Source organism: Eumetopias jubatus, unplaced genomic scaffold, assembly GCF_037043125.1.
Source record: "Eumetopias jubatus isolate StellerSeaLion01/CBP00866 unplaced genomic scaffold, mEumJub1_p1.0 scaffold_10, whole genome shotgun sequence".
In the NCBI taxonomy this organism is placed as follows: Eukaryota; Metazoa; Chordata; class Mammalia; order Carnivora; family Otariidae; genus Eumetopias; species Eumetopias jubatus.
Window position 1 is genome coordinate 100,588,110 of NW_028274816.1, and position 121,947 is coordinate 100,710,056.

The 121,947-nt window shown below is 55.7% G+C and overlaps 6 protein-coding genes across 21 annotated transcripts; 3 read left to right on the forward strand and 3 right to left on the reverse strand.

Moving 5' to 3' along the window:
* The first annotated feature begins 2,370 nt into the window (after positions 1-2,370).
* On the forward strand, positions 2,371-15,736 carry UBTF (upstream binding transcription factor). 4 transcript variants are annotated; one of them, XM_028092742.2, is made up of 21 exons: positions 2,371-2,522; positions 5,017-5,154; positions 6,596-6,771; positions 7,303-7,386; positions 7,484-7,639; positions 10,091-10,155; positions 10,442-10,562; positions 10,928-11,038; positions 11,378-11,511; positions 11,654-11,795; positions 12,097-12,138; positions 12,264-12,377; positions 12,471-12,626; positions 13,000-13,155; positions 13,258-13,368; positions 13,774-13,862; positions 13,965-14,154; positions 14,914-14,961; positions 15,083-15,154; positions 15,250-15,393; positions 15,523-15,736. In XM_028092742.2, exons 2-21 carry the CDS (start codon positions 5,097-5,099, stop codon positions 15,646-15,648), a joined length of 2,295 nt encoding a protein of 764 aa, XP_027948543.1. In that variant the 5' UTR covers positions 2,371-2,522; positions 5,017-5,096; the 3' UTR covers positions 15,649-15,736. The 4 variants fall into 4 exon arrangements, with proteins under 4 accessions (XP_027948543.1, XP_027948544.1, XP_027948542.1 ...); XM_028092743.2 differs by lacking the exon at positions 2,371-2,522 and adding an exon at positions 3,780-3,884; XM_028092741.2 differs by lacking the exon at positions 2,371-2,522 and having other exon boundaries at positions 4,842-5,154.
* A 7,554-nt stretch (positions 15,737-23,290) lies between these two features.
* On the forward strand, positions 23,291-30,945 carry ATXN7L3 (ataxin 7 like 3). 4 transcript variants are annotated; one of them, XM_028092736.2, is made up of 13 exons: positions 23,291-23,503; positions 24,866-24,976; positions 25,272-25,404; positions 25,603-25,774; positions 25,953-26,050; positions 26,248-26,270; positions 26,579-26,645; positions 26,853-26,881; positions 27,215-27,283; positions 27,552-27,595; positions 27,870-27,941; positions 28,034-28,191; positions 28,305-30,945. In XM_028092736.2, exons 2-13 carry the CDS (start codon positions 24,926-24,928, stop codon positions 28,451-28,453), a joined length of 1,065 nt encoding a protein of 354 aa, XP_027948537.1. In that variant the 5' UTR covers positions 23,291-23,503; positions 24,866-24,925; the 3' UTR covers positions 28,454-30,945. The 4 variants fall into 4 exon arrangements, with proteins under 4 accessions (XP_027948537.1, XP_027948539.1, XP_027948538.1 ...); XM_028092738.2 differs by having other exon boundaries at positions 23,292-23,503; positions 26,600-26,645; XM_028092737.2 differs by lacking the exon at positions 23,291-23,503 and adding an exon at positions 23,719-24,206.
* Positions 30,946-31,032: 87 nt separating this feature from the next.
* Positions 31,033-35,159, reverse strand: TMUB2 (transmembrane and ubiquitin like domain containing 2). Of its 5 annotated transcripts, none has more exons than XM_028092732.1 (4): positions 35,083-35,159; positions 34,410-34,477; positions 32,555-33,121; positions 31,033-32,304 (listed from the first exon to the last, which is right to left on the reverse strand). In XM_028092732.1, the coding sequence occupies exons 2-4, from the start codon at positions 34,442-34,444 to the stop codon at positions 31,938-31,940; spliced, it is 969 nt and encodes a 322-aa protein (XP_027948533.1). In that variant the 5' UTR covers positions 34,445-34,477; positions 35,083-35,159; the 3' UTR covers positions 31,033-31,937. The 5 variants fall into 5 exon arrangements, with proteins under 5 accessions (XP_027948533.1, XP_027948536.1, XP_027948532.1 ...); XM_028092735.1 differs by having other exon boundaries at positions 35,029-35,159; XM_028092731.2 differs by lacking the exon at positions 35,083-35,159 and adding an exon at positions 34,832-34,920.
* A 6,813-nt stretch (positions 35,160-41,972) lies between these two features.
* Positions 41,973-49,332, reverse strand: ASB16 (ankyrin repeat and SOCS box containing 16). Its single transcript, XM_028092802.1, has 5 exons — positions 49,032-49,332; positions 46,677-46,944; positions 43,593-44,085; positions 43,088-43,201; positions 41,973-42,622 (listed from the first exon to the last, which is right to left on the reverse strand). The coding sequence occupies exons 1-5, from the start codon at positions 49,330-49,332 to the stop codon at positions 42,437-42,439; spliced, it is 1,362 nt and encodes a 453-aa protein (XP_027948603.1). The 3' UTR covers positions 41,973-42,436.
* Positions 49,333-53,439: 4,107 nt separating this feature from the next.
* On the reverse strand, positions 53,440-68,289 carry HROB (homologous recombination factor with OB-fold). The gene is made up of 10 exons (XM_028092781.2): positions 68,074-68,289; positions 67,062-67,112; positions 62,176-63,351; positions 60,848-60,931; positions 59,502-59,642; positions 58,804-58,912; positions 58,531-58,616; positions 58,113-58,238; positions 56,196-56,313; positions 53,440-54,029 (listed from the first exon to the last, which is right to left on the reverse strand). The coding sequence occupies exons 1-10, from the start codon at positions 68,074-68,076 to the stop codon at positions 53,938-53,940; spliced, it is 1,986 nt and encodes a 661-aa protein (XP_027948582.1). The 5' UTR covers positions 68,077-68,289; the 3' UTR covers positions 53,440-53,937.
* Positions 68,290-83,904: 15,615 nt separating this feature from the next.
* On the forward strand, positions 83,905-120,608 carry HDAC5 (histone deacetylase 5). 6 transcript variants are annotated; one of them, XM_028092756.2, is made up of 28 exons: positions 83,905-84,047; positions 89,674-89,884; positions 95,560-95,719; positions 96,911-96,982; positions 108,134-108,393; positions 108,496-108,634; positions 108,721-108,835; positions 109,116-109,246; positions 109,383-109,529; positions 109,623-109,735; positions 110,051-110,182; positions 110,413-110,635; positions 112,523-112,734; positions 113,003-113,302; positions 113,995-114,160; positions 114,813-114,946; positions 115,308-115,428; positions 115,878-115,927; positions 116,091-116,198; positions 116,624-116,679; positions 116,844-116,931; positions 118,113-118,232; positions 118,488-118,585; positions 118,760-118,878; positions 119,388-119,521; positions 120,013-120,097; positions 120,229-120,394; positions 120,484-120,608. In XM_028092756.2, exons 4-28 carry the CDS (start codon positions 96,916-96,918, stop codon positions 120,521-120,523), a joined length of 3,324 nt encoding a protein of 1,107 aa, XP_027948557.1. In that variant the 5' UTR covers positions 83,905-84,047; positions 89,674-89,884; positions 95,560-95,719; positions 96,911-96,915; the 3' UTR covers positions 120,524-120,608. The 6 variants fall into 6 exon arrangements, with proteins under 6 accessions (XP_027948557.1, XP_027948560.1, XP_027948554.1 ...); XM_028092759.2 differs by having other exon boundaries at positions 95,560-95,643; XM_028092753.2 differs by lacking the exon at positions 95,560-95,719 and having other exon boundaries at positions 96,908-96,982.
* Positions 120,609-121,947: the final 1,339 nt, after the last annotated feature.

The following is a 121,947-nucleotide window of genomic DNA, read 5'->3' on the forward strand; positions in this document are numbered from 1 at the left end:
AAATAAATAAATAAAATCTTAAAAAAAAAAAAAAGGTGGGGAAGCTAAGAAGCTGGGAGCTGTGACTTCTGACTCCAAACACTTTGCTCTTTCCCAGTCAAAATAAGAAAGTCAGTCCCTGCCTTCTCTAAGTACAGTCTGAGATGGATTGATCCCTACGCAAAATGCCCTGGGTATGTTCCAAGGGCAGAGCTGGATTTGTGGAGACTTAACTTGTACAATGAAGGGGGGTCTTTAACAAAAATAATACCAAACGATGAAATAAAATTACGAACAGGGCATTGCACGGGGCCCGCAAATGAGGGGCCATTAGCTCAAGCATCATTAGCAACAAGGTAAATCGGCCTCTCCCACGTGCCCAGCCCTCTCAAAAATCCGGTCACACCAGATCTTGACCGGGGTTTCCTCCCTGTTTGTAAAACGTGGCAGATGTGGGCTGTGGAAGTCCTGGGAAAGGAATCCCATTTCTCCCAGGAGACGAGAGGAATTACAGCAGCAGCGGGGCCGTTGAGTGAGGATGGAAAAGGCCGTGTGCCCGGGGAGAGTCCAAAGGGGCTGGTGACCCAGCTGGCCGCGCTGTGGGCAGTACGCAGTGTGGGGCGGGAGGCCGGCAGCCTGCGAGCCCCCGGCGCCCGGAGCAATGGCGCTGCCCGGGGAGCGACGGCCCAGACCGCAGGCGAGCCTGTGGGAAGCAGGCGCTCTTCAGTCTTCTGGCTGCCTGCGTTCCTGACAACCCTTCCTCCGAGGAGGGGAGGCAGAGACGGACGACCGCAGCCCTCGGCAGTGGGAGGGTGGATGGTGGTCCCCGCCCGGGCCTTTCGACCCCCGGTCCGCAGGACGGTGGGGTGCGGGAGGCCTACGCGAAGGCTGCCCCGCGGCGGCTCGGACGGCCAGGCCCGGGTGCCGGGCTCCCCTCGCGGCTCCCCGCCGCCGCCGCCGGGGGGAGAAACGGGGGGGGGAGCAGCGCCCGCGGCCTGCTTTCCCAGGGCTGGCCGAGCCTTTTTGACAAGCTGATTGCATGGCGGGGATTGGCTGGTCCGGGCGTGACGCCGGTAACAACAAAGGTGGAGTTGGAAGAAATTAGATTAAAGGAGAGGGGAGAAAAAAAAAATTAAAGGGGGAGCTGGCTGGGGACAGGAGGCAGCGACCGAGGGGGCCATGCACGAAGCGCGGTCTCCCGGCTCCCACTTCGCCTCGGAAGCCCCTTCGCGCAGACCCACCCGGATTAGGCTCTCTATCCCAACCCCGGCCCAACTACCGAAACCGGGGAGGGGGGGATGGCTGCTGCTTCTTGAGAAATCCCCCTAACTCCCACCCTGACACCCCATGCTACGGCCCAGGGGGAGAACTTTTTGCTCGGACACCTCGGATCCTAAACCCGGCGGAGGTGAGGGGCTTTGAGAACAACGAGAGGCTCGCTCTAAAACCCGGAAGGCCCTCGCGGGGAGCCGAGATCCGGCGAGGCGGGGTGCTCCCCCGGTTTTTCAATGTGTTGCAAATCTAAGAGCTTCTTTCTTGCCTTTTTTTTTTTTGTAACACCCCCCTCCTTTATCCCCCACCCCCTCGCTTTGGCTTCAGGGTTGCAAAAGCAAAGAGCAATAAAAAAAAAAAAAAAACCGCGCACACACTCAGACACACACCAGTGGCGACAGGGGAGAGTTGGAAAGACGCAGGAGAGAAGCAGGAGGCAGAAGGCAGCGGGGAGGGAGCAATGGGAGCGGGAAGCAGGCAGGTTCCCTCGCAAATCCCCCTCCGGCCCCACGTCGCTTCGCCGGCCCCGGCAGGGGAGCAAGGAGCCGGGCTAGCAGATGGAGGAGTGGAGCTCGCTCTAGGCAGCGGGCTTGGCCGGAGAATGGAGGAGCCGCCAAGCGACCGGCTGATTGGAAGAGAAACGCAGAGCGATGGAGGCGGGGGTAGGAGGACGATTTCTCTGCGGGGACTGGCGGCGGCGGCGTCTACGCCCGGGTCGGGCGCTGCAGAGCTTGGCTAGCTTTCAACCCGCGCTCGCCGGCTCCAGCCCCGCGCGCCCCCACCCCCAGCCCTCCCGGCGGCTCCGCAGGTGAGTGCGAGCTGGGGGCAAAAACCCCAAAAGTCTCAACACACCCGCCCTGCCCCCCCACTAGAAAAAAAAGAAAGAAAAGCATTTTTTCTTTTTCTTTTTTTTATTTTCGTGCAGCCCCCATCGCGGTGGGAGGGAAGGGGGTGAGGCTGAGTGGCCCGGAGGAGGCGGAGGGGCCAGGCGAGGCCGGGGTGGCCCCGGAGGCGGCGGCGCCGAGGCGGCTCTGACGGGCGAGCGCTCGGAGCGGCGCTGCGCTGCGCCGAGGCGGGCGGGCGGGCGGGCGGAGCGGGGCGGGCGGAGCGCCGCGCGTGGGGCTCGCCATTAGCCGTCGCTCCGCTTCGCCATCTCGGGCTTTGTCTGGCGACTCGCTGCCCCGGCGTCGGCTGCGGCGGAGCTGCGGCTCCGCTCTTCGGCCCGCCGCACCCCTCGGTGCCCCTGGCCCGCGCTCCCATTCACACGCTCGGTAAGTGAGCCCGGGCTCCGCGGATTTCGGGGGAGAGGGGTTGCTGCGAGTGGCGGCGGCGCCGATCTCCATGCGCCCGGACAGGCCTGGGGAGCCATGCCGGGCTGGATTGAACCGGCTCCCAGCGCGGCTCCTCCGCCGAAGCCCGTCGCTCCCTCGCCGTTTCCGGGGTGTAAGGAGCAAAAGGGATTTTTTTTTTTTTTTTTAATTTGCAGGGAGGGCATTTTGTACGTTTTTTTTTTTTTTTTTTTTTTTAAGTTTCGTGTGTTTTCTGTTCGGCAGCAAGGGGACCGCGAGGTGGGCGCCGAAGGCTGGCGCCGCGATGGGCGTGCGTGCGTCCCAAGCCGGTGGCCACGCTCCGGGGAAGAGGGTGGGCGCGGAGCGCCCGCTCCAGGAGGCGGGAGAGGGGAGCGAAGTGAGGACTGCCGTGAAGCCCGAATCTCAGCTGGGAGGACTTGGGGGAGAGCTCCGAAGCAGAGCTGCGGGCACCCCTCAGCCTCCCCGACCGCCGGGGGGCCCTCCGGGCACCCTCTCTGCGGCCGCGCCTCGCGCCCTCCCTCCCGCGCCGGCCAACCTTGCTAGTTCACCCGCGGGTCTGGCGAGGTCGCTCTCGGCGCCCGCCCGCCCGCCTCGGCTCCGAGCCCCGCCGCCATCCGGGCGGCTGCGTGTCTCCCTGCCCCGGCCCCCCCCTCCCCGGCGGCGGCGGCGGCAGCAGCAGCAGCAGCAGCAGCAGCAACAGCCGCCGCCGCCGCCACCACCACCACCACCACCACTACCACCACCACCCCCCTCCCCTCCTTCCTTCCCTCCGCCTCGGCCGCCCGGGTCCCCCCAGCTCCCGCCCCTCCTCCCAGCTGCCCCCCGCGGAGCCCGCCCGGGCAGGCTGTGGGAGGGAGCGGAGCCGGCGAGGCGGGCGGGCTGGCGCTCGCTCCCCGGGGGTCGGTGTGCGCTCTACGGGGAAGGACGCGCTCGCTGCCCCGCTTCTCCCGCCCCCCCTCCCGCTCCTCCTCCTCCCTTCTCCCTCCTCCTCCCCGCTCCGGCGGCGGAGGCTGCGGCGGCGGCGGGGGGTGTGCGAGCTGAGGCCGGGGCCGGCGGGCGGGCGGCGGGCGGGCTGCCTGCAGGCGGAGGGCGCTGTGCTTTGTGCTTTTCGCCGCGAGGAGCAGCAGGCAGCAGCAGCCACAGCCGCCGCCGCCGCCACAGCAGCAGCCGCCGCCCCAGCGCCGCCGCCGCGCCCGGAGGAGGAGCCGCTGCCGCCGCGGGAGGGAGCTGCGGCTGTGCCCGGCCGAGCGGGGGAGGGCGCCGCCGCTCAGAGCCGGGGAGGGAGCCGCCGGAGCGGGAAGCCCGGAGGCCGCGCTGCGCCGGGTAACCGAGGCGGCTGAGAGGACGCGCGCCGGGGTCGGGGCCAGGCGGCGGGGAGCGAACCGCGGGTGCCGTAGACACCGGGGGGGAACCCGGGACGCCCTCCAGGCAGGGGACTGGACGGAGGAGGATCAGGGCACTGGAGAGGACGCTGAGAGCCGGGGGAGGGGAGGGCAGGAAGCGAGGCCCGAGCCGAGCCCCGGCCGCGGGCACAGGAGCCCGCGCTTCTCCGAGCCGGCAGGCGCAGTTCTCGCCGGCCGCCGGAGGGGGCGGCGGGGCCGGTGAGCGCTGCGCCCCCGCCTCGCGGCCGCCGTCCTCCCGCCCTCTCCTTGGCTCGGCTCCCCGGAGGCCGGGGCGGGGGCGCCGGCGGGGCTGGGCCGCAAGCTCGGGGGAGGAGGCGGTGGTTCCCGCCGCGGTCGCGCCTCTGCGCCGGGCTCCTCCGTGCGCGTCGGGGTGGCTGGGCGGTGGCGGCGCCTCTGACCGGGGTGGGTGGCTCGGGGGCGGGGGGGCAGGCTAGGCCGCTTCTCTCCGGCTGCTCGCCCGCCGAGGCGGGCGGGGACGGCGTCGGGAGCCCGAGAGGGGGGGCGGCGGGAATCCGGATCCGGTCCCCGGGGGCGGTGCGGCCGCTGCGCTCCGGGGCTGGCGGCGGCTGCGCTGCGTCCGGGTCCCCGCCGGGTTGCGGAGGCGGGGGGAACCGGCCGGGGGGAGGCGGGAGGAGGAGACTGCAGCGCGTGCCCGCTTCCGCGGTCGCGCGCGCCCTTTACCCGCCCTTCCTCCTCCCCCGCCCTCCAGCCTGGGGCCTCCCCGGGGCGGGCGCACAGAGGAGGAGGAGATTTTTTTTTTTTTTTTTTTTTTGGCCGGGGTGGGGGAAGGAGGGCGGAGGGCGGGCGCTAGCTGCACGCGGGAGCTGGGAGCAGTCTCTCGCGTGGGCAGGGGAGGGCGCACGCGGTGGAGCCGGGCTGCGGGGGGGGGGGTGGCGCACTCCCACACCCACCGACCCATTAGGTCTGCTAGGGTCTTGGCAGGGCCTCCGCGAGAGTGTGGACTTGTGCCCCCCTCCCCTTTGGGGGAGGGAGGAATAGAAAGTCCCTCACCTCGCATCCCGCCTGAGTGGGGACTGGTGTTTCTCCTTAAGGGTGAGGTGGTTTTACCGCGGGTTGCCCGGCCAGCACGACCCGAGGAGGTGGCTGGAGGAGGTGGCTGGACGGCTAAAGAATGAACGGAGAAGCTGACTGCCCCACAGACCTGGAAATGGCCGCCCCCAAAGGCCAAGGTAGGAGCTCTTTAACTTATGTCCTCTTTTCCCACATGGCTGTCTGCAGGGCCCACTCCCCTTGGAAAAGCGTCGCCTGCATTCTCTGAATTGAGATGAGGGGGGATATCTTCAGTTTTATGAGTCAAGTTTGGCTAAACCCAAATTATTTGGCCTTGAGGCTATAAGCTGTATTTTTCACACTCCATTCTTTGGTTAGAGAGGGAGAAGGAGGCCTGTGCAAGCCTGCTTTCTGGGGTTCCCAGTCAGGCCAGAGTGTGTCCTCTCCTCACCCAGTGTCCTGGAATGGGAGGAAGGATGAGGAATGTGGGGGAAGGGGGGAGAAGAAAGGGATTGGGAAGGCTTTTCAGGTGTCTTATTGTTATTCAGAGGACAAGGTTTTTGGTCAGGCAGGTGGAGGGAGAGGATATTTTGGGGGTTTGAGACTCCAAGCTATAGGAGGTCCATAACTAGACCCTACCCCATCCAGTAGGGATCCTGTGTGTATGCGGGCATGGGGTAGGATGAAGCTGAGCATCTGGCCATGACTGGGGGACACTGAGAGGAGAGAGGATTATTGGCCCATGTGACCCACCCTGTGGAAACTCTGACCCAGGTTACCAGATGCAAATGCAAATGAAGAGCCCTTTTGACTCCCAGCCCTGGATATCTGTTCTCCCAGCTTACTTTCCAGGGTTGCTACCCTCCAGAGAGGCCTACTGGAGCTGTATTTCAGTGGCTGGAAATAGCTGGTTCAGACCCCTTTTTTGGCCTCCATGGGGAGTTGGACCCAGAAGACAACTCAGAATTCTGGGGGTTCTCCCTGGAGCCAGGGCCCTGAGAGCCTTTGCCCACCTGTCTGTCTTGCCTCCCAGCTGTCCTGTATGGTTCTTCCATTTCCATTCCATTTTCCTTACTTGCCCCAAATTACTCACATCTTTGATATTAGTTTACAGTTGTGCAGGAGAGAGACGTCTGCACAGGTCTGCTTCCCACACTCCATCCTCAGTCCTTGCACATCTATGGGATCCACCTAGAGCTTAAACTTGGCAACACATTTAGATGTGTTCTGTCTCCTTGCTTCTCTCCCCTCTCCCATTAAGTTCCCTGCTGGCCCACCAGGCCCCAAATCACTGTAGCTTCATTTCTTTCTCTTCCCCACAATAAATAGTAGTCTGCGGCAGTCTGGCATGTTAGAAATGATCATAGTTTTGAAGTAAGCCAGACCTGACTTCAAGTCTGGCTTTCTAGGTATGATGCCGTCTGGACTGGAATTCCTGTTCTAATCCATATGGTCACAGTTTTCCCTTATGACTAGGTCATGTCGTGTCTTTGCCTTCAGATCGGAGGTAACCAGGGATTTGGGATGCTCTGGGAAAGAAGGATTGAGCACTTAAGGACGGGGGAACAGATGAGGGGAAAGCATGAGCTGGGTATGATTGCCTTTCTTACCCCTCCCCAGACCGCTGGTCTCAGGAAGACATGTTGACTTTGCTGGAATGTATGAAGAACAACCTTCCATCCAATGACAGCTCCAAGTTCAAAACCACCGAGTCACATATGGACTGGGAAAAAGTAGCATTTAAAGACTTTTCTGGAGACATGTGCAAGCTCAAATGGGTGGAGATTTCTAATGAGGTAACTGAACCCCCCCCTTTCCTGACACATCTACACGAACCCCTGCCTCAACCTTCCTGGTGGGGGAGAGGAAACAGAAGTCTATAAACAGGAAGGAAAGAGACCAGGCGAGGTGCTCATGTGGTTGCCTTTGTGCATTTGGGAGGCGGCACGGTTGACAGCGCCAGCCTAGAGTTCTCAGTTCTGCCACTTTCTAGCTGTGTGGCCTTGAATACTTACCGTCTTGGAGCTTCTGTCGCCTGAGCTGTTCTGGGGATTGAATGAGGTGCTGGCATGGACAACACATCGAGGTCAGGTGGTCACCTTGTTGCTGTCCTTTGGTGTGTATGGACTGCCTGGTCCTCTGCCAGAGGCATGGGCCAGCGCCTCGGTGTCAGGGGCTGAGTGGTGGCTGTTGGCCTCTGCCCTTCCCCCTTTGATAAATTCAGTCTAGTGGAAAACAGAGGAGACCGTTGGAAAAGGGGGGTATGCTCTGGGGTGGTGTTTCCCTTTCTGAACTTCCCTTTGCACTCACCTCCTGTCTTCCTCCAGGTGAGGAAGTTCCGAACATTGACAGAATTGATCCTTGATGCTCAGGAACATGTTAAAAATCCTTACAAAGGCAAAAAACTCAAGGTGAGTTTCCAGGAAGAGGAGCATGACATGTAGGAGAGGAATGGGCCAAAGAACGGATACTGTCTGACTTTTACCGTGTCCTTGACCCTCCTTCCAGAAACACCCGGACTTCCCAAAGAAGCCCCTGACCCCTTATTTCCGCTTTTTCATGGAGAAGCGGGCCAAGTACGCGAAGCTCCACCCTGAGATGAGCAACCTGGACCTGACCAAGATTCTGTCCAAGAAATACAAGGAGCTGCCGGAGAAGAAGAAGGTGGGGGGAGGGGGGTGAAACGGGGAGGAGGGAAAAGGCAGGGAGCAGCTGGTGCAGTGTAGGTCAACTGTGGGGGGAGGCTTAGAGGGACTTGGCATCAGGGGTGGGGGTGGGTCAGCAGAGCAGAGTGTAGGGCCTCGGGCAGCCACATTCGATCTCCTCCTCCCAGTCCCACACACGGTCAGGTACAGGCACTGTGGAAGGCGTAACGCGGACTGCAGCAGGTGCTCAGTCCGGCCTTTTACCCCGCAGACAGTCCACGGTGTTCTCTCATACAGCTCGGCTTCTGTGCTCACATGCTCTGTCAGGCTGGCCCAGCGGTTCATCGTCTGACGTTTCCCACTGTGGTCTCATCTGATGCACGCAGTGTCCCCATACAGGGAACCCCTGGAGAAGGGGTTATTCTGATTGTGTGGGCACAGAACTGAGGCTCAGGAGGGACTCGTGTCCTGGGTCCCCCACTAGTGGCAGTGGAGTAGGACTCGGGAGCGCTTCTCGCTGCCACGTCCACACATGAAGTGGGCTTCCTTCCTCCACGCACACGTTTGCCCGAGGATGCCCCGTGTCCCTTGTGGCCTCCTGCTGTCCCGGGCCGTCAGAGATCATTGACCTTGGGCAGAGGTTACCCCAGTCTCCCAGGCAGGGTTGGAGCCAGTCGCACACGGTGAGGTCAAATGGACCCTCCCTGAGGTTTGCAGCCGGGCCCTGAGCGAGATTGGGGGGGGGGGCGGAGAAGGACAGCAAGGGTGCCGGGCTGCGAGGCGGAGCCACGGAGAGGGGGCAGCGAGGGGCAGCAGGAGAGAGAAGCGGGCACACTTGCGGGAAGAAGAGACCAAGCCGCACACAGCCAGCTCTCAGGAGGCGGCACTGGCCGCCGCCTCGTGTGTAGCCCTCCGTCTTCCCGGTTCGTGCACTCTGGCTGCAGGCTCACATGCCCCCTTGGTTCTGTACCCGAAAAGGAGCCAGCTTGGCGGGGTGAAACCCCTGTCTACCACTGCCGCCCAGGCCCAGCCGGGGTAGGAAGTGGTGGAGTTCTCCTTGGCCCCTCTGATGGGGAGGTCGCAGAGCAGACTGTACACACGACACCCAGACACTCAGGGTGTGGGAGGCAGAGGCCGAGGGTCCCAGGACCAGGGAGGGCTAAGACACTACGCGGTAGAGTGGACAGGGTGCTGGCCTGGGGGACCCAAGACTTGGGCCCGTTCTCGTGACTACCCCTCAATTGCTCTGTGTGTGACCTGCGGTAAGTTCCTTCGTTTCTCTGGACCTCGTCTTTATCTGAGGTGCGGAGGGTAAGCCCGACCCTGTGCGTGAACCCTGTGCGTGACTTCCTGTTCTGTGTGAGGAGGACTGAGACGGGCGCAGTGGACTGGGCTCTGTTCCCCGTTTTCTGCAGGAATCACAGGGGAAAGTAAGGCTGTCTCTTCCTGTGCTTGGTGCCTCTTCTGGGAGAGGCAGGGGTTGAGCTCAGTTGCTGTGAGCCCCTGGACCCTTCCAAGGCTGACTCTTGTGACTCAGGGGGGAAAGGGAGAAAGGAGAGCTGGATGTTGAGTGGTAGTCAGTCGAGGAGGAGAGGAAAGGGACCAGTGGGAAAGGAAGGGTGAAGAATGGAGAGGCAGGAACAAAACAGGGAAGTAATCGGGTGATGGCGGGAGCGGAGGCCAGCCCTACAGAAGGAGGTGGAGGAGAACGAAGAGAAGCCAAGGCAGAGGAGCGCCAGTGGGGGGCGGGGGGGAGGGCTGGAGGAGCCCGCCGGCTAGGAGCCAGGACGAAGGTGACAGGAGGGGGTTCAGAATGGGGAAGGCACGTGAAGGATAGCCAGGGGACCGGAGGTACCACTCACTGGATTGGGAAGAAAATCCAAATTCAGGAGACCAGTCTATTATATGTCATTTACGTTGCAAGAATTCACCCTGGGTGCTTTCAACACCGTCTCCCCTCAGGCCTTGAAAGCAGGACTCAGCCTGCCCCCCGGCCCTGTGGGCCACCTTGGAGGCAGAGACCAGTACCAGCTGGCACAGACATGGGAGGAGGGAATGATAGGGGCAAGGCCTGTACCACCTCCTGACTCATCGTGGGGAGTTTTGCGGTGTCGGGGAAACTGGGGGAGGTAGGGTTGGTAGGGTCCGGGGGAGTCCCAGCCCTGTCACTGCTCACTGGGACTGGGTGAGGCCGGGTCCCGCTTCTGGGACTCTCCCTCTCAACAGGAGGGAGTAGGATGTAGAGTGTGTTCTGGGAGACCCCAGTAGCTCCCACTGTTTGGTTCTAAGCCAACAGTCTGGGCTACGGTTGAGTCTCCCCAGCCCACTGGAAGGCAGGCCACCATCCCCTGCCAGCTCACGCCACCCTCGGTTTGTCCACGTCACCGCCGGGAGGCAAAATAGCAAAGACTCAGTGGCTTTTATAGCTCAGGCTTTGGGTCGTGGATGACCCCATCCCCTCCTCCCCCAGATGAAATATATTCAGGACTTCCAGAGAGAGAAACAGGAGTTCGAGCGAAACCTGGCCCGGTTCAGGTAAGGCAATGGAGCCCAGAGGAGGGCCATAGGGCACTGGGTGTGGCAGGATAGGGTAACCCTGACCAGAGCCTCGGGCTTGCCATCTGTGAGGCATGGAAGACGGATGGGTCACGTGTAGACCCTAGTGGCTCATGCTCTACGGCAGGGACAGGCAGGTAGCCACCATCCCACTCGGCCCCAGTTGATAGGCCGGCAAGCCTCGGTGGGTGGGGCAGCTAGCCGGGGTCTCCCTGGCAGGACCCCCCCAGCCCCCGCTGACTGTCGCTCCCCACGCCCTGGCTAGGGAGGATCACCCTGACCTAATCCAGAATGCCAAGAAGTCGGACATCCCCGAGAAGCCCAAAACCCCCCAGCAGCTGTGGTACACCCACGAGAAGAAGGTGTACCTCAAAGTGCGGCCCGACGTGAGTGTCCGGCCGGGGGGGGGGGACGGGGAGGGCGCGTGGTGGTGGCCAGGGGGGAGCCGCGCCAGGTCGGCCGCGCACGGTGCAGGGGAGCAGGAGAGGAGGCCCCTCCCCAGGGCTGGGCTGCATGGACAGGGCCTGGGCCAGCTGGCGTGCGAGTGCGTGCGTGCGTGCGTGCGTGCGTGAGCCTGTCCCCTTGCACCTAGGCGGGACCCCCGCCTCTCCACTTTTCCCCTCCTGGCCTGTGGGGGACACTCATGTGACCTCCTGTGGCCTGAGGGGGCGGGGGCCTCTGTGCCCCCCTCCCCCCGCCCCTCTCCCTGCCCCTGGCTGCCTGTGTGTGTCTGACGGCTTTTGGTTTGCAGGCCACTACGAAGGAGGTGAAGGACTCCCTGGGGAAGCAGTGGTCTCAGCTCTCGGACAAAAAGAGGCTGAAATGGATTCATAAGGCCCTGGAGCAGCGGAAGGAGTACGAGGTTAGGCTTCCGCTGCGCTCCTCCCCATCCGGCTCTTCAAGAGCCTCTGCCCTCTGACTCTGGCCTCCGCACTCTGCGGGAGGCGGTCACTCCCTGTCCCTCCATTGAGGGAGGGGCCTTCTGGGCCCCTCACCTCTGCCCCTACCTTCCCTGCCCCCCCCCCATGAGATCTCAGGCTAGGGCAGGGCAGGGCGCCATATCTCGTGTGACATAGCAGACACACGGCCACCCCCCAGCTTTTGCTCCCTGCCTCCCCTCCCCAGCGGCTCTCCCCGCCCCACCCTGGCCCCGGCTAACCCCACACCCCGTTGCCCTCCATCCCCCCACCTCACTCTGCAGGAGATTATGCGTGACTATATCCAGAAGCACCCTGAGCTGAACATCAGTGAGGAGGGCATCACCAAGTCCACCCTCACGAAGGCCGAACGCCAGCTCAAGGACAAGTTTGATGGGCGACCCACCAAGCCACCTCCGTGAGCGCTGCCCTGGGGTGGGGGTGGGGGGGTGAGTGGGCCAGTGGGCATCTAGGGAGCTCGGCCAGGCTCTGAAGTTGAGGAAGCCAGCTGCCCTGGTCACTCGGGGAGGCCACATCTCCTTTCCTGCCGGTTCTGACAGGAACAGCTACTCGCTGTACTGCGCCGAGCTGATGGCCAACATGAAGGACGTGCCCAGCACCGAACGTATGGTCCTGTGCAGCCAGCAGTGGAAGCTGCTTTCCCAGAAGGAGAAGGATGCCTACCACAAGAAGTGTGACCAGGTAAGTTGTGCTAAGGAGGCCTTCCGGAGACGCGTACGCTTGGCCTTGGGAGTTGAAGCAGGAGATCTGACCCCAGCTAGGGTCTGTTGGTTATTGGGCAAACGGATCTCGGGCCCCTGCTCCAAACTTGGTGGTGTGCTGGGTCTAGCACCTGGGCTGCTCAAGGCGGATGGCCTCAGGCCTCGTGTCTACGGCCTGTAGAGGGAGTGGAGGCTCTGTTCAGGCTCTGGACATCTTGATTGTGCTGTGAGAACCAGCGGGTCCACCCCCAGACTGACCCTGACTCCCCCTCTTTTTCCAGAAAAAGAAAGACTATGAGGTGGAACTGCTCCGTTTCCTAGAGGTGAGTGTTCCTGTAGGTCGGGCATCGGGCAGTCACGGGCCTTGGGATTAAGGCCCTTTGGACCCCCTGGGAGCAAGCTGGCAACCAGGAGCGCAGCCCCATGCCACCTCTTGTCTCCGGACCAGAGCCTGCCTGAGGAGGAACAGCAGCGGGTCCTCGGGGAGGAGAAGATGTTAAGCATCAACAAGAAGCAAGCCACCAGCCCAGCCTCCAAGAAGCCCTCGCAGGAAGGGGGCAAGGTGCGCAGGGGGCACAACTGACTGGGGGTGGGGGGGAAGGTGGGGCTCCCCGCCAGCACCCCCAGGACCCAGACCTTCTTTGTCCACCTACAGGGCGGCTCTGAGAAGCCCAAACGGCCGGTGTCAGCCATGTTCATCTTCTCTGAGGAGAAGCGGCGGCAGCTGCAAGAGGAGCGGCCCGAGCTCTCGGAGAGCGAGCTGACCCGGCTTCTGGCCCGCATGTGGAATGACTTGTCGGAGAAGAAGAAGGTCAGGCTCCCTCGGCCCACAGGGGCTGCCAGGGCCCGGTCCCGGCTGCTCCTCCCCCAGGGGCTAGCTGCCACTTCCTCAGCCTTGGCCTGCATGAGCCGCCCGTCTGCCTGGGCTCAGATGCTGAGGCTGGGAGCTCCGCGAGCCGGAAGGCGGGAAGCTGTCAGCGGAGGGCCCGGGCTCCCCAGGGAGCAGAGCTGGTCGGCGCGCTGAGCCCCAGGCTGGAGACATCTGCACCAGCCCACGCCTCGGAGCCGCCCCGCCCTGGCCAAGGGGTTGGGGGGGGCAGGGAGGGAGCCTTGCGGTGCTGGACAGGGAGCGTGCGCCCTCTGGGGGCGGCCGGAAGCCTGACGCCCCTGCCATCCCTCCGCAGGCCAAGTACAAGGCCCGGGAGGCGGCGCTGAAGGCCCAGTCGGAGAGGAAGCCGGGCGGGGACCGTGAGGAACGGGGCAAGCTGCCCGAGTCACCCAAGAGAGCTGAGGAGATCTGGCAGCAGAGCGTCATCGGGGACTACCTGGCCCGCTTCAAGGTGGCAGGGAGCCTGAGAGGGGCTGTTCCACAGCCTGCCTGCGCAGGCCGCCTCCAGCCCCAGGTGACCCCTCCCATAGCTGACACCCCTGTTTGTCTCCAGAATGACCGGGTGAAGGCCTTGAAAGCCATGGAGATGACCTGGAACAACATGGAGAAGAAAGAGAAGCTGATGTGGATTAAGAAGGCAGCCGAAGACCAAAAGCGATATGAGGTGGGAAGAAGGGGCTCGGTGGGGCCGGCCGGTGGGGCCGGTGGGCCTGCTCGGTGGGCTCGGGGCGCTCAGTGGGCTCGGCGGCCCTGCTCGGTGGGCTCGGTGGGGCCGGGCCGCCTCCCGGCGCTTCAGGGGTCAGAGCACCCTTTCCTCGGTGGGTGGGCCGTGGAGCCAGGAGCCCCAGCCTTGGTTGTGTGACCCTGAGCAAATGTCCCGCCTGCCTCCTCAGAACCGCAGTTACACGTCCGTAGGTGGGGGCGGTGGCACTTCGGAGCGGCGGCGCCTGACCCAGGTGTGAGCTCCCCGGCTCTGCCTCGGTTTCTAAGGCACTGAGGGCATGGGGCAGGAGGTAGAAGTACTTCCGGGTGGAGGAGTGGAGCGAGCGTGACCCGGGTGTCCCCACAGAGAGAGCTGAGTGAGATGCGGGCGCCCCCCGCTGCTGCAAACTCGTCCAAGAAGATGAAGTTCCAAGGAGAACCGAAGAAGCCTCCCATGTGAGTCAGAGGGCCGGAACCCACCCGGGCCGTGGGGAGGGTCACGGCCGGAGGGTTGCTGGGTTGGCGTCTTAACCCTCCCTGCGCCGCCCCACCTCGTAGGAACGGTTACCAGAAGTTCTCCCAGGAGCTGCTGTCCAATGGGGAGCTGAACCACCTGCCGCTGAAAGAGCGCATGGTGGAGATAGGCAGCCGCTGGCAGCGCATCTCCCAGAGCCAGAAGGAGCACTACAAAAAACTGGCAGAGGAACAGCAGAAGCAGTACAAAGTACACCTGGACCTCTGGGTCAAGGTGAGAGGGCTGGGGATCCTTGGAAGGAGGAGGCATCGTCTGGCTGGTCTGCATTCATGATTTCATTCAGCGTCCGAGCAGGCCTATAGGGTAACGACTGCTATCAAAGAAACCAAGGTTCAGAGAGATTAAGTAATCTACCTAAGGTCATGCAGCTAGTAAGTAGAATAATCCAGATCAGACTGCCTTTTCCTACCTCCAGCTGGGACGGGAGGTCTGGCCCTAAGCCTCTTGAGCTCCCCTTCTGCGCCCTGGTTGAGCAGTCAGATCTGTAACATGGGGAGAGTCACCTCTGTGTTCCCCAGCTATCCAGGCAGGTTAACTGGGGGCCCTGGGAGATAGCAGGGTGTAAGGGTCCAGAGATTTGGGGAACCACAGACCCCCTCATTTGTGGCTCCAGGTTTGCGGGGTGGGAGTGTTGATAACCCAGCTGTGGTGATGGTTGTGGGGGCTTCTCTGAGCTGAGGAAGGACTAACTCTGGAGCCTCCACTTGGGTAGAACAACAGGAGGCACACGGAAACCAATAGTCCTAGGGCGGGGGTAGTAGCCTAGAAAAGGGTGCAGGGCGTCTCCAGCAGTAGTATTGGAGCTGCGTTCTCGGATCCTGGGGGGGCTATCTGCAGAGACCCAAGGTGCGGGGAGAGCAGCAGGGGTAAGATGGGGTCGTGGTATGTAAGCGCGTGGCCCGCTGCCTGGCGCTCGGTCGGCTGCGGCTGGGGTGGCGTCGCAACGTTTACCTCCCCTTCTGTCTCCCGCAGAGTCTGTCTCCGCAGGACCGGGCAGCATATAAAGAGTACATCTCCAACGTGAGTCTGGGAGCAGGGCGGCGCCAGGGAAAGGGAGGGTCTGGGGGGGCCGGGCGGGGGGCCCGATGTGTGGAACTCACGGCTGCTCCCTTCGTCTGTGTCCCCCTCCTTCCCCCCCCAGAAACGTAAGAGCATGACCAAGCTGCGAGGCCCAAACCCCAAGTCCAGCCGGACTGCCCTGCAGTCCAAGTCGGTGAGGAGCCCCTCCCACACGGGGTCGGGGTGGGGGCGTCCTCCGTGCGTGGGGGGGTGCGGCCGAGACCACTGACGTGCCCCCGCCGCTCCCAGGAGTCTGAGGAGGAGGACGAGGAGGACGAGGAGGACGAGGACGAGGAGGACGAGGAGGAGGACGAGGAGAACGGGGACTCCTCTGAGGACGGCGGGGACTCCTCCGAGTCGAGCAGCGAGGACGAGAGTGAGGACGGAGATGAGGTCAGGTGGCGGTGCGGGGCGGGGGGGGGGGGAGAGGAGACGGGGGGGTGGGGCGGGGCGGGGGGGTAGACCCGGGGGGGGGGCCTTGCCCGGACGGCCACCTGGTGACCGCGTTCCTTGCCCCCCCAGAACGAGGAGGACGACGAGGACGAAGACGACGACGAGGAGGACGACGACGACGAGGACAATGAGTCTGAAGGCAGCAGCTCCAGCTCCTCTTCCTCCGGGGACTCCTCGGACTCTGATTCCAACTGAGGCTCGGTCCCACCCAGGGCTCCCCTCCCCAGCTGACCACCTTTGTTTCTCCCCCATGTTCTGTCCCCTGCTCCACCCCCCCACCCCACCCCCACCCCGGCCCCGGCCTCCCCCACTTTCTTTTCTTTTTCTTTTTGTTTTTTTGTTTGTTTTTTTTTTGAATCTGGCGGGGGAGGGGCTGGAGGAGTCCAGGCCAGGACTCTGCAGCCTCAGAGACACCAGCCCTGGGGGGCCCTCCAGGGAGCGCACCCATCAGACTGAGCCACCACTGGACCGGCCCGGCCCAGCCCTCTTCTGCACTTGCGGTTCCGTCATGGACAATGGACCTGGGAGTGGGGTGGGGGGGGGGTGTCCCAGAGAGTTCGGTGAGGCCCTCCGTGCCTGCCGCCTGACCCACGGGAGGGTGGAAGCTTGGGGAAGAGCCCTCCCTTCCCAGAGGGGCTTGCCGACTGGACCCCTACATTGGAACTGGAGGCAGGGAACGTGGGGGGGAGGAGGGCAGGAGCCTCAGAGAAAAACGGGCGCTGCCCCGTAGCCCTCTCCCCTACCCTCTGCAGGAAGGAGCTGCCTGGACCCACTCACGGGGGGAGGGGGCAGAAGTGTTTTTTATATATGTGTATATATTTTTTTTTTTAAGCTCTGAGCTGTCAACGAGACGTTTCCTACCGATCTCGGCTGCCGTCTCTGTTGTCATTTCTGGGAGAGGGAGGGTTTAGGGGGTAGGTTTGGAACTTTTTTAAAATGGTCTCGATGCGAATGGAAAAGTGTGCGCGTGTGTGTCGCCTGTACATAGCGTGGATGCACCTGTGGATGTGTGCATAGGCGTGTGTGTGTGTGTGTGTGCGCGCGCGCGTGTGTGTAAGAGAAGGGGGAGCCCACCTCAGTCTGTGAATCTGGTGAATGGGTTGGTGAGGGCCAGGGAGATGTTAATCCTGGTGGGAACAGGCTGGGGCAGCCCCTTTCTCCACATTCTCTGCTTTGCCTAATCTCTGATTCAGTTGGGGGGGGGCGGGTAACTGATTCAGTTGGGGGGGGTACTGAAACCACTCTAATGCTTCCTGTAGCTGCTTCCCTCGGCCAGGGCCACGCGACTCTGAGCCCGCTGGTCTCCAGCAGGGCATTGTTGGGAGGGGGCCAGACTGGGTGAACCTAAGAGCCTTTTATTTAGTGGGAAAGGCCTTCCCAGTTCACCTGAGAGGTTGCCTGGCCACCTTAGGCTCAGAAACTGGGCTTCAAGAAATGTATTGGAAGCTCTTAACATACACCCCCTCCTGCCTTTCCCTATATCCTCCAGAACCCCCCACCCCCATTCCCTTTGATTTCTCAGGTCTGCTCCCTTCCCCACCCCTCCAAACCCCCAGCTGGGGAAGGGGTCTGCAAAGGCTGCTTTTGCAGCTGTCCCTCTAACCCTTCCTGGCCATCTCAAAATTTCTGGTACCCTAATTCCTTGGACCCTTAATAAGCCAAGCCACCTTATCTCTGTGGATTGAAATTTTTACTTTTTGATTAAATTTTGGCGCTTCCCCCCCCCCCCTTACAATCATGTCAATGATCTATTTAGTTGGGGCTTTGTGCTTTTCCACCTTCCCCCTCTGAATGAAAGCCAAGGGGTGGAGGAAGAGTGGGAATCCACCCAGGGAGTGGGATGGGAAAGGTGGGTCCCACTCCCAAAGGAAAGCAGACAATCTGCTTTGCCTTGGACGTGGTGCTGGGGGTGGGGGAATTAGGGGAGGATACTCCCCACTCCCACTCCCCTTCCTTTGTCCTGACCCTGATATAGGGGTTCATAGGTTCTATTTCTTCCCAAGAGCCCCTGCAAAGAACCCCATTTTCCTGTTTGCCCCTGTGCTGTTGTGTTTTAGTGGAATGTGTTTTCATTTAAAAACTACTTCGAATGGGGCACTTCTTTTTTTCCCCGTTTTAAAAATCGAAAATTCTTACAGTACGAACAGGGCTGTGGGGATGGGGGTGTTGGTGCTGTAAGAGGTCACTCTGAGTGCATTTTGGCACTGGGATGGGATGGTCGGAGTGGGAGGACCCCCCCCACTCTCTCCCCTTTTTTTCTAATATTTAAGGAGTGTTTTTGTAGGTTTCAACAACAACCACAACTTGAATTTGTATCATGGGAGGTGGGAGGGAGTGTCTTAGAGGTGTCTGCCTAAGCTTAAGGCCAACTGTAGAAGTTTTGTTTTCCCTCTTTTTGTACAATAAAGTGAAAAACAAAGGTTTGACTTGCTGTCTGCTCACTGGAAATCAATGAAGGGCGGGGTGCAGGGGGGATGCACGAAGTTCAGTGGGGAAAGACTCTCGAAGCCAGCTTGTTTGCCCCTTCTCTCTAGAACCATCTTTCTCTTCCTAAAAGATTCCATCTTTCTCTTCATAAAGATTCCTTCACGTTGTTCTGTGCTATTATTGCACTTCCGTTTCAGTTTGTTCACCTTGGGTTGTCAGACCACTAAAGACAGAAATTTGGGGAACAGATACATTATTTTCTCCCAGAGTGCACTGCCTTGGGAAATTGGGGGCAACGAACTATTAGGGTCAGGGGTTCACCCTGGTCATGTAAGGATTTATCATTGGGAGTTGGGGTGACCCTCCCATCTTGAGCCTTCAGCCTCACCCAGGGTTAGAGATGACTTTCCTAACTCCACCCAGGGCTCTTATGGGAAGTGGGCTGGGCCAAGATGACTCGCCCTCGGAGGTTAAGGAAGGTAGATAGGCTTCCCTGCACAGGCCTTGGCCAGGTTCCTGGAACCACCAAGGGCTGGAGACCTAGTCCCCATCCAGCTCTCCCTTGGCCCCACACCCTGGTGTTCTTGGCCAAATTGCTGGAAAGCTCACTGCCCTTCATGGTCTCCCATTTCCTCACCTCCCACTCACCACTCTCCTGGGGTGACTCTAAATTCACCAGCATGTTCATCATTCCATCCAGTGGGCACTTGTCCGTCTCTTGACTTCTTGGTCTATTCTGCTAGCATTGGGCTCTTCATTCTATCCTAGGTGTTCATGTCACCTTATGAACCTCCAACTATCACCCATAGGTAACTAATCCAAAAGGTGGTATCTACAGAGTCCGCTCTTCCAAACTGCAAACCTGTGTAGATTTCTGTGTATCCTCTGGGATATGTTGCAGGCACCTCATCCCTCAAGGCCCAAAATGATCACCAAACTCTAGTTATTCAAACTAGAAACTAGGGTATCAGCCTTGACTTCTCTCTCCCTCTTCAAACCTCCATATGTATTTGCTCACCCAGACCTGTCCATTCCACTTCCTGTGTCTCTTCCAAATCTGTGCACTCTTCCCCATTGCTGTCATCCCCATCCTATTCAAGGCCATCATCATTGCTCAACTTTCGCAAAGACTTCCTAAAACTAGTCTTCCTGCTTACACTCTTGCCCCCTACAGTCCATTCTGCACACAGCAACCAAAGTTATTTTTTTAAAAAGAAATCTGGGGGCATCCCACTGGCTCCGTTCGAAGAGTGTGCGACTCGGGATCTCTGGGTCATGAGTTTGAGCCCCACATTGGGTGTAGAGCTTACTTAAATGAATAAAAAATTTTAAAGAAATAAAATGAAAAATCTGAGGGGCGCCTGGGTGGCTCAGTCGTTAAGCATCTGCCTTTGACTCAGGTCATGATCCTGGGGTCCTGGGATCGAGCCCCGCATCGGGCTCCCTGCTCGGCGGGAAGCCTGCTTCTCTCTCTCCCGCTCCCCCTGCGTGTGTTCCCTCTCTCGCTGTGTCTCTCTGTGTCAAATAAATAAATAAAAATCTTAAAAAAAAAAAAAAGAAATCTGGTTACTTCCGTACTAACAACTTACATGACTCCACAAGGCCTGGCCCCGGCTTCCCATCTCCCGCCTTCTCTCACCCTGCTCTTCCTAATCACAACGATCCAGCCAAGTGATCTCTTTTGTTCTTCAAACATGCCTACCACAGGGCCTTTGTACTTTCTGCCCCAAATGCTAATCTCTCAATTCTACACACAGCTGGTTTTCTCATCCTGCAGGCTTCAGCTCAAATGTCACCTCATAGACAGGCCTTCCCTAACAACGCTTTCTAGTGAGGCCTCCTCCTACATCTTTGTTTCTATATTTGTTTACCTGTTTATTGGCTATCTCCCCAGGTAGAAGACACCTTATCTGCTTGTCTACTACAGTAACCCCAGCACCTAAAATTGCCTGGTATACATTTGACACTCAAGAAACAATTGTTGAATGAGTGACTAAGTACGGCTGACAAGGTCCTGGGGGATCCGTTGCCCCTGCTGGCCTCTGTACCAACTCAGCTCTACCAGCCATCCATGTCTCAAAACATACCACACTCTCTTCCAGGGCCACATTCTGCCTATACACATCACCATTCCCTCTGCCTCGAATGTTCCTCTTCACCTCACTGTCTAGTTAATTCAGGGCTCCCCTTAAAAGATCACTTCTTCCGGGTGGGGGGGATCTTCTCTGACCCCTTGACAAAAAAATCATGCCATTTGTTTCTTAAGCAGCCCGGATGCCTTCACACTCAGTCTTGCTTCCTCCATACCAGGCTTTGCTGGGGTGTAAATTCCACTAGGACAAAGTCTGTGTGTCTCTCTGGCTCGCCACTTACACCCTGGGGCTCGCCCAAAGCCCAGACCAGCGCAGTCCTTAGTGTTTATTGACTGATGCTAACTGTGGAGACCGAGCACGTTCCCAAAGAGGTCACCACCACTGAGCAGCCCAGGCCAAGGGCCGGATGAATAGAAATGATCCACTTGTAAAGGAGTTTGGTGTGAGGATGGCCACGGGTGGGAAAGTGAGGAAGGATTTAGGTAAACAGAGAGGAGACAGGAAGGCTTCCTGGGCATGTGTAAATTCCTCAGGGCAGATATACTGGGCTTATTTGGAGACTGAGAAACAGATCAGCATTGTCGGAGTTGAGAGTTCCTGATTCACATTTTGGAGGTTCCTGAAGGCCTGGCCTCACTTCAGTGATCTTCAGAGAGCCTCCACCAGCTGGTCTCACAGTCCCTACAACACACACCAAACCGAACTTGTCCTCCTTCCATCCTCGTATCTCCTCCTCAGAGTTCCCCATCTTGGTTAAAGGTGTTTTCAGGGCTGTCCTTTACCTCACACACCTCAATCGATAACAAAAATCTACAGACTCGGGGCACCTGGGTGCCTCAGTTGATTAAGCGTCTGCCTTCAGCTCAGGTCATGATCCCAGAGTCCTGGGATCAAGCCCTGCATCGGGCTCCCTGCTCAGCCAGGAGCCTGCTTCTCCCTCTCCCTCTGTTGCAACCCCTGCTCGTGTTCCCTCTCTCCCCCCAAATAAATGAATGAATGAATAAAGAAAGAAAGAAATACAATCGAGACTCAGCATGCCAGAATGATCTACTTAAAATTCAAGTCTGATCAAATGGTTCCCCTTGAGGACTCCTCATGGCCTATAGGGCTAAAGCCCATATTACTCAGCACACCTTTCATCCTGTATGGTCTGACCTGCTCACCTCCTGCTGCTTCCCCACCTATTCCTATGCTCCAGCCAGGCCCCAAACTGAACCATACTCCTGAAGCTTGCTGTTTGGGATGTCTAGTGCCCTCCTGGCCTGCCCTGACCTAGTTCATCTCCCACTATAAAAAGCCGTTACTGACCAACTCTCTTGCATAATTTTAACTGCCCTCCTGGCCACCCCATCCCCTGTGCATCTCTCTTGTTTTTGTTTTTTAAAGATTTTATTTATTTGAAAGAGAGAGAGAGCGGGAGAGGGGGAGGGGCAGAGGGAGAAGGAGACGCAGACTCTCCACGGAGCAGGGAGCCCTACAGGGCTCAATCCCAGGACCCCAGGATCATGACCTGAGCCAAAGTCAGACACTTAACTGACTGAGCCACCCGGGTACCCTCTTGCTTGTTTTTAATCACAGTGTTTGGCAATTATTTTCCTACAGTTCTGTCTACCGGACAAATTGTCAACTTCTTGAGGAAGCACAATTGTCTTATTTCATCTTTGTATCCCAGCACAGGGCACTGTAAGATTCTTAGAGCACGTGAGAATAGCAGCTAAAATTTATAAACCACTTACAGTGAGCTAAGAGTTTCACATGCACTGACTTGTCAGTGCTCACAACAACCTAATGAGATACGTACTATCATTATACCCGGTGACAACAGAGTAAACTGAGGCAACAGAGAGCTCACTTGCCCAAGTTTATTTGCCAGGTCCATAGATTTAAATTCAAATCTGGTCTTAACCACTTAGGACTATTGCCTCAATACATGTTTGCTGAAGACCAAACAGCCAGTGATGGTCCCCAAGTGTATGATTTAGGACTTTCCTCGTTTAATCCCCTCTTCTAAGGGGGAGGGGGCTGTCAGACCCCCATTCCAACACTCCAGACCCAGAGAATAACCGAGATAGAAGCGCCAGTCTGGGCATTGGTTGCGGCTAGGAAAGGCCCTTTCCTTCAGAAGGTAAAGCGGGACTGTGAGAGCGCGCGGATCCGGGCACACCCAGGGGAGTAGCGCGGGGTCGGGGGAAGGGTCTGGCTAGTGCCGGGCAGGCTGTCCGAGAGGTGGGGGGTCCAGCGTGGGTTCCGGAAGCCCGAAAGCCGAGCAGGTGTGGGATCTATATTAGGCTGAGGGCGGGGAGGGCGCTCCGCTCAGAAGGGCACAGCTTGGCCTCCGCCCTCAGCGGAGGACCCTCATCTCGGGCGTTCGTTGGCTCGCAGGCCTGGAGTGGGCTGAGACCCGCCCAGAAACAGGGGAACGGAGGCTCGGACGAGCCCCTTTGGCTCCATAGGTTTTCTGCTCTGAGGTGCTCCCAGAGCCCCACTTCAACTCCGGCCTCTTCAGAGAAGTGGCTGCACGCTACGGGGTAAATGCCGGCGTGGGGGCGCCCGGAGGCGGGGTGGGGGGGGGGAAGAGCTGGGAGCCCCGAGGGAAGGGCGGGGGATCCTGGGCCGGAAGGCGTCCCAGGCTCGGCTGGGAGCCGGCGCTCTCTTTCGACGCCACCCGCTGCCCCCGCCCCGGAGCCGGCCGGGACGGCACAACGTCTCCGCCCCCAGCGCACCGCGCACCTCACCTTGAACGTCGCTCCACCCACCGCCATCCTATTGGGCCGGCCGGACCGAGGCGAGACGGCGATTGGCCGAGGTTGCTCCCGAAGGCCCCGCCCATCTCCCCGCCCCCGTCCCCGTCCGCCGGTACTTTGGACGGCGGCGTGGCGCCCCTCCTCCCCGCCCGGTCCCCGCCCCCTGGAGCAAATGCTGCCGAGCTGCGGCCGCGGGGCAGATGCACGCGCTCGGGCCCTTCTAGCAGGCGCGAGCAGTCGCTGGGCGCGCGAAAGCGAAAGAAGGAAGAGGAAGGGAGGGCGGGGGCGGGGTGTTGAAGAGGGGCGGGAGGAGGAAGAGGAGGAGGTTGGAGCGCGCTCGCGCTTGGCCTCGCGCCCGCGCGGAGGGAGGGGGAGAGGGGCGCGCGCGCGCACGCTCGCGTTCTCGCTCGCTCCATCCATCCATCCTCCGGTCGCGGCACGCGCGCGCGCTCCGGGCTCGCGCCGCACCCCCCGCCCGGGAGAGGCGGGCTGGAGTGGGGGGCGGGGGGAGGGGCGCGCGGACGGCGCGCGGACTGCGCGCGGGCGGGGTGAGGTGAGGAGGAGGAGGCGGCGACGGGACGAGAAGGGAGGGGAAGGGGCCATGGCCGCCCGGTGAGGCGGCGAGGCGGGGGGGCGGCCCGACCCCCCGGCCCCGGGCCCTGGGCCCCGGGGAGAGGCGAGGACGGACCGACGGACATGGGGCTCCGGAGCAGCCGCCGCCGCCGCCGCCGCCGGAGGACGCGGCCCTGAGAGGCCGCCGGGCCCCGGCGCGGCCCCCCGGGCGGGGTGAGTACGGGACGGAGACGGGGACGGGGGAGGGGCCTGCGGGGGGCGGGGGGCGGGGCCCGAGGCGGGGCTTGGGCCCCCTCCCCCCAGGTCTGGGTCAGCGCCCCTTCCCCTCCCCCCGGGCCGACGCGGAAACGCCCGGCTTCCCCCGGCTTCCCGGCCCGGCCCGGGCCCCCAGCTCTCCCCCTGTCTGGGTCCCCCCCTGGGCGGGGCAGGGCCGGCCGGGGAGGGGGCGAGGGGCCTTTGTTAGGGAGCCAGGCCCCAGCCCCCGGGACAATAGAGACACCCTCCCGGACTCCTCTCCCCGGCCGGCTGGGGCTGTCGGCGGGCGGGGAAGGAGAGGGGCCGGGACGCGTCCCACTCTGCCCACTCTCTAGGGGTCGGTCTGTCCCGGACCGGCGCCGGCCTCGGGCGGCTCGGCTCTCCTCCCCCCAGTCGGTATGATGCAGCAGCAGTGCCGCAGGGACGGGGGAAGAGCCGAGGCCCGGCCTCCTACCCTCCCCAGTGCCCCTGGCTCATTTGTCAGTCCCCACCCCACTCTAGGCCGGCAGCTCCTTAAACTCGTACCCACCGTTCAGAGGGGCCCCGGACTGTGGGCGCTGTTTCTGAATCCTTTGGTGGGGATTCCTGGACTTTGGGGCTCTTGGAGAGACTTCCGGGCTGGTCCTGAGGGAGGGAGGGTGGTTATCTAAAAGGAGAACAGGTAAGGGGAGTGCCCACTCCCGGCATGCCATCCCAACCGGGCTCTATCCCCTCTTCTTGCTCATGGTGGCTAGAAATGCTCCTTCAGCTCTAGGTTTCTGTGGGTTCTGCTCCCCTTCTGTAGTCACAGGCTTATTTCCAGGGAAGACAGAGTGGGGTGAAGGTTGTAGGGTTCTTAGGGCCATTCCTACTTCTGGTAGCAGTACCCCCCCAAGTGGACATCCTGGCTGAAAGCAGAGGTGACTCTGAGGAGAGCCTAGAGAAGGGGGGGGTGTATTTAGGAGTCTGTGCAGTTCTTTGCCACACCCTGTGGGTTTGCTTTGAGGCCTTAGAGTTCCTTCTCCTCCCCCTGCTGCATTGCACCATGGGTATCAAAGAGGGGTTTGAGTTTGGGGGACCTGGGGTGAGCTGCTGCCTCCTATAGACCCAGACTTTGACTGGTAGCAGAGTCCAGGGCCCGAGTTCAGTCCTGGGAAGGACTAGGCCGCCTCTGGGTTTCAGGCCCTGAAGGACCATCCAGACTTAGTGAGCCTAGGCCTTGGGGAGGTGTATATCCTGATGCCAGGATTAAGCTCTGGGCAGTGAGGTGCAGAGGGAAGGTGGCAGTCTTCAGAGGTGCCTTGGACTCACACCAACACCCCCCCACCCCCATGTGTGCAGCCGTGTTGCCGCCCGCTGTGCTATGAGCAGTCAGAGCGCCGTCTCCACAAGAGTTTACAAATGAAAATGGAGGAAATGTCTTTGTCTGGCCTGGATAACAGCAAACTAGAGGTGAGGGCTCCCCCACGTGTGCCTCTAGTTCTTTCTCTTGATGTCTCTACGTCGCTATATCTGGCATTCACACCAAAGAGGAATTTGGGTAGTCAGCCTGGTTCCTTAAAGGGAATAGCCAGCTGAAAAGGCCCAAGGATCCGGAAGAAGAAAGGACGCGAAGTCAAGATGGGGAAAATGGCAAAGAAAGCATTGTCTTTGGCCAGGGCGAATTGACAGGTTTGGTTGGTGAGAGTTGCTCTCAGTCCAGGGGGCCATGACTCTCCTGACCACGGATGTTCTCCCCTGGGCCCAGGCCATAGCTCAGGAGATATACGCGGACCTGGTCGAGGATTCTTGTTTGGGATTCTGCTTCGAGGTACACCGGGCTGTCAAGTGTGGCTACTTCTTCCTGGACGACACGGACCCTGATAGCATGAAGGATTTTGGTGAGCTTCAGGGTTGAAGGAGAGCCGTCCGGCCCCTGCCCCGGGGATCCTTGGAAGTTCCTCCTCTGGAAACTGCACCAGATATAGTGCCTGGAGCTCCCGTGAGCCTAGGCAGGGGGTTTCAAGAGGCCACGGGCGGGGAAACAAGAGGTGAGGGTCCCCTGCCCGCCCTGATCGCCACGCCTCTCCTGTCCCCAGAGATCGTGGACCAGCCGGGGTTGGACATCTTTGGACAGGTTTTCAACCAGTGGAAGAGCAAGGAGTGTGTCTGCCCCAATTGCAGCCGCAGTATTGCTGCCTCCCGCTTCGCTCCCCATCTGGAGAAGTGCCTGGGAATGGGCCGGAACAGCAGCCGCATCGCCAACCGCCGGTGAGGGCTTCGGGCTTCTGCCGCTGCTAGACCCAGAGCTGCTGGGCTCGTCTCTCGTACCCTGTGCCGCGGCGTTGGGGCCTTGGTAGGGCACAGAGGGTGGCACGTGCTTGGCCTCTGTGGCCGGGAGCAGAGAGAGGTGGCCGCCTTGACCCTTTGTCTTCACTCCCGTTGGCAGGATTGCCAATAGCAACAATATGAACAAGTCCGAGAGTGACCAAGAGGATAATGATGACATCAATGACAACGACTGGTCCTATGGCTCAGAGAAGAAAGGTGTTTGGGGATCTGGGGAAGCTGGGGTGGGTGGGCATCGGGGTGAGGTGAGCAAGTGGGAATTGGGTACATAAGGGTCACAAGCTGTTATGTTGAATGAGAAGGGGAGAATGTAGCTTTGTGCGTTTCCATTGGGGGGGGGGTCCTTAGATCGAGAACTGAAAGTGACCCTGCCCTCTTGTTTTTGTCCTCTTCAGCCAAGAAGAGAAAATCAGACAAGGTGAGAGCCGGGGCGAGCATGAGGGAAATTTGGGCGAAGGACAGATACCCTCCCCTTTGGGCAGGGAGTCCTCTGGTATCTTGACTCAAGTCTGAGGTCCATGGGGTGCCTCTCTGGGTTTTGGGATGAGGGTGTCTGTGGTGGGCAGGAGGGCAGCGGAGGCCTTGGGGGAGTAGGGGAGGAGGGAATATGGGTAGGTGGGCCTCTTACTGGGGAGGAAGAGTAGGAATTTGAGGATGTTTCTTTGTCAAATCTTTTTTCCTTCCCTGGGTTCTCGGCTCCCCTTTATCGTTACCCTTTCCCCAAAGCTGTGGTATCTCCCATTCCAGAACCCCAATTCCCCTCGAAGATCCAAGTCTTTAAAACACAAAAATGGTAAGTGGGGCTTGAATGATGGGGGTGGTTCTAGCTGCGCCTGCTGGGACTCGTTGCTGGCGGGTGGAGGTGGGGGGCTAAGGGGGACGGGTATTGAGGGAGGGCCTGTGATCCTTCTGTCACCCCCACTTCCTCTCTGGTTATTTTCAGGGTTCTCTGTCTGTACCTCTGCATCAAACACCCTTCCCCTTCTTTTTTCTTCTTCAGGGGAACTTAGCAATTCGGATCCTTTTAAGGTGAGTAGGTGCTGCCCCTCTCAGGTTTTCTTTTGTTTTCCTTGCTGTGAGCTGGGTGGGATTTGGACAGGTAGGGATCAGAATGCCGATGCCGATGCCGGAAGCACTAGATGGGGTATTCCGGTCTTGCATACTTATGTTCTTGCTGGGTCCCAGCCCCTCCCCGACGTGCCGGTGGGATGGGCAGAATCGCTGGAAAACCGCTGGGCCGGTCGTAGGCCCTCCCACGTAGAGACAGATGAGAGAGACTGGTTCCCCCCACCCATCCGGCCCTTCCCCCCCCCCCCTCTGGGGCTGCCTCTTGTCTGACCTGTACCTTTGGTTCTCCCCCAGTATAACAACTCAACTGGGATCAGCTACGAGACCCTGGGGCCGGACGAGCTGCGGAACCTGCTCACCACGGTGAGAGACCAGGGAAGGGGAGGCCCTTGGGAGTGGGCTGGAGCCACAGGCAGTGGTCACATCCCCGGAGGGGGCTGGTGACAGCAGTCAGGGCCACGTAGCTCGCTCTCTTTGGAATCAGGCTTCCTGGCCAGTGGTGGTCTGGGACTGTCCTGGACACCGTGGGGCCACTTCTGTTTGTGCGATGCAGCATTTGTACAGAAGAGAATATCTAGTGTTTAGAGTAGGCTCCCTCCGTCCCTCCTTTCAGCTTCTATTCCTCTTCCAGCAATGTGGGGTGATTTCTGAACACACCAAGAAGATGTGCACAAGGTGAGCTCACAACCTAGAAAGGGGGCCGGGGGCCCTGCTGCACACTCACCCTGGGCATGGGTCGGGAGTACCCTTGGACTTGGGCAGTGGGGCTCCCACCCTTCCCCTCCCTCCTCTCAGGGTCAGGCCTTGGGCCACAATCTCGGGGCACTCTGTTTATCCCTTCCCTGTCTGAGTCCATTCCTCCCGCCTCTGCTGAGGAAAAGAGGCTTCACCTGAGGTCCTCAGACCCTTTCTTGCCTTGTCAGGCTCTGATTAATTCTCTCCCCACCAGGTCCCTGCGCTGCCCCCAGCACACAGATGAGCAGCGGCGAGCCGTGCGGATTTACTTCCTCGGACCCTCGGTGTAAGGGACCCTCCAAGGAGGGCGGTGGGTTGTGGAAGATTAGGATGATGTTGGTATCCCTAAAGCCCTTCTTTGACCCCTCCCCTTTCCAGCGTCCTTCCAGAGGTCGAGAGTTCCCTGGATAATGACAGCTTTGACATGACTGACAGCCAGGCCCTGATCAGCCGGCTTCAGTGGGACGGCTCCTCTGATCTCTCACCCTCTGATTCAGGCTCCTCCAAGACGAGTGAGAATCAGGGATGGGGTCTAGGTAGGTGATACATCTGGGCCCCACGGGCTCTCTGCCCGAAGCCAGGGTTGTGGGGATACCTGTGTTCTCCTGACACAGCCCAACTCTCATCCCTGGTGCCTCTTTCTGTTCAGGTACCAACAGCTCTGAGTCACGGAAAACCAAGAAAAAGAAATCCCATCTGAGCCTGGTAGGGACTGCCTCCAGCCTAGGCTCCAACAAGAAGAAGAAGCCAAAGCCACCGGCACCCCCGACGCCCAGCATCTACGATGACATCAACTGACTTGGGTGCAAGGGATAGCCTTTGGCTGAGCAGAGCCCTCTCTCCCAACCCCCACCCAGGTGGCAAAGCCTGGCAAATGGACGGCTGCTGGGGGTTTGGGCTTGGGAGGCTTGGTGGGCCAGGCAGGCAGAGGATCCAATTATGCACCCCTGGGGGGTGTCAGGGTCCTCTGCAATGGAGCACGACCCCTTGGCATGCAGGACTCAGACCTGGACATATTATGCCTTGGACATAAGTTTGGTGGGGAGGCGGTTTTCCTATTTATTCTGTGAGTTACTGGATGTCCAGCTAGGCCAGGGGCCTGACCTGGGCACTGTGCCAGGGCACTGCCTGCCCCCCACCCCAGGAACTGGACTAAGCCCTGCCGAGAAGCATCGTGGCTACCCGGGAGGCTGTGGGTTGGAAGCTGAGCCTGGAGGGGGCCTCCCCCAGCTGCCCTCAGCAATGTGAATGGGTCCGGTGCTTGGAGCTGAGGGGCAGGGCTGGGCGTGTCCTGTCTGTGTGCAGAATCCTATCAAATGCCCCCAATCCCAGGGGTAGGCAGGCACAGCAAACTGTCTGCTGAGGTGGGAGTCCAGAGCTGCCACCGCCTTCCCTGCCCCCCGATAGGGGCAGCCCTTTCCCCTCAGTCCCCATGGGCCTCCTTGGCAGCAGGAGCTGTCCTTTTGTTGTTGGGTGCCAGGAAAGGGCCTCCAGCCTCTGCAGCTTCAAGGAAGGGGCAAGGGGAGGGTAGGAAGAGGGAGCTGTGTATCAAAATGACTCCCCCCCTACCTTTCCTCCCTGACCCAGGGCTGGTGAGGAGTGGGGCCCCAAGGTGAGAGGGAACGGTGCTGCTTTATTTGAAATGTTTTCTTACCTCATTCCCTGCCCCAGGAAGGGGCCCAGCCTCACCCTCCTGGGGTGGCCCCATGTTCCTCCCGCCTACCCTGCCCCGCTGCCCTAGCAGGGCAGTCCAAGTTCCCAACTGCTGCTTGCTACCCCCCTCCTTCACCTTGACCAGCTTCAGTTCCTCTCTCGATGCTCCTGCCTCTGAAGCCTGCCCTGTTTCCCCTTCCTTAGCCGCTTTTAAGTTATTTATTCTGTACTTGTGGTTTGGGGCTCTGAGGAAAATCCTGATCTTTTACCTCTCCCCCTTTGCTAGGAGTTGGGGTGGGTAGAGGCTAGTCTCTGTGCTCTGGGTTGTCAGTAGAGGGGTGTCGTGCCTAGGCATTGCCCCTCTGTGGGACTCTCATGCCAGTGTGCCCACCTGCCTGGTCTACATCCCGAAGAGATGTACCGTCCCACCTCCACGTGGGCACCATCGCTCCCAGGAGCCGAGCTGGAGGACTACAGTCTGGGCTAGGAGCAGAGCTGACTGACACAGGGATGGAGTTGACCCTGAGCCATGTTCTCTGGCATTTGCTGGATGTGAACCCTGCCCTCTTCCCAGGAGGAGCCATCCCACATTTGGGTAGCTAGTACCCAGGACTGGTTGGACTGATTTGGGTTAGGGACCCTAGAGGGTTAAGGGAACAACGAGAGATAGGGCTGCAGTACCCTGTCTGTAACCCCAATCTCCCCCTGGGGTGGTTGTTGATTGTGGCTGATGCCTGGTTACAAATTGGTTTTTAACCCAAGAATTGTGATTATTTTTTAAAAAGCCAAACAGATTTTGGCAGGAGTTAGAATAAATCCTGGGGCCTGGGCTCCTCTGTTCTTGACCCTCCAATGTCTTCTCCCTCTAAGGGGAAGCCAGAGGGAAAGGAGGATTTCAGCCAGCCTCCAGCCTGCTTCCAAATGAAGTCTTGGGAGTGGGTTGAAGGTGAAGGGAGGAAGGCCATGGGCCATTCTCCCTTCTGAGAGGCAGCTGCAGCTCAGGCCCTACCATACCCTTTCCCCTCTGGCCTCTCCCTTTCCCCCCCTCTGGTTAGAGGAGGGAGAAGTGGGAAGTAGTTTGGGAACTGGTTTGTCCACATCCACTTCCCCATTGTTCCTTGGCCCGCCCTCAGGGCAGAGCCCCCTGCCCAAGCTGGGTAAGAGATGGGCTTGGTCCAGCAGGGACCCTGAGGGAGCAAACCCCTTTCCTTCTGGGGAGAGTGTGCCCCCCCTACCATGTAGTTGAACAGGGGCTAGGAGCTCCCCACTCCCCTCCCTCGAACAGCAGGCTGTGTGGGTTTCAATCCCATCCTTCCCACCCCGGCTAGGTGTCGTCCACCCTGTATCCTATCATGTGTCTGAGTGTGTGTGGGGGGGGTTCTGTACTAATTTCCATGGCCGGTGGCTTTTCCTTCCATGCATCACTCCCCCCCGCATGCCCAGGGGCCACCCGCCTGGCATTACCGCATGCTGGGGTCATTGGGGGAGGGGGGAGGGGCTCACGCTGTCCTGTGGTCTTGAGATTTTTATTTTTGCATATGTAATCCATCCTGTACAGGTAGCTAACTTTGTAAACGCTGTGTATTTCCCCTGCCCCCATGGCTGCTGGTGTAAATAAACTGCATCTCCCGTTGGTAGCCCGGCCTACCCACCCTCATTACCATGTTGATGGGGGGGGGGGGCGGGCAGAGCAAAGCCATTCTCTTAATGTCACAGAAGGAGGCTCCACAGCCACAAAATGGAACTTTATTTAGTCACAGACACTGACCCTCCATCCAAGAACCCCAGAGGCAAGGGCCTGGGGCCCAGGGCTCCATACCCAGAGCTCGTCCTTGGAGCTGGGCAGGGCAGGACACTGGCTGAGGGCCAGAGCTGTCTCTCGCTTACAGCCTTAGGCCTAGGGTAGCAGCAGCTGTGGCTTGGCCTCTCCCAATGCTGGGGGCTTGGCTTTGTGCCCCAATCCCCTTTCTGACTGAGCTCTATAAAGGACTATTAAAAAAAGAAAAAAAAAGCAAAGTGCTTTCAAAAAAGGGGAGAACACTGGAAACTATCCAGAACACAGAGAACATCCTATTCCTGCTACAGGGGTGGAGGGAGAAGGTAGAGGTGGCTAGGTGCCTATATAGAAAGCAGACACGACCTTCATTCCTGCTGCGTGACTTCTAGTCTCAAAAGATGGATATTCCCTTAAGAAACAGAAAAATACTCCAGGCTCCCTCCAGAAGTATGCTGGGGCCATGCTGAGCTGCCCTGGCAGGCGGCCCTGGGTACTGAGGAGCAGACATGCAGGACAATGGAAAGAGCTAGGGCCACAGCTGGGAGGGAATCCTCGGAGCCCAGGCTCCCCCAGCGAGCTGGGCTACCAGCTCAGCTCTGAACTTTAGGACCCTAAAAGGGAAAGAAGATGACATCCTCGTTTCTACCTGAGTTGTGCTTGCACAGAGATGGGATGTCTGTACCCTTGTGGACGTGAAGTGGAGGCCCTGTACCTGCCTCCTGTGTCCTATGGAGGAGGACCTGCCACATCCTTTCCACCCCTCCCTCCCAAGCCCTTGGGCCCAGCTCTGGCCAGGAAAGGAGGGAGGCCATAAAGGAGGAAGACCATGCCTTTCATTTTCCCCCTATGTCCTTATCGTCCATACATCCCAAATACTAGGAAGCTGAAGAAGACAGTGACCCCCACCAGGGAGACCGTGGCAGGTGCTGTAAAGAACTGGCGGTAATTGATACGGAAGTACCAGACCACACCCAACAGCACCACAAACACAGGCACCATGAGGCTGCCCACACTGACGCCGAGGCTGGGGGGTTCGGTGGCTGAAGAGGGGGCCAGGGAGGCTGACGGGCCTGGAACAGCTGACCCTGGGGGTGAGCGGTGGCAGTGAATCACACAGTTGTCAGTAATGTTCAGGGAACGCAGTGTGCGGGCCGGATCCTGCAGCAGACGGCCCTGGTAGATCAGTTTCATCTGGCTTTCTTGTCCAGGGAAGTATTTACTGGAAGGATGAAAGGAAAGAAGGAAAGACAGAAGGCAAGGAATGAGAAGGCAAACAGGCCTGGACCAACAAAACAGGGCAATGAGGGAAGAACTGAAGGGTGAGTTTCTAAGAAGTATCCCACCCACCCCTAGTGGGGGCTGGACCTGATACATCCCTACTGCTCCCAGGTGGATACCAGCCTCCTCTCAGGTGACCAGGGGCTGAGGGCAAGGGGTATGAGCAGCCTCCCACTCTCCAGTCCACTCACCTCTTCAGGGCACCCACAGTATCCTCCGGCCGGGCCACAGCCAGCTCCTCGGTGTCATTGAGGAATTTGAGCCGCACACTGATGAGGCCAGGGCTGGGAGGGAGGCAGCTGCTATCCTCAGATCTCAGAGGGGCCTCTGGACTGCTGCTTTCTGGGCCCGCTTGTCTTTTGGGAAGGCCTTGGATGTCAAGCAGATGCTCAAGGCTCGGCTCAATACCACCCCCAGCTCCAGGCTCCCCTGTGGAGTCTCCCCCACCTTCGCCAGCCTCTTCAGCCTTCTCATCATTACCCTCGGATGGATGGGGGAGTTCGCTTGGCTCTGGGGTGCCTTGGCCTGCTACTAGATGGTCCACATGCCCCAGGTGGAGGACGGATGTGTCTCCAGCTGACACAATGGTGCCCAGGAGCTGGTTGCTACCGCTGTCTGCTACGTAGGTAGAGAGCCAAGCTAGGACCAAGGCTAGAATCAGCACCACCACACCTGCCACCACAGTCACCTCATTACCCACACCCTCAATGAGGGTGACATCAGAGAGCTCCATGGCCTGGCTGCTGACTGGGTCGACACTGCAGGAACAAAGGGGGATAGCATCAGCAGGGTACGTGGGGTTGCAACCGGGTTCCTAGTTTGTTTCAGTCCTAACTGACTCAGCCCTGAAAGAAAATGGAGTTCAGTGTCCTATGGAAGGGGGAACAAACTTTCCTACCTCTGGACCCCGAACCTAAAGCTAAGGACTTACCCTTTGCCTCTATTGTGAAACACTAGCTTTCAGGTTCCACATCTTTCCTCTCTCACATTTCGAGCTCCCAAAGAGCATGGATCATCAGGAAAATCTCATGGCCTTGTTGGGGTGACTGCTGCTGCCACTGGCTGTTGCTTTTTTGGTAGGTGGGAAAACATTTGCTTCTTTGAGCCCTGGGTTTCTCTAGGATTTCTATCACTTGCTTTAGCAACTGTGCCCCCTGAGAAGGCTCCAAGGTGGCTTCAGAGAGACCAAAAAGCCTGAAATATTTTATTTTAGGGTCTTCTGGATGCATAGTGCAGCCACTCTTGCCAGACTGTCCCGTTTGAACCCTACCTTATTCATGGTCACGTTTTCAGGTTCAGATGTCAAGAACCAAAAAATTAATTTCTCATCAGAAGCACAGTCAGACCACCCCAAAGGAACACATCTGTAGGGGCCATCAGCAGACATTATGCAGCAGGCCCCGTGTCTGCCACCTCTGAAACTCTTCTGACAAGTCCCAGGGAGCGAAGGAGGACAGACACCAGAAACACCGCCCTCCTGGGTCACCAGAGGCTCGCAACTGCAAAACCACTAAGTGGAAAGATTTGGAAAAGATTCCAAAATAGCTCTCATAATCCATATCCCTATCTCTCTTCGTGTACTGTGTAGTTTCTCCCTTGGCAGTTTCTTAGAAAGGCAGGAAGGACCTTAGAGTACCCACTCTTTCCCTCAGAGAATGTGCAGCTTTCACAGCTGTCCCCGGGCAAATCCAATCTGATGATGATTATCATTAACAGACTACTCTCACAATACCTATAAAACTTCATTATACTCTTCTACCTGTCCATCTCTCTCTACGAGACTTCTGGCAGACAAGGATCATGTGTATTTTTCTATGTACCCTAGTGCCCAGCATAATGCCATAGTAGCTGCTCAAAGAATATTTGTGGAACATATCAACATCTGAATAGCTTCCACATCCTTATTTAGAACATGGGTCCTGGAGTAAAAAACAAAAAACCTAATTATAATCCTGGTCTTGCCCCTTGCTAGCTCTGTAACCTCGGACAACTTTCTCAGAGCCTCAGCTTTCTCATCAGTAAAATGGGGTTAAAAATAGTACCTACCTCATAAGGTTGTTTTGACGGTGACGGGAAATCATCGAAGCAAAATATTTAGCACAGTGTCTGGCACACTGCAATGGTTCAATAAATAAATGGCAGCAATTACTTATCGCTCCCACAACTAGCCCCTAATGGTAAGGATGGTTAATGTCACCAACCCTGATTTACAGAAAAGGAAACTGCGGCGAACAGAAGCGAAAACGACTGGCACAGACACAGGGCACTTTCGTGGGCAGGGGCCGGGCAGGACCCCTGGTCTCCCGCCCCAGAGGCCTTTGGCGTCTCCTCAGTCTGTGGGCGACCCTGACGCGCGGTGAGGAGGGGTCCCGACCCTGCCCTTTCTGAGGCGAAGGCTCCGCGTGGGGCGGCCCTATTCCCGCGGCGCTGGAGAGGAGTCGGTGGACCCACCCGAGACGAAAGGCTACCTGGTCCCTGGCGGCCAAGCTCAGTTCTCCCAGCCCACAGGGGTAGAGTCCGGTGAGGGGGTCACAAACCATCCACACCCCTCAAACTTCGGGGCGGGGCTGGGGACGTGGGGGCGGGGCTTGCGTACGCGGGGAGTCATGGGAAATTAAGGGGGATTGGCCCGGTACTGTGCCTGGATAGGGAAGGAGGTCCTCACCTGAAACGGCCAGACTAAGTATTTTGACTTCGCCAGGACGGCCCATGGACTCACCTTTCCGTAGGGGCCGGGGGAGGGGCTGGCTATCCCCGATTCTGTGCAGGGTCCCGTCTCTTCCGGCTTCTCCCGGAAGCTGGTTGAATCAGAGATAGGAAGTCCCGCCTCCGCGCTCTGCACTGATGACGTTAGTCTACGTAAGGCGGGCTGACGTAAACGTATTCTTTAAAAAGGGACAGGTTTCTCCGCGGAAGGAGAGGCGGAGTTATTGTTGGCGGGATTGTCGCCCTCCGCGGGCGGGGCCACGCTCACTGGGCGGGGCCTAAGCAGCCCATGGGTGAGGGGCGGGACTGTATGGGGTTGGGGGAGGTGCTTGGGAGAAGGAAGGCGTGGCTTCGCCTCTGGAAGACCGGCGTGCGGGGCAAGCTGGGCAGTGTGAGAGCGGCGCTTCCCTCGTACCTGCGTGTTCTTCCGGCCTCGCTCCCAGCCTCCAGGGCTGATTGGATTTATTACTGCTCTGTAACGTGCATTGAGCGGGATCAGTAGGCACTGGTCTCTGTGACCTCCAAAAGTTCAACTCAGGGCTAGTCAGGAGACAGGAGGCAATTTAGTTACCGTCCGGGTGCTCCCGAGAATGCGGCCCCAGGTAGTGTGGGACCTTGGTAGGCCAGAAAGCCTTTCAAAGAAGGCACGGATTCAGTGCAGGCTTAAGGCACAAGAAGAGGAGCCCAGAAGAAAACAGGAAAAAAAGTTCAGCTCTCAAAAACTTAGCCGGATTTTTGCAACTAAAATTCTTTCAGGGGGCCTAGCTGGCTCAGTCCGGGTGGTGAGTTCGAGCCCCACGCTCGTCCTAGAGATTACTTAAAAGATTTTGGGGGGGGTCCGCCCCTGTGTGGCTCAGTCCGTTAAGCATCGGGCTCTTGATTTCAGCTCACGTGGTGATCTCAGGGTTAGGGTTAGTGGGATCGAGCCTCCCCACCCAGGGGCTCCACGCTTAGCGGGGAGTCTGCTTGGTACTCTCCCTCTCCCTCTGCCTCTACCCGCTGCGCTCTCTCTCTCTAAAATAAATAAATAAATCTTTAAAAAAATATTTTTTTCAAAAGATATGTTAGGATTTTTGTTGTTTTCTGGTGAACTTTTGATTGAAACAAAAAAGGCAGACGAGGCAAACACAAGTGAAGGGTTCAGTTGTTTTCACCAACCGAACATATCAATGGAACCAGCCCTCAGATAAAGAAATAGAAAATGGCCCCAAAGTCCCCCTTCATGTTCTCTTCCAGCCACTAACTTACAAAGAGTAGACGCTATTATGACTTCTGTTACCATAGATTAGTTTTCTGTTTTTGTTTGTTTGTTTGTTTTTAAAGATTTTATTTATTTATTTGACAGAGAGAGACACAGTGAGAGAGGGAACACAAGCAGGGGTTGTGGGAGAGGGAGAAGCAGGCCTCCCAAGGAGCAGGGAGCCCGATGCGAGGCTCGACCCCAGGACCCTGGGACCACGACCCGAGCCGAAGGCAGACGCCCAACGACCGAGCCACCCAGGCGCCCAGTTTTCTCTGTTTTTGTACTTTGTATAAACGGAATCAAGCCGTCTGGCTTCTTATTCTTCTTTTTTCCAAGTCTTATTGTGAAATACACATAAATTTACTGTTTTAACCATTTTAAGTGGCTAATTCAGTGGCATTAAGTACATTCATGGGCACCTGAGTGGCTCAGTGGCATCTGCCTTCAACTCGGATCATGATCTCAAGGTCCTGGGATCAAGCCTCACATTGGGCTCCCTGCTCAGCGGGGAGTCTGCTTCTCCTTCTCCCTCTGCTTCTGCCCCTCCCCTCTGCTCGTGTGCTCTCTTTCTCTCTCTCAAATAAATATTTAAAAAAAAAATACATTAGTAATTTTGTGCACCCATCACGGCTATCCATTTCCTATACCCATGCCTTGTTCCCACCTCCATTCTACTTTCTATGAATTTTCCGATTCCAGGTATCTCATATAAGTGGAATCATACAATAATTGCCTTCTTTGTATCTGGCTTATTTCACTTAATGATGTTTTCTTTTTTTTTTTTTAAGATTTTATTTATTTATTTGACAGAGAGAGACACAGCGAGAGCAGGAACACAAGCAGGGGGAGTGGGAGAGGGAGAAGCAGGCTTCCCCCCCGAGGAGGGAGCCCGATGCGGGGCTCGATCCAGGACCCCGGGATCATGACCTGAGCCGAAGGCAGACGTTTAATGACTGAGCCACCAGGCGCCCCACTTAATGATGTTTTCAAGGATCATCCATGTTGTTGACCCTATCAAAATTTTATTCCTTTTTTTAGGCTGAATAATATTCCATTGTATGTTTATAGCACATTTTCTTCATCCACTCATCTATTAATGGACATTTGTGTTGTTTCCATCTCGTGGCTATTCTGAATAGTACTGCTATGAACGTTGATGTGCGAGTATCTGAGTCCCTGCTTCCAATTCTTTTGTCTGGCTTCTTTTGATCAACTGTATATTTGTGAAATGAAAGGTATTGTTTTAATTTCTGCATACGTGTATTTTGGGGGTCTAAAATTTAGTGTTTTTATTTTGAAAAATGCAGGAGGGGTAGGGCATCACAGTACAGTTAAACAGAATTCTGAAGAATGAATAGAGGTTTACCAAGCAAAGTTCCAGAGAGAGTAGCAAGTTCAAGGGCTCTCAATAAATACTTGAGGGAATGAATAAACCAATGAGCTAAACCACTGTTAAAGCTTTTGAAAGTTTATTATGTGCCAGGTACTGTGCTAAGTGCCTCATATACATTATCTTATGGAGCCCTGTCAAGTAGCTCTTAAAATACCCATTTTATAGGTTTGGAAACTGAAGCTCACAGAGGATAAATAATTGTCCAAATTATGCCGTTAGTGCTGTAGCTAAAGTCATCTAGTGCTTGCGCTTGAGTTCGCTCTCTCATTCCCTCTCTCTGTTTATATATGATCTTATTGTCAATATTTGGCCCCCTCCTTTCTTCACTCAACTATATACCATGAAGCTTTTCCTGTGTCACTGAATATTTTTATAACATCATAGCATAGCTTTAAATAGCTGCTCAACAGTATCATCTTCGGTGGTGCACCATAATTTTTCAGCTAATTATCTCATTTGGATGGACATTGAGATTGTTTTCAGTACTTTCTTTTTAAATAGTGTTTGCATAAACATCTTTGTGCATCTCTGATGACAGATTTTTGTACACATCCATGATGTTTTCCCTAGGATAAATTCCTGAAAATGGGATTGCTGGATCCAAGGGTGTTCACATTGTTCAGGTTTTGACACACCATCCTCCAGAAGGGTGTGCCTATTCCTATTCCCACGGCAGCATGAGTTGGGACCTACTACTGTTTCTCTTCCAAAAAACAGGCTGGAGGCGAGAGAGAACAGGGAATAAATGGAGGGAGGTCCTAAAGATGTTCATAAGATGTAGGGGCGCCTGGGTGGCTCAGTCGGTTGGGCGACTGCCTTCGGCTCAGGTCATGATCCTGGAGTCCCGGGATCGAGTCCCGCATCGGGCTCCCTGCTCAGCGGGGAACCTGCGTTTCCCTCTAATCCTCCCCCCTCTCATGTACTCTCTTTCTCTCTCATTCTCCCTCTCTCAAATAAATAAATAAATCTTTAAAAAAAAAAGATGTTCATAAGATGTTATAAGGAGAAAAGAGCAGAGGAAAAGGGGGGAAGTGAAATCTGAGAAGGGAATAAATGACTGAGCAGTGACCTCTGAAGCCCAGGACGTGGAGCCCATGGCCAGGCCTGCCCTGCCCAGGAGCCGGCAAATCTGGCTTTTTCACTGCTCCGGGTACCTAATCCATCTGTCTGGGGTTCGGTACCTACAGTCTTGTGTTTCCCAAGCTGCATGGACTGACTTCTGCTAGAACACTTAGCAAACTGCATTGTGGTGTTTGTTTTGCTTTGTTTTTAAAGATTTATTTATTTATTTAAGGGGGTGGGGAGGGGCAGAGGAAGAGGGAGAGAGAGAATCCCAAGCAGACTCCCCGCTGAGTGCGGAGCCCAGCGTGGAGCTCGATCTCACGATGGAAGATCACGACCTGAGCCAAAGCCTAACCAGACCCTTGACCGACTGAGCCACCCAGGTGCCCCATAACAGTGTATTTGAATGGATCTGAACTCCTTGGGCATTTTTCATGATAGAGTTCTTCAGATGTTTGCTTTTCTTACGCTATGGAACTTCGATGTTTTTATACTTTTATGTGCAATTAAGATGCCTCTCGAATGGTGAATGTATTTGTGAATCCTGGAATGCTGTCTTAACCCAATGTGTGTATAGTAAATCTGTTGTACTAAAACTGCTCCTTCCCTAACCACTCTCTGTCATTCATGCCATGTTTGCCAATCTAATAGACAAAAGCGTGTCTGTTCCTTTGATTTCATTCACTGGATCACTAGTGAGGTTTTCAGTTTTTCTTGTTTCATCCACCACTTTGTAAATTAAATTGTTGGGCCTTTTGTGTTTTCTTCCCTTAAAAAAATGCTTACCCAGGGCACCTGGGTGGCTCAGATGGTTGAGCGTCTGCCTTCGGCTCAGGTCATGATCCCGGGGTCCTGGGATCGGGTCCCACATTGAGCTCCCTGCTCCTTGGGAGCCTGCTTCTCCCTCTCTCTCATGAATAAATAAATAAAATCTTTAAAAGAAAAATGCTTACCCCGTCCACTCCCAGGGCGGGGGAGGGCCGCCACTTAGAAACTCCTGCTGTCTGAGGGTGGTGATTAAATTTACTTCACATCTTCAAAAAAAAAAAATAATTTCACAAGAATCCATGGGTATCTCTTTGTAAAAAAATTTAAATATGGAGAAATAAAAACTTAAAACAACCCAACACAGTAGGGTTGAAATTTTTTTAAAATTTCAAATACAGACCACAAAACGCCCCCCTGACACAGTCGTTCTCCCCTCGCCGGAGCACAATTCTTGGGCACCTGCCTCTGGGCCTTTTTCTCTTCATCTACAATCATGGGATTTGGCCTTATTGGCTGTACATACTGTATTCCAACCTGTTTCTTCTCTTCAACAACAGTCTTGGCAATCTGTCCAAGGCCATGCCTACAACGCTCACTTGGCATGCCTCCCCAGTTCCTTCCCGTTGCAGGGACTACCCTTTGTAAGGGCTGCATTGTATTCCAGAGTAAGGATTTGTCCACCGCCTCCCACATGTTGCGTCGTTGCACGCAGTGCTGGGGTGAATGTTCCATGTGTACCAGCATTTTATGTAACGGGGGAGCAGTGTTTAAGGGTGCTGCCAAATTGCCTACCAAAAAAGCAATTTCCTTTCCCATCAATAGGATGAGCAAGAATTTATTTACATCTTCAGATCTTCATGGGTAATGCCTATTATTGATCTTTACAATTTCCCTGTATCTGGTGGGGGAACAGTACCTGATGATTGCTTTGATTTGCATTTCCCTGATGGCTGGTGAGGTTGATTCGTTGATTCCACAGATATTTGAGTGTCCACTCTCTGCAAAGCACCAAGTCACCAGTGGCGAATAAAACAGATGAAGGAAATGAAATTTTATTTTTTTAAAAGATTTTATTTCTTTATTTGAGAGAGTGAGAGAGAAAGCATGAGAGGGGAGAGGGTCAGAGGGAGAAGCAGACTCCCCGCTGAGCACAGGGAGCCCGATGCGGGGCTTGATCCCGGGACTCCTGGATCACAACCCGAGCCGAAGGCAGTCGCTTAACCAATGAGCCACCCAGGTGTCTGGAAATGAAATCCCCCAATACTTTGTCTGTCACTTGTGTTTATGATTTGGTGCTTTTATAACCAAATTTAAATTGTTTCTGTGTCCAGATCTATTCATTTTTTCTTTTATGCTTTCACCCTGGAAAATCTCCTACCCCAAAATAATACATATAATCTCATGTATCTTTGGGGGTTTTTTTCCTAAGTGGGTTTTTTTGTCATAGGTGTAAATGCAACAGAAAAAGCTGAGCTCGCTGGGGTTTGCCTCCTGTAAAGGGGTGGACAGCTCAGCATCCTCCCCTGAGAGTGAGGCTGTCAGCTTGGGCCCAGGAGTACAGCGGATCTCCTTCTCTTCCCTCCCGCCTTTTGGCTCTATGAAATGAAAGCCAACATGTCTTCCAGAAAGGAGAGGTTGCTGCTCTGCATAACAAGGTACAAAATTGTCTTCGTTTTGGTGAAAGGGAATCTCCGCAGATACAACTCTCCACAGCGGCGAGGAGGCTGGCAACAGCTGCAGGAGGCCGACCCTGGGACTTCTGACCCGTCACTACTGTGTGACTCCAAATGGTAATGGCAGTCGACAGCCCAGGGTCCCTCAGCAAAAGGACCCTCCTGCAGTGGGTACTACAAGCTTGGGGTCTGGCAAGGGCCTTCTGTTGTTCTTATACCCTTTTTCCTATCACAAGAGTTAACAGTTGCTCTGTGGAGGGGCGATAAACATGGAGTGAGGGGTATCTCAGCCACATGCCAACCTGACACATACACGCTTGGGTTCTGGGCACACATCATTTATTTGCATTCACAAAAAGTGGCTTGGCGTAAAAGGTTCTTAAAGATGAAGGATGGTACTTTTGACTCTGGGACCAGAGGAGGAAGTGAGAGAGAGGGGGGACAGCTAGTGGCTTGTCCTCCTGTCACAGACCCTTAGAGACCACAAGTGTAGTGACCCATTGTTTAAGACATCATGCATCACTGGTGGGTGGACCAGGCAGAGGGAACAGCACATGCAGAACACCTAGAAGCAAAGTGGAGCAGGTCATATCCAGCAAGCCGCAAGTCTGCCCAGTTTGATGAGGCTGGATTACAGGAACCTCAGAGGGGGAAGGGGGAATCAGAAGACCAGAGAGCTTGGCGGAGGCAGGGGTAGAAGATCTGTCTACTTACTGAATTCAGATTTTAGCCTGAAGGTGGTAAGGAGCCCCCGAAGGGCATGATCAGAGTTGTGATTCTCGAACGGGCTCTGGCATCCTTGTGGGGCGTGTGTTTCAAGACCAAGCAGGGAGGTCCTCCCTTCAAGCAACAAAGGCAGTTTGGGCAGAGGCAGTGCAGGTATAGACGGAGTCGGTCACTCCTTAGGAGGCCAAACAGGTACATAGGTGGCAGGGGACGGTGGAGCAACAAGGATCACCCCCACGTGGCTTGGGCTGGAGGGGCCATCCACTTAAGCAAAGGAGACGGAGGTGGGTGAAGGCTGAGTCTGCAGACCTTCCCATTGGAAGCTGGAGCTTGGGTTGGGCAGGAGGTCAGCGAGTAGCTCAAGAAGCCAGTGAAGAGGGGAGCAGGCTGGGGAGGGCACGCGGAGTGTGGACAAGAGAGCCAGGGACTGGTCCTCCAGGGTTGTAGGGAGACGACTGATGGAGGGGACAGAAACAGCTCCGGGAGCACCCTGGCATGGGGCTCACTGGATCCGCCCCTCCACACGCAGCAGTAGGTAGTCCCTGAGGACCGGGGGCAGCGGGAGGTGAGCGGCGGCCTGTCGGCAGCGGCTACCCAGCTGATCACGCACAGCCAGCCGAGCCAGGTGCTGCAGCCGCCTCGGCTGGTTCACCATGCTCAGGGCCGAGATGTAGAAGGCTTCGTGCTCCTAAGCCAGGAGTGAAACAGGATCAGATGGCCCAGCACCCTTGATCCTGCCCTTCCATCTGGCGATGACCTAGCACTGGGGGCCCCAGGGAATTTGCAATATGCACCCACCGGGGTGTCTGGTGCAGCTTGAAAGACTCCGATTCAGAACCCAGAGGCCCTGCAGGGGTCATGGGAGATGGGACCACAATGTAGGGCAGGGTCTCGGCCATGTCTGCACCCACCACTCTAAAGATGTTGGCACAGTGCCCGCTGAGTCCGAGATACCTGTTTAACGTCCACGCTGGTACCAGTGAGAGAGGCTGGAGGGGTGTGTGGGATTAGAGGGTGTTCTGAGCTGCTAGGCGGCAGGAGACCCCAGGGGAGGGAGGGGAGCCCATCCTGGAGGGATAAGGCCTGGGGCTCATCCTTTCTCTCCATGTCCCCCAGAGCCCAGGAAGGAGCTGTGCCCCTGTGGTGGACATACCTGCCACAGCTCTGGGAGTACTGCCTCCACCCAGGTATCACACGAGGGGACACAAGGGTAGGCATTAAGCAGGACTTCCAGGGCCCGAGGGAAATTGGCACAGTGTTTCAGCATCTAGGAATCAAAAGAGGGTGTTAGGGTCACCACGGCTCTCCCAACCAAGGGCAGAACCAAGTCCAGCCTAAGCCAAAGCCCCACTCACACCCAAAGTTGGGAGGCTAAGGTCTGAGTCTCCTTTTTCCTATGCCTCAGTTTACCCCAACTTCTGTGGGCTGCAACCTCTTGGCCCTGGCCAATTTTCTTTGGAGCTCTTTTGTCCTTCCACATGCTTCCCTATAGCCTTCAGTGGTCCTTCCCAAGGTGAGGACAGACCTTTGGCTACAGGACCGGGCTTTTAGTCTCTTGCCCCCATCCCCTACCCCCACCTTCCCCGGCAGCAGGGCAATTCCAGCCTCAGGCTCCCCCGCTCAACTGGGGCCTCCTTTCGCAGGCCCTCCCCGCGCACCTCAGGGCGCACAGGCTGGGCCCCGTAGTCCAGCAGCGCTGCCAAGAGGCCCTCGGGCTCCCCGCTGGGGGCGTCCTGGACCGCCTGCAGCGCGCAGTCCATGGGGGTGTGGCCCGCCGCGTTGGGCACTCCAGCGCAGGCGCCGTGGCGCAGCAGCAGCTCGGCCAGGGCCCCGCAGCCGTTGGCACAGGCGTTGTGCAGCGGCGTGTGGCGCTTGCGGCCGGCAGCGCGGGCATCAGCCCCGGCCGCTAGGAGCCGGCGCGCTGCCTCCTGGTGCCGCCGGCCACTGCCCGGGCCCTCGGCCCCCGCGCACGCCGCGTTCAGGGCCGTCTCGCCCTGGCTGGTGCGCAGGTGCACGTTGGCTCCGTGCTCCAGGTAGAGAGCCACGTGCTCCTCCAGGCCGCGAGCCGCCGCCACATGCAGGGGTGTCACCTCGCTATCCTGCGCCGCCACGTTCACGGTCGCTCCCGACTCCAGCAGCAGCTTGGCGCACCTGGAGGGCAAGGCGCATGGCCCAGAGACAGATCCTAAGGGACCACGGCCTGGCCTGCTGTCATCCCCTTCCCCGTTTCTTCCCACCCTGCACGCCATCGAGGCGAGCCTGGTGTCCACCATCAGACTCACAGAAGCCCCATGACCGACAGCAGAGTTGCAAGGCCCATGATGTCCCCAGGAGCATCTTCAGTCTTCAGATGGAAAACTCGGCCGAGGAGGGCCGCCATACAGCCAAGGACACACAGCAAGTTAGAGGCTGCGTCAGAATGAGTACTCACTGCCTCAGACGGTCCCTCCCAGAATCTGTTTATTTCCTCGGTAAGTTCCAATCATGGGCTAATTTTTTGTTTCCAAAACCTGACTCCCAGAGTGGATTGGGACTCCAAGGCCTAGTTCTGAATCACTTGCCAGTGGTCTCTTAACATTTTGATAATGCAAAAAATTTGAAAATCCACTACTGTGTCCACTATGAACGTTACACATAGAAAATTAGAATATGAGCTGGAAAGAAAAAGTCATAGAAGTCCTAATATTTTCTTCATGCTGCCAAACTTGAAGACCACTCTTCCAGACCAGTGATACCCATTCAAAGGAAGGCATTTGGGAATCAGCCTGCTCGTCTCCCCTAGAGAAAACAAATGGAACCAAACAACAAAAACTAGATTTTAGGGAGCACCTGTTTCATGGTCTCCCAGTTCCTGGAAAAACTATAGGCCAGAGCATGGGGCACCTGGGTGGCTCAGTGGGTTAAACGTCTGGCTCTTGATTTTGGCTCAGGTCATGATCTCAGGGTTGTGAGACTGAGCCCCACTTAGGGCTCAGTGCTGGGTGTGGAGCCTGCTTAAGATTCTCTCTCTCTCTCCCCCTGCCCCTCTCCCCCTCCCCGTCCTCCCCCCACCCAATCTCACGGGCATGCATGCTCTCTCTCTAAAAAACAAACAAACAAAAAACTGTAGGCCAGAACACTGTTGAGGCAAATATGCATCATTAACCACCAGGGGGTAAACCAAATACGAAACAAACTCAATTAATGATGTAATTAAACTAACAGTAATTTATAATTAAAAAGCCAGAACGGTAGCCACTGGAAGCTCGGGAGTAGATGCAGCAACCCTGACGAAACCCTGATGACCCAGTGTCCCTCCCCAAAAATGGCCAGAATTCCTGTTCCTTTCAGTGTATAGGTCCAGTAGGTGCTTGGCTCAGTGGCCAAAAATGCAGTAACAGCCAGCCATCTATAAACGGCTGAATTTATTTCCTCAGCCAATTCCTTTTTTTTTTTTTAAAGCATGTTAGAGATTTTTTTATTTATTCATTTGTGAGACAGAGAGAGAGCAAGCAGGGGGAGAGGCAGAGGGAGAGGGAGAAGCAGACTCCCCACCGAGCAAGGAGCCCGATGTGGGACTCGATTCCAGGACCCGGGATCACGACCCGAGCCGAAGGCAGAGGCTCAACGACTGAGCCACGCAGGCACCCTTTCCTCAGCCAATTCTAATCATGGGCTAAGTTTTGTTTCTTTTTCTTTCTTTTTTTTAATATTATATTTATTTGACAGAGACACAGTGAGAGAGGGAACACAAGCAGGGGGAGTGGGAGAGGGAGAAGCAGGCTTCCCGCTGAGCAGGGAGCCTGATGCGGGGCTCGATCCCAGGACCCTGGGATCATGACCTGAGCCGAAAGTAGACGCTCAATGACTGAGCCACCCAGGTGCCCCTAAGTTTTGTTTCTAAATACTACATTTAAATAACCCTGAAAAGCTCATTCAGTAGGGTTTCAGTGTTTCACTTAAAAGGATAGTCTCTTGGAAAGCACACTGTGTGCTCGTAAGAATTCAAGAAAGGGCTGGAAAATCAAAATCACTTCTGGGTCCATCACTGCTCTAGATCCGGCTAGGGAGAAGTCCCCAGCATGTGGGCTGTGGAGTGTCCTCACCGCCAGAAACCTGTTGTTGTTGTTGTTGTTTTAAGTATAGTTGACACAGAGTGTTACATTAGTATCAAATGCACGACCTAGTGACTTGACAAGTTTATACATTATGCTATGTTCGCAAGTGTAACTACCATCTGTCCTGTTACATCACTATCACAAGATCATTGACTAAGTCTATTCCTTATGCTGAGCCTTTTATTCCTGAGCCTTACCCATTCCATAATTGGAAACCTGTATCTCCCACTTCCCTTCACCCATTTTGCCCAACCTTCCACCCCCCCCCAAAAAAGAACCTGTTGATCTTAAAAATGTGGGAGGAGACCTTGTACTAAAGCTGGGAAACACTCGGCTACATCTTTCTTGATGCCCACCTTGAAACAGGTAGGAATTTGGCTACAGAGGATTCACAGGGGCTAGGGGACTGCAGTTGGAACAGGGTTTTCCAAAAAGGCAACAGGGCTTCTGCCTCCTGGGCTTAGCTTATGTGACCTTGGACAAGTCCCTAAAACCTTTCTGAGCTTCAGTTTTCTCGCCAGTGGAATGAGACCTGTCTCCTAGATTGTCATGAGGATGTGTGTATGTGAGGTGCTTCTCCCCTTCTCCTGGCCGTGTCAGCTGGAGACACACACACACACACACACCCCTCCCCTGGGTACCTACTGCAAGGACTCGGGGGCTGTGCAGAGGTGCAAGGGCGTTGTGCCCTCCTCAGACAACACGTTGGCCTTGGCACCGAAGGTCAGCAGCAGCTGCACACAGTCAGACTGGGCCCGGGCACAGGCCTCATGCAAGGCTGCCCGGCCCCCAACCCGGGCATCCAGCTCAGCTCCCTGCCGGATCAGGTGGCGGGCACAGTCAATGTAGCCTCGGGCAGCAGCGATGGTGAGGGGCGCCGTTTGCTTCGTCTTGGGGGTCAGCACCCAGAACCCTGGGAAGAGCAGGTAGGGTCGGGGAATGGTGTGTGAGACTCCCAGGGCAGGCCCTGACCGTGGCCGTCCCTTTGCACCCTTGGCCTAAGCACGAATCGTGCCAGGCTGTAGCTATGGGGAGGGGCTAAGCAATCAAGCCCTGAACTTGAAGTGTATATTGGAACAGCCTTTTATTTATTTATTTATTTATTTATTTATCTATTTATTTATTTATTTATTTAAAGATTTTATTTATTTGAGAGAGAGCACAAGCAGGGTGAGCAGCAGGCAGATGGAGAGGGAGAAACAGGCTCCCTGCTGAGCAAGGAGCCCAATGCGGCGCTCAATCCCAGGACCCTGGGATCATGACCTGAGCCAAAGGCAGACGCTCAACTGACTGAGCCACCCAGGCGTCCCTGGAATAGCCTTTTAGAACGGTTTGTCAATCTGTAACAAAACAGTATGTGTGTCATAGAAGAAAAAAAAAAGGTAATTGCTCTTTCAAATCACAGGGGCAATTGAAGAGAGTTAATCCTGTTAAGGAAACCTCTGGGTCTTTGAGCTCCTGATGGATTCCTTGGTTCTTGTTCACTAGGGTGTTCTGGCGTTGGGGGTGGGTTTGAGTTATGCATAGGAGGGCCTGGGGCTGAGCTTGGGAATGACCAGGTAGCCTAGTTTGGAGTTCTAGGATATTCCTGGGGCAGATGGCGGAGAGGAGGGTGGAAGTGGGGGAAAGGTGGAAGGGAGAATAAGAGGTGGGGGTGGGGAAAGGAAGAGCTGGGTGAGCGGCTGATCTTGGGACTAGTGTTGGATCTAAATTGTAGAAGTGGCCAAGGACTTGTTTAAAGAATATAGATGCCTAATATCCAACTGTTTAAGTTGTTTGCATTATGGTGAAGTAAATTCCTGGGTTTGTCAAATTTCGGGTAAAGCATGTTTTGTTTTGTATTAGGATTGAAATTAAGGCCAAGTTCCATTTGGGGGATGACAGACATACTGCAGGACAAGACCAAAATACCTTGGGTAGGGTTACATCTCTAACAGTTAAAGCCCAGCAGGAATCTGGACCTTGCAGTGACTGTGAGAACGTAACTCTCCAAGGATTTGGAGCCCCCAGATCCATGAGTGGGGCTTGGGGCAATCTCTGCCAGTCTTAAGAGCAGGGTGATCTCAGTTGAGGTATTTGGTTTACGTGGACAAACCTACTGGTCAGAATAGAGCCTAAGGAAATTATCTGCTAAGTACACAAAGATGTTCATCATAATGCTATTACAACTAATTTTACAAAAAAGGAACCCAATCTACCCAGTCTATTTGGGACCTAGTTATATAAATCATGGCACCCCCATACCGTATAATTTATGCACTGTGGGGACAGGGTGCCTGGGTGGCTCAGTCGGTTAGATGTCCCACTCTTGATTTTGGCTCAGGTCATGATCTTGGGATCCTGAGTCCCACATTGGACTCCATGCTCAGTGGGGAGTCTTCTAGAGATTCTCTCTCTCCTTCCCCCTCTGCCCCTCCCCACTGCACACACACACTCTCTCTCTCAAATTAAAAAAAATATTTATTATGTGGGGATGCCTGGCTGGCTCCATTGGTGGAGCACGCGACCCTTGATCTCAGGTTTGTGAGTTCAAGTCCCACGTTGGGTGTAGAGATTACTTGAAAATAAAATCTTACTTATTTTTAATTTTTAATTTATTTTATTTCAAGTGGGCTCCACACCCAGTGTGGGGCTTGAACTCACGACCCTGAGATGAAGAGTCACATGCTCTACCGAGTGAGCCAGCCAGGTGCCCCTTAAAAAATATATATATATATATGTATATATATTTATTTACATAGATGTATTCAGAGAGAATATTGCATTAGAATATAACTGTATTGCTGTGTAATTGATATGTTAATATAATTTTAATTCTGAAAAGACATACAAACCACTACGCCTCCTCTCTGCGGAGGAGGGAACTAGAATGGGTGTGGAAAGCAGTGGTCTAGTCTGGGTTCTGGAGGGAGGGGATGGGGCCAAGTCTCTCCCCCATCCCCACCCTCTCCTCCCTCCGCCCCCTTCTGCCCCCCCCCCGCCCCCCCGGGTGCTCCCTACCCTGTTCAGCTGACCAGGCCAGCTGGTTGCTCACAGTCTCCACAATCATGTTGGCAGCGTCTTCCTCTTGGAACAGGGCTTGGACCTGGCGCAGGTCACCGGAGAACAGAGCGTTGTGCACGGCTGGGTCTCGGCAGCAGCGGCGCGGCCTGGTGAGGCGGGCCCGGGCACTGGGGGGGCACCTTTGGCTGCGGCACTGCTGGGCCGCGGCCCGCCGCCGGTCCTCCCACTCCAGCCACTCCCGCTGGAGCCGGAGAGCCCGCCGCGTGGAGGAGGTGAACGGGAAGGTCTCCTCTGCCATGGGGAGGGGCGCCGGGGGGCTGGGCGGCGGCAGCTGGGCAGAGCCGGGTTCCCCCAGCCCGACTACCCCCCGTGTTCTGAGCAGCCGCCCTGCCCCTCCCTCGTAACCCGGCCAGAGGAGCAGCTGAGGCTATAAATAGGTCCTTGGCCGGCCTGGTAAACGCTGTTTGCCCAGAGTCATGATCCTGGTGCAGAGGAGGTATTGGGCCAACCCCCCCCCAGCCCAGGGCCAAGGCCAACCCCTGCCCCTGCTGATGCCCTCCCAAGGGGGCAGCAGCAGGAACCCCAGGGTCGGCATCCTCCCACTTGCCTGGAGGGAGCATCTTGGGTTGGCAAGGTCCAAGGGGAGTGAAACAGTCGATCTGGGAGATGGGCAGGGCAGGAAGAGCCAGAGTCCCCCAGCCTCTCAGCTGTTGGCTGGAAGGCGGACCCCAGCCCAGGAAATAAGGGCAGGCAGAGACGGGTCCAAACAGCTCTTCCGGTGTCTGCAGTAGCCCGGGTAACTGCGCATGTGTGCACGGGGCTTTACGCCAAGGACATCACCTTCATATCCGTCCTCACTCCAAGAGCCATACTTCCTGGCTCCCTGAGGGTAGAAAGCTTGGTTTTGACCATAAAGTACACAATCAGGCTAATGATCACAGTGGAGCACCTCTGAAATGGGTGCTTTTGTGTCCGTCTTAAGCATGAGGAACTTAGGCTTAACAAGGCCACGGCTTGTGAGCGGCGGAGCCAGGACTAGTACCCCAGCTGGCCGGACGGCATAGATGGGGCACTTTGGCTCATGCTGCCGTGGCCACCTGAGGGTGGCCAGTGGTGAGAGCCTCTCCGCGCCCTCCTAGCAGGACAGCGCGGCCTCTAGAAACTGCCCGCCACGAATCTCGTGTCTCTCGTGTCCCTCCACCCCCCGAGCTCCTGAAACGGCTCACCTGCCTGCCTTAGGAAGGCCGAGGGGTTGACCTGGCAACTCTGGGGACTCTGACCGAAGAAACCTTCAAGCCACAAACCCATTCAGTCTCAGGAGAAAGCCGCTCTGCTTCCAGGAGCCTCTAGGGGGAGGAATGAGGCCATGAAATAGCCCTGGCTGATGCTCGGCGGAGTCCGGGAAGGGAAGGGAAGGGAAGGGGTGGGCGGAGGGGGGATGCTAGCCCCCGGGGGCCTCGGAAGCTCTCCTACCCCCCCCCCCACCTCACCCAGTGTGCGGGCGGGCAGCCCCTCATCCCCTCAGGGTCGGCCTGGTCTGTGTCCACCAGCGCGGCGGGCTCTCCTGGCCCCTCTGCCCGCCCCACTTCCTCCCCTCCCTGGCTCTGCAGCCACCCCTGCGCAGTGACCTCGGACTTCTTCCTCTCCCTGGTCCCCTCACGCAAACAAGCTCCAGCTCCCATTGTCACATTATCAGTCACCCTCTCAGTGCCCCTCACTGGGACCAGCCCAGCCTCCTGCTGTTCCTTTCTCTGGCCACAGCCTCTCGGCTCTGCCACCCGGGTGGAAGGATCTGTCTAAAATGGTTCATTTCCTAGCTTGAAAACTTCTGCTGACTTCCAACATCACCCCTCTCCGGGTAAGCCCGATGCCTCAGCTCAGGGCCCCATGTCACGTGGCATTCTCCTGGCGGCTCCTCAGCCTTCCCGGCCATGCCCGATCGGTGCTCCAGGAGGACTGCACATGTACTTTGTGAAGGGCCTATCCCAATGTGCTGTGGACAGAAGTCCGCCCTGCTGGATGTGGGCTCCAGAGCAGGACCTGAATTTAGTCAGCTGGGTCTCTGCAACCCAGCAGGGCCTGGCACACTGTAGGTCTTGATGTGGTGTTTAGGAGCGCTTGGCTCGTCGCAGGCGGGCCCCTTGTGTGTAGGGCATTGAGTGAGGGCCCTTGTTCTCTGCCAGAGCAAACACTCATCTGCCTGCCCAAGTGGGTGGCAGCAGCCTGGGCTGCTTCCGGCACTGCCCCTACCCTGCTGTTCACCCACTCTGGCCCCAGCTTCTTGGTGGTATTCCAGGGTGGGGGATCCCAGAGGGAGGGATGAGATCATGCACAGCAAGGTCTTCGAGATCCTCAGAGAAAGGCGCCTCTATAAATGCAGCTGTGATTAACCCTGTTGGAACCCATTTGGTGTTTTAATTGCCCCGCCAACGGCCTGACTGAGCACCCACAGCTGAGTTCCCAGGGTTGGGAGCTGACAAGGCTGGGTGGGGCAAAGAGGGGCCAAGGTGGGGTGGGCGTCCCCTTCCGAGGCGCACAGCAGCCATGACGTGTGGGGTGCACGGCTGTGTTGACCTCCCCAGCCTCTCTGCAGCCTTCTTGTCTGTCATATGCGCCTGAAGGTACCCTGACTACAACCCAGTCCCCAGAGATAGCCTGTGTTCTGTCTCCTCTCCTTAGCTTCCTGAGGGCAGAAAAAGGAGGCTTTTACTCCAACCCACACACGAACCCACAGGGAACCCAGGTCTAGTGATAGAACAATGCTAGGTGATTGGATTCCCCACCCTGCCTTCTGGGAGCTGAGCCTGTAGGGTGATGAAGCACACAAGACGCCAGGACCCTGGTCAGGACTGTGAGAAGCAGAGATCAGGGCTCAAGGGCGTTGAGTGGGGAATGGTAGTGCGGGCCAGGGGCATGGGGTGGTTTAGGGGCAGAAAGACCGTACGGTGTAGATGGGCTGTGGCCCAGATCTGAGCTGCATCGGCAGAGCTGGGGAACTAGCAGTGGGTAGAAGAGATAGAAGTGCTCCATCTGTTCAGGTAAGAGGGTTGCTAGTGAATTAGCCCCTTCTTGCTCCTGGGTTTGGAACACAAAAGCCTTCTCAAACAGGGCCCCACTAACTAATAGCCTGCTGAACATGGAATTCTTCCAGCACTCACTCACTTCAGCTTTGAGACGGTGATCCAGGGCGTCAGGCTTTCTTTGGGAAGAAAGAGAATGAGCATCCTTCCCCAGAGCAGTACCCAAGCCCATTGGAGGCCTCGGACTCACAGCCCCTTAGGGAAGGCTGGGGCTGAGGCAAGGGAGGCTGCTGGTCAAACTAGGGTCTTTAACCCACACCCCCTCAACCACGAGTTGGGGGATAATTCCTTTCCTCCTTTCATCCCAGAAAGGAAAACAAGGTTGGCGACTCGGTATAATTACGCCTTTTACACCCCGCACATGCCCCTTGTCCAACTCTGGTCTGAAAGGTGGCACAGCAAAGCTACACTGACGAGCAGCTGCTTGGCCACACGGCAAAGTGGCACTGGGTTACCACCCAACGCATAGGACAGTACCCATGAGTCCAGACGGATATAAATGTAGGACTAAGAAATGAGGAAGAATTCCAAATAATCTATACAGATATTCTGTCCTTAGAGAGGGTGGAACATAACTCCTTGTTTGTTAAGTGTGGGCTGCACCTAGTGACTTCCTTCCAAAGAGGACAGCATGAAGAGGGAGAAAAAGCACATCTACCGTGGAGAAACCTGACAGATGCTACTTCAGCTTGGTCATCAAGGTCAACATCAACCCTTGGTGTGTGACGAGAATATACCTTCCTTGGTGGCCTTCCTTGGCAAAACACATAACCCCGGTCTCATCTTTCTTTAAGGAGACAGATTCCAATAGAGGGCATTCTGGAACATGCCTGACCCGTACTCTTTGCAGCTATCAGAGTCGTGAAAAACGAGGAAAGCCTGAGGAAATGCCAGAGCCAAGAGGAGCCTAAGAAGGCAGGGCAACTAAATAGAATGTGGGGTCCTGGAACAGAAAAAGGACGACAGGGAAACTGTATACATCTGAATAAAGCATGAAGTTCGGTTCATAGTAATGCGCCAACACTGGCTGGTTAGTTGCAAGCAGTGTGCGTCCTAGTATAAGAGGCTAATGACAGAGGAAACTGGGTGTGGGGTATATAGGAACTCCTTGGATTATATTGCAATAATTCTGTAAATCTAAAACTGTCTAAAAGGAAAGTTTATGAAGAGAGAGAGAGAGAAGGAAAACGAGCAGCTTGGCTCTGCCCCAGCCAAAGCACCACCGGCAAGACAGATGGACAAGGAGCAGGGGTGGGTGGAAAGGAGAGCAGGAGGCGAGTGAAGTAGGCAGCTGCTTTATTTCCGAACAAGATGCCGCAGCCCCAGCCCCGCCCCCGCACCTGGGAACCTGAGCACAGGTGAGCTGGGCAGCTGCAGGCCTCTCGAGACAAAGCAGAGGGAAGTCTGAGAGTGTTCCTCCCCTGACCAGAGGGACAGGTCGCCACGGCTGTGGTGTGACTCCTCAGCTGTCCAAGGAATAGGGAGTAAAGGGATCGGGGTCCTCTAAAGTCAAGGGGAGGCCGGAGGGGGCCACACCTTCCCTGTTGGCAGGAGGAAAAGGAACAACAGCTGCATCCAAGGGCTTGGAGGACAGTAGAGCAGAAGGGCCATCCTTGGGCTGAGTTCTGGAATGCCAAAAGAAGACCCAAGGTGAGAGCAGTGTAGAATCGGAGGGTCGAGGGCGTTCCTAGGGTAGGCATCCAGGGTAGGGGCAGCCATAGTCCTGAGCTTTGTTTATTCTCCCATCATGCTGGGCTTCCTCTCTCCTTGGGACTCAATCAGACACAACCAGAGCCTTGCCTGGGTGCCAAGAGGCTGGCTGCTCACGGTGGGGGCCTTGTCGTGGGGCAGTCCCAGCTGCCGGTCCCACAGAAGAAGTCCTCAGGGAGCTCACTCAGGAGTCCATCCAGGTCATCTGCAGGGGGACGTGGAGAGGGTAGACAGAACTAGTGACAAAGTTAGGGTTCCACAGGACTCAGATCCAGAGCTCCTGCCTTTCAGGGGGGCCTGGACCTGGCTGCACAGTTGGGGAGGTAGCTCCCCCTGGGCAGTGGTGACTGGGCTAACAGGCCCGACACTGGCCTGACTCCCATCTTCCCTCTGCTTCCCCCACACGCACATACTACAAGAGACAGGGACAAAAATGCCTGGGCCTTTCTGTCAAGAAGGACACTCCTCTTGGCCTTGGTGATACCCCTCTTTCCATCCAGAGGCATAGCGCTTGAGTAGATAGGCTTCAGAGGTCCACTAGTGCAACGTGCTCATTGGACAGAGGAAGACAAAAGGCCGGGAAAAGCCATGAGACACATTCAGAATCACGGCATCCATTAATCTGGTTTCTCACTCGAAGAGGGCGAGACATCAGCCCCTTCCCCGGTGGGCCTTCCTGGGCGTGTGGAATGAAAGTAACTGTCCCTGACTGCAGTTCTCAGCTGGGTGCTTATGTCTGAGAACTTGGAAATAGAGCTGACCTCAGCAATCCCTGCTGGTACTATTACTGTTAACAATAGCAGCTACCACTCGCTGAGCGCATGCTCAGGGCCACACCTGCCATACTTGTCCCTTTCAGTCCTCACAGTATCCTTCGCAGGGCATGGTTCTTCCTGTTACCATCCCCACTTTATCTGAGAGAACGAGTTTAAAGAGGTCAGACAGCCTGCCCGTGGGGAGCATACTCAAGCTCCATCTGATGCCAGAGTCACAGCTCCCAAGAGAAGTCGCGCGTGAGGGACGGGCTCAGGCAGCCCATGGAGTCAGAAGAACTAGGCACCACCCCTGCAGAAGCCAGCTTCCAGTCTGGCACAGAGCACCTGACAAACACGCTGCTGGAAGTCCATTTGCTGGCATTCAAAATTTAATTAAGGTGCCCAGCACTGTACTTGGGGAAGTAAGACTGGAATTTGATTGTAACAACAAAAGGTGATGGGGCGCCTGGGTGGCTCAGTCGGTTGGGCATCCGACTCTTGATTTTGGCTCAGGTCATGATCTTGGGGTCCTGAGATCAAGCCACACATTCAGCTCCGCGCTCAGCGGGGAGTCTGCTTGAGATTCTCTCTCTTCCGTTCCCTCTGCCCCTCCCCCGCCTCAAATAAATAAATAAATCTTAAAAAAAAAAGTGCCTCTCACTAGCTACACTATGACTGTTTGGGGAAACTCGATGTTAAATGAAGGGGAATGAGCAGACAGTGTGAGCCTAAGAAACTGGGAATCAGAGTAAGAGCAAGTATTGGTGTTTCCCAGCCCTGTCCAACCACCACTAGTGGTTACCTGCTTGGCAAGTCTGTCCCTACAACGGAGATGTGACACCAGCCACAATATTCTACAGGCAACTCTCCTCACTTATTTCATGACCACCAGCAACCTTCTGATGATGGTTTGGCTTGTCAGCCAGCTTACTTATCAGGAACGAGTGCAACATTCCAGAGGAGATTCCAGCATAAGGGGTACTTTTTCATAGGCTGTAAGTAAATGGGCTTTGTGGTTTATCCATTGGTCTAATGTGAATTTGGTTAATGTGAGACACTTACCCATAATCCCATGAACTTGGGGGCCAGACAGGGTTGAATTTATGGAATCAAAAAGCTAAGGATCAGACTGGGACTGTGCTAGCTTCACTTGGGTGATGCTGTCTCCCGAGGAACAACCGGACAGGTACGTTTTTGGGCTTCTCGGGTCTGTATCTTGGTCCCACCCTAACCACATGGAGGTTTGACTCCTCAGCACTGCCTGAAGGGTATCTGAGCTTAGTCAGGATGGGGAAATCAGCCCCCAGAAGACCCAAGGTGAGGCACAAGGATGGTGCCAGTCCATCTCCTCCTTGTGGCTAACCACATGGTCTGGAAATGGGGGAGACCTATGGCTCCCACTGTATTTGCTTTACGTGGCCCCTGTCACGCTGCTAATTAGTCTGTGGTCTACAGCCTTGCCAGAAAAGATACCACATCTGATTTCTGTAAGATTCTGTAAGACCCAAAGATTCACAGAAGGAGGGAAAAGATGCAGCCAGATTCTCCTGGCTGTGCTATCCAAGAGGGAATAGAAGGAGAACTGTTTTTGCTCCTGGGTGGGCTGACTGCCTTACCTGCTTCTGGGAGTTCTTCCTCAGGGGATGCCACTGCCTCTGCATTCTCTGCTGTTCTGAAGCCTTTTCCAAACTTTGCAATCTCATGATGGAGGCTGCCAGGGAAGCTTCCTGGGTTCTGGGGACAGAGCGCCTGGTTACTAATGCCCTTGCCTCTGACATCCCTCTGGACAGTTCCGTGTCCACCCAGACAACCTCAAAGGAATAGGTAGGGGTTCAGGAAAGATACAACAGAGGAGTGTGGCAGAGGCCAGTAACCCAGGGGAGGGAGCTGAAATACCAAACACCCCAAACAGCAGATAATTAAAAACACAAAAAACTTTTTTGGGTGATTTTCTTTCCTAATTCTGTTGGTATCTGGTGTTTTAGGAAATCTATATACAGCTAGAACAGAGTGAAGAGGCCATTCAGAAATATGGTGAGGATTTAGCCTGGGATTAAAAATGAGCTCTGAGGGGCACCTGGGTGGCTCCGTTGGTTAAGCGTCCAACTCTTGATTTTGGCTCAGGTCATGATCTCAGGGGTTGTGAGATTGGGCCCCATGTTGGGCTCATGCACTGGGTATGGAGCCTGCTTAAGATTCTCTCTCTCTCTCTCTCCCTCTCTCTGTCCCTCCTCTACTAAAAAAAATAAAAAGAAGAAAAGCTTTTAACAATCTGCACACTAGGGGCGCCTGGGTGGCTCAGTCATTAAGCGTCTGCCTTCGGCTCAGGTCACGATCCCAGGACCCTGGGATCGAGCCCCACATTGGGCTCCCTGCTCAGCGGGAAGCCTGCTTCTCCCTCTCCCACTCCCCCTGCTTGTGTTCCCTCTCTCGCTGTGTCTCTCTCTGTCAAATAAATAAATACAATCTAAAAAACAAAAAACCAACAATCCACACACTAGCTAATATACAGGCAGGTAATGGAAATCAGTAATTAAGCTGTTAACTATCATTAGCCCTAGAGAATGGGAATGGAGAAGAGTAAGTTTCACGTTTTGCTTTATTCTGTACCATTTCAATTTTTGTCAATGTGTATGGATACCTTGAAATTTAAAAGAAAAAGAAGGATGAGTTTTTGGAAGTGGGGTGATTTTGAGAAAATGTGGAAGGTTAAGGGGAAAGATGAGGGCAATGGAAGTAGCCTGTCAGAGCTAAAGGTATAACTTGAGTAGAAGTCATCAAGTCTTACCCATTCGCTTTTTAGAAGAAGCAACAGCAGGGGTGGGGACAGGACTTGCCCAACAGCAAGGGAGGGGACAGGACTTGCCCAAGGTCACTTACAAATTACTAGCAGAGCAGGGACATGACCCAGGTCTCCTGACCCCCAGGCCAGGCCATGACAACAACCCAGGATCCCAGGAAGCGGGGAGGTGGCCACAGAGGGGACACCGTATGCCAAGTCAAGGCCTGGCTCTGCACTCTTACCCTGGAGTGGAGCTGCCTGGAACCCCAGTCTCCCTTAGTTCCCAAAAGGGGGTGTCCCCACCTGAGTTCTGTGCGGGTGCACCCTCACCCAGTGGAGGTGGAGCCCAGGAGGGCAGAGGCAGGGCAAGGGCTGGCTCACATGACGGGCCATACGTGTCTCACTGTTCTCCACACTACCACCTGTAGCTGATCTGACCCTGAGTCACTTACTGAGGGCTGCACCCCCTGGGAAACCTGGTTAGTTCTCAGGTGACTCCTATCCTCTCCAATGCCCAAGTCTGCCATCAGATCCCCAAGAAGCCAGCTACTCTAGGTCCTGTTACTGTACCAGCTGGCAGGCGGCCGCACCAGGAACAGGAGGAGATGGCCCCGTCCCCGAAGGCATCGCTTCACCCCAGGGCAACGGCCCCCTTCATGCCTCTGCTCCTCAGGGTGATGGAGGGGAAGATACCAGAAGATCCAGCCAGAAAGAGGACCTGTCAGTCCCCTTTCCATCCTGCTCCTCTTACCTGGGGGAAGGGCTGAGATGGCTTGAGGAAGTTCCCATCCCCGGAATCTGGGCTGTAAATATGGACCAGGTTGTTGGGCGTCACGTTGAGGTAGTGATTTCGGAGCGAAGGAGAAAACACTCCAACCTGGATCCGAGGAAGGGGGAAGGTCAGTGCCCTCATGGAGCACTAGATGCTGTCAGATGCCACCTGGTCCCCACCTACCTCCCCCTTGCTGGCCTCGGCACCAGGGTCACACAAATCGCTTCTGCCCCAGCCCTGGGGCCAGAGTAGAACCACTTACCGCACCCTCTTGCCCTCACAGCACAACCCCTCATCCCCATCCGCCTCCGAAGAATGGGAGCCAGGCAGACAACTCAGGAGCCTTCTCCAGGGTGGGAGGGTTGGAGAGCACGTCCCCGTTCGGAGCTCCCCATACCTGCTTTAGCAGCAGCACCGAGCCAGGCTTCAGCTCACTCTGACGGGTCTCAAGCAGCAACCTGTGCACCGTGCCCTGCATCTCTCCTGCAAATACCACATGGCCCATCAGTCTGGGTCAAGGGCAGCACAGGTACTGGTTTGGGCCCTGGCTGGGAAGTGGGCCATTCACTGCCTCAATTTTCCCATCTGCGAATGGAGAGGACGATTCCTCCTCATCTCCTGAACTCAACGAAGGCCACTCATCAAACCCTCCCAGGACCTGACTCCTCACCGGTGGGGTCCTTGAAAACCACGCTGGCATCCATCGTGCTCCGACTCAGGGACTTGATCATCACTGCCATGGTGGGGACCTTGTTCCTGGGAAGCTGCTTCAGGGCTGCCTGGTTACAAGGAGAGGCATTTGCTGAGCAAGCCACGTCCCACCTGTGAGGTTCCCAAGTGTGCCAGGGCAACCTGGGAGCTGGGGCGGGGGCAGGGGGGACAGAGTACAGATGTGGTGATGATCTGCCTTTTTTGGAGGGCAAAAAGGCAGTCTGAAGGACTCATCCTGTCTCTCTCTCTAGCAGATCTGAGGCTGGCAGGTCCTTCATTTATCCCCCCTGCTTCCTTTCTCCAGCATATATGTATTTATGCAGAGCTGCATCACCGCGGGCCATGGGCATGTGTCCGCACGGGACCCTGGACCGCTAGGGAGCTTGAAAGGTAGCCGTGTACTCACCCCACCTCATCCAGGGACTGGACATGCAGAGACATACCCATACCCCACTTTCGCCTTCCACCTGTGCCCAGTAGTAGTGAAATGCTGGGTGAGTGGAAGATACAACCAAAGGGGCTCCATGCAGCTGCTCAGAGATAGGCCTGGGGTAAGAGGGAGCAAATGGACAGCCCCTTTCCTAAGGTGGAGTAGGGCAGCAGGTTGGTGAAAAGGAGAAAAATGGTCTTGCACATCTCAGCACCCAGGATCCTTACCTTCCGCAGCACCATGACGATGCTATAGGTACAGAGAAAGCAGGTAGAATCTCTCTCGTCCAGGCCCAGAGCAGATTTCATGGCCAGCCAGGGCCCTCGCCCAAAATCCTCCTCCACCGATGCCTGGGAACTAGTAACAATCTGGCACCACAGAGCAGAGGGGGAGCCTGCATTAATGGATTCACCCTGCCACAGATCTTGGCTGAGACAGGATAGGGGGCTGCGAGGGAAGGGCGAATTCCCTGTAGCATGGTGACCAGTCTCTCCTCTCCTACATCACAAAATGGTATGTGAGATTTTGTTGCATAGCACACCTTTCACTAAGCAGCAATAGCAAAGGTGCTCCTTATTTTTTATTTTATTTTATTTTATTTTACTTTATTTTAATCAAGTCCTGACTTTAGTTACATTGAAGCAAAAGGCTACGTCTCTTGTGTAATAGACTGGATAAGTCTTAGGGCCAGGGAGACCCCATACACACTGACAGGCTTCCAGAGTGCCTGAGCCATTTTGAAACCAGTCATAGTTTATTTGGGATGCCTCTGGCTTAACTATTAACCTTCTTATATTAAAAAATGCTTTGGGGCACCTGAGTGGCTCAGTTGGTTGCGTGTCTGACTCTTGGTTTCAGCTTGGGTCATGATCAGGTCATGGGTTTGAGCCCTGCATCGGGCTCCTCACTCAGTGCAGAGTCTGCTTGTCCCTCTCCCTCTGCACCCCCCTGTCCCCTGCTCTCATGCGCTCTCTCTCTCTCTCTCTCTCTCTCGAATAAATAAATAAAAAGTCTTAAAAAAAGAATGCTTTGTATCCAGATGAGTATTTGCTACTCTGGACCTGAAGCGGGCTGGTGGATCTGTGGAAGTGCAGCAAAGAGAATTAAAAGCAAAAGTAGGTCTGAGGGCAGAGCAGGTCAACCAGAATCCCAGTGAGGAGGGAAGATGGGTCTCACCCACCAAAAAGGAACCCACTGAAGGCCAGATGAAGGCAGATCCTTCCCAGCTCAATTCCCCGAAACCTGAGAGGAGGAGTTCCTGAGATACAATTTCCTCATACTTCTGACACACCTCTCCCCTGAGGGAAGATGGGAGTTAGCTGTGTCTTTCTTCCTTAGATGAGAAAGAAGACAGGACGCATGACGTCGGGCAGCATCAGGAGAGGCTTCCCCTTAGGCCAGTAAAACCGCCACCTCCCCAAACGGCCTTCACTATGTGCGTGACCTTTGGTGCGTGACCCCGGGAACAGGCCTAGCAGTGTAGATTCTGCTTCTCACCTCCTGGAACCCGCGGGGATATCCCTCGCTCTTAAACGACGCCCAGAAAAATCAGCATTTGCGTGGAACTAGTTACCTCTGTCGGGAATTTAGCCCGAGCACCATGAGTCGGAGTCTGGGGTGTGGAAACCACGATCTCCTCCAGATTCTTCTCACTGTGCTACAAGGGGAGAGGGAAGGGGAAGGCGAAGCAAGCACAGCAGCTGTTACCTACCAGTGCAGCTTCTTGTCTGGGTTACATAATGAGTTCAGGAAACTGTCAGGGACAATTAACACATATCACATCTCTCCTAACGAAGTCTCGGGAGCCTTGTTGGCAGCTCAAAAGAGATGCTTTGGGGATTGTTTGGGGAATGTGAGGAAGTTGGAGCTGGCCCAAGAGCAAAACCCAGGGCTTCCTGAAGGAGGCAATGACCCGGATAGAGAGGCCTGGGATAGGCCCAGGGGCAGCCTTCCCCAAGTCCCTTCTCGGGAACCTACCCCTTCCCCACAGAGCTCCAGCCCAGGAGGAACGTGGACAGCCTCCTTGGATTTTCCTTAGAGTGCTAGCAAAGAGCAAGGAACGGGCAGAAATTATTTGAACCACCCTTAAAATGCGAGAAAAGGAGTACACCAATCACAACCAGAGCAGACCCTCAGGGTCCCATTATCTGGTATCTGATCCAAGATGGTCTGATGGATACTGTCCCTCCACCACTGCTGAAATCCAAACCGTCAGCATAGTGCAGCTTCCCCACATGGGCCCCACACGCCGGCCACAGTGCTCTGTTCAGTGTACCTCCGACAGCATCCTGCCCTTACACCTCCGTGCCTTCGCACACACTCTTTCCTGTCTTCCCACTGCTGAAATGCCTCCCAGAGCACAGCCTTCCTACACACACCTGTTAACCTCCTCCCTGACCCTCCAAAGCCCACTCAGGAAGCCCAAGGAGCCCAGTGACTCCGCATTTTACGTATCATCGTTCCTTTGCATCAGCTTCTTCTGCTGTGCTGTGAACAACTTGGGACAGGAACTACTTCTATTTTAACCTCTGCATTCTCAGTTCCAAGCAAATTGCCCAACACATACAAGTCCTTAGTAAATGTAAGTGAATGGATCTTCTTGCCCCAGGGCTAGCAACAGGAGGGGCTCAACAAAGGAAAGTCGTGAAGTTCTCAGAACCTGAAGCGCTCTCCCACCTGTGGCTTTTGGAGCATTCAATTCTTCCTTCCCACTTCTTTGAACTTCTTCCCGCAGCTTCGGAAACCCTCTCTCTACACTTCCTTCCTTCCCTCCCGCCCCCCAGGAGTAAGGATATTGTGGGACTGGATGGCGCTGGAACTCCTGCTTCTCCCTCCCGCCCCCACCCCTCTCCCGTGTCCCGGGACAGGTCCAGCTTCTGCCGAAGACAAGCTGTCCCTCACCTGGTGAGGCAGGACCCCGGCCGGGCCAGGGAAGCGGCGAGTTTTGGGGTGGGCGGGCTGCTGGGGTGTCCGGTGGGCGGCAGTGACCAGCTGCACCAGGTGGTTGGTGACGATGGGTGTCTGCAGAACTGCCTGGGGAGCCAGGGAGGAATGGGGGCTCTTTGGGGTGCTGAGAGGACACTTGACAGAAGACACTGGAGCTCGGGGTTGTAAGGGGCTCCGAGGAAATGATCCAGAGAAAGTCCTCGAGGGAGTAGAATAGATCGAGTTGGGAGTTCGTGGTCCGGGAAAATGAGATTCGCCAGGTATGGAGGCATTTGGACACTGGAATGAGTGACCGGGGAAATGGTTTTGCGGGCTGCTCTGAACAGGCCTGCCAGCCGCTTGGGGAGGTTGTGGTGCCTGAACTGGGGGGCCCTTCCGACAGGCTTCCCAGGGGGGCTGCTGAGCAGGAACCACTGAAGCAGTTGGGATGGGAAGGTTGCTGGTGGCACCAGATCTCAAGGGGGGTTGTAGAGTCCTACAGTGGACAACAGGCTCTGGAGGCTCATCGTGGGCTGACAGGACACTAGGTATGTGGGGAGCAGGTATGGGCCCCTTTTGGCAAGACCTGCTCAGATCAGCTACCCGGGCCTTTTTAGCCACTGCTGAGTCCTCCTGATGCCAGGTGGGCAGGATTCCTGGGGCCTTACTGCTGACTCCAAGGTCCAGCTCCATGCCAGGCCCCTCCAGCTCCATGCTTGCCAGGACCTCATCAAATTCATCTTGTTCAGGCCCCTCAAAGCCCCCAGTCACTGGTTGCTGGCTCTCAAACCTGAGCAGGGAGCAGGAAGCGGAGGTCTGGGGTCTGGCTGGCTCTTTGAGCACTTCAGTCAGTGTCACTTGTCTCTGATGGCCAGTCCAATTGCTAGAAGTCAAGACAGGCCTTAGGGGGGCTGTTCCTACGGAAGGTGGACCCCTGATGGCCCCGGGCATGCTGGAGGTAGGAAGGCGGAGTCCCAGAGCTGACTGGCGCAAAGCCTCTGAAGGAGCAGTGGGACCTGATGGCAACTGCCCAGAAGACTGTGCCTGCACGGAGTCCTGTGGCCTGGAAGAGACGGGTCTCAGGCACCCAGCCTTCACAGGCCGCGAGCCAGCAAACTGGTTCTCTGCATCCTCCACGGCAGACAAGAAGTCCTACAAAGAAGCAGAGATGGTGGGTCTTGGCATCCAGAAATCAAGAAACAGTCTGCTTTTCCTGTTTCAGGCATGTGGTATGTTTGTAGGCGCAGATACATGTAAGCAAGAAACCAAGGCATGGAAGGCCATGGTGGGGGTCTCTCACCACCTTTGTTTGACCTTGCCCATGAGCCCACTCCCCCACTTTTTTTTAAAGATTTTATTTTTTTAAGATTTTATTTTTGGGCGCCTGGGTGGCTCAGTTGGTTAAGCGACTGCCTTCGGCTCAGGTCATGATCCCAGGGTCCTGGGATCGAGTCCCGCATCGGGCTCCCTGCATGGCAGGGAGTCTGCTTCTCCCTCTGACCCTCTTCCCTCTCGTGCTCTCTCTCTCATTCTCTCTCCCTCAAATAAATAAGATCTTTAAAAAAAAAAAAAGATTTTATTTTTTTTTTAAATTAATCTCTACATGCAATGTGGGACTCAAACTTACAGTCCCAAGATTGAGAGTCGCATGCTCCACTGACTGAACCAGCCAGGTGCCCCAGCACCCCCAGACTTCTCCCGGAAAATTCAGGGGTACCTGTCTGGCTCAGTTGGTGGAATATGTGACTCCTGATCTCGGGGTCATGAGTTCAAGTCCCATGTTGCATGTAGAGATTACATAAAAATAAAATCTTTAGCACTGTATGTTAACTAACTAGAATTTATTTTCTTTATTTTTTAAAGATTCCATTCATTTATTTGAGAGTGTGGGAGAGAGAGAAAGAGCACGAGCTGTGGCAAGGGGTGGGTAGAGAAGCAGTCTCCCTGCTGACCTAGGAGCCTGATGTGGGGCTCGATCCCAGGACCCCAGGATCACGACCAGAGCTGAAGGCAGATGCCTAACCAACTGAGCCACCCAGGCGCCCCACTAACTAGAATTTAAATAAAAATTTGAAGAGGGGCGCCTGGGTGGTTCAGTCAGTTAAGCGTCTGACTCTTGATTTCAGCTCAGGTCATGATCTCAGGGTTGTGAGATCGAGCCCTGCATTGGGCTCCATGCTCAGTGGGGAGTCTGCTTGAGATTCTTTCCCTCTCCTTCTGCCCCTCCCCCCTCTAAACATAAATAAACAAATTAATTAATTAAAAACTTGAAGAAAAAGTCTTAAAAAAAAAAAGAAATTTTCTAAGGCTAAGTGTTTAGGTAGCTTCTCCTGGGGGGCGGGGGAGCAGGCAGAAGCAAACATACCAGGGCACCAAGAATCAAATCACCCAAGGTCACACACCCATCTCAAGGAAACAAGTTTCCTGGTGTCCAGCCTGTGCAATAGGGGTCTCTCCAGCTGGTGATGCCGCCTATCCTCAACCCACTCCTCCCCGCATCCCGCGCGCGCACACACACACACAGCCTTCAGTAAGCCAGAGAGGCCTAGGATCTAGCAAAATAGGTAGAAGTTAAATATAGCTTTTCAGGCAAGTTAAATTAAGTATGGATTCCAGTTGGGAAGCAAGGTGAGATTGACACCTTCAAGAGCAACAGACCTGTTCTGAGGGTGTTTTTGAGTCAGAGCTGCTGATTTAACTGACAGGAAGGTCCCCTCCACCCCCATCCTCTGCTGCTGCATTGGCCTGTCTGGGCCAGGGAAAGGTTTTTTCCTACTTCGTGTATTATCAGGAGAGTTAGCATACTCCAGCAGGACTACCACGGGATTTAGCAATAACAATATTAGAATTACAGCAGCAATGACATCCTGATGATCCTGGAGGTTGATGGATCCCTCTTCCCCTAAAGGGCTCACTCTTAGACATGACCTCATCTGCCTGGGGAAGGGGGAAACGGACTGGTCTTGGAACAGAAACTTGAACTCTTTTTTTTTTTTAATTTCATCTCTACGCTCATCGCTTCTCGGCCTTTTGGCTAAGATCAAGTGTAATCTCTACGCTCAACATGGGGCTCGAACTCAAGACCCCAAGATCAAGAGTCACATGCGCCACTGAGCCAGCCAGGTGTCCCAGAGACCTTCACTCGTAATCCCATTGCCGGCTCAGCAGTCCTCCCATCACCTGGTAAGACCCAAGTGGGGCACTTAGCAGTCACTTTTTCAGCCTGTAATTACACATCTCCAAAGCTGAAAAAGACAAGGACACATCTCTTCAACAAAGCTGGCAATTTTGAATTTTTACATAAAAACAAAATTCAAGTCCCCAAGAGATGACAAGAACATCTAACAATTTGAAATGGCACTGGGTGCCAGGGACCACATAAACATTTTACCAGAATTCTCTCAGTGAATTTTCACGATGGCCCTAATAGGTGTTATTATTATTCCTGTTTTACGGATGCAGAAATGGAGATTCAGAAGTTAAGTAACTTCACAGAACCAGGACTAGAACCCATATGTGTCCCTGTCACTATGTCTTAGGGCCTCAATGAATGAGACATGCCAGAGACCAGTTTTTTAATTTTTTTTAATTCTTTTTTTTCTTTTAAGATTTTATTTATTTGTTTGACAGAGACATAGCGAGAGAGGGAACACAAGCGGAGGGAGTGGGAGAGGGAGAAGCAGGCTTCCCGCTGAGCAGGGAGCATGATGCGGGGCTCGATCCCAGGACCCTGGGACCATGACCCGAGCCGAAGGCAGATGCCCAATGACTGAGCCACCCAGGCGCCCCCAGGGACCAGTTTTTAAGAGGTCTGAGGAAGGTCTGTTTTCCCTTTCAAACCTTAGGTTCCAAAAGCTTCAAAGGAAGGGGAACGTGGGGCTTGGGTCCCTGGTGCAGCATTCATGACCATACTAGGTACAGATGGGGCATCTCGACAAATTCTAAACATGATTTTTAAAGCACAGCACTGGGAGACAAAAAGTAAGTTTGAATGGCTTGTCATTGATAAAATAAAGTAATTCTACTCTATAAATGTAGTTTAGTATCTATGTATGTTCGCCTGCAATCAAGAGGCCAAGACCTCACCGTGGTTGTTGGTGCTGTATTCTTACTTTTTTGCATTTTACTCACTTAAATCCTGCCTCTTTCTGAAAAGGATTTCAGGTAGCAATTTTGGACCTCCCAGATGAAACTATATCCATTGGATCTGAGTGGGAAGAGAGCTGGGGGGATTGTTAGCTAGTTCAGTGATTCTGACTATACCCCAAGATTAGAAATAGCCCTGCCTGGGCCCATCCCCAGAAATTCCAATTTAATTGGTGTGTGTCAGGGTCTCAGCAGGAGTGATTCTAACGTGCCAGCTTCCAATCCAGTCTAATCCCTCCTCTTCTGAGAGAGAGGGAAGGGAAGAACACATCTGAGGCAAAAGAACACCCCTCCTATTATAGAAGAGAAAACAGAAGGCCAGAGAATGAAGTAATTTGCCCTGGCTCACGTAGCTACTTGGTGACCCCAGGTCTCCTGTCATCCACTAACTGTGTTGTCTCTGGTTCTCCATAAACTGTCTTCCCACCTCAAGCATGCCATCATAAAGGTGAACTGAATCATCCATATGACCCAGCTTCCAGGCAAGGGCCCTTGTAATTTAAAGGTATGCCAATTAGGCAGCTCTGTTTTTCTGTTTCTAAAACAGTTAAGTAGGTTGTTTACATGTCTCATCTTCTCTCAGCCTGTCACAGACAAAAAAAGCTATACATGTCAAGTAAAAGGAGGCTGGGGCAGACTGCTTCAAAATGTTCTGGGTCTGGGTGTTGACAACTCAAGACCTCCTCTGCTATCTCTGATCACCAACACTTCCTTACCTCATCTTCAAACTCTTCTTCCACAGTAAACAGCTTCTGCAAACTGCATGCCTGAAAGGAAAACAAAGCAATTGAGGTTGGAGGAGAGATACTGTTTGCAAGTACATTCTGTCCTCACTATGCTTCTTCCAATTCTAACAAGACCATCAGGTATACTGGTTTGTTTTTTTTTTGTTTTGTTTTGTTTTGGTTTTTTTGCTAGTGCTGAAGGAGGAATAAGGGATGAGGAGGGAAGAGATGGGATTTACTTAGAGATTTACATGATTTAGAATCCTTTCTTGTAAAATAATCCACTCAGGTCCATCCGCATTCGCCTTGCAAGAGGGAGGAGGAGGCAAGGGGGAGGCTGACAAAGGGAGCAAGGGTCATTCTTTAGACTCAGCACTGTGCACATGGGCCTAAGGATTTTGCAACATCCCAAAGATTTGGCCTGGGGAACCTATGTCAAACGTAGGAGAGGTTACCATAAATCCAGGCATGCCCAGTACAGTGGCCTTGTTTCTGAAACAAATGGTTTCCTTCTATCTAATCCAATGCACCAAAGCCAGCGTCCCAGGAGGGCAGGATGCCCCGGTCCACAGTTCCTTCTTTCTAGGCAGCAGGGCTGCTGTAGCCAGTTCTTAGGCATGTGTCAAGCCCAGCGCGGCGGGCTGTGCCTAACGCCAGATGCCAGAGCAGCCAAGAGCTACAGTTAGACATACCCACCCCCCAGCGTCCAAGGATCAGAGGGTACTGGCTAGGAGGAGGGGGTCGGCTCTGGAGGCGTGACGTTTGAGCACACCGAGAACGATGAGCAGTTCTCCAAGAAGAGATGGAAGGCAGCAGGAGGGAAACAGGCCCAGAGGGAGGTGTGTGGAGAGAACCTTCTCAGGGTCTCAGGCAAGCCCTGACTAGAGCCCAGGTGTCCCGAAGCCACCAAGCTCTGACCCAAACCCTAACCCTGCCGTGCAGCTCGCACGAGTGAGGGGCCGCAAGCCGGAAGGCAGCTCCGCGGCCCGGGGCGCAGCATTACCATGGCGACGGCGGGCGGCCTTCGGCCGGAGGGTTAGCCGGGCAGGCCCCGACTCGAGGGGTCGCCGGGGCCTCGGACTTGTCCCAGGCGGGAGAGTCGGAGTCCGGGCAGCGGGGTCTCTGGTGCGAGGTCGGAAAGACAGAACTCTGCGACCCGGCAGGGGGTCGAGAGAGGGTCGCCGGGAAGCCGGGGGCCGGAGCCCGGGACCGCTTTCGAAGTGGCCGCCACTCCAGCGTCTCCGCCCTCTTAAAGGGGCGGGCCTATTTCTATCCCGCCGACACAAAGGCCCTTCCTCCGTCTGTCTTCCGCCTCGGCCTTAAAGGGAAATGAGTGGGCTCTCGGTCGCCCCCCAGCGGCCCCTTGGGCCAGGTCGGCTGGTTCAACCGGAGTTCTGGGAGAGCAGGTTGGGAATCCTGGGTCCCCAGTCCCGCCCATCCTCCTCTCTGAATTAAGCACACTAGGGACTGCGTACTGAACCATAACTCTCATTCACATTAGAATCCGCCCCATTGGTTGATTGTTCATCTAGCCATCCATACTCGCAACACATATATTAAGCAAAGATGTTCTTGGCCTTGCTCTTTTTAATCCTTAATATTTCAGCTTAGATCTCAGATCTTCCCTGTCACTTATCTCTCAAGTAACGTCCATCCCCCCATCCAAAACTCTATTTCCTTCTCAGCACTTTTCATAATTTATAATTGTCATGGTTTACATCTTTATTGTGTGTCTTCCTTACTAAAATGTGAGCTCACGGGTTTCGGCACCAAAAACCAAACAAAAATGAGCCCCATGAGGGCAGAGACTTGGTTTGGCTTGTTCAACTTTGTGTCCCCAGCACTTAGCACAATGCTCAATAGAATTATTGAAGGAATGGTACAATGACTGATGTGTATCCGGCACAGTACTTAACACTGGGGATAGAGAAATTAATAAGACTCCTTGTGTCCTCAAGTTCACAAGTCAGGGAGACACAGGTCAACAGATAGTCTAGGATAGTTGTGCAGAGAGATGGGCAGGGATCCAGTGAGCTGGCAAAGCTAGCTCTCATGAGCCAGCCGTCAGTCCTCTTTCTGTTTTTCTTCTTGCTTGTCATTATAGGGCTAGTTAGAGTGATGCTAGGGCCACATAGTTTTGAGGACTCAAAGGGCAGGAGGAAGGTAGCTGACACAAGTTCTTAATGATGTGATCTGAACCAGCTTTGGATCTTCCCCAGGGTGGCCTGGCCTGGCCTCACCTCTGGGCAACCATCATAGCTTCTTCTTCTTTTTTTTTTTTTTTAAGATTTTATTTATTTATTTGACCGAGAGAGATACAGCAAGAGAGGGAACACAAGCAGGGGGAGTGGGAGAGGGAGAAGCAGGCTTCCCACCAAGCAGGGAGCCCAATGTGGGGCTCGATCCCAGGACCCCGGGATCATGACCCGAGCCGAAGGCAGCCGCTTAATGACTGAGCCACCCAGGCACCCCCATAGCTTCTTGTGGACCGGTTACCTGTCCCATGTCAGAATGGAAGCCAGAATGGTGATGGGAGATGGAAACTGGACGCCTAACTCTCATCCAAGTTAGGAATTCCCTCACAGCCTCTGTGCTTCTTCTGAGCTGGGGTACAAAACCCCAACTCTCCCACTTACAGGCCTTCTCTTCCCAAGAGCAGCTCATTCTGCTCAGCTCCAGATAGTCCTGGAGATCCAGTTGTAGGGGTCCTGGGACCTCTGGGCTCTGTCAGCTCCAGCTGAAGGGGGATCACAGAGCCCCAAAGGCCAAGAGGACTAACAGCAACTCCTACCCACACTGGAGTTTGCAGCTTCCAGTTTTAACCACCAGCTCATTTTGTCTTCACAAAGATCCCATGAAGAATGGGGGGCCAGTGTTATTTTACAGATTAGGAAACAGAGGCCCAGGGGGTAGGAGACCCCATCAAGGTCACACAGTCACTCAGTGGTGGATCTTCTGGTGGGAAATCCTGTTTTCTTCTCCATCACTTTTCTAAGCTCAATGACTTTGGCATCTACTGCCCCCACCTCCTGTTCGAACCTGGATGGGGGTAGGGGTAGGGGTCGGAGCCAATGGAAAATGAGGACCTGGGGCATTTTAGAGAGGAGCTGGCAGGACACAGTGAGGAGGTAGTCTGTGATTTTAGAGTGGGGAAGCACCCCCATGCTGAAGGGTCCCCCTTCCCCCAAATCAAATGTCTTCTTCTTCCTAGCACTGTCATCTTATGGGAAAGGCAAGGACTGGGTCTCCATGGTGATGGGGCCTATGTCCTCTTCTCTCGCCTCTTATTTTTTTTTTTTTAAGATTTTGTTTATTTATTTGAGAGAGAGCACGCATGAGCAGGGGGGAGGGGCAGAGGCAGAGGGAGAAGCAGACTCCCTGCTGAGCAGGGAGCCTGCCAAGGGTCTTGATCCCAGGACTCTGAGATCATGACCCGACCCAAAGGCAGATGCTTAACTAACTGAACCACCCAGGCGCCTCTCCCTCCTCCTAGAAGAGAGGTTAATGTTAATTCTAAGAACCAGGCTTGAGGATAATGGAGACTCAGCCAAAAAGGAAGGAGTGGATTCTGGGAAAGGGCAAAATGGGTGCTAGGACTCAGGCTGGAGGGCCACACCAGAAGACAACAGATCCCCAGCTATAAAGTGGGGTACAAAGGGGAGTAAGTGTAGTGAGGGGGTCTTTTTTAAAAAAGATTTTATTTATTTATTTATTTATTTATTTCAAAGATTTTATTTATTTATTTGACAGAGACACAACAAGAAAGGGAACACAAGCAGGGGGAGTGGGAGAAGCAGGCTTCCCGCTGAGAAGGGAGCCCGATGCGGGGCTCGATCCCAGGACCCTGGGATCATGACCTGAGCTGAAGACAGACGCTTGACGCCTGAGCCACCCAGGCGCCCCCAAAAGATTTTATTTATTTATTTGAGACAGAGAGAGAGAGAGAGTGAGCGTAAAAGTGCGGGGGGAGGGGCAGAGGGAGATGGAGAAGCAGACTCCCCACTGAGCAGGGAGCCCAACGCAGGCCTCAATCCCAGGACCCCAAGATCATGACCTGAGCTGAAATCAGATGCTTAACGCAACTCAGCCATCCAGGTGCCCTGTGTGTGGGGTCTTAATAACACTCTGATTTAACCCATAGTAATAGCAGCCAGTACTACTTCCTGAGCAAGATTCTGGAACTTTCCATGTATTGGTTCACTTGATTATTGTAACAAGCCTCAATATAGGTGCTAGGTTCATTTCTGCTTTGCAGAAAAGGAAAGAGTCAATGTCCTTCCCAAGCTCATATAGGTAATAGGTGGTGGAGCTGAGATGATGAAGCAGGCTGTCTGATTCTAGCCTCCACAGGTTTAACCACCATGTTGTTTTGCCTGTTAGAATTCCAAGGAACTGGGTTCTTAACCTGGGGCTTCAGAGATTATAAGTCCCCTATAATTATGTGCAAAAGATAGTGTGCCTATGCATATATGCTTTGTTCTGAGAGAGAATCCAGGCTTTCATCACATTTTCATGGGTCAGAAACCTGTTGCATTGCTCTTTCTCAGGACCAGGATAGACCCCAACTCCCCCATCCCTGTCTATCCCTCACCTTGTCCAGATGCCTTTCACTGTACATCAAGCCTTACCAACTCCTATCTGGGCTATGGTGGTAGCTTCCTGCATGATCTCCCTAGTCCAAGGTTTCCTCCCTTCTGTCCGTTCTTTCTAACATGCAAATGGGGTCCTATTTCCCACTGTAAAAAATTTTCTTTTTTTTTAAAGATTTTATGTATTTATTTATTTATTTGAGAGAGCGAGAATGAGAGAGAGAGAGAGCACATGAGAGGGGTAGGGTCAGAGGGAGAAGCAGACTCCCCACTGAGCAGCAGGGAGCCCGATGCGGGACTCTATCCTGGGACTCCAGGATCATGACCTGAGCTGAAGGCAGTCACTTAACCAACTGAGCCACCCAGGCACCCTGTAAAAAATGTTCAATTCCCCCAGTTGCTGGGGGATGACATATAAAATCCCCCGGGCCTGCAATGTCCTGGCATCTGCCTCCCTGCCCTAGGTAATCTCTCAACCAATCTCCCAATCAATACCAATCCCTCTCCACCCCACTCCTTCTTCATGCCACAGCTCACAGGCTGCCTCCTCTAAGAAGCCTTCCTTACTGCTCCAGGAGACCCAGCTTCCCTTCCCTTTGGTTCCCTGCATTTTTGGCCTACTTTCATTAGAGCTTGGATCTCTTGTGTGTCCTGTATTGTCTTTAGGTTTCCCTCACACCTCACACCTTCACTTTGAACTCCTTCAGGGCAACAACGTGGCATTTCCTTTGTGAACCAGTATTTGACATAGGATTTGGCACATGGAAGACACTCAGCAAGCGTTTGTTGAATGACTTAATGCCATTTCTCAGAAGGGGATGTATGAATCTGGGCAACTCCATGCTTATTTCCAAAAATCCCTGCAGTTGCTGGACGACAAGACTCACCTTCTTAGGTACAAAGGAGGGTACACCTTGAGTGTGTCTGTGTGCATGCACATGCACGCCTATGCACATGTGTTTGGAGATAGCATGCTGAATTGGCTATGAAGTTAGACAAATCTTGGTTTATATTTGACCCTGGCTTGTGTGACTGAGTTACTTTACCTCTCTGAAACTTAGCTGTCTCATCTATAAAGATGGAATAATACATCTTCCTTTCAAGGTTGCTGTGAGATTAAATGAATTAATACATCAAAATGGCTAACTCCATGCCTGGCACGTTGGCAGGGGATCAACAATGTGGGTTCCCTTTCCCCCTACTTGAGTTTGCGAAAATGTGCTCAGATTTGTTATGAGAACCACATGGTTTGAGTTTGTATCTATTTCAGCATATTTGCAAATGCGTTTTGCCCTAATTTGTATTTTTATTGTATGAGCCGTTGTATGTGAATCAGTGCGATGATGTGTGTTTAAGCGTTTATATTTACATTCGCCTGGGTACGGACAGTGGCATACACCGCAAATGTGTATACACATTGAGAGTCTTGCCTAGCCGTGTTGGTGGGTGTGTGTTGTGTGAGTGAGTGGAATTAAATGTCTGTTGTGTGCTGCATAGAGGGTGGGGGTGCTGAGTGTCTGGGACTGGGGGAGGGCTGATCTGCTTGTGCAGCTTTGTGTGTGTGAAGGTTGTGTAGACCAGCGCTACTGATAGACCATTCTGTGTTGATGGAGGTATTTTTTTTTTTTAAGATTTTATTTATCTATTTGAGAGAGAGAGAGGGAGGGAGCACAAGCAGGGGGAGTGGCAGAGGCAGAGGGAGAAGCAGACTTCCTGCTTAGGGAGAAGCTGGATCCTGGGACTCTGGGATCATGACCTGAGGGGAAGACAGACGCTTAGGAGAGGGACGCTTAGAAGACAGAAGACTTAGAAGACAGACTGAGCCGCCCATCCACCCCGATGGAGGTATTTTCTATACGCTGTGTCCAATAGAGTAGCCCCTAGCCACATGTGGCTGCTGAGCACTTGAAATGGGGCTAGTCAGACTGAGGAACTGAAGTTTTAATTGTATTTAATTTTAATCAGTTTAAATGTAAATAGCCATGGGTAGACTAGACAGAAACCTCAGACTTGTTCTCCCCAGACCAAGTGGTGTGCCTCCCCCTCCTTCTCCCCCCGGAAGCCCATTTATGGGGTCCTGACCCCAGCAGGTAAGTGGACACGCTGGAGCCCCGCCCGCGCGCGTGTGTGCGCGTTGCGCGCGTGTACGCGCGTGTGTGCGACAGTATGAGTCGTACCGAGGGGGCTGCTGCAGCCTCCGCCCCCCCCCCCCCCCCGCCCTCCAAGTCCCCAGGAGAGCAGTGAATCAGCCTGACAATGAGGTGAGTCATTCATGAACTGCTCGGCCGACCCAGCAGGCGGGAAGCAAACGTCAGCCAGCCTCCCAGCCCTACCCCCTACAACCCCCCAGTGGGATCGCTCAACCCCACGCACTGCAGATGTTGAAGAAACTGACGCGGGCGAATCAAGGCACCAAAGCTCATCTCCTCAGCTCCTCCTTCTGGTTTGCAATCCATTCATCCTTCAGCCCCTTTCTCGCCTGGGGTGGCGTGTGAGTCATCTCAAGATCTATGCCCCCCCATCCAACACCCACCTGCTCTAGCCTCTCGCAGTTGGTCTTCCTCCAAGGCTGGGGTGGGGGGGCGCGGCGCAGGGAGGCTGGACCCTTGATGAGGTGCCAGGGTCTGCCTTTGGAAGCCAGGCTGACCCTTTCAAGGCTGTGCGGGTGTGTAGGGCTCAGAGCAGGCTGCAGCTGGCTGGATCTCAGGGAGCTGTCATCCAGCTTGCTTGGAGGAGCATCAAGAGGAACAGGGGTGGCAGGGAAGGCGTCCCTGAGGGGTGCTGCCTGGAGGGTGGCTGCTGGTGAAGAGGGGACCTAGAGGGGACAAGAGTATTCCTCTGGTTTCCAGAGAAGTCCTACATAGTGTCTCCGCAGTACCAGGCAATCTTCAAAGCCTGGTAGCTTCTCTCCTCCACACTCCCCAACCTTTCCCCCCTCCGCCACCTATATACCACTACTCCTATCAGTCAGCCTTCTTCTCTTGGACTGAACCTTATCTGAGGCTTCTGACTTGGACAGCTGGCCCCATGCTGGTGTCCCTTACTGGGCCAGAAAATAGCATCGAAAGCCTTAAAAATGTGTACACCCTTTGACAAAACAACTCCACTTCTAAGAATTTATCTTAAGAAAGTAATAATGATGTGTACAAAGATTTAGCTGTAAGAACATGCACTACAGCATTATTTAAAATGGTGAAAAAATTGGACACAACCTAAATGTCCATCAAAAGGGGATTGAATAAAGAAAGTAGTACTGTAACAACATGATAGTATGTAACCACTGAAAATGATATTGTGAAAGAAGATTTGATGGCACAGGAATATTTTCATGATGTATTACATAAAAAATTAGATTGTAAGATATTGTATACAGTGTGATACCATTTTTCTCTTAAAAATATGAGCATGGAGAAAAGATTAGAAACAATTATTAACAATTGTTCTCGTGAGACTATGGACTTAGGAGTAACTTTATTTTCTTCTTTGTCTTTCTCCGATTTTTTTCCCCCAGAATTTCTCATTAAGAGTTTGTGACCTATGGGGCACCTGGGTGGCTCAGTCGTTAAGCATCTGCCTTCGGCTCAGCTCATGATCCCACGGTCCTGGGATTGAGCCCTGCATTGGGCTCCCTGCTCCATGGGAAGCCTGTCTCTCCCTCTACCAGTCCCTCTGCTTGTGTTCCCTCTCTCACTATGTCTCTCTCTGTCAAATAAATAAAATCTTAAAAAAAAAATTTAAGAGTTTGTGACCTTTTACAGCAGAAGAAACAATTTATTAAATGTTTAAAAAAACAATTTGTGGGGGTAGTAATGGGGATTAACTGTAAGTGGGCATTTATCTGGCTGATGAAAATGTTTTAGAACTGGATTTTGTGATGGTTGTACAACTTGGTAAGTCTAAAAAACGTTGACTTGTATACTTAAAATGGGTAAACTTTATATTATGTAAAAGATACTTAAAATTGTTTAAAAACTCTAAATAAAAGCCATTTGCTGGGCTGTCTGCCATTAAGGTCAGTCTTCCAAGGGGGTCGGGGTATGGATGCCAGATAAAATACAGGACACCCACTTAAATTTGAATTTCAGATAAGGAATAATCTTTTAATATAAGTATAAAAATAAATAAGTTTTAAAAAGTCATGAACTCTTTTTTTTTTTTTTTAAGATTTTATTTATTTATTTATTTGACAGAGAGAGACACACAAGAGAGGGAACACATCAGGGGGAGTAGGAGAGGGAGAAGCAGGCTCCCGGCTGAGCAGGGAGCCTGATGCAGGGCTTGATCCCAGGACCCTGGGATTATGACCTGAGCTGAAGGCCGACGCTTAAGGACTGAGCCACCCAGGTGTCCCAAAAGTCATGAACTCTTAATATAAGTATACAAAATTATTCCTTGTTTATCTGAAATTCAGATTTAACTGGGCATCCTGTATGTATTTTTATTTGCTAATTCTGACTACCCCAGCCTGGAGTCCTTGCCTCTGCAGGATTCCTGGAGCAGGGAAACAGACTTGGGGATGGACGTATGGGCTTGCATCCCCACCCATCCCCAGGGCAATTCTACAAAGCCTGGGAGAGTGGGATGGGGAGCTCAGGACCTGGAAACAGCAGGGTGAGAGCAGGTGGGGACAGGAGTCATTTCAGGTGTGGAGGGTGAGTACCTTGCTCAGGGAGTGGGAATGGCCAGTAGGTAGCATATCAACCACCCAAGAATCCTAAAGTGGTAACACAGAGGCTGGAGGGGAGAGAGTGGGGCTTACCCTGTGGGGGTGGGGGGCAGCCTTTCACACAAGTGCTCATGTCTGTCCCTAGCTACCCAGGGAAGAGGATGTTATCCATTTTTAGAGGTGAGGAAATCGATTTGAAGAGTTTAAGTAAAATTCCAAGTTCATGGCTAGGAAGTGGCAGAGCTTCAGTCCTGACTGGGTTTTTACCCTCTCATGGAGGGTGGAATCCAGTGGTTAAACCAAGCAGGCTCTGCGCCCCACTCACCTGGGCTATGGCTGCACCCAAAATAGTCTTTGTTTTTATTTATTTATTTTAAAGGTTTTATTTATTTGACACAGAGAGAGAGAGAGCACAAGCAGGGGGAGTAGCAGGGAGAGGGAGAAGCAGGCTCCCGCTGAGCTGGGAGCTGGAGCAAGAAGTGGCTCCTGGCTCGATCCCAGGACCCTGGGATCATGACCTGAGCCGAAGGCAGATGCTTACCTGACTGAGCCACCCAGGCATCCCTAGTCTTTGTTTTTAAATAAATTCATAGGTTATTGTAGGAGCCATGATGCTGGCTTTCCCCAGTCGTGGCCGTTGATGAATTTAGAGACAGGGGCCTGCTTCTGATGTCTGGGCCAGGAAGGCATCTTCGCTTACTGGGTTTGTGGCCTTGGGCAGGTTTGTAAAGTCTCCTGAACCTCATCTTAAAAATGAAATAATAATAATAATGCCCACCTTGTGGGCTGGAGGATGAAATGAAATGGTACAGGTAAAGTCTGTTGTCTGCTGCTGTCTGCTGGCCGGGATGGATGTACCAAAGACCCTGCTGCTTAAGGATGATGGAATGTGCCTTCCAGACACATGAATCAAGGACTTCCTGTGGAGGTCCTGGGTCCTCAAGGAGTTCCCTGGGGAAAGAGGATGTAGCTGTTTCTGCCAATTTGGGGAAGACCCCCTCAAAACTGGGGAGACCTCCCCTGGTTCTCTACCTAGAGAGCCTGGGTTGTGCCCTGGCCCTGCCACTTACTTAACCTCCCTGGGCTCACTCTCCTTATCTAGAAGATGGAGGGCATAATATCTACCTTGTAGAGTTGTGAGAATGATAATATAGGAGACAAGGCCTTTCGAAAGGAAGTCGCTCAATAAATGTGTACAAAGAAAGAGGGGCAAAGTGTATGTCACCTGAAGACTGCTTGCTGGAGGGAGGACAGTTAGGCCAGTTTTTGAGTGGCTGTGGTCCATGCCCCTCCATGTAGCATGTAGGTTCACTGCGTCTTGTCCTCTATTGTTTCATGACCTCAGGGCCAAGAGAGCCTTCCAGAATTCAAGGACCCAACCCTCCAATCACAGAGGGGAAACTGAGGCTCAGAGAGGGCAAATTATTTGCCTGAGCTTCTATAGAGGCCTGTGTCTCCCAGGCTCCCTCCTTCCCCACTGCCCCGTCTTGCTTTCGGGGACTCTGTTGTTTCCAAAAGATCATAAGTTCTGAGAGCACACTTGCATCCTCTCTTCCCTCCCCAACACGCATTCTCTGCCCAGGGAAGACACTCTGGAGGAACCTGCAGACATGTGGGACGTGACTAGCCACAACTGTCCCTTGCGTTCTTGTGTTCACGTGGCCTTGACTCTTGAGCAGGCAGGGAGGGACCCCGTACCGTCCAGGAAATCATGGGCCTCACTTCCAGGTCCTAGCAGGGATGTGGGGGAGAAGCTAGGCTTCCTTTTCAGGCATCCCCCTGGACCTCCTGCTCTTCTTGCTGTTGGCAGGGTAAGAAGGTCCTATGTGGACCACCCCAGGCTCCTGGGGGGATCTGGGCTAAAAAGCATAGTCCTCTGTCCTAGGCCTTCTGGTCACCTGCTGTCCTTTAGCAGGTACCTTGCTGCTATGGGAGGCTCCTGGTGGATGTGGGACCTGGGACCTACAGACCACAGGACTGGCTGCTTTTCTCTGCTCTTTCTCTGTAAATGTGTATTTGTGTGTGCGTGTGCATGTGTATTTTTTTAATGTACTATGACAAATGATGGTAGCTGCACCCAGAGCAATCTGTTTTTATTTTATTTTATTTTGCTTTATTTGTTTAAGATTTTATTTATTCATTTGCGAGAAAGACAGAGCACAAGCAGGGGGAGAGGCAAAGGGAGAGGGAGAAGCAGGCTCCCTCTGAGCAGGGAGGCAGATGCACGGCTTGGGGCTCGATCCCAGGACCTGGAGATCATGACCTGAGCCAAAGGCAGACGCTTAACGACCGAGCCACCCAGGCGCCCCTCAGTCAAGATGACTCTTGTTGGATGCTGGCCTGAAACCAGTTCCCTTCAGCCCTGAACCCAGAGAAGAGGACCCTAGAGGGAAGGAAGGAAAGGAAGGAAGGAGGAACTTCTTTTCCATTCTTCCTTCTCAACTTCACCTTGTTGGACCATCCAGAAATGTCTCTAGCTGGAAGGAAGGAAATCCAGTCCAGCCCTCTCGTCCTACAGGTAAAGAAACAGAGGCCCAGCGAGAGCAAGGGACTTGTTCAGGGTCACACAGGGAGACCTGAGCCCAACTCAGGCATCCTGGGGACTGTTTGCATTATATTCTGCATAACTCAGTCCCCAGTGACGGCCTTTGCTTTGTGCCTCAGGGCACATGAATTGTTTGCCCTGAAATAAACTCTCTTCTGGCTCTTGAACATATTGTCAACAGCCCAAGGGCAGGACTGGACCTTAAAGCGTCTCAAGGAATGAAGGTCCAGCCCAAACTTTGAAGTCCGGAGCTATGCTGCATGTGGTCACATCTGCCATCACATCTAATTTGGAATTCACAGAATGTCAGAACTGAAAGAGACCTCAGAGGACAGAAGTCCAAGTCCTGTTTTCCAGATAAGGACACCAAGGTCCAGAGGGAAAATGACTCATCCAGCAACACACCGTGATAGAGCTGATCCTAGGACCCACATTGTCTCACTTCCTGTCCTGCTTTCTTATTTTCCTTATTTATTTATTTATTTTTGCCATCCCCACAGTACCTTGCCCTGTGCTATTCTCATAACTTTTCAACATGCTCAATAAGTTCTTGCTGGATGGAATAGAAACAAGATGCCTATGTACAAATCACCCTTGGTAATCAATAAAAGATTTAAAGAATGCATATTTCCTTTGATAAATATCTGATAAATGCGTATTACTTGGCTTATCAGCTCAGTTTTTCCTTGTTCCATATTATTTTCTGCCTGAGGCTATATTTAGGCACAACTGGAATATTTCCACCCCAGGCACTCTTTGGAGGCCAGCAGGCCCACGTAAGTGTGGCTCCACCTGAGGCTGAGACCGTGGGCTAGACCACTCTGGCCGGAGTCTCTGGAATCCTGTCCATGGATCTGAGGATTTCCACTGCATGAGAAATTCTGGGTCAGAGTGTGGAAGTGAGGGCACGTTTGCACTGGGTGCCTGTCTGTTCCGCGGGCAATGCTAACTTGGTCTTTTTAACTTTAATTTTTTAAAAGACTTTATTTTTGGGGCGCCTGGGTGGCTCAGTTGGTTAAGCAACTGCCTTCGGCTCAGGTCATGATCCTGGAGTCCCGGGATCGAGTCCCGCATCGGGCTCCCTGCTCAGCAGGGAGTCTGCTTCTCCCTCTGACCCTCTTCCCTCTCGTGCTCTCTCTATCTCATTCTCTCTCTCAAATAAATAAATAAAATTAAAAAAAAAATAAAAGACTTTATTTTTAAGTAATCCCTACACGCAACGTGGGGATTGAACTCACAACCCTTAGATCATGAGTCTCATGCTTTACCGACTGAGCCAGCCAGGCTCCCCAAGGCAGTGTGAACTTTAGAGGGCCTAGGCCTGAGTGAGCAAGAGGGGTGTGGTGGTAATGGGTGCTATCAGTTCAACAGCGTCCACTGAGCATGGAGGAAGCTTGTTCTCTCTCTTGCTCCAGGTACTGGCCGGGACATTTCTCATGATTCCAGATGGGGGTTGCAACTCCCAGAGCCCCTAGCAGTGTTGCTCAGCATCCTCGCTCTTCTCCCCTGATGCATTCTTCTTAAAGTCCAGTAGTGCTGCCAACCTGTCGGGCTATAGTTAAAGGCCCAGCGCTCCTCCAAAATTGATTTCCTTTCTTTCTATCAAGAAGCCAAATTTGCTATTGGATCCCTGGGGCGGAAGTTCCCTAACCAGCTACTCGATTCTATCTGTAGTCTCACTCTACATTGGGAAACTGAGGCAGCGTTTAATGGGACAGCCCCATGACCCTCGTTTCCATGCGGAATGGTCCTAGCAAGGACCTATAAGTCATAACAAAAGACAGTTTTATTCTCTGTGAGGAACTCTAAGTTCCTTAAAGGCAGATTCATTTCTATACCCCCAACACCTACCTCAGGTACTCAAAAACACATGCAGAGTGAGTGCAGGATTATTTAACCCTCACTTACCTGAGAAGGGGAAATCTGAAGGCTCATCGGGGCCCAATATGGTGAAGTCTTATAACTTCTGGGGCATTTGGCCCCTGGGGGACTGAGGGCATAATTTCAGGGACCTCTGGCTAGAGGAGAGCGCTAGAATGCTGGGAGCCCAGCTCCTTCAAGCCCTGTCCCTCGTGTTTCGGAGCCAGAGAGACTTGAGGGTGTTTTTTTTTTTTTAAAGATTTTATTTATTTATTTGACAGAGATAGAGAGAGAGAGCACAAGTAGGCAGAGAGGCAGGCAGAGGGAGAGGGAGAAGCTGACTCCCTGCTGAGCAGGGAGCCCGATGTGGGACTCGATCCCAGAATCCTGGGATCATGACCTGAGCTGAAGGCAGCCGCTTAACCAACTGAGTCACCCAGGTGCCCGAGACCTGAGGTTTTTGTTGTTGTTGTTGTTGTTGTTGTTGTTTCTAAGACTTTATTTACATATTTGACAGAGAGAGAGCACAAGCAGGGGGAGCAGCAGGCAGAGGGAGAAGTAGGCTTCCAGGACCCTGGGATCATGACCTGAGTGGAAGGCAGAGGCCTAACTAACTGAGCCATCCAGGCACCCCAAGACCTGATTTTGAATCCCAGTTCTTGCTTGCATGAACTCTGTGACTTTGGGCAAGTTATTTAGCTTCTCTGAGCCTCAGTCCCCTCCTCTGGGAAATGGGAAGTGCTTAGCCAAGGTGCTCCATGACAGTTACTGACATCTATCATCCCACAGGGTGAGATTCTTTCCCCATGTTCTGAGATCTTGAGAGAAGAAATTCCAGACTCTTCAGGATCCTGAGGCCTTGACTGAGTACCTGCTGTGCACAAGGTGATGTGCTAGGTGCTGGAAAGGCAAAAGGAAATAAGATTTTATCTCTTTTCTCAAGTGGCTCATACTCTGTTTGGGGAGGCAAAACATAAGCACTGAGAAAGCAAAATCCCAACCCAACCCAACTGCCCTAGAGGCAATATAAGGTTGATCAAGAGTGACAGCAAATGGGTGGCACCATCATTACGGGGTGGAGGCAAGAGGATCTCTGTCTTGGGGTGACATGGGATGACTGTGGGGGTGGTCTTTCTGCTCGGAGTCCATTGTCTAGTCATAAAGTGCTTGCTTTGACCTAATCTTTTAATACTCATTCATTTCACTCAACAGATACTCATTAAGTCTTTTTGTTGTTGTTCCAGGCACTGTGCTGGGAGAAGATGTGTGGTTTCTGCATTCAAGAAGCTTGCAGTTTAGAGGAAGACACGGACACTGAACCTATAATGCCACAAATAGGTGCATATTTACAAGTTGTTATCAGGGTCAAAGTGTATATAACAAGGGGAATCAATTTAGCTAAAGAACCAAGGAAGGCCACTTTCAGGAAGTGATATTTAATTGAGTTCTACAGATGAGTAGGAGTTAGCCAGGCAAAGAGAAGAAGGGAGGGGGGCATTCTGGGAAAAACAAAACAAAACAAAACAAAACAAAACGAAACAAAACAACCCTAGCCTGTGCAAATGTCCTGAGGAGCAAGGGACACACAGTTCAAGGATATAAGAGAAAGCCAGCTAAAGGGAGAGAGGTGAGGTGGTAAAGGACCAGATCACATAGGAGCTTCTAGGTTGTTTATTTGCTTTTTTTCCAAGTATGAAGGAAGGACCGGCTGCAGCAAAATTCCCCAGGGTACTTATTGAAAATGAATATTTGTGGGCCCCATCCTCACTGAAAAAGGTATTTGTAAGTACCCTAAAGTTGGGAAACCACTTTTCTGGTCCAGATACAGATTTCAGTGACAAATTAGAAAGGTTTTAAGCCCTCCCCCTATTAGATTTGTGTTCTAAAAGGGTCACTCTGACTTTGGAAGGGCCTTGGGATGGAGGCAGGAACGGACCTGTCACAGAGGCAGCTAGTATCTCAGGCGAGGGATATCTGGTTTAGACCAAGGGGTGGGACCGGAGTGGACTGATTCATGAGATACTTTGTAGGAAGAACCTTTATCATTCATTACAGAAACATTTATTTATGTCATTTACTTTTTCTGATTAAGTAATACATGACTGTTGCAAAATTTCAAATATACAGAAAGATGAAGAAAGCAAAAGGTAAATATTTTCGTATATGTTCTTTTAGGCTTTTTAATATACACACGTATTCAGACATTCGGATCTAATTTGTTGTGTACAATAATGGAAAAATTCTGTAATACCTCATTTTCAAGAAAGGAATGTATCATGAGCATCTTTCAGATCAATATAGACATATAATTTTTAATGTCTGTATGGTATTCTGCTGAGTGGATGTACACTAGTTTCTTTGCCAGTCCCCTACTGATGGCTATTTAGGTTGTTCCCAACTTTTCACATCATTATAAACAACCTCTTCCCGTCTATACTTATTCTTGAACACAATGCTTATTTCCTTAGAATAAATTTTTGTTAGTGAAATGACTGGGTCATTGACAAACTGTCTAGGTTTAACCACATACATTCATACTGGGTCCTAAGGGGAGGTGTAGAGGAGGAGGCGTCAGTCAGGAACCGGAAGTCTTCCTTTTGAAGGCCTTGAAATGTTACAGCCATACTCTGGCCTTCCCCAGTCTTTTCTTTCCCTGGCATGGATGCAGCGTGTGCGGTGGCATCTGGTGGGTTCGGGACCTGCCCCAGCCGTCCGCCCACAGCCCAGCCCCCTAGATGGGGCTTCCGCGGCCCTCCCAGTCCCTAGGAATCTATCCCCAGTTGCCCTCCCCCATCGCGGGAGGACGTGTTAGGGAGAAGCTCAGGCAGGCAACGATTGCACCATCCACGGTTTGAAAAGGAAGTCGAGGAAGCAAAGGGAGGAAAGTCGACTGTCCCAAAGGCCAGGGCCCAGCAGCCAAAACGGGTCCCCTGCAGCGCTCCTTCCCCCACTACTCGCTGGGCTCGGATCTCTTATCTTCCACCCCCTCCCCAGCCCAACCCTTCGCTGGGTGCCGGCCCTTTAAGAAGCTGTCACGGTGGCGCTGCTGGCCCCGCCCGGCGGGGAGGGCCGAGAAGGAGGGGAGGAGTTGGTGGTGGCAGAAGCTGGGGGGGGGGGGGCCCGCTGGGTCTATTTTTAGCTCTGGGTCGGGTCACGTGACGGGAGTGACGTCTCCGAATGTTGTTGTTGGTGGCGGCGGCGAGCGGAGCCGGAGGAGCCGCCGCAAAGATGGAGGAGCCGTCGAGGAGGCGCTGCCGCTGCTGCCGCCGCCGCTGCTGCCGCCGCCGCCCGCGAAGCCGGAGCTCGAGCCGCAGGGGGTGAGCGCGCCGCACCACCCCAGATCCCATCTCCCCCGGGGCCCCGCGACGCGAGGCGGCGCCCCCTCCTCTTGCCGTCGCTGCCCGCGGGCTCCCCGCGCGCGCGCCGCGCTCCGCGCCCCCCTTCCTTCCTCCCGGCGCCCGGTGCCAGCCGGCGCGCCCCCCCCCGCCCCGCTCCGGGAGCATCGCCAGCCCGGGAGCCGGGCCTCGGGGTTATTGCGCGCGCCCCTCCACGCCCCGCCTGTGCAGGGGTACGTTCCCTGCAGGTGAGGAAGGGGCCCACCTTCCGGCGACCCGCACCCTCAAACTGCCCGGAGACCGGTGGGGGCTGCCTGATTTGCCCCCTCCCGGGCGGCGCATGTTGCGTTGCAGAGCGATTTGAGCCCTGCACCCGGATTCTATGCAGACCCCTCTTCGCTGGACACTCCTTTCTTGGTAGTCTGAGGTGAGGGGCGCTGCCCACTCCGCAGCGCTTCCCCCTAGACCTAAGAACACATCCTTGGTTTTGTGTCCTTGACTTCCGTGCGTGAGGAGGGGGCTTGCGGGCCCACCTTACTTCTCGCTCCCTTTATTCTCACCCCTTCCCCCGTGAGGCGTTACTGCGTTTGTTTCCACCCTCTTCGGCTGACACCCCGGAGCCAGGGAGAGATGAAAGCTCCCCTCCTTCTGTGGGGTGAATGCCCCCCATTTTTAATCCCGGGTCTGTGTCTCATAAAGGCAGGGACACTGCTTGTGCCTTTTAACTTGAGGGAGGCTGCTTCTCTACCCCACCCTTCTCTGGGGCCCTGGGGAAGATGAGCTCTGGCTGGGTTATAAGTAATTAATTTGGGAGTCTGGTTGTTGTGGGGGGGGAGAAGTGGGGAAGGTGGGGGTCCCCCTTTTGGGGGAAGAGGTGACCACCTGATACCCCCACCGTTGGTCTTCTGAAACGAGGTGTGTCCCCCAAGAGGAAGGGTAGCAGCTGCAGTTACTTTTGAGGGGGTGCTCAAGAGACCCACCACTCTGACGGTGACCACTGTGCTTCTGGGACCTGGAATTCGTTTTGGTGATTGGAGGTGATGTTGGTGATGATTGGGGTCACCTGGGAGGAGAGGAGGGTCCCAGATGGGAGGAACAAAAGGAGGCAGACGTTGGGAGATCCAGGAGTCTTGGCTAGAGGCACTCCTGACCAGACTGCCCTGCAGGACCAGAGCCGGGGACTGGGTCTTGCCCTGGGCCCTTTCAGGTGCAGAGGACAGGGGCAGAGAGGACTCAGTCCGAGTTCCAGACATCTGGGCCCCTGAGATGAGGGGGAATAAGTTGAGAGGCTGGGCTGGGCTGGGCTGGGCTGTGCTGTGCTGTGCTGTGCTGTGGATGGTGGGTGAGCCATGTTGGGGGCTGCCTGCCTCTTTATTCCAGTCTTCTCCCCTTCCTCTCCCTCTCAACACAAAGCTTGGAAGATCTTAGTTTGCCCCTGGCCCTTTTTTGAATCCTCTCTTTGCTCTGTCTCCCCTTGGAGTTAAATCTGGCCTCTGTTTGGACAGGGCAGGTAGGGGTCTTTCTGAGTTAGAGGCGTGGGCCCCCAGTATCCCCACTCTGTCCTGTATGCATGCCAGACACCAGAGGGACAGAGACCAGGTGCACGTTTCTTGGGGGCAGGGATGGAGGACGTGTTACCCCTGTGTCAGCCCCCTGTGCCAGCCTTCCTTTCCTCCTCTGTATGTCCTCCCGGAGTAGCTGGGCCCAGTAATGGGGGTGGGGGGCAGCAATATCACATGCCCCACCCACTCCAAGTAGCTGCAGAGACAAAGGTTTGCTTTCCCTTCCCTAGGGGTGGCATCTTAGCCAGTGTGTTTAGAAATGGGGCCTGGGGATGGGGGGGTGTAGTTTGTGTTTCTACAGAAGGGGGAGGGGGGATCAGCTATAGGAGCTTGGGAGGGAGTGCAGTCGGTGCCGAAGTACCAGCTGCTCTTTAATAATTAATTCTTCCTACTCACATCCCTTTGAGGAGGGATGTCTGGAACACAGCATCAGGCTCAGCCAGCCTGCTAGAGGACGCACTCCTGTTGTGGGGGGGAGAGACTGCGGGGGGTGGGGTGGGGTGGGGGGCGGTTCTTGGCATTTTTGGAGCACTGTAGCTTGCTCATGAATGAAAACCTGATGCAGCCCATGAGGGGGCCTATTGTAGTCGACTTGGGCTAATTAAACTTTCTCTGCCTTTCTTCTCCCCTACCCCACCTCACCCCAGTCCCCGCCCCAGCCCTATTTTGAATGGGGACCCTGTCTGGTAGTGCTGGGGAGGGGGTATGGGTCTGCCTGAGGTTTTAGGGCAAACAGACCCAGTCTTCTGCCCTCTGCCTCCACCTCCTCCCTCCCTCCCCTCTCATCCCCCCCCCTTTTTTTTTCTAGAAATAGCAGCCTCCTCCATCTGGCTTGTGCAGATGCCTAGAGCTGCGTCTGAGCAGACAAACAGAAATGGGCCGATTGCAAAAATGAATTTGTCAGCCTGGTGCCTTTTTTCCTTTCCTGTTCTCTCCCCCTTCCCTTAGTTTGGGGCCTGGACATCCAAGTCAGCCACCCCTCCTGGCTCTGATAATCCTGGGCTTCTGGTGGCCCAGCCTGGGGGAGGCCCAAGGTGGTGGACGCTCTTGGAGGCCCACCCGGCAAAGTGATCTGCCATGGTCCAGTCAGGAAGGGTCGAGATGAGAGGTCTTTTGTGCCTTGGGATGGGATGTGTGGGTTTCCAGCTCTCTGATGAGGTCTTTGCAACAGATCTCCGATTCTAGGCAATCTCAGGTTTCCAGGGTTTGGTTCAGACCACTCCCCAGGCCATCTGTGACCTGGGGAGGGGACCCCAGGCTGCAGTGCTCAGGACTGGGGAGAAGGCTGCCTGGTGGTGCTGGAGTCCAGGTTCCAGAGAGGCCCTCAAAGGGACACCTGACTCCCTAGGAATTCTGAGGGAGTTTTTGAGGGACAGATACCTGCAGGGCAGCACTGTGAACTTGTGGCCTTTGGGTCCTAACGTTGCTCCATGTCTCCCTTACTTGTCTGCCCTTCTCCTCCCACTCTCTGCCAGAGTTTTTATTACTCACGAATGGGGTGGGGGGTTTTGCCCTGCCTCCCCTGGTCTAGCCATGAGCTTGTGGGGGGAGGTACACCTGGTTTCCGTCATTCCATGCCATCCTGGCTGGAGGTCTGACCGCAAGAGCTGATGGGATGGGGACTGGGCTCTGGGTGGGCGGGGGGGGGGGGTCTGCCTACTTACGACGTCATGGAAGCCAGGCTGCTCACTGGTTTGGCATCTGCACGTACTGTCATCTAGCAGTGACACCGCTCTTGGCCCCTGACTGCCCACTGAGACCCTCCTGTAACTATAGGCAACAGTGGACTTTTTGCAACAGAGGAGGGACCAGGTTTTAACCATCCCCCGTCCTTTTCCCCCTTCACGCCCCACCCCAGACAAGAATCTATGCCTGTCCTGATCAGGCAGTGAACTCTGCTTTGTTTCCCGGAGCCCCTGTTTATGCGGTAAAGGTATTGGCAGATACCCTCTGCAGGTGGACGGGGGCCCAGGGGTCCTGCTGCATCCTGCAGGGTGAGGACAAGTGTGGCCTGATTGAGTTCTGAGCCAAATGGAGTTCTGGGAGCGCCTCCCTTCCTCTTCTCTCCAAGGGGTGAAGATGATGGGGGCTCAGAGTTGATCTTAAGTTCCATTTTTGTACCATTGAGGCTCTGCCCCTTCTGAGTGCCCTGCTGTGGAGGCGCCTTTCACTAAGGAGATGGGCCGGGCCACTCAGGCTGCTGGGCATCGTGGGAATTTCTGAACCTGTGTTCCCCAGCCCACGGGAAAGGGTGTGAGCAGGACTGGGCGCCAGCCCTGGGGTGGGCACGGGCTGAGCTGCCTGCCCACGCGGGCCCTGCCAGGGCACCAGCAGCCCCACCTGCCACATTCCTGAGCTTGGCCTGAGCCCCGCACAGCCTCTTTTGTCCTTGCCCCACACCTGTGCCTGCCAGGAGCAATTCAGCGCCTTCACTCTGCCTCCTTCTAACTCCCATCTGAGTGCACCTTTCTCCAGCTACAGAGGTCAAACCTTGTGGGTGAAAGCAGGGGGCAGCAGGCCTAGGAAGACTTGAGGTCGTGTGTGTGTGTGTGTGTGTGTGTGTGTGTGTGTGTGTGTGTGTGTGTGTGTGTGTGTCTTCAGGCTCCTGTGTCCCAGTGTGTGTGTGTGTGTGTGTGTGTGTGTGTGTGTGTGTGTGTGTGTGTGTGTCTTCAGGCTCCTGTGTCCCAGTGTGTGTGTGTGTGTGTGTGTGTGTGTGTGTGTGTGTGTGTGTGTGTGTGTGTGTGTTTGTCTGTCTTCAGGCTCCTGTGTCCCAGCCATGCCTGACTTCCTGGCTACTGGCTCCAAATGGACCGCACTCCTGGGAATCCTTGATGAAAACACAAGGCTTACCGAGAATTAATCCGGCCAGGAGGTGGGGCTGTCCAGGGGGCAGAGCTGATTGCCCATCCCTGACTGGGGGAGCAGGGTCAGGGCTTACACATCTAGCCCCTTTCAGCCTCACTGGATCACTCCTGCCACCTTGCTTTCACTCGGTATTGGAGGGCCTGCCTTCTTTTGGAAGAGAATGAATGAGGTCATGTCTGGGGTGGATCATGGGCCTTTTAGGGATGGGCCCAGGTGGGTGCCTGCGTAGCGTCTGAGGCTTGAAGACTAACCATGGTGCTGGAGGGAGGTGAGGAGCTAAAGGAGTGAGGACAGGTTGGCAAACTCACGGTCCTGTAATACTGGGACATTCTCCATTACTGTATTGGTCTGGGCAAACCTACTGTTGGGGCCTTTGTACAAACTGGGAAAAGGTGTCCTTTATTCTGGGTGGTCTCAGCCTGGATGACCCCTGGCTTGGCAGGCAGAGCCCAGGCTGGTTTTCAGACCAACTTGCACAGGGCACAACCTGTCCAACACACACAAAGCCCTGGGCTTGGGCCCTGGACCCCAGTCCAGGGAGTGCTGGATGTGGGGTGTGTGTCTCTGCCTTTCCAAATTCCTGGAAACAGCATGGGTTATGGGTAGAAGAGAGGCGGTTACTTTCTTCCCTGGACCCGTTGTTGAACAGGGGAGACCAAGACAGAAGCATATCATGGTTCCAGAGTTGGGTGGCCCAGGGCTTAGGGAGGAGGGAGAAAGTGACACTCGGCCTGAGAGTCCCTGCTCAGGCAGCTGGGGCCGGGATACCAGTTTCTCCCTTACCTTTTGCCAGGGACTCCAGCCCCGCATCTCCCCACTGCCACAGAGTTCAAATCTCTGTGTTTTTCTCTTTTCGTGGACACCCAGTCCCACGTCAGGCACCCATGTAGGTCTGTAAGGTCTCCCCACCTGGCAGTGGACACTGTCACCTGAAAAGGAGTTTGGGTGTGGCTACTGTAGCCATTTCCCTTTCCTTGATTGCTGGCAGCCTCAGCAGTTAGAGAAGAAGCCAGGGTCTGGCCAGCACTGCTGCTTTCCTCTGCACCCCCCCTCGCCCCCCACCCCGGAGCAGGTGTCCCTCCTTCTCTCCCCCAGGTGTAAACCAACAAGCCCCGAGGTCTCCTTCAACTCTCTCAGATCCCTGAGCCAGGGGCCTCTAATCCTGCTCCGTCTCTCCCTAGGGATGCCGTTCTGAGTGCCTGACTGCCTCACCCCGAAGGATGGCCTCTGATGGGCATTAGAGGCACAGCAGCCCCGGGCTCCTGTCCCGTCCGTCTGTCTGTTATCGTCTGTCTCTCTTGACATCACCGCAGCTCCACCCCCTCCCATCCCAGCCCCCAACGCCAGCTTCCTGTGGGCCCAGAGCCGGCATGAACTCTCCCACCGAGTCGGGTAAGAGCTGGGAGGCCAGAGAAGGGCACCCTGGGGTGGTTTTGGCTACAGTGGGCTGGGTGAGTTTCTAGCCCAGGCCAGCTGACCTTCGGGGTCTGAGCTGTAAGGGAACGAGGGGGTCAGGAATGGAGAAGCATTTCGAGAAAAGGACCGAGGCAAACCTGAAGTTACTGACTGAGGGGTAGAGCTGGAAATTGACGGGCTCACAGGCCAGCCTAGCCCCGGGAGGACACGGGGTCCGACTCTGTCCCCATGCCTGCCCTCTCAGTCTCAACTCGGGGGCCTGTAGTTCCAGTTCTGCCCAGCCCCGTTTGCCAAGACAGGCAGGCCTGAGAGGGGGTGTGTGTCCCTGAATGTCTCTGGGCCAGCTGGGGATGATGTTGAAAGGTTTCCTACAATAGCTGAACGCAGCTTCCTTTTTCTGGTGGTTGCTTCTCTTCCTGGTGGAGAGTTTCTCTCCGTTCCATGCTTTTTTTCTTAGGGGACATTTGCAGGGCCTTTGGCCTCAGCCTTTGTTGGGATGTGTGGTACTGGGTTGGGGGGGTGCGGTGATACGTTGCTAGAGGAGTCTCGGCTCTCTCCTTCGAGTCTGGATAGACTACCCCTTCTCTTCTTGGGTCCTGGACATGGTGGATTCATAATCTAGGGACTTTGACTCTGCGATGTCCTGTACCCCTCTGCTCCTAGGAGGCTGCCTGGTGCTGCCAGAAATAGTCTATGGGTGGGACTCCAGGCAGCTTTATGTCTGGGTGGGTCTGGGTGTATGCCTTTGAGGATGTGTCTAAGTGGCCTGAGCCGGACCCTCCAGAGTTTCCCAGGAGGGTCATGGGTCAGTGTGGTCAGAGTAGTAACTGCCTTCTCTCCCTGGCTGGCTCCTTCTGCACAGTCGTGGAGGGTCCAAGTCCATCTTGTTCAGCTTTAACCCCCCACAGCCCAGCCTAACCCCCACGTCTTTTTCTGTAGGGGTAGAGGGATATTTTCCCTTCATTAGGGATAGGGAACTAGGACCTAGAGATGAAAACCCATTTGCAGGATGGCAGTGGCATCGGGGCGGGCGGGCATCCAGACTGCCTCCCACTTCATGGCTTGTCAGCAGTTTGCCGGACCTGGTGCTCCGTGGCTGAGGTCCTGACTAGGGTCCTGGGGGTTCCAGTAGACTCAGGGAAGCTGGAAGCTGGTGGGATTGTTTGGCTTTGTGCCGTTTGTTTTGGTCAAGGTTGCGGCCCCTCCCCTTTGTCTCTCCAGCATGGCAGACTCAGGGCGCAGGCTGCAGGCAGAGTGGAGTGCCAGCTACTGAGGGCTGGACCCTTAAGACCCCCCAGGTCAGCTTGGCCTGATGAACCCCCTCCTGCAGGGTTTGCAGTCCCCCTTCAGAGCCTCCTGCCTCTGTCCTTGCCTTCGTTCAACCTGGAGGGGCTGTGGCAGGAGTTAGACATGGAGGTGCTGGGGGGTGGGCTGTCAAGCTCTGACTTCCTGCTTCCTCCTCTGGGGCTGGGCCAGCCAAGGGAAGGGAGAGGCCTAGTGGGTGCTCCCCAGTCCCTGGCCCACCTCAGCCGGACACTGGCAGCAGTGCCAACGGCCCCTTTCCTCTGAGCAACTGTGCTGACCTGTCTAGGGGCCACCTGCAGTCACACCGAGCCTGGGTCAGACCGTGCGCCAAGGGACCAGAAACTGCCCAGAGGCACCTGACGATGGCTTGGGAAGGACATTTCCCAGCTTTGGGATTTTATTCCCTTACAGTGAAAGGCTACAATAATCCACCTTGGCTAGATGAGGTCACTAGGTTGCCTTTCCAGACGCTGGTGGCCCAAGTTCCTCTTGCAGCCACTTCTGCCAGGGCTGGCAGGCGTGTGGTGGTAGATGGAGTTGTCCACCAGGTGCCAGGCAGCCTGGGAGGGGCTGCAGAGCCAGGCCAGGAGGGGCCTTGGGAGTGGGGCTTACAGAGCTGGCCTCACCTCCTGGCTGGCTTTCCGGCTCCCCCCAGCAGGGGGAGATGCTGTCTTCTCGTGTTTGGGAAGGAGGGAGAGGAGGCCGGGGCCAGATACCAGAACGGCATTTGTGGAGAGGCCTGGGAGCTGGGATCCTTGCTTGGGGGCATCCCCCCGCGGCTCTTCCCTTCCAGTTTTCCTGGGGCTCCGGGGCTGCCTCTCCTTGTGGAGGAAGAGCTGCTCTGGGCCAGGGAGATGGCCAGCTTCCACACAGCTCTCCTTTTTGAGGGTATCTGGGCATCTCAGAGTGGCATCTGGGCTGGGGCTGCTGGTGCCCGGCCCCTGGCACAAGCCTGGAAGTCACATGCCTTTGGACTCCGTAGAAGTAAAATGAAACCGTAGTCGGGCAGGTGGGTGTTCACTTTGTCGTGGATACCCTGAAGGGAGCCCCAGGAAGAGTGTGGGGCCCTGGGGCCGGGGAGAGAAGTGGGAGTGATGAGGATGGGCAGTCCCCAGGGCCTGCATGCCCTGGCCCCTGAACACCTCGCACCCTCTCCTGAATCCCCGAGACTCGCTCCTCTTTCCTCAGAGCACCGAACAGCACTGTTCCCTGGCTCCCTCAAGTTCTCTCAGTGTGGGAGCTTTCCCATTTGGCAAGCCCTTGAGCATCCCCACCATGCCCAACCCTGAGCTCAGCCTGTGGGGAAACAGAAGAAAAATAGAAGGTGGTCCATCCCTGCCCTCCTAGAATACGAATTAGTGAGAGAGAAGGTCCAGGGTGAGGGGCGGCAGGCGGGGAGAGCAGTTTACTTCTGGGGCTCACCCCTCCTCCCCGGGGAGTGGGAGCTGATGGACTTACCTCTGAGCTGGGCTGAACGCCAGCATTTGACCTGATCTGCCTCTTTTGCAGTCTTGGGAGTACAGGCAGAGGCCATTGATGGGGCTACCTCTGCTTCCCTGAGGAGGCCACTCCCTGGTGTCTGGCTTCTCTTCAGGCCAAGGGGAGCTCGGGGAGTGAGGCTTTCTTTCTTTTTCTGGAACTGGTCATTTCTGCTCCCCTCAGTGGGATTGAGGGACTGACAGAAGCTGCCTGCTTCCTGTCTGGGCTCGGCCTGGCCAGGCTGGAGGAACTGACCTGGGCCCTGGGACCTAGGCCTGCTCTGATCTCTGCCCTATCCTCTGTGCCATTGCCCAGGAGGGAGGGCAAGAGTGAGGCCCGCCGTGGGAGCCAGTTTGGATGGCAGCAGGGCCCCAGGAGGAGGCGGCCAGGTTCCTTAGCCCCAGCGTGGGAGGGGAGACAAGCTTCATGACCACACCTGCCTGCCCAGCACCTCCCAGCACGCTCCACACTTTCTCTCCTTCCCTTTCCCAGGAAGGAGGGAGGGAAGGCAGCTGCCCCCTCTGGGTGACCAGAGAAACTGGGGCATGGGTGTGGGGTGGAGCCAGGAACCTCAGCGTCCTGCCTCCCAGCCTCGGGCTCATGCTCTGCCTCGAAGCCCCCGGGGAAGGCAGGCAGCCAGCCCCGAGGAGGAGAAAGTGGGTCAGTGCGGGCGTGGGGCGGGGGGTCTGGGAAGTGGACTCCTGGCGTCCCTTCTCCACTTAGATGCCCCCTGGCACACCTGTGCTCACTGTAGATTGGGATCTGCTCCGCCCTCCTCTTCCCCGCTTCATCAGGCGAAAGGGATTGAAGGCTCAGATGGGATAGTCAGAGGCAGGGTCACCCCTGAGGGATGTGAAAGAGGCCAAAGTAGGTGTTCACGTTTTTCCAGGACTTGGTTTCAGACGAGAGGGTTCAGGCAGCACCTCGCACAGAACCTGGCACATAGCAGCTCCCGGGCGGTGCTGACGGGCTCCAGCATGATGGGGTGCAAAGGGCAGGAGAAAACTGGAGGGCAGGCAGGCCTGATGTCTCCGGGGCCCCGGGGCGGCTGGCACCCGCTGCTCTGCCCAGGGCGCTCCTGAGCCAGCCCTTGGCTTGCACAAAGGAGGCTTGCTTTTTGCTGTTAGGTCAGGGCCTTTTCCCAACATTTTGTGCCCAGGAAATGGGAGCCTGGAAGAGCTCAAGGAGCCAGCTTTGGGCTCTTCCCCTCCTCCAGATTTACAGGGTTAGGAGGCCTGAGGCCAGCCTCTGAGGAAGGGAACGAGCTCATTGTGGTCTGGAGGGGATGCTGCTCGCTCCCAGTGGAGTTCACGCACCCTCTGCTTGGTGGGTGCTCTGGAAGGTTTGTGGGATGACACGTGGGAGAGTTGGATGGCTTGGGATGGAGAAGACAAATGAACCACAAGGAGAGGGGCTATAAAGCGGAAAGGATTGAGGGTTAGACATTGGAAGACCTTGTTGTATCACTTGAATCTCAGAGGGAAAGAATACGCTTGTCCCCACCCCAGGCCTCGTCTCTAATTCCCTTGGAGGATTCTGGGAAGTGCATCGAGGATTGTCTGGCTGTCTGACACTTTGCTTCCCATTTCATGCTGTTACTGGCAATCCTAACAGTGCTGGGAACTGCCCCGAGCTCCAGGCTCTGGCCACTTCTGGGTGCCCAATCTCCTGGGTGCTCCCTATCTTCCCTTAGCAAGGAGTTCTCTTTCCTTGGGTGTCTGGCTGCTCCAGGTTCTGGGGGCCCTGCTTTTGAGTCATTGTAACTGATGACTTCCTCTCCTCCAGAACAGGGCTCCCCTACCACACTCTCCTGTGCCTGGGGCAGGCAGAGAGAGCCAGGACAGGGCTAGCCAGCCCTGCTGGTTGCTCCCAGCGTGGGTGGGTGGAGTCCTGAGCTGGGAGGGGCTGCTGCCCCCGGCTTTCTGGGGCTGCCTTGAGTCTGCTGCGCATCACCCCGCTGCGGGGGCCTTGGTCTTCTCTTCCCTTCCTCTTCAGAGAGTCTGGTTGGCCAGGATGAGGTTGGAGCAGGAGGTGGTGAATGAGGTCCTGAAGCCCACCCTGGGGTGTCTCCCAACTCCAAACCCCTGTGGGGAGCACTGCTCCATCACCATTTTTCTAGTCTACCCTGGCAGAGAAGCTGACGCTCCAGATCTTTGTTCAGATCCTGTTTCCCATCCCCCACCCCACCGTACATCTTATTGTATAAGATCAGCTAAATCTAAGATCAGCCCACGTCTGCCACCTCCCCTTCCCTGTGCTCCCCAACCTGAGGGCAGGAGGCCCCTTTGCCGTCCTCCCTGCCTGGCCAAAGCCGGCTGGGAAGATGGGCCGCAGGAACCATGGCTACCGTGTCCTTGGTTGGCCAGCTCCGCTGGGGCTCCCGATAGGAGGGTGAGGTCATCCAGTCCAGGGAGAGGACAGGTGTCCCTGGCTCCATGCCTAGAGTTGGGGGCAAGGAGGGGCCGGGAGGGGGCTCCAAAATAGCAACCGTGACATCAGGAAGGGGGAGGGGGACCCAGACCCAGGAATAACCAGGCTATTAAAAGGCTCCAGTGAGGTCAGGGGGCCAAGTGGGATCTCTGTACCAGTGGGAGGCACAACCTGAGGAGGAGGGATGAGCCAGCAGTGGGCAGGGTAGGCGGGCGTCCCCAGTCCTTGTGGTGCACTAGCCCAAGGTCCCTTCAGGGCCCCAGGAGTATGGGCTGCTGTGCCAGGCCTGGAGCTGGGAGGGAAGGGCTGGCTCCTGGCAGCTTCGTGAGTCTTTATTAGAGGGGTGTCAGCCTCGTGTCTGTTTCTCCCGGGGTGCTGGGGGTCATCTTACCTGTTCATGGAAACCCTGGGGTAGCTTCATGTGTTCCTTTGTGTAGGAGGCAGTGGGCTGTGGTGGTTAGCACTCAGACTGGAGCCTCAGACATCCCGGCCTTACCATTTAAGCAGCCGTATGACCTAGAGTGAGTGACTGCATCTCTCTGCCTCAGTTTCCCCACCTGCACCTATCTCCTGAGGTCATCGTGCAGAGTAAACGAGGTGACGTATGTGCTGCTGCTGGCGTCGCACCTGGCACATTGCCAGGGAGGAGCTGCGTGTGCTCCCACAGTGGGCAGGTGCTCCCTGGTCCCCTTCCATGGTTAGGGCCAAGGCCTGTCCGGGAAGACTCCCCCTGCTCCCTAGAAGGAAGCTGAGCAGCCCCTGGAGGCGACACCCCGAGTGGGTAGGAGGGAGCTGCCATTGAGCTGCTGCTCAGGGGTCTCCCTTCTGGTTGAGGGGGTGGGGAGGCACCTTCCAGCTCTGAGGGAGGACGGAAGTTAAATCAACTTCCATCTGGCTGTTAGGAGGACTCCAGGGAAGATGTGAGGTTAGGCCAGGTGGCCCTGTCTGCCACCCTCTCCCAGACCCTTCTGGTTTCTTTACCTGCTCTGATGGCGAGAGGGAATGTAAGAGATGGAATCTGGCTTTTGGGTCTCCAGCCCCTCGCCTGCCAAGAATAGCACCAGAGCTGCTCTCAGACACATGGGTGCTCTGGCCTGTGCCCTTCCCCGGCCCAGCCTCTGGCCACCCGGCTCTGTGGCCTTGGCCCTGAGTGCAGGCCCTCCCCTGTTCCCATCCCCCTGCCTGGCGCTTCCTCCTGGGGTGGAACGCGCCTCCCCCCCCCATGGGGCCTCCGCCAGGCCCGGGCTCCTGGCAGCCGGCCGGCGGCTCCCTGAGCATGCTCCACCTATTTATAGCCAGGGCCCTCCCCCAACTGCTATTTCAGTCTCCTGCCAGCTGCCGGCGGCTCACTCGGGAAGGAGGAGCAGGGAGCCAGGCCCAGAGCTGTCACCCAGGGCTGGGAGGGAACACAGAGAGCCCGCCTGCCTGCTGAGCTCCCCTTCCTGTCCCCTGAGCGCGCAGCCATATACCCCAGCTCCTGGGAGCTGGGGAAAGGCCAGCGGTCCGATGCCCTTCTAGAAGAGAGCTGGGCCTGTAGCTCTGGGGCCTCCTGGCTCCTCCTGCTGCCAGGAGTGCCCAGGCCGGATGAGGCGCCTCCCCATAGCCCGGGTCCCAGCGGCAGTGGCCTAAGGGAGCCCCTGAGCAGTGAGGGCCCCGCCCGACCACCTTTCCTTTGGCTGACTCGCGCCTCCGGCGGCCCCCTCCCTGGCATGCTGCTGGTGCCCAAGGCTCAGGGGCTCGTGGAGATGCTGCAGACCATCTATGAGACGGAATCCTGTTTCTCAGCAGATGGGATGTCAGGCCGGGAACCATCCTTGGAAATCCTGCCTCGGACCCCTCTACACGGCATCCCTGTGGCAGGTAAGTGCCTCGGTGTCCCCACTTGCCCTCTGCCATCGGGCATCCTTGTCCCCGGGGCTGAGCATCTGTGCTCCAAGCATCGCCCAGGTGGGGTCCTGCCTAGATCTTTGTGGAGGGTTTTGTTGAGAATATGGGCGGTCAGGGGTGCCATGCTCACTGAGGTGGGCTTCCCTGCTCTCCATGGCCCGAACCTGTCTTCCCGCCATGCCCTGCAGCTGCACTCTGCTGCAGTCTTGAGTCTCTTTGGCCTCCGGCAGGGTCGACATAAGCTGCTGGGGGCTGTGGATTACTGAAGGATCCTGGCCTAGTTGGCACTGTGGTCGGAGGAGAGGAAGTGGGTCAGTGACCTGCCTCCCAGTGGCCCGCTCCCCAGGTCTGGGCAGGGGACTAAGCCGCAGCTGTGTGTCCACAAAAAATAAAGGCTACCCCAGCTCCTCTGGCTGGGTCCTTGGGGGCACATGGCTTCTGCAAGTCCCTGCTCAGGAGTTCCTGGGGGATCAGATGCGATGCGGTTGTGGTAGGGGTAGGTGGAGGCCGGCAGCTGGGATGCCGGGGATCCTGGCTTCCGTAGCTCCCCCATCTCTCCTTCCCTGAAGCCTTGGTTTCATCCCATCTCATGATGCTGAAGGAATGTTACTCCGCTTCATTTGGGCTTGAGGACCCCCTAGTCCTGCCCCCTTCTCAGCAGGGACATTTTTGGCTCTTGGCTGGGGGTGGGGTCCCCCAGAGCTGGGCCACGCCCTCCCTCCCTCCCAGGAACCTGTTGGCAGCATCAGGCCTTTCTGGCACAGCCTTCCCACCGGGCCGGCACCACAAGATGCTTCTTCGAGGGAGGGGCCTGCTGGAGCCATGCCCGCTTGGCCCCTCCTGACAGTGGCTGGGTGCTTGGGTGTGGGTGTCTGTGTGCCTATATATTGGGAGTCTTTGCCTCTGGATACGTGGGTGTGGGTCCCAAGCTTTGGATTAGAAGCGGGGAGCTGTGTGCCTACGCAGGTACCTGTGACTTGGCTCTAAGCCACCCAGTGATAAGGTTGCAGTGGACTAGGGTATGTCAGAGGGTGGATGTTTTGGGATGTTTTGGAAAATCCTTGGAATAAGGCCTGCCATCTGCCTGGGCAGTGATGCCAACAGAGTCTCCTAGGGTAGGGGCATAACGCTAGGAGCCAGCCCTGCAGGCCTGCCCATACAGGCCCCTGGGTTGGGGGCCTAACCTTGGGGGCTGGCCGTGCAGGGGACTGACCCCATCCTCCGGGAGGAAATGTAAACCCAGAGGACTGCTCTAGCCCTGGTCTGGTGGAGCTGGTGGCTCTCTGAGGACCCTGCCTGCTGACCCCTGCCCCGAAGCCTCTGAGAGTCAGGCTGGTCCCCTGGAGGGCAAAGGACTGACTGTGGAGCATTGCTTGCAGGCCGCTCTCCCCCATCAGGCAGATGCCACATCGGGCCACCCATCCTGCCCTTTCCCCCCTGCTGCCCCTTGCCTCCAGGCAGCGTCTGGCAACTGGCCTGAAGTTGCCTCCACAGCATGTTCTCTTACCTTCTTTCAAGTTAGACCGCAGAACCCTTGCAGGCTGGAGCCCTGCTGCTGTCATCCCTTCCCTAAGGCTGCCTGTCTCTGCACAGACCTCCCCCATGCCAGCCCCTCTCTCCAGATCCCCGTGCCCCCCGCAGACCTTCCCTGCACCAGACCCTCTCTCCAGATCCCCGTGCTGCCCCGGTCTAGCCTTCTGATCAGCGGTGTGGTCCATGCTGGCAGGAGGGAGGCGTGAGTCACCTCAGCGGCTCGGGGAGAGGGCTAAGAATGTTCCCCCTGCGCAGCTCTGATGCTGAGTCTGTGACGCGACCGGGGACAGATATAGGCCTGGAGCTCGGCTGCCTTGTTTTTTTTTTTTTTTTTTTTTTTTTGGACTCTGGAATGTAAATAGATGTTTCAAATAGAAACGCTTTAACCTTTGGGTTAAAAAAAAAATCCATCCCGGATAAACACGGCCATGAGGGCCCAGGCAGCCTGGTGTTCCCCCCCCACCCCCCTCCCGCCTCCTCTCCCCATCTCTTGATCAGTTTCCAGACAGGATGCAGAAGCCTGTGGCTAAAAAAGCAGGTGTCCAGGGATGCTTCTTGGGCAGCAGTGTGTGTCGCCAGGCCTCCCCAGCCCAAGGGGTTGGGGAATGGGGCTTTCTGGGATGGCTGTCTACCCTGGACTCTGCCTGCTCCGCCAGCAAGTCTTTGGAACCCTATTTTAGGGCCATCCTTTGCTCCCTGGGCTGTCTGGTGCACGGCCATTCTGCAGTGCTGTGCCTGGCGCATGGATGAATGAAGGTTGCTTTGAAGGGGCTGGTGTCCAGGGCTGAGGTCAGGATTCCTGGGTTCTATTCTGGGGCTTGGCCCTCTGGGTCAACAGACAGATATGGTGAGTTGCCCCAGTGGGTGAGCCAGAGCCTTGGCAGGGGGAGCCCATGGGGGCTGCAGGGCAGTCTGTGCTGTCCCTGCTTGATGAGGGGAACCAGTCACCGCTTCTCATAGGTCCATAGGGGTCTTCCTTGATGGATGGGGTCTCTGCTTGGCTTCTCCACAACAGCCCAGCACAAAGTGGGCACCCGCCCATCCTTTAGGCCGTGTTGTGGCTTGGGGAGCCTTGGAGCCCGAGCTCCTGTGTGGGATTCCCAAGGACTCAGCGCTGGGGGATCCCCTCTTTCCCTTCTGTGGGCCCTGGATTCCCCTGTGGCCCGGACTGGGCAGTGCTGATTCTTGGGCATTGTGCAGGATCTTATAAGCAGACATGGAGGAGGAGCCTCCTTCCCCCAGTGAGGGAGGGTGTGAATCCTGCTTGTGCCAGGAAGGGATGCTGTGGATGCTGGGAAGTGCCATGAGGTTTGGGTTTGGTATTGGGGTTTCCCCTGGATATTCTCATTCATGTTCTTCAGACCATTCCGAGCTTGGCCGGGCATGTGGGTGTGTAGGTGTAGGGGTAAGGTAGGAAGGGCGAGGCACTAAAAATGTCCTCAGTGACGAGGGTATCAGGGGCTTTCCTTACCTTGTCTCTTGTAGGAAGGTATGATTAGCCATGCTTTACAGTTGAGAAGGATCAGAGAGGTTAAGAAACTTGCCCAAGGTCACAGGGTAGGTGACGGCTGTGATTCGGATTCAGGTCTGTGTGTCGGGCTACTGCTAACCCACACCAGCATTCCTTTGTGCACGTTGTTTAGAGGTGGCCCTTCTTCCGGGTGGATACATCTTCATGCCAGAGCATGTGGCTCAGCCCTTGGAGCATGGGCTCGATTTTAGCCCCAACTTGCCCCTTTGGTTGGGTGCCCTTGTGTAGCATACAGTCTGCACGACTTTTCTGTGCGCCTCCTGAGTGTGTGCTCCTCAAGAATAGAGACCAGCCTGGCTTTGGGGGGAGGAGGCTCCTGAGCTCTCTCGTTTTCTGTGACTAGTGGGGACCCCTTGGTCCCTCCCTGTAGGGAAATCAGGGGAGAAGGGGGCTCAGGCACGAAGTTGAACACTCCATCCCGTCCAGACCGCCTCCCCTGGCCCCCGTCCCCTCCTCCATCCCCTCTTCTTGGTTTTGAGACCCTCAGCTGTCCCTTCCCTGCTGCACAGCTGCCGGAGAGGAAATCAGATTAACTGTGTCCACACACACACAGCTGTAACAGCTGTCAGGTTGGCGGCAGAAATGAGTACAGCCAGCCTGGGGACACAATGAGAAAGAAAGTTCTCAAGCTTTCAGTTGTATCAGAATTGGTTTTTTTTTTTTTTTTAAGACTATTTATTTATTTATTTATTTGACACAGAGAGAGAGAGAGAGAGAGAGAGAGAGGACAAGAGAGAGAGAGAGAGAGAGAGAGAGGACAAGTAGGCAGAGCAGCGGGCAGAGGGCAAGGGAGAAGCAGGCTTCCCTCTCAGTGGGGAGCCCGATGGCGGGGCTCGATCCCAGGACGCCGGGATCATGACCTGAGCTGAAGGCAGACACTTAACCGACTGAGCCACCCAGGCGCCCCTCTATCAGAATTGTTAAGGGAACATATATTAAAGTGCAGAGCGCCAAGCCTTGGCCCCCGTGAAGGGTTCAGATTCTATAGGGCAGCCCAGGAACCAGCATTTTTGACACGTTTCCGGTGACTGATGTGAGTAGACTCAGACTGTGCTTGGAATAAGGGCTGTGTGGACAGAAGTCGTGTGGACGGGGTCATGGGGCCTTGCAGCCTGCCAGTGGACATCACCAACAGCCCTGGAAGGCCTGGGAGGGCTCTGGGGCTCCTCGGAGCAGGGTGGACTGGGGAGGGAGGAAGGCTGTCGCCCCAGTCAGAGGCAAACCCAGCCCCCAGCAGCCTGGCGGTCTGCAGAGGGAGGATGTCTTGAGACGCTGGGCAGCAGGTGTCTGAACCCCAGCTGGGGTGGGGGATTATGGCAAGCGGCCAGGTGGGCAGGTGGGCAGGGCGCCCTGCTGGATGCTCAGGGCTGGGTTGCACTGCCCTGAGGCCCCTGCTGTCCACCCCAGGTGTGGAGCGACCAGTCCCGGCAACAGCTGCAGCCTTTGAATGAGCAGTATGCCTTTTTGCTGCCTCTAGCTTGGTGCCCCAGTGTTTCCTGGAAATGGCTGGGCTGGGGGAAATGAGTCTTTTTCTCCTCCAGATAGCAGCATGAGATCAGTGAGTAAATCTCTCTTCATCAGTAAGACCCTTCGTGCCTTTCACCAGGCCTCTGCACCCCCTAGGCTTAAGGTCCTTCAGAGGCATGGTCTGCTTCAAGGTTTCTGGGGGTTCTAACAACCCAGCCCCCTTCTCCCCTGTGCTCCTAGGCTCTGGTGTGCTGGGGGCCAACTGGATGCCCTGTCTTGATCCCTGCATCCTTCATGCAGAGTTTGGCTCCTCACTCCATCATGCAGGAGCAGCCCTCATGGTTTCTCCTCGTGTGTTTTTTTTAGTGGGAGGCTGATAGAGTCAGAAGACCCTGAGTAAGCCCTAGCTCCTCTGCCTCCTTTCCAGATGATGTGGGACAGGTGTCTTTCCTCTGTGGCATGATGGGCTTGGGACGTTGAGTTGCTGATCTGCAGGCCCTTCCTGCGCTGACATTCCAAGAGCCCCTGGCGTCAATTGCACGTTGCTTCTGCCTTTCAAGAAGGGGGGCCCAGGAAGATGTGGATGGTACTGGGGAGAGAGCTGGCACAGTGAGGTCGGAGCCCAGAGAAGACTCTGACTGCTTGGGGCCCCGAGAGCAGGGAGTGAAACTTGTGCGCATCTGTGCTAAGTAATGCTTCTGAGGGGCCGGAGGGTTGCCACGGCTGTGGGCTGTGCCGCAGGGGACAGAGCAGCTGTTCTTGGGGGTAGCGAGGCAGGAGAGACAGCCTGGATGTGCTGTGGTTGGGAGGAGGCTGTTCGCAGAGATTGCTTCCCGAGTGCTGGGCTCTAGCTGCCAGCCACTCCAGTGTGTGTTTCGTGGGGCCCACGGGCCGGGCTTTGATCGGGACAGGACCGCAGAGCGACCTTGGAGCAGTCTGAAACCAGAGAGCTAAGGCCTCGCTCTGGCAGAGGTGTGAGCTTGGAGTAGTTCTAAGTAATTTTTTTTTTTTTTTAAGATTTTATTTATTTGAGAGAGAGAGGGAGAGAGAACATATGTGTGGGGGGAGGGGCAGAGGGAGAGGGAAAGGGTCAAGCAGACTCCCTGCTGAGCCGGGAGCCTGACGTGGGGGCTCAATCCCAGGAGCTGGAGATCACGACTCGAGCCAAAGGCAGACGCCCAACCGACTAAGCCCCCCAGGCGCCCCGAGTTCTAAGTATTTTATTTCACGCACTTTAGAAACATTCTGAGAAGTGGTCCAGAGTCTTCAGTAGACTGCCAGAGGGGTCCGGGACACACACAAATCTCAGGAGCCATTAGTAATAGCCCTGACTAGCCACCCCTGAGAGCTTCCTGGGCCCAGGGCCGAGCTCCCCTGCGAGTCCTCTCCTGAGCTTGAAAGCTCTGGGAGGAAGGTACTAGTCTTACTCCCATTTCCCAGATGCCTGCACAGAGCACAGGCAAGTGCTTGGTGCCTTGCGCTAGGAAGTGGTGCAGCCTGACTTGAACCCTGGCATCCTCTGACTCCAGAGCCGTGGCTCTTAACTATTATGTGATGTCTGTTCGCTTGCATTACATGAGGAGCTGTGAAAATTGCTAGGTGAGAGTCCTCCCCAGCTTGCACATGGGGAAATACTGTCTGAATTGTGGTAGAACCTGTTGAGCCTAAATCGGCCTCACTAGTCACGTAAGAGCCCAGAAATAGATCATGGGAAACCGTCCTTGATGGGGAGGGGTCATCGGCGTCATAGGGAGGAGTGTGAAATGCTGTTCCCTGCCTCCTTCCAAAATCCCTCAAGGCCGAGAAAGGGACAAGCTCCTTTTCCCATTCTCCAGAGGGACAGAACGAGGTCATTAGACATTTAAGGAAGCTGCTGACCACTCAGCCTGCTGAGGGAACTCCTTGGGGCTCGGGTGCTGGTTTGGAAGGCGCTGCCCACCCGGGTGGGCTGCCAACATGTTGTTCTCCGGAGGGGCCAGTTATCCAGGTCGGCCAGTGTGGAGGGCCCGGGGTGCCCTGTGGTGGAGCCAGGCTACTTAGCTTAGTGTTCGGAGGGTGTGAGTCCCTGCCGGTTAGCTGGTGGGATCTTCTGCATAGCAGCCTAAGAAGTTTGGTTTCCACGAGTCTGTGCAGAGAGGGGGCTGAGACAGGTGATCTCAAAGGCCTTTTACGCTCTCCCCTCTTTCAATAGGGGAGTTCCTTCGACCCAGGGCTTATCTGCAGAGGCCTTATTTTTTTGTCCTGTGTAGATGTTCCAAACAGCTCAGTGCACCCCTGTCTCATACTCTCTGTACCCTGGATCCCTTCCTTCCCCCGCTAGCCGTCTGTGGCTGGTGACTCCTGGGAGTGGGGTCTTTGAAGAGCTGAGCCTTAAGTTTTTTAGGTCTGTTGGGCAGGTCTACATGCTGTGCTGGCCCCTTCCATCTCGGGCTTCTCCGGGGGCAGGGGGAAGAAAGGTACTGTTTCCTTGCTGCCAGGGTTTGGGGCACGGGGATTCTGGAACCGGTGATTTCTCCACTTGAGGGCTCTGAGCCGGGGCATGCTTACAGTATGTTCAGAGCAGGGGGAAGGCTTGGCCTTGCCCTTGGGCAGCCAGATTTGTTTTTTATTTTGAACCCTTTTTCCTAAAGGTGCTGCTAAAACCTGCTCTTCATGTCCCAGAACTCCTGCTTGGGGGCAGCAGCCCTTTGTCTGGACACTCTTTCTAGTCTAAGGCTGTGCTGGTGGCCGTTCCAGAGGTTGTCCCGTCAGCACCTGCCTTGTCTCCACCTGAGGAGCCGGGCTATCTATCCCTGGTCATGCTGTCCAAAAAATCCGTGGTGGGAGCCCCCACTGGGCTGATGGGGTTCACAGAGAGGTGGGCGGCCCAAGCATCCTCACTAAGGTTTTGGCACTGCCCAGGTGGGCCCATGAGGCTGGGCAGGGTGGCCCCTTGTGAGCCAGAGCCTGGTATGCGTGAGGCCACTCCAGAAATACACAGCCCTGCCCACTCAACTGCCTCAGCTGGGGCTTCTCCACGGAGGCAGTGTGAGTCAGTCTTGCAGAAGGCCGGAGGCCGGCATGATATTGCTGCTTTTTCCTAAGGCCACCACTCCCAGGAGGAAGGGGCAGAGTCCCGCAGGAGTAGAGTCTGGAGCAGAGTAGACCCGGACCCTTGCGTCGTCCCCCTCTAGGAGATGACTGTGTTGGCCATCTGACTTCCTCTCCGTTTTCTACAGCTCTCTGTCAGAGGGAGGCATGGGGGCGGGGGTAGGACGCAGGGCCTTGCCCTCCTACCTGACCCCTCTCCTGGCCTTTCAGGGGGCTCTTTGCTAGCTGGAGTTCTCAGCCTTTCCTCTGAGGGAGCGGTGCCCCTTAGCCTACTCTCTTCCTTTTTCAGAAGTCCTCCCACTTTCTTGGTCCACCAGGAGGCGGTCGAGAGCCTCCTTCTATCTTGACACACCCATTTCTCCTTCCAGGTGCTTGGTTCTAATGGCGGCCCCTACCACCTGCCCTGCTCGCGCCAAGCTGGCAGAGGGCACAGATCCTCTGGGGGCTGCGAGGCCGCCAGGCTGTAGGTTTTGTGTCCAGCGGCCTTCATTCAGGAGGCTCTGTGCCTCCCCCACACCCTCTCCCTGACTCCAGCTGCTCAGCCGGCACCCCTTCGTCTTAGAGGCAGCTTGTGACCTGGCAGCCCCCTGGGCTGCTGCATTCTATCCGGGCCCCACAGAGCCTGTGGGCTACTCTTCCCTCGTTGGCTGTGCTTCCCGCTTGCATGGGAATGAGGCTGGGGTGGCGGAGCCCACGGGCCGTCCTGCCACCCGCATAGCAATGGGGCTGTGGCTCCCGCTGCCACTGGGGCCTAGCTTCTCTGCCGTGGCGGCAGCTGTGTGGGAGCGCGGCCGGGGGGGTGGGGGGTAGGGGGGACAGCCCCTGAGCCTCAGCCCGTGCCCTCTCCGCAGGGCTTCTGCAAGGGAAGCTAGCAGTGCCGGCGGCAGTGGCATCCCGAGCCGGGTTATCTGCTGGGAGCCGGGAGCACTTGGACCCCTGCCCTTCCCTGGGCGGGCAGGCTGGCAGGCATCCGGCTCCTGCAGCCCAGCACTGCCGGGAGCAGCAGGTTGAAGCCTGGCCTCTTGGCTAAGCGGACCGAGTGCCATGGGCCAAGCCAGCCCTGCCGAGGAATAGATAACTCTCCAGCCAGCCTGGGACTTTGTTGAGCGTTTCCAGGGCTGGGGAGACCTGAGGCTGGCTGCTGGCTCCTTGCTGTCACTCTGCTTTGCACCCTGGATGGGGTCGGCCATCTCCAGAAAAGCCCCTTTGCAGGCCCTTTCCAAGGGCCCTTCCTCCTGGTACCGGGGGAAGACGTGGGCTGGGAGGGAAAGTGAGTGATGTGTGTGTGTGTCTGTGTATGTAGCCCCACCCTCCTGGCCACATCTGGCCACTCCTGCAGATGTGGCTCTGGCCTCGTGGCCACAGAGTCGTCAGTGTGGCTGGCGGGCAAACCACAGAGGAATGTGCCTAGCAGTGCTGGGCGGAAGGGGGCTGGTGGGAACCGAGCTATTCTGCTCAGGCTTTACCTCCCCCGCCCCCCCCCCCCCCCGCAGTGGGTCCCAGAGGCCGTATTCTGGCAGGAGGGTCGTAGCTGGGCCTTAGCCTTCGGCAGGCCTGGCCCCTGCCTGGGTGACACTCATTCAGTGTGGGTCCCCTGGAAAGATCCAGGCCCATTGACTACACAGGGTGTGGAAGCCTCTCTAGCTCAGCCCTCCATCCCCTCCCAGCTCCCTGTCCGCTTCCAGTGAGGGTCCATGATGGGGCCCTGGGCAGGGAGCTCTGCGCACCAGGGCAGGAGACACTGGTCACCACCAGGATGTTGGGGTCCTTCCTTCTCCAGGCCCAGGCTGGAGTGGGCTGCCTTGCCATGGGAAGGTCTTCCCAGCTCCCTGTGGCCTCCCTGGGCTGGAGTGAGAAAAGTGAGGGCTTTCTTTGGAGAAAGAAATGGAGAAGAAACAAGGTGGGTTGGCCCTGCCTCTCTCACTTCCTCCTTTCCAGGCCTTGGGTAGCTTGCCTTCCCCTTTCTGCTGGAGTAGGGAGGCTCTGTGGAGTGTGGGCTGGGCTTGGGGCTCCCTGACGGTGTGCTGTTTGCCCGGTTGCCCTGGCAACCACAGGGCAGTGGTGGGGAGTGACATTCAGGGACCAGAGGACAGTAGACAGGGATCAAGAGGTCGAGACCCATGCTTCCCATGAACCCCTGGGAACATTTACCTCTCCCTGGGGCTCCTGAGCCCATTGTCCACATGGGAGCCTGGACCCAAGATCTTGGGACCCAGCAGGCCCCTCCAACCCCTTTCCCCTTCCGAGCCGGTACTCCCTGAGACTGGAGTTCTGAGATCTCTGCCTGAGCTCCAGCCTCCGCCCCCCCCCAATGCCGCTACCCTTCTTCCTGTCTGATTCCCTTTCCTTTCCTGTCTCCTCCTCCCACCTCCTCCCTGCGCCCGCCCGCCCATTCTCTCGTTTCCCCTCCCCCCAGGCACAGCTGCTGTTTGGCTCACTCTATATATAGCGGCATTTTCAGGGTAATTACAATAAAACTGTTGAAAGGAGATAATCCAGCAAAGGAAGCAGAGTCTGACTCCCAGCCCCCTCCTTTCCCTGGTTTGGTGCGGCCCTGCACCCCTTTCCCTGAGGCCTGCTGCTCCCACCCCGCCCCCCACCCCCATTCTCACAGCCTCGCCTTTGGGCCCCATCTGCCCCAGCTGGGTGTGGGACAGAGAGAAGGGGAGAGGCGACCTGTCCAGAGGGTCCCCACAGGTCTCTCCTGGGGGTTTATTAAGGGCCCTGGCTGCCAGCCCCCTCAGTGCTAGAACCAATCTCTGCTTCAGTTTCTCTTCTAGGATAGGCTTCTGGGCAGGGAATGTGTGATGTTGAGAGGTGGGGAGGAGGCATGGGAAGGACAGTGGTTAGAAGCCTAGAGTTTGGATTCACATTCGGTTCCTTGATCACCTGGCTGTATGTCTATGGCCATGTACTTGAACTTTTCTGAAGCTCGGTTTCCTTGTCAGGAAAGTAATTCCTGTAAAAGGCCCAGTGGTGTTAACGATCAATGACAGTATCGGGTGTTGAACATTCACAGTCTTCCAGAGATTGTGCTTCATGCTTATGCATACTTTGTTTTTTTTCTTTTCTTTTTGTTTCAAAGGGTTATTTATTTATTTTAGAGAGAGAGAGAGAGAGAGAGAGAGCAAGCGTGTGTGCTTGAAGTGGGGGAGGGAGAGAGGGAGAAGCAGACTCCCCACTGAGTGCGGAGCCCGATGCGGGGCTCGATCTCGCGACCCCGAGATCAAGACTTGAGCCAAACCAAGAGTCGGATGCTTAACCGACTGCGCCACCCGGGTGCCCCGGCTTCTGCATATTTTTTTACTGAAGTTCCTGGCTTTGACCGCGTCAGTTGAGACAGAACGTGGTTCTGCGGAGCGGAGGGACTTGACGGCCCCCTCGCGCGCTGCTCTTGTGGGTCTGGTGGTCATGCCTGGTAGCTTGCCGGACCCCCAGCTGGGCTGCCAGGGCGCAGTGGTGTCGACGCTGGGCTCCCTGACGCCGGTCTCTTGCCCCCGCAGTGGAGGTGAAGCCGGTGCTGCCCGGAGCCATGCCCAGCGCCGCGGGGGGCGGGGGGGGAGGCAGCCCCAGCCCCGCGGAGCTGCGGGGGGCTCTGGCAGGCCCCGTGGACCCCGCGCTGAGGGAGCAGCAGCTGCAGCAGGAGCTCCTGGCCCTGAAGCAGCAGCAGCAGCTGCAGAAGCAGCTCCTGTTCGCCGAGTTCCAGAAACAGCACGACCACCTGACACGGCAGCATGAGGTCCAGCTGCAGAAGCACCTCAAGGTGAGCGAGGGGGGCGCGGGGGGGCCGCCCTGACCTCCGACCCCTGCCCGGGCCTGGCTCACCCTCCCCCCGGCCCCCCACCCACCCGCCCCGCCCCTGCAGCAGCAGCAGGAGATGCTGGCGGCCAAGAGGCAGCAGGAGCTGGAGCGGCAGCGGGAGCAGCAGCGGCAGGAAGAGCTGGAGAAGCAGCGGCTGGAGCAGCAGCTGCTCGTCCTGCGAAACAAGGAGAAGAGCAAAGAGAGTAAGGCCTGGGCCTCCTGCCCCCGTCCCCCCAGCAGCGGGCTCCCGGCCCCCGGTACCTAGGTCAGCCATGCCCCTGTCCCGCAGGTGCCATCGCCAGCACTGAGGTGAAGCTGAGGCTCCAGGAATTCCTTCTGTCGAAGTCGAAGGAGCCCACGCCAGGCGGCCTCAACCATTCCCTCCCACAGCATCCCAAATGCTGGTAATGGCCCATGGCAGGCGTGGGTCACATGGGCGTCCTGCTCAGGGGCTTGCCTGGCTGCAGGACGGCAGGGGGCTCCTGGCCCACATGGACAGGCCCCCGCAGTCTCTCTTAGGGGATGAAACTCCCACCCCTGGCTTCTCTCCTTGCTTCCCTCCCCAGGACCCATTTCCTGTCCCTTGATGCAGTGGCCCTTTCCTCATTGTTGATAGCTAGGTGGCAGGTCCTGCTGGCTGGGTAATAACCTAGATCTGTTTCCATCCCTACCCCACACCCCCAGGGGAGCCCACCATGCTTCTTTGGACCAGAGTTCCCCTCCCCAGAGTGGCCCCCCTGGGACGCCTCCCTCCTACAAACTGCCTTTGCTTGGGCCCTATGACAGCCGCGATGACTTCCCCCTCCGCAAAACAGGTGTGTAGTGCCCAGCCTGGCTTTCCAGAATATGGCTCCTTGGAGGTTAAGGGTGGGAATGTGGAGGGGCCAGGCTACGGGGAGGTGTGTGCCTATTCGTGTGGATGCCTCTGAGCCCGGGCTACCTTCTCCCCAGCCTCCGAACCCAACTTGAAAGTGCGTTCGAGGCTAAAGCAGAAGGTGGCTGAGCGGAGAAGTAGTCCCCTCCTGCGTCGCAAGGATGGGACAGTCATTAGCACCTTTAAGAAGAGAGCTGTTGAGATCACCGGTGCTGGGCCTGGGGGTAAGGGCTCCTTCCTCTCTTGTTCCTGTTCTGAGGTCCTGGGAGTGGGGGGTGGCTCTGAGCATGCCCAGGTGACAGCCAGTTCTCCCATAGTGTCGTCCGTGTGTAACAGCGCGCCAGGCTCCGGCCCCAGCTCTCCCAACAGCTCCCACAGCACCATTGCTGAGAATGGCTTTACTGGCTCAGTCCCCAACATCCCCACCGAGGTACAGGCCTGCTGAGGGCTGGGCGGGCGGGCCAAGCTCCTCCGTTTCCCTTGGAAGAAGGAAGGCAGCTCCTTCCTGTCTGTCTTGCTGAGAGTATCCAGCAGGGACCTCCCTGCCCATGTGGACAGGCTAGAGGGACCTATTGCCTTTCAGTGGGCTTTGTCCCATGGGCCTCTGAAGGACCGTGATCTCTCAGTACCCCCCAGGTGGGGCTCGGTGTGGGGAGCGGGGAGCGAGGCACCATTCAGAGCCCTCGGCCCCAGGTGGCCCCCCTTTGCCTGTTCTCATGCCTGGTCTCTCCCAACTGCTCCCTAGATGCTCCCCCAGCACCGGGCCCTCCCTCTGGACAGCTCCCCCAACCAGTTCAGCCTCTACACGTCTCCCTCTCTGCCCAACATCTCCCTAGGGCTGCAGGCCACAGTCACTGTCACCAACTCACACCTCACCGTAAGTATGGGCTGCATGCCTCATCCTGCCTCTGGTATGTTGAGGTCTGTGGTCCTGGATGCCTCACAAAGCCCTGAGGGAGATCAGATGGCCTTCCTCAGAGCAGGGGTGGTGGGGGTGTGGGGGGTGTGGGGTGGGCAGAGGATAGGTGAGGGATGCTGACCCAAAATTGGCAGGACTGGAGACAGATTCAGCCCCTCCCTCATCTCCCTCTCCCTTCCCCACCCCAGGCCTCCCCGAAGCTGTCAACGCAGCAGGAGGCCGAGAGGCAGGCCCTCCAGTCCCTGCGGCAGGGTGGTGCACTGACGGGCAAGTTCATGAGCACATCCTCCATCCCTGGCTGCTTGCTGGGCGTGGCGCTGGAGGGCGACACCGGCCCCCACGGGCATGCCTCCCTGCTGCAGCACGTGCTGCTGCTGGAGCAGGCTCGGCAGCAGAGCACCCTCATTGCTGGTGAGCGGGCGGGCTGCTGTGCAAGGGGGGTGGGTGTCGGGCCCCTCTTCTGAGGCCACCAGGCCACCGTCAGGGAGTAGCCAGGGACACTCTCCAGCTCTATCACAGCTCCCCTCCAGGGCATCATTGACTTTTTCTTCCCTGTCCTACAGACATGATTGAGTACCTACAGCCTACCAGATGCTGGTCGCCTGTTCCCGAGCAGTGCTGTCCAGCAGACCTACAACACTGAGCCACATTTGTAACTTAAAGTTTTCTAGAGCCACATTAAAAAATGTAAAATGGGGCTGGCTCCACCTGGCTGGCTCAGCTGGTAGAGCATGTGACTCTTGATCTCGGGCGGGGTTGTGAGTTTGAGCCCCATGTTGGGTGTAGAGATTACTTAAAAATAAAATCTTTAAAAAAAAACATGAAAAGAAACTGGTGAAATTAACTTTAATAACATGTTTAACTCAACAGATCTGGAATATTGTCATTTTTAAAAAGATTTTATTTATTTGTGAGAGAGAGAGAGAGCACGAGGTGGGGAGGGTCAGGAGGAGAAGCAGACTCCCCACTGAGCAGGGAGCCTGATGCAGGACTTGATCCTGGGACTCCTGAATAATGACCTGAGCCAAAGGCAGTCGCTTAACCCACTGAGCCACCCAGGTGCCCTGGAATATTGTTATTTCAACATATAATCAATATAGAGTTACCAGTGAGATATTTTGTGTTTCATACTGTCTTTGAAATCCAGTGTATATTTCACACTTAGAGCACCTCTCAATTTATTTATAATTTTTATTTTAAAGATTTTATTTACTTATTTATTTTTTAAGATTTTATTTATTCATTTGGGGGAGAGAGAGTGCGCACAAGCAGAGTAGGGGGCAGAGTGAGAAGCAGACTCCCCACTGAGCAGGGAGCCTGATATGGAGCTCGATCCCAGGGATCATGACCTGAGCCAAAGGCAGACGCTTAGCTGACTGAGCCACACAGGCGCCCCTTATTTATTTATTTATTTATTTATTTATTTATAAATTTTATTTATTTTTAAAGATTTTATTTGTCAGAGAGCACAAGCAGGGGGTGTGGCAGGCAGAGGGAGATCGGACTCCCCGCTGAGCAAGGAGCCTGATGGTGGACTCAATCCCAGGACGCTGGGATCATGAACCGAGCCGAAGGCAGATACTTAACTGACTGAGCCACCCAGGCATCCTTATTTATTTTAGAGAGAGAGAGAACGCAAGCGGGAGAGGGAGAGGGATAAGTAGACTCTGTGCTGAGCACGGAGCCCAACGTGGGGCTTGGTCTCATGACCCCGAGATCTTGACCTGAACCAAAATCAAGAGTCGGACAGATGCTCAACTGAGTGAGCCACCCAGGCATCCCCATCTCAACTTAGGCTGCATTTCAAGTGCTCAGTAGTTAATGTGGCTGGCATCTCTGGAACTGGGCAGCATAGCTTTGGGCAGTCAGACCTTAAGCAGCTGGTGGCATCAGAAGAGGTTCTGCGTAAAAGATAACACGACCCTGGCCCCCAGGCTTCCCCACCTGATGGCATCCATGTCTGTGATCAGGGAGGTCTTGTTGGAATTGGGGAAAACTAGTCATTGTTTACCTACATGAGAGCCTAAGACTACATGTGTAATCATAAGGGGATCAAAGGGAGAGAGTGGTGAATCCAGGAAGGCTTGCTGGAAGCAGTGACTTTGAGCCACAGGACTGTTCCATTGTGGGGAGGAGGAAGAATGGGGCTCAGGTTTGGGAGCCGGGTGCCCTGGGCCCCTCCAAGGTTTTTCCTGATTATGTAGGTGATGGTGTTCTAGGAGGGGGAGAATCCCGGGGTAGGATCGGGGTGCCCGGTGCCCTGACAGTGATGGTTACTCCCCTCCTCCCACCACACAGTGCCACTCCACGGGCAGTCCCCGCTGGTGACAGGTGAACGTGTGGCCACCAGCATGCGGACAGTGGGCAAGCTCCCGCGGCACCGGCCGTTGAGCCGCACTCAGTCGTCCCCGCTGCCCCAGAGCCCCCAGGCCCTGCAGCAGCTTGTCATGCAGCAGCAGCACCAGCAGTTCCTGGAGAAACAGAAGCAACAGCAGCTGCAGCTGGGCAAGGTGAGCTGGGAGCAGCCAAAGGCCAGGGCGGTGCCGGGGGCCGGGCAGAGCAGGGCACCGGGCTGGCAGCGACGGAGCGGGGGCGGCTGACACCCTAGGCTATACCCCAGGCTCCATCTGCTCTGACATAGCACCTTGCCTCCTGGAGAAGCTCTGTATGGGCTGGCCGGCTGCCAGGGGGAGGCCAGGGATGGCCAGGCCCTCCTGGGCCACAGGCTGCATGACTGCGCCCCCTCCCAGCCGATGGGCCCCCTTGCTCTGCTCCCAGATCCTCACTAAGACTGGGGAGCTGTCACGGCAGCCCACCACCCACCCTGAGGAGACGGAGGAGGAGCTGACGGAGCAGCAGGAGGCCTTGCTTGGGGAGGGCGCCCTGACCATCCCTCGAGAAGGCTCCACGGAGAGTGAGAGCACGCAGGAAGACCTGGAGGAGGAGGAGGAGGAGGAGGAGGAAGAGGAGGAGGAGGAGGAGGAGGAGGAGGACTGCATCCAGGTCAAGGATGAGGAGGGCGAGAGTGGCCCTGAGGAGGGGCCCGACTTGGATGAGTCCGGTGCTGGTTACAAAAAGGTGCCCCCTCCGCCCCAGCCCTCGATCCCTAAGCCTCTGTCCCCTGCACCCCTTTCTGTCTTTGCCTTTCCCTCTCCCCACTCTGCACGGCCCAGATTTCGCCGAGAGCAAAAGCAGAGCAGGAAAGAGGCGAGGGGCGGCGGAAGGGGGCGCTGCTTGTGCGGGTCTCATAGCCGTCCGTGCCCCAGGCGGCCAGCCCCCTCCCTGCCGCTGCCGCTGTGACGCCCCGCCCCTCCCCCCCCCCGGGCTGCGCGCGCATAAGCCCGAGGCCTGCGTGCCTGTGTTTCCGCCTGCGTAGGGCCGGTCGTGCGTCGTCGGTCTGTGCGTGCATGTGCGCGTGTGTATACACACGCCCCCGCTGTTACTACAGTCGGCCCTGCACCTAGCCGCACTCCATTCATTGCGGACACCGCCGAGCCCTCCCGGCCTGACTCATCCTGCCCCCTCCCACGCCCCCGTCCCTCCCAGCCTCTTACCTCAGTGCTACTCTGGCTGACTCATCACGTCCCCCCGCCCCCCAATCTCCTGGGAGGTGGAGATGGGAAGGCTGGAGTGCCTCCTGTCCCTGGTGGGAGGAGATGGGGAAAGGAGGAAGTTTGGAAGAGGAGGGCTGGAATAGAGGCCCCCTTGGAGGCCCCAGGACACTTGTCCTCACTTTCATCTCCTGCCCGCTCCCCCACCCTCCTGTTCAGGTGTTCTCCGATGCCCAGCAGCTGCAGCCACTTCAGGTGTACCAGGCACCCCTCAGCCTGGCCACTGTGCCCCACCAGGCCCTGGGCCGCACCCAATCCTCACCCGCTGCCCCTGGGGGCATGAAAAGCCCCCCAGACCAGCCCGCCAAGCACCTCTTCACCACAGGTGAGCCCCACCACTGCCAGTGGTCCTTCCACCACATGCCAGGAGCCTAAGCTTGGTATCTACCCTCGTGCGACCCGTCGAGGGACCATGTGATTCTTGCGCCATCATTTCACATAAGCCCTGGGGCCCTGGGTGAAAAGAACCCACTGTCTCAGTTGGGCCCTGCCCTTCCAGCTTCCTGTCCTCCTCTCTTGTGAGGTCAAAAGTGAGGCCTCAGTCCATTCCCGAAAGCCTTTCCACATGAAGCTGCCCTATGCTGGCCTCTGAGGGAGCACAGACGCCTGGGGATGGTCCTACCTCACCGGTGGGGCGTAGGGGGTTGGAGCAGCACATAGGGGCTGTGACAGAAGGGGGAAAAGGAGGGTGTACCCCGAAGGGGGGGTACAGTGTTGAGAGCATGGTGGGCAGAAGTCAAAACCAGTGGGGGTGTCAGGGGCAGCCTGGCTGAGGCTTGAGGAGCAGGGAGGCTTTTGACTGACAGTAATGGAAGAAGGGGGCCGACTGCAGGCGGAGAGAAGAGGGGCAGGTGTGTGGGAAGGTGCCTGAAGGGGCTGTGAGGAGGTACCTGGGTCAGGGCTGGCTGGGGAGAGCCCAGGAGCTCTGCTGAGGATGGCAGCGGCTGGCTAGGCTGACAGGTGTGTTTCCGGTCCAGGTGTGGTCTACGACACGTTCATGCTGAAGCACCAGTGCATGTGTGGGAACACACACGTGCACCCTGAGCACGCTGGCCGGATCCAGAGCATCTGGTCCCGGCTGCAGGAGACGGGCCTGCTTAGCAAGTGTGAGGTAAGGGAGCCCCTCCTTCCGTCCCCCAACTCAAACCCAGCAAAAACCTTTGTGTCTCCCCTTCCACGAAGCCTCTTTCTGCGTCTTCTTCATCCTTCTTTCAACCCCTGACCACAAGGTCAGTCCCCTCAGCCACCTCTCCGTTCCTTCCCTTGCAGCCCATTTTGCTGAATGGGGGTGGTCCTGGACCGGGGTGCCTGGGGGCCAGGGCATACTTTCACAAAAACCTTGGGATTCTCCTAAGGCCAGAAGGTGGCTCCATGCGTCCCAGGCTGTGGGGGCAGAGAGAGGGTGTGGGCCTCAGGGAGAGCTGGGCCTTTGGTGCATCCCCTCACTGGCCTCCTCTACTCTCCCCACACAGCGGATCCGGGGTCGCAAAGCCACACTGGATGAGATCCAGACGGTGCACTCCGAATACCACACCCTGCTCTATGGGACCAGCCCCCTCAACCGACAGAAGCTGGACAGCAAGAAGCTGCTCGGTGAGCTGGCAGGCATGGGCCAGGCCATGTTCGCTGCCCTGCTAGGATAGGGAACTCTCAGGGTAGGCAGGTGGGCCCCCATGGGCACAGGTCATCCCCTTGCCACACTGCCCATCTCCATGGGGCGCCGTTCACATAGACTACCACAAGGGTGGGGTGCATTGCAGGCGAGGGGAAGGTGGCAGGTCAGGCTTAGTGATGGGGGATGGCTCTGATCTTCTCCCTAACTGATCGTCCCCCTTCTTCCTGCCATCTGCCCCAGAAGTAAGGTGTCCCCGTCTCAGAATGGGGCACAGACCTCTTCCAACTTGTGTGGGCTACAGAGGCCTGTCCTGTGCTTGGGTCTGGCTGCCTTTTTCTGGGAGGAGCTCGCCACGCTCTACAGGCCCCAACCTGTAGCCCTGCAGTTGAGGCAGCTTCCCGAGTAGCTCTGTCCCTCTTCCTTGCAGGCCCCATCAGCCAGAAGATGTACGCCATGCTGCCTTGTGGGGGCATTGGGGTGAGTAGGGCACCTGCCAGTAGGGATGGGTGGGTGGCTCTCCCAGCTCTTGCCCCTCCTTTCCTGCCCGCCATGGCTGCTGGCCCACCGTCCAGGTGCCCACCCCCATTCTTGCCCTCCCCCTGCAGGGGGCACGCTGAAGCCTGCTCTCCTGCCCCCGCAGGTGGACAGTGACACTGTGTGGAATGAGATGCACTCCTCCAGTGCTGTGCGCATGGCAGTGGGCTGCCTGGTGGAGCTGGCTTTCAAGGTGGCCTCAGGAGAGCTCAAGGTGAGTGTGTGCCCGAGGCCTCGGCACCACTTGGCTTGGTTCTGCATCCTCAGGGGTGGAGGACAGGGGCAGCCGTGGCTTTCCCTTGAGCAAGGCACTGTCCTTGCAACCTTAACTCTCGGGTGCCAGAGTGGGGAGGAGGTGCTAGCTCCTGGGCCAGCTAGGGAGGTGAGGGGTCAAGAGGGACTGGGAAAGAGGCACTAGTATCTGATGCTCTCATGGGTATCTCAAGGTCAGAGATGGTGCCTGCCGGCCCATGTGGCCTGGGGCCCTGTCCCTACTGTGTGGGATACATATTCTGATCTGTGCTCTCTTCCCTGGCTGGTTTGCGTGTCTCTCCTTCTGTGTTCACCCCCTTTGTGGCCACCTTGCCTGCCTGCCTGTGTGTCTGTCATCTCTGACCCCCTCTGGCTGCACCGCTTCAGAACGGATTTGCCATTATCCGGCCCCCAGGACACCATGCGGAGGAGTCGACAGCCATGTGAGTGCCACCCCAGGCCTGCACTAGACCCACTGCCCTCCTCCCTTCCCTTCTGCCTCTCCGCCCTCTCCGTGGAGCTGATGTGTCTCTTTTGCTCCTGGAGCAAACATCTGGTAAAGCTGACCTCCCCAACCCTTTTCTCCCCCCTCCCCCCCACCCACCAGGGGATTCTGCTTCTTCAACTCTGTAGCCATCACAACCAAACTCCTGCAGCAGAAGCTGAACGTGGGCAAGGTTCTCATCGTGGACTGGGTAGGCAGTGGGCTGGTGCCAGGGTCAGCCTTCAGGAAGGCCCCACCCCAACGCTGCCCCCTCTTCCTCAGGTGCCCGCACCACTGCTGGGCCTGATGACTTACCACATTGCTTCCTGCTGGAGTGTTAGCCCAGCCCTCCCATTCCCGCAGGGCTCCCTCCTCACGAAGAGAGACTCGAAAGTGGTTTTGGCCCTGGTCCATCTTGGCCCCCACCTTGTAGCCTCAAGCAACCGAGATTTTCTGCCTTGAATAATATAGACTCTTACCAACATTGCTAGAGGCACTCTCTCTCTCTCTCTCTTTTTTTTTAAGATTTATTTATTTATTTTAGAGAGTGAGAGCACTTGTGTGCATGCGCGCATGGTGGGAAGGAAGGGCAGAGGGAGAGGGAGAGAGAAGCTCAAGCAGACTCTGTGCTGAGCACGGAGCTCGATGTGGGGCTCTCTCTCAGGACCCCGAGATCATGACCTGAGCCGAAACCAAGAGTTTGGATGCTTAACCAACTGCGCCATCCAGGTGCCCCTAGAGCCACTCTTGATGGGGGGCTGACTATGCCCGGACACACAGTACTGCCCACGGCCACCTCGAGTGGTACAAGTTAGGATGTGCGTTTCTATAAGTGGAGACACTGAGCTGTTGGGTGACATAGCCAACCAAAGTCACATAGTTTGGGGTGTTGGCACTGGGCTTCAGATCAGGCCTTTCAGCCCTGACACTTGTGCTCTTGTTGCTGGGCACTGTTTAAGGGCACCCACCACTCCCTGTGACTGGGCAGTAACCCAGGAGCAGCCCTCAGCAAAGATGAAATCTCTTTGAAGCCCAACTTTGGCTTAGAAATTCATGTAAATGTTGGGTTCTTCAGAATGTCTCCACTTTCAATTCCTCACTAGCTTTAACGCCCCCCCCCCCCCGCGTTGAGTAGAATGGGCTCTGCAGGGAAATCCACCATATTTTCCCCGTGGCTTTGTATCTCCTCTGGGCAGTGCCACCTGATGGCCCATAGAGCCTGGGCAGAGAAGCGCGGGATGAGACTGTTGTGAACGGAACATGATGCCCTGTAGCTAGGGATGGGCTGCACCCCCAGAGTTCACCATAGGTGGAGGTGGGGGGCAAGTGGAATTTTGACCTTTGGGCCAGAGCCTGGGATTTTTTTCTGAGGCTTCCCCCCCTCCCTGCTAGGACATTCACCACGGCAATGGCACCCAGCAGGCGTTTTACAATGACCCCTCTGTGCTCTACATCTCCCTGCATCGCTATGACAACGGGAACTTCTTTCCAGGCTCTGGGGCTCCTGAGGAGGTACACGTCCTGGGCTCAAACGTGGGGCCCCTTGGGGAGGTGGCAGAACGGGACCTGGCAGGGAGCCCTGGAGGCCTGTGGTGGGGCTGGTTCCCTGGGGAGTCTGGGCTCCTAGTGGGAGGACCACATAGGCCAACTGCCCCTCCATGCAGAGCAGCGGTGAGCTGAGTAAGGGCTGGAATCAGGGCTGAGGGCGGGGGCAATGTCTGGGATCCCCAGGCAGTGAGAATAACCCCTCCCCCACCGCGCTGCCAGGTTGGCGGAGGGCCGGGCGTGGGGTACAATGTGAACGTGGCATGGACGGGAGGTGTGGACCCCCCCATCGGAGACGTGGAGTACCTAACGGCCTTCAGGTGGGGACTGAGAAGGGTCAGGGGTGGGGTGGGAGCCCCCGGGGCCCTGCCATGGGAGGGGCAGAAGGCACTCAAGTTCGGTGCAGGTGGAGGGGGTTGTCTCTGGGGGGAACAGAGTGAGGTGAGTCCTGGCCTAGCCACCCGCCCGGGTCAGCTTGGGCCCTCTTTTTGCAGGACAGTGGTGATGCCCATTGCCCACGAGTTCTCACCTGACGTGGTCCTGGTCTCTGCCGGGTTTGACGCTGTTGAGGGACACCTGTCTCCATTGGGTGGCTACTCTGTCACCGCCAGATGTGAGCTGCTGGGGGGTTGAGGAAGGCTGCGGAGCAGTGAGGATGGGGTTGAGTGGGGACACGGAGCAGGAATAGACTGGTATTGCAGAGGCTGGGAGGACGGAAGCTGGGGGGGGTGGGGCAGGTCCAAAACTTGGAATCATCTTGGCAGGAGCCTCCCACTCTCCCTCTGCCAACCTTGGACTTGGGGGGCAAGCAGGTGGGTGTGGGGTAGCAGAGAATCTCCTCCCAGAGTCCTAGGGATGGAGCTTATTGATCCCTTGTGTTTCAGTGGTGCTCCTTATGACATGTAATTGGAATTTTTTTTAGCCTATCTACTCTGTTTTATCTTTAAAGGAGCATTTAGTCCGTTGACACTGAATTTTATTATGGATGTGTATTTAGGCTTCAATCCCACCATTTTATTTTGTGCTCTTTGTTCCATCTCTTGTGTTTTATTTTCTCTTCCTTACCCTCTCTTGATTTTTTTTTTCTTTATTTCTTCTTCCTCCCTTCACCCATCCCTAAAGGCTTTGGCCACTTGACCAGGCAGCTGATGACGCTGGCAGGGGGCCGGGTGGTGCTGGCCCTGGAGGGAGGCCATGACTTGACCGCCATCTGTGATGCCTCTGAGGCCTGTGTCTCAGCTCTGCTCAGCGTGGAGGTGAGGGGTGCAGGGAGGCACTGGGGTGGGGGCAGGGAGGGGCTAGTAAGGGATGGCCCCTTTCTTGATCAAGCAGCACTGATCAAAAAGGGAGGTTGGGGTGCCCTGGGTGGCTCAGTTGGTTAAGTGACTGCCTTCGGCTCAGGTCATAATCCTGGAGTCCCGGGATCGAGTCCCACACCAGGCTCCCTGCTCAGCAGGGAGTCTGCTTCTCCCTCTGACCCTCCCCCCTCTCATGTGCTCGCTCGCTCTCTCATTCTCTCTCTTTCAAATAAATAAATAAAATCTTAAAAAAAAGAAAAAAGTGGGAAGGTTCTCCTGGGCCCTAAAGACAGCTGCCGGACAGGGAGGGCTTTCTAACCCAGGGTTCCTCCAGAAAGCTAGGTTCGCCCCTGTCATGGGAGATGTCTGGGGCCGAATGTGGGGTGGTTAGTGGGCCAGGTACCGCCACCCACTCCCCACCATAAGCCTTCTCTTCTTTCCCCTGCCAGCTGCAGCCCTTGGACGAGGCAGTCTTGCAACAAAAGCCCAACATCAACGCAGTGGCCACGCTAGAGAAAGTCATCGAGATCCAGAGTGCGTGGGCACAGGCAGAGAGGCTCAGACCTCCACTTGCCAAGGGGCAGAGGCTTATGGGCCTGCCCTGGCTGGGGATATAGTATGGGGCTTTCTGTCCTCCCTGACCCCTGCCTGCCCCTCATCCACAGGCAAACACTGGAGCTGCGTCCAGAGGTTCGCCACTGGTCTAGGCCGTTCCCTGCGGGAGGCCCAGGCAGGTGAGACGGAGGAGGCAGAGACTGTGAGCGCCATGGCCTTGCTGTCGGTGGGGGCTGAGCAAGCCCAGGCTGCTGCAGCCCGGGAGCACAGCCCCAGGTAAGCTGCCTTCCTGATCTCTGCCCATGCCCAAGCCGGTGCCCCTGCCTCAATGTGCCCCCCCCCCCGCCCCGTGCTTGTCCCCACAGGCCGGCAGAGGAACCCATGGAACAGGAGCCTGCCCTGTGACGCCCTGGCCCCCATCCCTCTGGGCTTCATCATTGTGATTTTGTTTATTTTTTCTATTAAAAACAAAAAGTCACACATTCAACAACGTGTGCTGTGTGGGTCTCTCAGCCTTGCCCCTCTGCTCTGCTAAGCTGCCTCAGGCCTTGCCTCCAATTTCCCTCAGCGTGGCCCACATCTCCACTCTAGAAGTTTGCTCCTCCTGTAAGGTGTGGGGGGTGCCCTTTCCAGCCCCTCCTCCATGTTGTGTCCCATGCCCACTTTCCTGCATTCTGTCCTTTTCCCCCTGGGAGCCTGGGCCAGCTTAAGGTGGGCATGGGGGCCCAGATAGTACCATCTGGTTTTGGAGTCTCCCTGAGCAAGGAAGAACAGTAAGTTTGGTGCCTTGGCTTCAACTGACTTGGGGGGAAATGCCTTAATTTCAGCCTCCTCCCCTCTCCAGCCTCAGGGGAAGATCCAGAAGGTTGCTCTACAGTGTAAGATACAGAGTAGAGGGGAGGTGGGTGTCCACCCAGCGACTGCCCACCCTTTTTCCTCTTCGTCATCCTGGTCATCTCTGCACAGACCCCTTTTCCTCCTTTCTCCTGGCCTCAGCACTGAGGGGAAGGCTTGTGCCCTAGGAGGTGGGTCTGTGGGCTGGGCAGTCTTCTTTCACACCCCTCTGGGCCTATTTCCCCTTCCCAGGGGCTGGAGAGGGTCAAAGTGTGTGGGGAGGGATGGGACTGGACCCCAGGGTTCTGAGGGACCAGGAGGAGCGGCAGAACCAGGCCTGCTCTCTGCCTTACTCTGTTGGCTTCCCTGGCCCTCTGCTGGCACAGCCTGGGGTGGGGGAGGTGGTCCCTGCAGGGGGACTCCAGGCTGGTGAGAGCCCCCCTGCTGTTCAGGACCACATTTTCCCCAGCCATCCAGCATGCCATGAGAAGGATCAGTGGCCCACGTCCCTCCTGGGGCCTTTTACTGTGAAGCCTGGCGATGGTAAGAGTAGGCGTTCTAGAAGGGGCAGGACTAGAACCCAGGAACCCAGGATTCTGCCCTCAGCTGTAGCTTCCTTTCCTCATGGGCTTCCTTTGCTGGTCACTAGCCCAAGGGAGCTAAGACCAGGAGGGGCTGGACACCACCCTTTCTCTTTCCCAGGAGCCCAGCCTAGCCCTCTGTTTCTGGGGTTGGGGGCTCATAAGGCTTCTAGGGAATGCTGTCTAGCCTGTAGGAAACCAAAGATGGGAAGCGGCTCCCCAGCACCACATATACTTTCTTTCCACCCCATCCTGAGGGCCTCACCAATCTGTTTACATATTTATTATCCTAATGGGGGCCTGAATAGGGTTGAGGGAGCCAGGAGAGGGGCAGGAGTCCCACCACCATTGGTTCATTGTGTGCTGTGTCTTGTGTATTGTTAGTGTGTTCTAGATCCTCCTGGGGGATGCGGA

Bases quoted from the DNA above. Each gene is read 5' to 3' on its own strand.
- ASB16 (XM_028092802.1), bottom strand. From the start codon at position 49,332: ATGGCAGAGGAGACCTTCCCGTTCACCTCCTCCACGCGGCGGGCTCTC. The intron at 43,202-43,592 runs GTGCGCGGGGAG...TTTGATTCCTAG, and splicing joins CCCAGCCTGTGCGCCCTGAG to ATGCTGAAACACTGTGCCAA. The intron at 42,623-43,087 runs GTATGTCCACCA...CTCCTGGCTTAG, and splicing joins TACTCCCAGAGCTGTGGCAG to GAGCACGAAGCCTTCTACAT.
- HROB (XM_028092781.2), bottom strand. The intron at 58,913-59,501 runs GTAAGGATCCTG...CCTTGTAACCAG, and splicing joins TCGTCATGGTGCTGCGGAAG to GCAGCCCTGAAGCAGCTTCC. The intron at 56,314-58,112 runs GTAAGAGGAGCA...CTCTGTCCCCAG, and splicing joins CATCTCAGCCCTTCCCCCAG to AACCCAGGAAGCTTCCCTGG.
- TMUB2 (XM_028092731.2), bottom strand. From the start codon at position 34,903: ATGGTTTGTGACCCCCTCACCGGACTCTACCCCTGTGGGCTGGGAGAA. The intron at 34,478-34,831 runs GTAGCCTTTCGT...GAACCATTGCAG, and splicing joins GCTTGGCCGCCAGGGACCAG to TGTGCCAGACACTGTGCTAA. The intron at 32,305-32,554 runs GTGAGTGGACTG...TCATCCTTCCAG, and splicing joins ACTGTGGGTGCCCTGAAGAG to TAAATACTTCCCTGGACAAG.
- HDAC5 (XM_028092752.2), top strand. From the start codon at position 96,832: ATGCTGCTGGTGCCCAAGGCTCAGGGGCTCGTGGAGATGCTGCAGACC. The intron at 110,636-112,522 runs GTGAGCGGGCGG...CCCACCACACAG, and splicing joins GCAGAGCACCCTCATTGCTG to TGCCACTCCACGGGCAGTCC. The intron at 119,522-120,012 runs GTGAGGGGTGCA...TTCCCCTGCCAG, and splicing joins CAGCTCTGCTCAGCGTGGAG to CTGCAGCCCTTGGACGAGGC.
- ATXN7L3 (XM_028092736.2), top strand. From the start codon at position 24,926: ATGAAAATGGAGGAAATGTCTTTGTCTGGCCTGGATAACAGCAAACTA. The intron at 26,882-27,214 runs GTGAGTAGGTGC...GTTCTCCCCCAG, and splicing joins GCAATTCGGATCCTTTTAAG to TATAACAACTCAACTGGGAT. The intron at 27,284-27,551 runs GTGAGAGACCAG...TTCCTCTTCCAG, and splicing joins TGCGGAACCTGCTCACCACG to CAATGTGGGGTGATTTCTGA.
- UBTF (XM_028092742.2), top strand. From the start codon at position 5,097: ATGAACGGAGAAGCTGACTGCCCCACAGACCTGGAAATGGCCGCCCCC. The intron at 5,155-6,595 runs GTAGGAGCTCTT...ACCCCTCCCCAG, and splicing joins GGCCGCCCCCAAAGGCCAAG to ACCGCTGGTCTCAGGAAGAC. The intron at 11,039-11,377 runs GTTAGGCTTCCG...CTCACTCTGCAG, and splicing joins AGCAGCGGAAGGAGTACGAG to GAGATTATGCGTGACTATAT.